Source organism: Rana temporaria, chromosome 4 (assembly GCF_905171775.1).
Source record: "Rana temporaria chromosome 4, aRanTem1.1, whole genome shotgun sequence".
NCBI lineage: Eukaryota > Metazoa > Chordata > Amphibia > Anura > Ranidae > Rana > Rana temporaria.
The window spans coordinates 226,394,753-226,531,845 of NC_053492.1; the positions used below are offsets into that span (position 1 = coordinate 226,394,753).

At 44.7% G+C, this 137,093-nt stretch overlaps 1 long non-coding RNA gene across 2 annotated transcripts; it reads right to left on the bottom strand.

Moving 5' to 3' along the window:
* Positions 1-56,679: 56,679 nt before the first annotated feature.
* On the bottom strand, positions 56,680-102,106 carry LOC120937023. 2 transcript variants are annotated; one of them, XR_005748663.1, is made up of 4 exons: positions 102,036-102,106; positions 74,864-74,915; positions 71,220-71,306; positions 56,680-56,867 (listed from the first exon to the last, which is right to left on the bottom strand). It is a non-coding gene; the product is annotated as an uncharacterized LOC120937023 (long non-coding RNA). The 2 variants fall into 2 exon arrangements; XR_005748664.1 differs by lacking the exon at positions 102,036-102,106 and adding an exon at positions 96,473-97,759.
* Positions 102,107-137,093: the final 34,987 nt, after the last annotated feature.

A 137,093-nucleotide genomic window follows, 5' to 3' on the forward strand; every position in this document is an offset into this window, starting at 1 on the left:
CAGAGGGTATTACTAGCGCAACCCTTTGGGAGACGCACAAAGCGTACATTAGAGGGATTTTAATCGCTGAGGACGCAAAAAAAAAAAACGAGAGAAAAAGAAAAACTATTACCCTGAGGAAAGAGATAGAGACCTTAGAATGCGAACATAAAGCGCAGGGACTTAAAGAGACCTACCATAAACTAATTTTAAAAAGAGATTTACTTAAAGAGATCATGGAACAAGAAGCAAGGTTTAAACTAAACTGTATATCCAAAGAGAGATATATATGGGGAAACAAACCAAGTAAACTTTTAGCTAAAATGGCCCAAAAAAAGAAAGCCAGGAATTATATCGAGAAAGTCAAGGGTAAAAATGGGGAATTAGTTTATGCAACTAGCGATATTGCGGATACTTTTAAAAAATATTATGAGGACTTATACACTATAAAACACCCAAGACGGCAGGAAGGGGAAAGGGAGACTGAGACACGTGCGTTCCTTGATAATGCAGGACTTCCTAGATTAGAGGAGATGGAAAGCATTACCATCGATCGCCCCATAACTGAGGAAGAAATAAAAAGGGCCATAAACTCCACTAAGGGTGGAAAGAGTCCGGGGCCAGACGGGTTTTCCACCTTCTACTACAAGAGATTTAGTAACATTCTGATACCGAGGCTGTGTAAATATTTTAACGGATTGGGGTCGGAATTTGAAACTAGCAGGGGAGCTATAGCGGCAGTGGTCGCAATAATATTAAAGGAAGGCAAGGATAGCTCTCTCTGTTCGGGATACAGACCTATTTCTCTGTTAAATACAGATATTAAACTTTTTGCAAAAATTCTGGCGGACCGCCTGAAAGGGGTTATGCACTTATTGGTGCACCCCGACCAGGTAGGCTTTGTCCCCAACAGAGAGGGCAAAGACAACAGCCTAAGGGCAATCCTTTTACTCCAGACCATAAGGCAGAATGAGCCCCCAGGCCTACTCCTGTCAGTCGATGCCGAAAAAGCATTCGACAGGGTAGACTGGGGGCTCATGATGGAAACCCTCTCTGTGATGGGAATAGGAAGTAGGATGTCCAGCTGGATAAAAACATTATATCACCACCCTACCGCACAAATAAAAATTAATGGCTCTCTATCAGAATCTTTTGTGATGAAAAACGGGACAAGGCAGGGATGTCCATTATCCCCCCTCCTCTTTATTCTATCTTTAGAGCCGTTGCTGGCCACCATTCGCAACGATTCGGACATCAACGGAGTGAGAGTGGAAGGGGAGGAACATAAACTATCGGCCTTTGCCGACGATATACTATTTTACGTAACCAACCCAGTTAAATCTATCCCCAACCTCACCAGAGTATTGCAACAATACGGCGCTATCTCCAACTTTAAAATTAACGTAACCAAATCAGAGATCTTGAATATTAATTTAAATAAAAGAGAGATAAATTCGGTTAAGGAAGTATGCGCGTACCCTTGGACCAAAGAACTCAAGTACCTAGGAATAAAACTTGCTAATACAATACAGAAAATGTACAAAATTAACTATATCCCCTTATTAAATGAGATCAAGAACGAATTAAAAAAAACGATAAATAAACCCATATCTTGGTTTGGACGCATAAATATGTTAAAAATGGTGGTAGTCCCCAAGATCCTCTATAAATTCTTATTACTCCCAATTGCTCTTCCTCAGCAGTTTTTGAGAATCCTCAACACCCTGTTACTAAATTATGTGTGGAAAAATAAAAAGCACAGACTATCCCTCTCCATAATAAAACAGGGTAAGTCAATTGGCGGCCTGGGAGTCCCGGACATTAAAAGTTACTACAAGGCGGCGGTCCTATCGCGGGCGGTAGAGTGGGCGAGGGATAGGATAGACAAAAGGTGGGTACAAATAGAGAAGGCGCTAACAAACAATAATCTGAAAAATCTTATTTGGATCCCTGCACAATACAGAGCACTAGATCACAAAACACACGATATAACACGAGACACTTTAAGAATGTGGGATAGGACGCAGGCACAATTAGAAGGGAAATTTAATTCCCCATTAATGAATCTAAAAGAAAACCCCTACTTCCCTCCCGGGGAAAAAAAAATAGGGGGGAATTGGATAAGGAGAAGCACAGTGCACTTGGGTGATATTATAAAAAACGGAGAGATAATGACCTATGGAGATTTGAAAGCCAAAACGGATTGTTGGAATCTGAATGGGTGGCACTATCTCCAGTTGACTCACTTTGTGCGGCACCTCCCCCGTCCATTACGGACGGAGGCGGAGCTGACTTCACTGGAAAAAATTTGTGAATCTACAAATTCGAGGGGCACCATTACTAAATTGTACGGGTTACTGGTTAAATTGGGATCTCGGGGTGAAGCACCTTTTATAGACAAATGGGAAGGAGAGTTGGGGGTTATGAGGGGGGCAAATACTGTTTCAAGGATTACTCAATTAACTCACACTTCCGCGATAGATATACGGACAGCTGAAGTAAATTATAAGTGCCTTTCAGGATGGTATATTACCCCTGATAAGGTAAATAAATTCAAAGTAGGTTATACCGCAGACTGCTGGAGGGGTTGCCCAGAAAGAGGAACGATGGCCCATATATGGTGGCATTGCCCTAAAATTCAAACGTATTGGGACATAATACTGAGCCAAATAAAGATTATTACGGGAGAGGAGATCAAGAAAGACCCATGGGCCGTCCTCTTCCATTGCAGCCAAGAAGGCGTAAAAAAATACAAGCAGTCCCTACTCCCTCACCTTTTAAACGCTGCCAAGAGACTTATCCCTAAAAAGTGGCAGGAGACGGAAAGCCCACATATTTGGAGCTGGATAGATGCAGTGGAGGAAACATATAGACTAGAGGAGCTAAGGGATGGATATCTGGAGAGGAGTACCGAACATAGGGAGAGATGGGGAAAATGGAAGGAATATAAAAAAACATGGAGCTATGCGGAGAGAGTAAGGGTGTGACTATGCGGGGATGTTGCCATTCTCTGCTCCCTCTTGCACTTCTGTTTAGTAAGACATAGCACTTCTCTCCCTCCCCGCATCTCTCCTAGCTGTGTTTGACCTACTCTTCTCCATATCTCTACCTTTCCTTTGGCCGAATAAATGAGGTCAACCTCTTTATTCAATACTTACTTTATGGTACTGTTTATTCATAGGACGGGCAGGAGACTCCTGGGAGCCATGAGGGGAGGGAGGGGGGGTGAAATTATCCAAATATATTTATATAAATATATTAAAAAAAAAAAAAAGACAGCGAACAGAGTATATACCACACATGATGCAAACCGTAAATAGAGACGTAAGAAGCTTCGGATCATGAGTCGGTCTCTAGTATATTGGAATTAAGCTGAGGTGGTCAAAAAAAAAAAAAAAAAAAAGATATATAATACTTTCTATATTCTGTATATTCCGTTTGTTCCAGTACCTGGTATAATACACGGTATTTCGAAGGTATATGCTTCATGGATGCCTGAACACTTATTAAGAAAGTAAATAACTACCCTGTCTTGCAGACCATAGGACACAAGATTGGGACAGGGATGTCTCTTTATCTCGTCAGCAGCCCTCACCATTTCTTCCACATTCTGGTGAACCTACAATGCCTTTCCCTGCTTGTTTTGGGGGAATTGGTTACCTGTGAGTTTGGTGTGCTAACCAATAAAATAATTAGAGATCAGCTAGCAGAAAATGAAACTCATTCCGCATTGGAGAAAGATTGCTCTTGGAAATTGATATTACTCCAGCAAAGGCTATTATGATTTCAAGCCAAAGTGAAACTGCTGTGGCTGAGGCAAAAGTCAGGGGACTTTTGGCACCATACAGACAGTGAATTCTGAATATACTTCCTATATGGCACCTACTCAGGCACAGTACAAAAGGTATAACAATAGATCAATCTTAGCTACACATACACAGAGCGAGTTCTTTCAGATGTGGATTAAGGATGAGGTTTGAGTTTAGATCAAAGAATAAATTCAGTCCAAACTTTGCCTGTTGGGTAAATGGGTGAACTAAATGGTACTATTACTACTGCCGCTAAATATAGCAGCAGTAGACCCACTCATGCTGTTTGTTAGGAAGATAGCAGCCATTGGCTTCCCAGCGTAGCCAGAGTTATCCAGAAATATCCTGAGTAGGTATGCACTAAGATAGAGGAATAAAAAAGGACAAGCACCACCATAGGCAATGAATGAGCAAAAATGTGCATTCTTATGTACAAATTCACACTTATACATACTTATTTTAAATAATTTAAGAGATTTTTTTGATTTTTTTTTGCCTATAGTATAAAAGTATATATACATTATTTAAAATATATACTAATCTTTCTTTAGAAAAATCTACTGCAATCCTTATATAGACTTCATCGCCTAGTGAAACACTATGTATGCCAGGTCAGACATTTTAGACTATACTGGCTGCATGCCTTTTTGTAAGTCAGTTATGGCAGCTCCCTTATTTCTATCTTCACAGGATTACTTTCTAAAAAATACGAAGTGGCCAGTTTCTTATAAAGAACGTAATCCAGACTAAAATAACATAAATGACATAGCCACCTAATTAAGTAGATGATATAGACAGGGCACATTTGCTATTCCTGCACTTTTGAAGTGTGGTAGCCATTGCTAGTTTCTTTCTAGTTTCAGTTTTTCTTATAAGGCCTCATGCACACTGGATGTTTTTGGACGTTTTTACAGCAGCTGTTTTTGGCTTCATACGTTTTTTTTTTTCTACAGTCAATAAACTACCCATCATGTTATCCTATATTGGTCTTGAAAGAAGACATAAAAATATTGTTTCAAAAGATATAATAGCTCTACAATATTATTAAAGAATCTGTGTAAATGGTGAGTAAAACACATACTGCTTCATAAAATATCTGGTTGTGCTATAATTGACAGTATTCTTTGTTTCCCAACAATTTTGACATTTATTAGTCAGATACAAATATGCTTTCCCTTTAGCTATCATTGCTGCTGCAGATACCATCTCTTCCCTTTCAATTCAAACCAGTAATCATTTGTTTTGTGACCTGCAGCTAATATAACCATAGTGTTACTTATCAGCTTCAGTGGAGAGGCTCCGACTAATATAGTAATCTGCAATTTGCCTCCTGTATGACGCAGCCTAGATGTGAGTTGTATTTATTTGAATACATTTGTCTGAATGCTCTTAGATTTTTTTTGCTTAAATTATAACAAATATTAACATTTGTGTCAATGCACATATAGAAATTTACAGGCTGAAAAAAGTGCGTTTGAGAAAGGAGCTTTTCAGAAGAAAAAACGCTTGATGTATTTAAAAACATCTAAACGTAACTCTGGGAATCTTATGACATACTGAATTCTGAACAATTTCATTATCTACAAATCCGCCACTTTTTAGAGTTCTTTACCAGGAACCCTGTAAATGGTAAACAATTTTTGGCACACTGCAAGCTGGATGTGTCTGTAAGTCCACAGAGTGAAGGCACAGTCTCTGAGGGTATAAATGCTGTTGCTGAAGTAGAGCTGGCTCTAAAAAGAGCTAGAAGGAAGTCTGCAGGAACATGAAACAGGACAAAAGAGAAGCGCCATCTAAATGCAGCAGTGAGTACATTTATTCCAATATAAGAAAGCAACCCACAGTGTAAAGAAATAAACTTGTGCAGTATTACTGATCATCCGCTCTTAAGGGAGGACGTGATGCAGTGTGTTGGTGGGTGGCCGCTGGTTGCGGCTGCGCTGGTGGTACACTCGGAGAGAATCGACTGTCATCACTTCTGGGTCCAAGCGTGAGCGGGAGGTGTGCACATTCGGAGCATGCTCACTCCTTCGTCAGGCTATCACATTAGCTGTTTCTCTCTTTAAACTTGTTTGGAATAAATGTACTGACTGTTGCACTTAGAGGGTGCTGCTTCTTTCTCTTTATCAGGAACCCTAACTGGTCCATAACTACAACTGCTTTTGAGTCTAAATACTGCACAAAATCTGAGGCCTCATCTCCTTGCTTTATTCCATCATTTAGAGCAATACTATCACTCAAGCCCCATTGTATTGAGCCAAATGAGAATGTGACTTTAATGCTGCTCAAGCCCCTGAGGACTGGAATGCTCTGTGGGCAGCCCTATGTAAATCATCTCATAATGTGGTGACTATAGAAAATTAATTTAAGGTTATTCCATGCTGGTACTTTACTCCAGCACATATAGTGAATAAGAGATCAACTAGCAGAAAATGAAACTCAGCCCGCATTGGAGAAAGATTGCTCTTGGAAATTGATATTACTCTAGCAAAGGCTATTGTGATTTCAAGCCAAAGTGAAACTGCTGTGGCTGAGGCAAAGAAAAAAAGATAATAATAGTAGTAGGGTGGGGGGCAGAGCCGGCATAGGCAAGTGAGCAGCAGAGAGTGAGAGCTCCATCTGAGACTCAATGATCATGTCGAGATCATTGTGTCCACTAGATTCTGACTCCCTGAACTATACTTTTTGTGCCGGAATGGGGAAAATTGCACAAGCTGCAGGGAAGCCCCTGGAAGAATGGCTGGCACGTTTTGTGTGGGGCTCTCATGATGGCAGCAGCGGCCATGTGGACTGGGGAGAGGACAGTTTGCCACAGCACTCTGAGAATGGTGGGAGAGGCAATCTTCCAGCTAAGGCGAGCCTGCTACCCAGAAGAGAACATTGGCTGCCCAATCGCTGAATCGCTTATCCTATCGGTCAGAGTGGGAGGGTCTAAAGGGGGACAGGGTCCCAGAGCCCTAACTTAAGCAGATCATGGCCACCATACATCTGTGTCAATCTACTTTAACCGCTCATATAGGAGGGCTGGAATCAGACAGGAGTTGGAATTTTCCTTTTTGAAGCAAAATATGCAAAATGTTAAAGAGCAGCACATCACTGACCTGGAGGATAGTGTCCGCCCCATGGAGTCTGAGGCCCAAGTTGCAAGGAAGGCTCTAGCTAAGCACTCTGCTAAGATGGCAGATATGGAAGATCAGTTGAGAAGGAACAACATCAGGTTGGCGGGCTTTCCAGAGGGAGCTGAAGACACCCGGAGGATTTTTTGGAGCATTGGCTTCATGGTCCAGAAGACTTCCTGACCTATACTTTGTGTGCCGGGATGGTGAAAATTGGACAAGCGGCAGGCAAGCCCCCTGGGAGAATGGCTGGCGCATTTTGCGTGGGGCTTTCATGATGACAGCAGCAGCCATGTGGTCTGGGGAGAGGACAGTTCGCTACAACGCTCGGAGGATGGTCGGAGAAGTGCTCTTTCAGCTAAGGTGAGACCGCTACCCAAAAGAGAACATTCCCTGCCCAGGGGCAAATTGTTGGATCGCTTATGCTATTGTTCATTTAGCACAGGGATAGGAAGTGGTGGACACCTACGCTGTATTTATAGGTTTTTACTGTAACGGCAACTGAGCTTGCAGTAAAACATTAACATGCATTTTATCCACTTGACACTCGCGCTATAGCCGAAAGACAGCTACAGCATGGGCTTAAATTGTCGGGAGGGCGCACATGTACGTCTTCCAGGAAACACGCTCCCCGCGCATCCCCTCGGGCACGAATCAGGGAAAAACTGTGATGGCTGTGTCCCTTGGACACAGCCATTCCCAGATCATGGTAAATGGCCAATCACAGTGGCCATTTACCACATGATTGCCATGTCCAATGAGAAGTTATCTCAAATGTAAACATATGGGACCATCTCTCATTGACGGCTCTCCTTTCTCACACAGAGGCCGCATGTGAGGAAGGAGAGAGATCTGTGTTAGTGAGTTATCTCAAACCTTTTTCAGATTGTTACCTTGACAATACAGTGCCTAAACAGTGCCTATCAGTGTCACACTGCCCATCAGTGTCACAGCGCCATCAGTGGCACAGTGCCATTAGTATTACAGTGTCATCGGTGTCACTGTGCCATCAGTGTCACCGTTCCTCAGTGTTATCAGTGTCACAGTGCCATAAGTGCCTTTAGTGGCATACAGTGCACCATATCAGTGCTGCCAGTGCCATCAGTGCCATCAGTGTCACACAGTGCCACATATCACTGCTGTCTCATCAGTGGAACCTCATTAGTGGAACCTCATCAGTGCCCAACAGTGTAGCTAATTAGTGATGCTTGTCAATACACATCAGTGCAGCCTCATCAGTGCATGCTTATCAGCACCCATCTGTGCAGGCTAATTAGTGTCCATCAGTGCAGACATACCAAATTTTTGCAGCCGACGAGAGCAACAAGAAGCTCTCTGTATCAGATTCTGCTTTGGATTCTGACTCTGATTTAAATTACAAGCCAGTGCTAAGTAGAGGAGGAAGCAAAGTCATTCTGGTTAAGAGGAGGCAGTGGCCTCCACCAGCACTGCAGTGCCATCCACTAGTAGCGCAGAACCTCGGCAAGAAAGGCCACATACTAGTGGGGTGTCACCCAAGCCTCAAAGGGTTAGGACCCATGCCAGCCTTCCCTATGCCCTTCAGAAGCCCTTGTGGCTTTCTCCTAACTCAGGAGCAGCTACCACCCCCCTTTCACTGGGCAGCCAGGAGTCCAGGTGAACTCAGAGAATTTTGCTCCAATAGATTTCTTTCATTTTTACAGAGGACCTGTTATCATCAATTGTGGCCTAGTGCAACCTGTATGCACAACAAATCATATCAAGAAACCCAATGTCCTATTATTCCCATCCCTATGAATAGAGAGACCTAACAGTGGAAGATTTTAGGATTTTTTTGGGCCTTACAATTAATATGGGACTCACCAAAAAAAAGAGTTACAGTCATATTGGTCCATCAACCAATCCACCACATGCCGACCTACTCAGCAGTAATAGCTAGAACAAGATATTTGATGATAATGCAGTTCCTCCATTATAAAGACAATACCCAGGGCCCTCCCAGCATATGACAAGTTTTATAAAATTTGGCCACTTCTACATTACTTTTCAGAAACATTCCCCCAGTTATTAACCCCAGACCAACATATATGCGTTGATGAGTCACTTGTCACGTTTACCGGCAGGCTGGGTTTCAAGCAATTAATTCCCAGCAAAAGGGCTTGAAGTATGCGACCGAGCCACATGGTACACCTATGCCTTCATGGTGTACAAAGGAAAGGACACCCAGCTGCATACCGACTGAATGCCCAGACTACATAGGATCAAGCAGGAAAGTCAATTGGGACCTTATATACCCACTCCTGGGAAAAGGTTATCACCTGTACGTAGATAACTTCTACACCAGTTTGCCCCTTTTCTGCAACCTTCACAGGAAGAAGACTCCAGCATGTGGCACCGTAAGAAAGAACAGGAAGGGCTTCCCTTAAAGGCTCATTAATATGAAGCTAAGAAGAGGGGAGTCGGCGAGTCTATGGAATGAGAAAGGAGCGCACCTAGTCATCTACGGCTCTGGCTCCGAAACTCTGTTGCCTAGTTACTGCCCGTGACGTCATCACGCCTCCACGCTGTGTCCCAAGCCTCATTCCTGCTGCTCACATCACCCAGACTTCCTGGTTCCACAGTATTCGGTGACTAGAGGACTGAGAGACAACATATACAGCTTCCATCAAGTGTGGATGATCGCCACAACATGGGCCAGTTAGGACATGTATGCCGAATGTAAAGAATGTCTAATGTAAGTGGATAATGCACCTACTGTCATATTAAAAATTGCACTGTTCCTTACCTGGTGGGGCCTTCTCTCTTCTTGTTTTTGTGTATTGGAGCCTGCTTTCATCTCCCCCCTGGAGGCTTGCCCTGGAATATGGACTTTGTATACAATTTTTATTTATAGGACTTGCATTGTTACCAATTTCCTTCCCCCCACTCCAAGTGTGAGTCACACACTATTTAATATCATAATAAGGATACTCATTGAACGGACTAATTATCTCTTATACCTGTGTAGCGCCTGGTTACTTCCTAGAACCGGTGCTAGGTTAAATTTAGAGGGGGTCAGAGAGTTAGGTAACTCTGACATGTTAATTTGTTCAAATTTAGGCCTCTGTCTCAGCTTTGGCTGTGCTGTGGGCCCATTCTGTCATTTCTGGGGTGCTGATCACACCCCAGGTCGGCAGGTGGCAGCAATGGAGTCAAGGATTGGGTGCTCTTACCCAGCAGCCTATCAGGGGGAGTTTGCCTCGCTGTACATGCTGGGGGAGGGTATTTATGGGACAGATGCCATTGGTCTGGGTCTTCTTCGAGTGTGGTGCCCACCTTCAGGGTAACCATACCATGGCACCCCGGTGAAATGGCCTTCTGGGCCGGGGTGTGCGTGCCACGCAGTGTTCCTGGCTCTGGGACCACGTTGGTCCGGAGTATCTGAGCTTTGGCTGGGCCCCAGTGATCGACTGGGTCTCCAAATCTAAAGAGGTCCCAAGCTTCAGTCCTGATAGAGGAAGCTGTTCGGTGGAAAGTCTGCCTGAGGAGTGCCAAGAGAGGCTGGCGATCCAAAATGGTTTCGACCATCCACCGGGGATCGAGGTAACCAGGTACTGAGAGGCTGGATATCGGTCGCCTATCAGTCGGTAACCTACCAAACTACCTGAAGGAGATCCAGGTGTCAAGTCTGCTAAGGAGGATTATTTCTGATGTTTCACCCATAGGGAGGGTCTGTGGCAGAGACTTTTTCCCCAAGTTCTGAGTGACATTCTGGCTGCCAGGCTGGTGAGAGAGGCCTTTACAGGTGCACTACACCCACTGAGGTTGGAGTAGTGAAAAAGAAAGCGTTGTTGGAAGCAGGACTGTTTCCCTGTTACTCGCACCTGAATCTGCCATTTCCATTTCTACTAAACCTCTACTCTTCACCAAGTTTTATTGTTTTTACCCGGCTGGGTAATAAACAGCACAGAAAAAGACATTCCTTTACTGCAACTTTCACCAAATGCCCCTAGATGGCGGAGGAACACGAGGTAACATGCCACCCAAAACAAACCAGCAGCTCCTTCGGGGGTAGTGCTACACCATTTACAGTGCCACTACTCATTTTGTTTTAAATGCTCAAACCCTACCTTGCCACAAGACGACCATACCATTTGTATAAGAAAGTCTAAATGTATCTTTTAACTTTGGCCATATACAATTTGTATATAATCTACCGCAACTCTACCGAAAGACCCGAATCCTTCGGTGGCTACCAGGAGGAAATAATCACTGCCCTTATATTCCTGAACGGCCCACTAAAAAACATTCGATCAGATGTGATAAGCAGACTCTCTGAATGCAATTTTTCTGACAAAATCCCTCCCAGACCAACGGGTCAAAAAATGTAGGATGTGCTCCAAAGGAGGAGTTAGAAGAGACACCTCTTATTATTGTCCCCAGTGTCCTTCCCAACCAAGCCTCTGAATAGGTGACTGTTTCTGCCATTATCATACTTCTCTACATTATTAGTGAAGTATGGTAAACGTAATCCTCTATTCCTGCCATTTACCTTCACACAGGGCCGGATTCCAGACAAGGCCAACAAGGCCAGGCCTCGGGGCGGCAGTGGATGCAGGGGCGGCACTGTGGCTGAGAGGAGAGGACACTTTCACCACTTTCATTTCGGGAGCTTCCCCCTGTCATGCCATGCCATGCACGGATGGTGAGAGGAGAGAAAACTGAGGGAAGAGGAGGTGAGCACCGCTTCTCAATGCAATTTTTAGCAGCAGCATCGCCCCGCCTCTCAATGTCATCACCCCCCCGCTTCTCAGTGTCTTGCAAAAAAAGTCCCCCGGCGGATAATGTCCCCCCTGTACTGAGGGGGCGGCATTGAAGGACCCGGCCTTGGGGTGGCAAAGGGAGTAAATCCGGGCCTGCCTTCACACCCCTTATGCCACTGCATGCTTCTGAACTGACCCTGGCCTGTTAAAAAAAAATGCTCTATTTGTATGGAAAAAGGAAAAAAAATCATATGGGTACAGTAATTGTCATATAAAGTGTGAGAGCATTGAAAGCTGAAAATTGGCCTGGGCAGGAAGGAGGGATAAGTGCCCAGTAGGCAAGTAAGTTAAATTATAAAATGTGCAAAAACAAATCTATATACACACAAACATATTTAAGAAAAAGTGCATTAAATGTAAAAAAAATCTTTAGTGAAAATCTTTAATGTATATGACACACACCATTAGAACCGCAGCAATCTCATGGGTCCAACTGCATGGGACTGCCCCATTTTGTTTTGTTTTTTGGACTGCGGCTGGTGTTGTTGCCCTGGTAAGGGTTGTGAGCATCTGGCGCTAGGGATAACACATTTGCCACTATTTTGTTGTCATTATCTGGTCATGTTATGTGATGTCTTATCATGTATATTTTGATTAAAAAAATATTTCTCTTATTCTTGTAGTATTATAAGTATTATATATTGTCTCTGTTTTTATGACATCTCAATATGCAAAAAAAACCTCACGAGGAAGCGGTGAACATCTGCAAAACATGTCGAGCATGAGCCTGCCACTCTAACTGATACAGGGTAAACTGGTACTGCTATTTCTTTAGTTGTACCCTCCCTTAATCGAATAGACAAAGAGATATATATACATTTTTTTTAAATGTATGTTTTAACATGTTGATGTTAATTTAATAAAAATTACGTGTTTTATAATTTGTGTATCTCAAACAGTTATGGTACCATTAGTCCGTTAGCCTCAACTACAAATCTTTCCATTTTAAAAGGACGTGGTTACACTTTTCAATTCATTACTAAATTTTGGCACGCCAATTGACTTTGTACCATTGTTGATCCTGTGAGATTTTCAGAAAATAAAAAATTTAAGTGTAACTAAAGGCAAAACTTTTTACTTTAGTTTTTGATACATTGTAGAGGGATTCGTTTTTATTGCTGTCTGTGTTCCCATGAGGGAGAGTCACCCTCTCTATTTGTCCTGTTTACTGTTAGCACCAAACATGTAAGTAAAAAAATCTGGAGGTTATAACCCTACCTTACTCTATCCAAAATTATAAAAAAAAAGTTTTGCTTTTAGTTACACTTTAAAAGAAAATCTTAAAAGCAAGGATAAAGTCTTTCTAAAAAATCAGCTTTTAATGACCATTTATTTTCTAAATAAAACCAGCAGTCTACCCAGCAGGCAATGGTAAAAAGTGTGTATGATGTAGCTTTTCTGTAATTTAAGATTCAGTTCCACTTTAAAATGTTGATTCAAATACTTTTAAAATTGCACTAAAAGGTTTCTTAGCGTCACTTGCCACTGGAGCATTCTAATGATGCTCGTTAAGTCGCCCTGCTCTACAGCATTTTCCCTTACTTGTTCCTATCTATTACAGTTTTGTAAGAAAGGATAACAGTTGCTGACAAGTACCTATTTACAGTATGAGTGCTGATGCCAATTTTCAGAGAATACAGTAGGGGAGATGTGCTGACATCAGCCTTCATAAAAACAGCTGCTAGTGTCAGTGCTTATATTTGTAAATTATTGTGCAACACATTCTTGTATTATACCAATCATCTGGACCCCTAGGGTTTACTCCACTATGGCGGCTCTGAGATATACTGTATATTATTTCTATTAGTTGGAATGCTTTTTTGTCCTAGAAGAAAAAATTACTGACTGCACAGTATACATCTCACCTTTACCTCAGTCAAGTGTTACTTTATTGTATCATTCTATGTTTGCTTTGTTAATAGGCAGGCTCTTAAAGGGTCAGTCTACCAAAAGGTGATATTTCAAGTAAAAGTGAAGCTTGTTGGGCCAAGTCAGCCCCTGGCTTCTTAAAGGGTCACTAAAGGAAAAAAAATGTTTTGCTGAAATGACTGTTTATTGGGTATAGAGACATAAAAGTTAACTGATTCCTTTTAAAAATGATTAAAAATTGAATTTAATCTATCATATAATGTGCCTCTAGTTTCATTTTCAGTTTTAAAGATACATACATGAAGTTCCGGGTGAGAGGTGAGTCGGGAAGACTCACAGAACAAAAACAAACAAATCCAGGGCAGTGTTTTGTTTTTAAAATGAATCTGATGGTTCTGAGGAGTTTTAGACACACAGTAATGACAGCTTAGACCACCGTGAAAATCTCCCAGTACCATGGTTATAAGGAAACAGGCAACCAGGAAGTGTGGAGATCACAGCAGAATTACAGCTACTTCAAAGCAAAAACGAACAATGAGGACATGAAACCAGTACTGCAGTAAGGTAAAGGAAGCTATTTAGCTAAAAAAAAAAATCCTTGAGTGACCCTTTAAGTATCTTGAACATCAATAGTGAGATCTTATTGCCATCATTTATGTATCTGATTATCTCCACCTTGGAGTTTCAGGGTTTTCTCTGCACCGTTGCATGTTTCAACACCTCCTGTTGTAAAATGGGTAAAATTCCAGCAGGGATGGCAGGATCCCTTCATAATGGCCACATGAGGTGTGCAGACCTAAGAACTCAAACCTTAGGTATGTCAACAATACAGTGTTGGAGAGAAATAAGAAAGGATTCGTTTTAGTTGGGCTGTCATGTTTTATTGGTAGAGGTACACGGGTCCAGTCACATAAGGGCTGCAAGTAGACTAGGACAGGGGCATTGTCAAACCCCTTTCATAGTAAACTAAACATCACTTATTCATAAATTCCTCTTTATTAGAGAAATCCTAAAATAATGTGAGGATCCAAGCCCCTAAACATAGGATTGGAAGTTTGCTTACCAAAGGCTTTAGATAGACATTTAATAATATCTTTGAATTAATAATACCATGAACAGAAAGTGTTTCAAATATGGAAGTTTAGTTGAGATGAGAGGTATCTTGATATAGCACGGTCATACCCCGAGGGTCCTGACACGCTTGACTAGGGCCAATTTAGACGGGAGCTAATTAACTTACCAGCATGTCTTTAGAGTGTGGGAGGAAACCGGACTAACCGAAGGAAACCCACACAGGCACAGGGAGAATATGCAAACTCCAGGCAGATGGTGTCGTGATTGGGATTTGAACCAGCAACCCTTTTGCTGCTAGTTGAAAGTGCTAACCACTATACCACTGTGCTGCCCATTCAGTTATCCTCTGAAGAAAAAAAAGGAGGTGAAAGGTATTGGGTGGGATGATAAGATGTTTACAATATTTCACTAATGTGTTAATATATCGCAATCGTATTATATATATATATATATATATATATATATATATATATATATATATATATATATATATATTTTGACAGGAAGTCAGGTAAATCTGTGGGTGTTTTCTCAGACGGGACATACATTTCTGCCTTGTTAGACAATACACTAATTGTTATTAGGCGTCGGCTGAAAAATGTAGCCAGGAAAGGCTTGAGGCCGTTGAAAAAATGTAGCTGTTCAGAATGAGGCAATTAAGGCCTCTATAAGTAGTCCAAAGGATTACCACTAATTGGCTGCATCATTCCTAAGGCTTTGTGAGTAGGAGAGCAGTGCCAGAAGGTCTTCTGTGGAGGTGAGGAGAGGATTGATTTTTCTGTGTGATAAAAATCAAAAGACTATTGTTTTGTGCTGTATGACCAGCAGTGTCTGCCCAGCAGTAGGCTGTGTTAGACTTCATAGATAGGTTCCTGTGTGGAAGGTAGACGCCCAAAGTGGCTAGGATTTATTTTATGTTTGATTTTGTTTATGCTGTTTGGATGCTTGCAATTGTTTTCCAGCAAGATGGAAAAATAAAGCAAAAACTTTGTTTTCAACCGTCTTCGACTGCCAGTCTGTATAAATTCAGTGTGTGGTGAACCCATCCAAGGGGTCACACACCCCGCTACCGAGCTAACCTCTCACAATATATATATATATATACATAACTACAGGAAAAACAGTAGACATTGGACCAGAGGTTAAAGCATAACTCCACTTTTGTTGAGAATTTTTTTTTCAAGGATTTTAAAAAACTTTGTTTCAGATTCCTACCTTTTGTTATTCTGAAGAAATTCCTGTGTGTTTGTCTCTATCCATGTGGGTAAGTGAGTCTAATGGGAGTGGTTTTATAATTATTAATCAGCTGTGCACCTGCAGGGCACTAATGAGGAAAGCTGCAGGGTTTGTATCCCTTTAGGGCTCTTTCACATGGGCGGCCTGTTCAGGTCCACCTGACAGTTTTTTAGGCGGACCTGAACGAGCGCTTCGTGCTCCTCCGACCCGCTCCGATCCGCCAAAGTGTGACGGAGGAAAAACCTACTTTTCCATCCGTCTGGCGGATCGGATGAACACAGACAGACGGTCCGTGTTCATCTGATCCCCCCCATAGGGGAGAGCGGAGAAAAGACAGGGCGGTCCCTGCACAGTGTGCGGGGACCGCCCTGTCATCCGCCGGCTCAGCAGGGATCAACGGAGCGATCCCCGCTGAGCAAGCGGAGGTTCACGGGGCGGATCATTACAGATCCGCCCCGTGTGAAAGGGGCCTTAGATGTTATTTCCTTTTTCGGAAGTAGCTCATCAAAAATTAAATTTTTGTTGCAGGGGATGCCTGAAATCTGACTTGTATCTTAGTGCAGATTTCTGGGAAAATCAGTGAGCCAATCACACAAGCAGGAAATTATGTTTCTGGGGGGTGTTCAGTACACTTTATCTATACAGAACACCTCTAGGTTGCCATATTGCATTTTACAGAAAATTACAGATGTGTCCCTTGTGTTTATGCTCAGCTTCTAGATTAAATCCTCCTCCGTCCATACCCCTCACACCCACCACTGTAATATTCCAGTACGGCAGGAGTTAACAAAACTTCTGTCGCAGGCACTCATTAGGACTATGCCCACCAAGCTACACCATTTACACCCTTTTGACACAGAGGCAGTTTTCAGGCGTTTTAGCAAAAGAAATAGCGCCTCTAAGGCCTAGTACACATGAGAGGACCGTATCCGCGGATAAATCCTCTCGAGGATTTCCACGGATTTGGATCCGATGGAGTGTACTCACCATCGGATCGAAATCCGCGCCGAAATCCCCGTGCGATGACGTGTCGCGCCGTCGCCGCGATGATGACGCGGCGACGTGCGCGACGCTGTCATAAAAGGAATTCCACGCATGCGTCGAATCATTACGACACATGCGGGGGATCCCTTCGGACGGATTGATCCGGTGAGTCTGTACAGACCACCGGATCGATCCGCTGGTTCCAATTCCAGCGGATAGATTTGTAGACATGTCTACAATTTTATATCTGATGGAATTCGGAAATATCCGCGGATAAATATCCGCTAGAATGTACACACCATAGAATCTATCCGCTGAAACCGATCCGCTGAGATTTTTCAGCGGATGGATTCTATCGTGTGTACGGGGCCTAAAGCAAAAAAACGTCCTCCCATTCATAACAATTGGTGCTTTCACACCCGGGCAGTGTGCTTGCGGGACGTTCGGAAAAGTCCTGCAAGCGGCATCTTTGGGGTGGTTTGGGAACGCTGTATACAGCGTTTCCAAAATGCCCCTGCCCATTGCAATGAATGGGCAGCGCTTCCCGAAGCGTCTGAAAACCGATTTGGATGCACTGCAACACTGGAGTTTTTAACCCCTTTTTTGGGTTAAAAGCATTGCAAAAGTGCCGCTTAAACAACAGTAAAGCGGCGCTAAAACGAGCGGTGCTATACCGCCAACAGCCAGCGCTTTCAGTGTGAAAGCAGACCCCTTTCTTGCTGAGGCATTTTTCATGCCTCAGTAAAGCGCCTGTAAAGTGCCTGAAAAATACCTCCCCTGCAGCCCCAGTGTGAAAACCGAGTGCTTTCACACTGGATCGGTGCGCTTGCAGGACATTAGAAAAAGTCCTGCAAGCAGCATCTTTGGACGGTCGCTTTTAACCCTTTTTTAATACCTTCTAGGGGGTTAAAAGCGACGCTATAACAATAGTAAAGTGCAGCTAAAACTAGTATCGCTTTACCACTACCGCTCCCTCTGCCCCGGTGTGAAAGAAGCCGCATTACACCTTTATAAGTAAAAATTGATCCATAAATTGATGTGGTGGACTTTTCAATCATCCCTCATTTTTAGATTCTGTTTCATTTATAGAAGCTGTAGTACTGACTGCTATGAATGGAGCTGCTGGGCTAAAAAAAGCAGGCATAATCTCTTGATGAGAGCTTGTGACAGCCCCTTAGGTTGATTGACCCCCACTACACTAGTAGATTACAGGAAGGGGGGGTGCATGAACTAGGGTTGCTACCTTTTCATCAAGCCAAACCCGAACACAGCACTTTTTTTTTTTGCAGTTTACACTATAGGATTGTAAAAAACTTGGGACACCTTTGGTTAGTATTGCAGCGCATGCAGCATTCATGTTGAACAGTGGGTGTGGCCAAATTGTGTTATTAATGGGAGAAGCTTAAAGAAGTTGTAAAGGAAAAAAAAATTCAACTTAATGCAATCTATGAATTAAGGAGAAAAAACCTCCTTCTGATGCCGACCCCTCCGAGCCCCCGTTTTACTTACCTGACCTCTTGAAAGTCCTGCTTGGTCCCGAGATCCTCTTCGCCTCTCAGCCTGGCCGCTGATTGGCTAGAGTGGATGGATTGAGAGCAGCGCAGCCATTGGCTGGCGCTGCTCTCAATCACATCCAGTGACACGGCGCGCCGAGGTGCGGGGCAGTGTGATACCGTAAGCGGCTATGGCCGATCGCTGTAGCACGGGAGCGCGCCCGCAAGGACTCGCATGAAGGTGATGAGTTCTTGCGGGGAGGACCAGAGACAGCCGCCGAGGGACCCCAGAAGACGTGGATCGGGCCACTGCAAAACAAACTGCAAAGTGGAGGCAAGTATAAAATGTTTGTTATTTTAAAGAATTTATTTGTTTCCTTTAGTAACCCCTTTAAGGAGTGTAGTTAAATCAAACAAGGTCAGTCTGTCCCCCAGTAAATTCCTCCCCCCCCCCGGTCAGTCTGTACCCCAGTACACCCCCCTAGGTCTGTCCTCCAGTATAATCCCTCCTTGGTCAGTCTGTCCCCCAGTACATCCCCCCAAGCCAGTCTGTCCCCCAGTATAATCCCCCCAAGCCAGTCTGTACCCAAGTTAAAGCGCCTCCCCCACCAATATAATTAAAAGCACTGGAAGCTGATAGGAGGACTGGTGCTGCAGGGCTGACACTGATGTGTCCGTGTTTCCGATGGACTGAAACCTGATCACAGGATCCAAAACCCGGACTGTCTGGGTGAATTCCGGACAGGTGGCAACCCTAGCATGAACAGAGGGCTTCACCTAAAAGAAGAGGCACAAGAGACACTTTCTGCATACTGTTAGTTATGTCCCTTGTGCTGATGTTTCTGTTTTTTACTGAATCAGTTAGAACCAGTTCTTGTGGTAGATTAGTCCACAATTTGACAGCTCCGTGGGAAAAGAACCATTTCCATATGTGGAGGTTAAACAACCTTGTTTTTCCCAATTGGAACGGCAACACAATAGCTTAAATGGGCCCTAAAGGAATGGCTCACATAAAAGGTAATTAGTAGCTCATAGGACAGGATGAAAGGAATTGAGGCTGCACAGCATTTCTAGTACATAATACATCTGTTAATCCAAACCCATTAAAGGAAACCTGCACTGAGGGAAATATGGAAGCTGCCATCACTGACCTTAAAAAAAGCTGAAGCCATTGGATCAGCATTGCAGCTATCTAACGACTATATTCAGAAAATAACAATGGTAGCCTCCTCATCACAGGTTCCTTTTGATCTAAATGTCTTTTTAGACCAAAAGCTGAACTAGGGTTGGCAGAGCTTTTTGGGTCAAATTCTCCAACAGCTTTAGAGCTGCTTTCTTGCATTCATTTACAGAAAGTTTACTCACTTCAGGTCCAGGCGTTACTTTGTGTGTCATAAAAATTATGGATGGCAGGTTTCATTCCACTTACTGGTTAACAGTTTTAATTAGTTTGTGTGCACAGCAGATGCTGCTGTTGTTGATCTGCTCAGCATGTTTAGAAAGCTGAGTGATAAATTTCTATTTTTTTTGTGCTGAGTATCTTCACATTGGAATGGTGCACATGTTCAGCATTAAATAAGCCTTACATTTTAAAACGGTGTAGAATGTGATACAAAGATAATGATGAGGAAACTGTAGTCACAGTCTGATGGACATTTTCTGAGAAAATTTGAAAATGGATCAATATGGAAGGTCCTTTTTCATGAAAAAACAGAGATCAGATAAAATTAACTTTAGCGTATACGTTCACCTTTTCACAAAAAAATAAAGGTGAACTAACACTGTACACCGTCCCCACCCAGGCCCTGCTACATTTGCCTCTTTGGATGATTAGATTTCACTGGCCATGTAGTCGGTGCCCGGGATTCAGTGGTTGGAAAAGGTTGGATGTTTTGCCCTTCTTTCCTTAGTGACGCAAGGATGTATATGATAGGTCAATGCGGTCGCATATCAGCACCAATTTCATTGAACCAAGAAGAAGACCTTTTTGATTCCCCCAGACCCCTGCAACGGCTGTGTGGGTAGTGAAACATAATCATACAGGAAGGTATGTGCAGCAGGACCCAGGGGGGTGGGAGTAAGGGTGTACAGTGTGTGTTCACCTTTTATTTTATGTGAAAGGTGACTTTAAAAATTTTAAACAAACTAAACGTTGAGGATCCTTACTTTGCTGGTTTTGGAAAAACATCCAAAGCATCCAATTTTTTTCAGTCAGTAATTGACCTGCAGCTGACCTGCTCTCCTGATGGGCTTCCAGCAGTAAAAAACACTACGGGCCAGATTCACAGTTGAAATACGCCGGCGTATCTACTGCCACGCCGGCGTATTTTCAAATTTACCACGTCGTAGCGTTGTTTTGAATCCTCAAAACAAGTTACGACGGCTTTAGGCTTCGATCCGACAGGTGTACGGCTTCGTACGCCTTCGGATCGTAGGTGTAATTCTCCGGCGCCCGCTGGGTGGAGTTTGCGTCGTTTTCCTGCGTCAGGTATGCAAATTAGATGTTTACGGCGATCCACGAAGGTACGCGCGTCGTTCCCGCGTCGAATTAAATTTTTTTTTTTTTTTGCGTAAGACGTTCGGGAATACGAAACGACGTAACGCACGTCGCCGTTCAAAAAATACGGAGCATGCCTAATTTAAATAATACACGCCCCATTTGAATTAGGCGGGCTTGCACCGGACGGATTTATGTTACGCCGCCGCAAGTTTACAGGCAAGTGCTTTGTGAATCAAGCACTTGCGCTGAAAACTTGCGGCGGTGTAACGTAAATGAGTTACGTTACGCCGGAGCGCAGCTATGTAAATCTGGCCCTAGGTCGCCATGACCCCAGCTCCATGTTTGGATTGGATAGACAGTGTGCTGGAATGATTGGCACCCAGCTTGGGTGCTTCTGCCAAACAGTGCCTTCTGCCCACCAAACCTTTTTCAGCAGACCGAGAGCTAATGCCAGCCCTTTGACCCCAAGCATCGTACACAGACAAGATGTTGAGGTAAAACCAAAGAAATTACTGTTTATTGAACAGAAGTACAGGTTTTTATATACTTCAAAAGTAGGTCAGTCACCACATGAGCAATTTACCAAAAACATCACACAAAGAAGAAAAAATGAGGTAGAGTTGACGCAGGACTATCATGTAAGAAGCTCCAAAAGTTAGCCAAATTAGCTAACAGCTAAAAACAATAGGTGACTCAATTAAATCATTTAACAATGGGTATGCACACCTAGGAGGCACACAATGGGAAAGACACACTTAATAAACACATAACACCCTAATAAACAGACTATAGCAGGAGATCCCCTGTAGCAGGTTGCTTGAGCTGATTATATTAACATCTGCTCCATGCCGCGTACACACGACTTGTCATGGATATGCAATAAAGTCTGGCAGCTTACCTGTCTCCATCGGTTCATTAGAGGCCTGACTCTGTTCTGGTTGCCTTTCAGCCCATGGGTTTTGCCCTAATGAAATGATAGAACGTGCTGGGCAATAGGAATGTCTTCTTTTTGTCTAATGCTTTTGAGATGCTCTGAGAATCGCACACGAAGCTGTCTTTTCGTTTTACCGACATATAGCTTCTTGCATGGACAAAAAATGTACAAGACTTTAGATGTAGCACAGTTATTGAAGGACCTAATCTCATATTCCTGTTTATAATATGAATCCCTGAATGTCTTATGCCACGTATACACGATCGTTTCATCCGATGAAAACGGTCTGATGGATTTTTTCATCAGATATCCGATGAAGCTGACTTTCATCAGTCTTGCCTACACACCATCAGTTAAAAATCCGATCGTGTCAGAACGTGGTGACCTAAAACACAACGACGTGCTGTAAAAAATTAAGTTCAATGCTTCGGAGCATGCGTCAACTTGATTCTGAGCATGCTTTGATTTTTTACCGATGGATTTCCCCACAGACGTTCATTTTTTTCTATCGGTTTTTTAACCATCAGATAATTTTAAAACAGGTTCTAAGTTTTTTCACCGATGGGAAAAAATCTGATGGGGCCCACACACGATTGGTTCGTCTGATGAAAACGATCCATCAGACCATTTTCATTAGACGAACCGATCGTGTGTACGTGGCATTAGAGAGGTCAACAAATTTATAAGTACTCTGCCGGGTACCCTTAACCGCAATGGAGAAAGCAGAACCTGACAGCTGATGGAAACATCAGCTGCGGTGCCGACATCGCTGGACTCCAGGACAGGTAAGTGTCCCATTTTTAAAAGCCAGCAGCTACAGTATGTGTAGCTGCAGGTTTTTAATTTTATTTTTTTTAGGCGGACCTCCACTTTAAGAGTGCTTTCACACTTGCGGCACCGGGGCGTTGGGGGTTTTTCGGCCGCTAGTGGGGCGCTAGTGGCCGAAAAAGGGTAAAAAGTCCCAAAGAAAACGCTGTGTGTGTTACAGTAACAGAATTTGCCGTGGCATGTCAATTTTACCATTGAGAATAATGTAACAATGCTTTCCACAGCTCACCAGGGAATCGCCACTCCCACTCAGCCTTCACTCCACTGCTCTAGCAGAATGGGGCTTCCAGGTGACAGTGCTCAGGTCTTGAGCAGCCAATGACAAATCATGTGACAGTGCTCAGGCCCTGAGCAGCCAATTACCAGGCCCAATACTGTCATTTGGGGTGCGGTAGTAAAAATCAACCACCCAGGTACGCAATGACAACATCCAACAGTGGAACTTTACCAGGATGGGCTCCTGCAGTGGGGACGCTGCAAGAAAGCGTAGATGTTGTTCTGCATGTTGCATTTGTCAAAATCTGTATTGCATAGAGTTCAAAAGTATTGCATAAAAAATGCACCTAAAAACAATGCACCAACAGTGTCTACATACACACTCACAACACACTTACAATGCAAAGGTGTAAACAGGGCCTTGGCTAAACTTAACCTTGTGTCTGAATACCAACTTTTCCTTCACCAGGAACCTGTCTAAAGCTGGCCATACACTTGAAGATTTCGCTTGTTCAACCCAGGGGGGATGAACAAAAGAAACCTACACTGCAAATGTAGGAATCTCCACTGCCAGCTATTGTATTCTGAAAGCCAGAACCCATGGGCTAGATTCAGGTACCGCTGCGCACTTCTTACGGAGGCGCAGCGTACAGTTTTTGCCCTGCGCCCCCGCAAATTATCTGCGCTACGCTTCATTCACGAAGCAGTAGCCACGTAATTTGCGTGGGAGCTCCTCAAAAATGCCCGGCGTAAGGACGCGTAATTTAAATGATCCCGTAGGGGGCGTGGATCATTTAAATTAGGCGCGTTCCCGCGCCGAACGTAGTGCGCATGCTCCGTCGGGAAACTTTCCCGGCATGCATTGCGGCAAATGACGTCGCAAGGAGTGAACGTAAATGGCGTCCAGCGCCATTCAGGATTCACTTACACAAATAACGTAAAATTTAAACTTCGCGACGCGGGAACGACGGGTATACGTAGCATTGGCTGCCACTGCTAATAGCAGGAACAGCCTTACGTGAAACCCGACGAACGGAAACAACGTAAACTGCGTACGCAGGGCTCGCGTAGAGTAGTGAATCGGCGTTAGTATGCAATTTGCATACTATACGCTGACCACTACGGGAACGTCCCCTAGCGGCCATCGTAAGAATGCGGCCTACGATATGACTGGCGTAAGAGCCTTATGCCAGTCATATCTTAGGCTGCAGTCGGCGTATCGAGGTTCCTGAATCAGGAGCATTCGAAACGCCGGCGCAAGTAAGCAATTGCGCTACGTAACTATGGTTACGCAGACGCAATTGCTACCTCAATCTACCCCCATGACTTTTAGAATACCCAAACAGTGGCTGCATCTGATCGGATGGAGGCACTCCTTAGCCTGGTACACACAATTGGATTTTCTGCGGACAAAGCGTAGGACTTTTGTCTGAATGGTGTTGACCAGGAATTTGTCTTGCATACAAACAGCAACACAATTGTTGGCCAACAAACACAAAACTACGTGTTTTTTCAGCTCTTTAGAGCCACCCTTTGGGCAACTTCTGCTAATGTTGTGTTATGGTTAACATTGCTTCTGAGCATGCGTGTTTGTACTTTGGAGTTTGGTCCGATGGACTTGTGTACACATTTGTTGGCAGACAATTTTAAAGCATGCTATCCAACATTTGTTGACAGAAAATCTGACAACAATTGGCCAATGGAGCGTACAAACGGTCAAATTATCCGACAACAGCCTGTCATCACACAATTCCTGTTGGATAATCCGATCGTGTGTATGGGGCTTAAAGTGAAGTTTCCACCTGAAAAAAAAGATTTCCACCAAAGATCTAAAATGAAAAAAAAAAAAAAATGTTTACTTACCCTAAATAGCTGTTGCTATGTGGAAGTGCCGAATCTGCCTCTTCATCCTCCGCGGTGGATTATCTTCCTCCTCCTACACTCGGTGTCTTCTTGTGAATGGGGCGCGCTGCATTCTGGGAACTGTGTGTGTCCCAGAAAGCAGCCGGCCCATTCACAAAGCGCCGCGCTGCTCGCGCATGAACAGTAGGAAATGGGCAGTGAAACCGTACGGCTTCGCTGCCTGTTTCCCTTACTGTGGATGGCGGCGCTTGGAGCTGCCAGGATCGAGGATCGGCCTTGGCGGGGGCCGACATCGCTGGCGGCTAGGACAGGTAAGTGTCCTTATTAGGGCTTTCACATTGAGGCGATGCGCTGGCGGGAGAGAAAAAAATCTCCTGTCAGCAGCATATTTGGAGCGGTGAGAGGAGCGGTGTGTATACCCCTCCTTCACCGCTCCTTCCCATTGAAAACAATGGGCAACCGCGGCAATACCGCCCGCAATGCGCCTCTATAGAAGGGCATTGCCGGCGGTATTAACCCTTTATCGGCCGCTAGCGGGGGTTAATACCGCACCACTAGAGGCCGATTCCCGCGGCAATCCCAGCGGTATAGCGCCGCTATTTTTAGCGGTGATATACCGCCACCGCGGCTCCCGCTCAAACGTGAAAGGGGCCTTAGGCCGACAATTTTCCACCTGGTTTCTTTGATTTTCAGATCAAATGATGGATGTCAGGTGGGAGATTGCAGAAAGGGTCCTCATTAGCCGGCTTTAGAAAGCAGCTGAAATTCGCTCCATGTATGGCCAGCTTTACTATCCTTTTTCCAAAATATAGCAGCACTAAACTCTAGGCCAGGGGTCTCAAACTGGTGGCCCTCCAGCTGTTGTGGAACTACATGTCCCATCATACCTCTGCCTGTGGGAGTCATGCTTGTAACTGTCAGCCTTGCAATGCCTCATGGGACTTGTAGTTCTGCAACAGCTGGAGGGCTGCCAGTTTGAGACCCTTGCTCTAGGCACTGAAGTCTCTTGCTTTGAACTTCCAAGGTGGTCTATAACCACAAAGATGTAAATATTGCTTTTATAATTCTATTGGTAAGAGACTTTTTAGCTAATACAGGAATCCCTAAAAAAAACACTAGCAGCAACAGAGGAATTACAGTTCTTTACAAGGCATGGTTTTGAAAAATACGGAGACCACTGACCTTCATTAAGGTGGTTATGATAGCATCAACAAATGCACTTAGCAGGCCAGCATTGTAAGTAACTTAGCAGAAAGGGATGTTCATTAACCCCGGTGAAGTAATGTGTAGTATCAGTGTCATCAATGCTATTAAACTCACATGCCTATTAAACACTGTAGCAACTGGCTATGCTCAGAACCAAGCTAGCAGCTATTACCTCATTCAGAAGCTGCTTAGTAGAGGGAGGAAGGAAAATCAATGGCATTAAAAGACCTCGAGAACAGACTGGACTGCAGGGGCAGCACAGAAAAACACAGGAGAATTGCAGAAGATCCCCAGGCTGCCAGTTATGTACTAATGATGTATAGCAATACAATTAAAAAAGCTCTTTTAATTTATAATTAGTCATTTAGAATGCCCGGTACCTGGGGTCCATCAGAATCAACATAGTTAAGAGGTTGCCAAGTCTGTCTTCAAAAGTTTGGTCAGCAGAAGTGCATTTATTTATTGTGGAGAAGGGAGGGAGACATTGCGACCACTCCGGTGTAGTAAGTTCTAAGAAATTTTAATTACAAAGAAAAGTTCAAAATAAATACTCAAGTATAAAAACCACACCTGTGTATATGGGGGTCCATGGGAGAGTGTAAGCCTATGGTGGGCCACAGTCCTAAAAGGGTACAGCTGGATTGCATGATGATGAGCTGCTACAGGAACAAGGGGCCAGATTCAGGTACAATTGCGGCCGTGTAACGTAACCCGTTTTCTTTTACACCGCCGCAAGTTTTCAGTGTTAGTGCCCGATCCACAAAGCACTTACCTGTAAACTTGCGGCGGTGTATCGTAAACACGTCCGTCGCAAGCCCGCCAATTCAAATGGGGCGTGTACCATTTAAATTAGGCGCGCTCCCGCGCCGGACGTTCTGCGCATGCTCCGTTCGCAATTTTCCTGACGTGCTTTGCGCGAAATTACGGCGGTGCGACGTGTTTGTACTTACGCCGAAAAAAAAAATTCTAAAGCGACGCGGGAACGACGGGCATACTTTAACATGGTGGAGTAATTTTACACCATGTTAATAGCACCCCTAACTTTGCGACGGGAAACTAAGACTTGCATCGACGTAACGACGGGGGAAAAGCCTTTGTGGATCGCCGTAACTGCTAATTTGCATACCCGACGCTGGAATACGACGCAAACTCCACCCAGCGGCGGCCAAGGTATTGCATCCTAAGATCCGACGGTGTAAGACAATTACACCTGTCGGATCTTAGGGCTATCTATGCGTAACTGATTCTATGAATCAGTCGCATAGATACTCTGAGAGATACGACGGCGTTTCAGAGAAACGCCGTCGTATCTCTTCTGTGAATCTGGCCCAAAGTCTGGATCTCTGTGCCACTGGCTGGTAATGGGGAAATAGCTCTGACAGACCAGTAATCATGTGTAATCAATATTATGCGTAGTTCTATAAGGAATAATGGTGATTACGGGTCGGAACCTACATATCCTGACCCAGTAGTACAGGACAAAAGGATACCCCAGGATACATCAGGAAAAAAGACGGAGATTTTAAAGGCAGGTCTCATAAATGTCCGCTCAGCTATAAAAAATGCAGCGGCCATTTATGATTTAATAGTTGAGCAAAAATTGGACCTACTTGCCATGACGGAGACGTGGTTTTCGGCTGCTTCTCCCCCACGGCTGGATGAATTAGTTCCAGGGGGATATAAAATAGTGAAGCGTGATCGCCAGTTTAAAAGGGGAGGAGGTATAGCCCTTATTTTTAGAGCGATATTTGATTTTGAGGTCGTGAACTGCACAGAAATTTATACTTCACTAGAAAGCCTAGTTTTAAGGTGGAAGAAAAGTCCGGAAGAGACCGTTGGCTTTATTATCATATATCATCCTCCGAGTACGAATGCAATTGCCTTAAAGGATATTACAGAATTGTTATCAGCCTCAGTGTTGCAGTTTCCCAAGTCTTTAATTGTGGGAGACTTCAATATGTGGGCAGATGATATTAGCAATACAGAAGTTCAGCAACTTCTTTGTTATGCTAATAGCCTGGGTTATACAGAGGAAGTGAGTAAACCCACCCATAGGGCTGGGCACACTTTGGATTGGATACTACATAATGGCTGTGTAACCGGGACGGACCCACCGCTAGAGGTGGCTTGGAGTGACCATTTCTTTATAGGCTTTAAAATAGTGGGTAATGTAAAGAAAAAACCCCCTCATATACCTAATAGAGTTGTTAAACCATCGCTTACACGCAATTACTCAAATGTGTCCGCAGATGCTTTCTCTAGAATATTTCTAGAGAATGCAGATATCGGGGTATTTAAAAAAATACATACCGTTGAGGATAAAATAGAAGCATTTAATTCAACAATAATAAAAACTTTAGATCTTTTGGCCCCAAAAAAACAGAGTCAAAATATAAGATCCCCAACAAATAATCCGCTCTGGTTTAATCAAAATACTCGCATGTTAAAATGGAGTTGCAGAGCGTTAGAAAAAACATGGAGGAAAGACCCTAATTCCTGTACTAGAGAGGCATATAGAGCGGCGTTGAAAATATATAAAGCTGAAATAAAAAAAGCAAAAAGAACTTATTTAACGGAGAAAATTAGGTTGGCGGAAAACAAGGCCGCAGAATTATTTAAAGTCACCAACACTCTTGCAAATCCAATTTGTTTAGATACCAAGGAAGAACTCTCTCCAGAATTAAGTGAGAAATTAGCAGAGTATTTTAAGCAAAAAATAATAGACATAAGAAATAATATACATGACTCTTGTTACACAGAAAGTTTTCCTGTATATAAAGGGGTACGTTTTACCTGTTTTTCGGCGGTAACTAGTGTAGAGATACTGACTATTCTCAAATCACTTAGAGCTTCGTCGTCAGCGCTTGACCCCTGCATTGCGCAGCTGGTGAAGGACTCGGCTGTTACCTTGGCACCATTTATAGCAGACATTATTAATATGTCCTTCGCTATTGGAACAGTGCCAAGTATTTTGAAGCAGGCGGTTATAATCCCCTTGTTGAAGAAGGCTAACGTGCCACGGTCCGATCTAAGTAATAACCGACCTATTTCGACCTTGCCTTTCCTAGCTAAAATAATGGAGAGAGCTGTTGTGTGGCAACTTCAACCGCACTTGGAGTCCAATGATATTTTTGATGAATATCAGTCTGGATTCCGCCCTGGTAGAGGCACAGAGACCACCCTGATTAAAGTTAAGGATGACTGCCTATGGGCCATGGACAGCGATGAGGCTTCAGCATTAATATTGCTGGATCTGTCGGCTGCATTTGATACTGTAGATCATGCCAGACTTTTGGAAAGGCTGGTGTCTGTGGCCGGGTTTGAGGACATGGCATTGACATGGATGGCCTCATTCCTGCAGAATAGAACTCAGAGGGTAAGACTAGGGACATATTATTCATCTAATAGCTCCTTGTCCTGCGGGGTTCCTCAGGGTTCTGCGCTATCGCCGATATTATTTAATATCTACATAAGGCCACTACTATATATTATTCGGCGCCATAATCTTAGCTTTCATGTTTATGCAGATGATACGCAAATCTATTTTAGGCTACCTAAAAATGAGGAAGTTCAGGTAGATTTGGCATCCTGCCTGGAGGAAATACAGTCCTGGATGGGAGCCAATTATTTAAAACTTAATGGCTCCAAAACAGAATGTATTATTATCAGTAATCAGAGCAAAATCAGTGTGACTGATTTTCCGTCTTGGCCGGTTTCGTTTATGCCATCCCCGACCCGGGCTACCCAAGTTCGGAACTTGGGAATCATTGTGGATTCCAAATTGTCATTGAAGGCGCAGGTAAATCAGGTGGTAAGCGCATGTTACTACCAACTGAAACTCCTGCGCTCTACATTGCATTTCATTGACGAGGTGGATAAAGTCCAAGTGATCAATGCTTTTATTGGTAGTCGGCTGGACTATTGTAACGCGTTATACATGGGGTGTCCAAAAACCCTTCTGCATAAGCTTCAACTGATTCAAAATGCCGCAGCAAGGTTATTAACGGGTGTGGGTCGTCGGGACCATATTACACCTTCTCTGAAAGCCCTGCATTGGCTACCGGTGGCTGAGCGGGTCTTGTTCAAAGTGGGTTGTATCGTCCATAAAGCCATCCATAAGATAGGCCCAGGGTATCTGCAAGAAAAATTTACCTGTTACGTTCCCAACAGATCACTGAGATCTGCTGATCAGGCAAATCTGACTGTCCCTAAATTTAGAAGAACTAAATGTGGAGGGAGGACGTTGGATGCGCAGGGCTCAATATTCTGGAATTCTCTACCTCTATATATAAGACGTGAGAAGGATTTACTAAAATTCAGGAAATTTTTAAAAACGTTCCTATTTGTTCAAGTGTATGGCCCTAATTAGGGTAAGATATTAGTATTGGTATGGTATTTTAGCTTTTTTAAATGTTATTATGTATTTTATATTGTTATCTTATAGTATGAGAGATGTGTTCTGTATTTTTTCATATGTTGGTTCTATGAGCGCATCGAGGCCTGCTGGTAATGACTGCGCTCTCAATAAGCATTTTAAATAAATAAATAAATAAATAGTGCAAATAGGCCACCCTCTCTGTTTAAAAAGTCAAACCCCCCCCCCCCCCCCCCCCAAATGTCGGTTTGTATTAATTGTCTTTGTTCATTTTAGGGATTCTTTTTTAACTGCATCACTTATATTCCCCATGAGTGGTTGAGCGCTGATAGCCTAGCGCCATTCTTGCCGTTGGAGAATAATAATCATTTTTTTAATTTAAAAAGGTTGTGACTACTTATTTCATACATGTTATATTAAAAAGAGGGGGATTGGGGAAATTGGGACTTTAAATGAAGCCATTACTGGGTAAAGTCATGTGCCTCCATCCCTGTCAATTGATGATAAAAGCACCATTTGCGCCAGGGGGGCAGCAGTGATGCAAACAGGGAAATGGGACATTAAATGAAGCTCAAGATGACAAATTGAATGGAATGGTGGAAAATATACAATTTAATGATACATACAAACATGTTTACATACATTAAGATCCATGTACAAAGAAATGCACCCATAACAAGGTGCCAATTTCTAACCTGGCAATCATTAGTGATAACATGTTTACAAACATTTAGGCCCAGATTCTCAAAGGAGATACGATGGCGTATCTCCAGATACACCGTCGTATCTCAGAGTCTGAGCGGTCGTATCTATGCGCCTGTTTCTTAGAATCAGTTACGCATAGATTTCTATTAGATCCGACCGGCGTAAGTCTCTTACGCCGTCGGATCTTAACTGCATATTTACGCTGGCCGCTAGGGGCGTGTACGCTGATTTAAGCCTAGAAATATGTAAATCAGCTAGATACGCGAATTCACGAACATACGCCCGGTCGACGCAGTACAGATACGCCGTTTACGTTAGGCTTTTCCTGGCGTAAAGTTACCCCTGCTATATGAGGCGTACATGCGGCGTACCAATGTTAAGTATGGACGTCGTTCCCACGTCGAATTTTGAATATTTTACGTTGTGAATGGGGCTGGACGTCAATGGGGCTGGACGTCATGGGGCTGAATGGGGCTGGACGTCATTTACGTTCACGTCGAAACCAATACGTCCTTGCGGCGTACTTTGGAGCAATGCACACTGGCATATTCCACTGACGGCGCATGCGCCGTTCATGAAAAACGTCAATCACGTCGGGTCACAAGTTATTTACATAAAACACGCCCCCCTGTTCCAAATTTGAATTAGGCGGGCTTACGCCGGCCTATTTACGCTACGCCGCCGCAACTTACGGAGCAAGTGCTTTGAGAATACAGCACTTGCCCATCTAAGTTGCGGAGGCGTAACGTAAATAGGATACGTTACGCCCGCACAAAAATACGCCGATCTACGAGAATCTGGCCCTTAATGTTCACAGTAAATTAAAGGGGGCCACTATATTCATAATTAGGGTAAAATATGTTAAAATAATAACATCTGCACGGTCAATAGTCTTGGGATCCCTATCAAATGCCCCCTGCCGCAAATGGTGCTTTTATCGTCATACGTTTTATATTAATAAAGACTAATCAAGAAACGACTAAAAAGACATACTCCTAAAAAAATCATTTTCCCTAGCATTTAAACGTTACATGTAATATTTAGAGATTTGCAGCTTTTACCACTTTGAACGATAAAAGTGACAGCTGGAAACGTAGATGTTATTGGAAGTCATGATTATGTTCTCAGTTCTCATAGTCCATCCACATCAGAAGTGCTGGCACATTTCCAACGCATGCCAACAATAGGACCGTTAAAAAAAAAAAGTGTGTTAATTGGAGCAATTCACACTGTGGCATTATACGGATATACACTGGTTTGAGGTGGAGAAAATATAGAGCAAGCCCTACTTTTTCCAGGACAATTCTACACAATGCATGGTAAAACAGATGAGTACAGAACACGCAAGAAAAATAGCAAAATGGCTCCTCTGCATGTGCCAGGAAATGGAGAAAATCACATGTGAAAATGCAATGCTGCATGCAACACACATTGCGGTATGAATCGATCCTTTGATTTAATATTTTCAAAGTTGGCTAATATTTTACACAAAGATTTGAGGTGCATAGTCTTCTGGAAGGTCTTTGTGGGTTTGTGTTGATAAAATACATCTTTCAGTGGGTAGGATGGAGAATAACTAGCTCACACAATAGCTGTGTGAGCTAGGGGGCTTTCACACTGGAGCGGTGCGCTAGCAGGACCGCTCCAAAAGTCCTGGTGTGTTTACCGCTCCTCCACTGCTCCTTCCTATTGAAACCAATGAGAAACCACGGATATACCGCCGGCAATGCGCCTCTGTAGAGGCGCATTGCGGGCAGTATTAACCCCTTTTCGGACGCTAGCGGGGGGTTAAAACAATTCCTACGATATAGCGCCGCTAAAAATTGCGGGGCTATACCACCACCGCACCTCCCGCCCCAGTTTTCAAGGGGCCTAAAGGTAGGGCTCCATTTAGCTCCATATTCTCATGTGTATGCTTTCTGAGTTATTTTATTTATACTAGCAGACATGTGCTTGAACAAATGCAGCGGGGGGGGGGGGGGTTGGGGGAAAGTAGCTAGTGTCTAAAATAGACAGGGAAGAGCGGCGTGCTGATGTCACCACAATTTGCGCTGTCTATCCGGAAGGACGAGCGGACAGTACAGCCGGCCGGCTAAACACACGACACGCACGATTTTTACTGCATAATTGTAAGTGCAATACTTTTTATTAATAAAAACCTTTTTTATGGTAAAACACTATGTCAGCCTTCTCTCTTTTGGGTTACACTATGGAGATTGAGTGGTCTGATCTGTGAAAGTGAAAAACGTACCCTGGAGATCCTGGAAACTGTCTCGGTGGTTTTACTTGGCTACATGCTTAATTATTTCAATCATCTGGTAAGCAGCTAGGTTATACTGGTGGAGGACACTATCATCTGTCTTACAGATTCACGGGATACTGCCAGGATACTTTTCACCCATTTGGAGAATTTTCTGCCTTCTTTTTGATTTTCTCTGCGATTTCTCCACTCATATGGACTTTGCACTATTCATTGGTTTTTCTCAGATTTCACTAGTGTTTTGTGCATGTAGCACCTATTTATATTTGAACGTCACGTTGATATTGTTTCACATTTTGCAGCGCAGCTCTTTTCACAACCATTTGTATTTATGTCCATCTAACATATGAGTTGCAGCAGCTTGTTTTTTTGTTTTTCACCAGTTATTTTTATTTTGTTATTTTTTCATGTTTTTTATTCATTCGTGGCTGGTCTCATACCATTTATGTTTGAATTGACCAGCGCAGTATTTATTCCTATACACTCTAAAATAGGATTGCCACCTTTTGGTAGTTGGGAAACCCGAACGGGAAAAGGGAGATGTTGCAGTGTCTAAAGAAGGTTGTAGTGAAAAGTTTGTGAGCCTTTTTTTAAAGTGGGTATGGCTTAAAAGGCAGGGTCAAACCATGGTGCTTTAGTCATAATGTAAGAATGGGAAAAGAGAGCTAGGTTTTCATTAGCATTATGAGAAACATGAGGTATAATAAAACTCAGACAAGTGAATATTTTATTTTGTTATTTGTTTCTCATAACAGTAAAAGGCAGTTTCTGGTCATGATTAAATTATGTATACATTAAATAAAAGGCATTTTTATTTTGTATAGTTTTAATTCAACTTTAACAAAACAATGTATAAATAAGTGTAGCACTACCCTTGTAGGGGCTGCAAGTGACAGGGTTCCCCACTGCTGCCCAGGCAGTCACATAGCATTTCCATCTTGCATCCAGACACAGAAAACAGCCCTTGTTTTTGTTGTTTTACTAGGGGGATAATAACTTGGATGGAGATAGGAATTATGGGATGCCCAACTTGACAGTAACAAAAAGAACCAGGAACAACTTCCTCCCTATTTACAGCTTCACTTGATCCTTTGTACAGCTCCGCTTGATTTACTCCTCTCTTTTCATGGCTGAAGCCCCGTACACCCGATCGAAATTTCCGATGGAAAAAGTCCAACTGACTTTTTCCATCGGAAATTCCGACCGTGTGTATGACCCATCGTATTTTTTCCATTGGAAATTCCAAGGAATTACGTTGGGGTTTAGATAGAGACATGTTCTCTTTTACTCTGATGGAATTCCGTCGGAATTCAGATGCGACTTTGGCGGGGTCAAAAGTCTGACAGTGTGTACAGGGCTTTACAGTCTCTGGTTAGCTTAGCAACAGCCCTTTATAGACAAGGAACTCTCAGTTCATTGAGAAAAGTATCACATGTGTTGTGAACTGCATCCTGAAGCACCTCCACTCTCTTGTAGACACTAATCCCAGCTCTACAACTGCAGGAAATGCTAGCCCATCTGGCTGCTTCTTCCCAGTCCACCCGACTGACACTCTGAACAGGGCAAGGCTGAAGACTTCTTCAAGAGATTCCTGCTACGTGTGGCTGTCTCTCCCCTTGACTGTCCCAGCACCGCGCTGATGTACTCATTCTGTCCTTCTGTGCTTCTACTGTCTCTCAGGAAAGCCTCCTTCCAACTTCTTCTGTGGTAGGATCCTTCCAGGCCAGCCACCCGAGCCCTAAGCTGAGGTAAAACCCCTCCCCGGAAGAGATCCCTCAAGGGCCACTGACAGTCTCCCTCAGCACTGCATCTCCCTCTTCCACCTGACCCCCTTGCTGGTATGACTAAATCATATTTAGGGGCTCACTTCCTGGGGATTGGCTAAGGGTCCCTTAATATGCAGGACAACCCTCTTAGCCTCTCCCCTCTAGTTTCTAGAACATTCTCAATCATTCTAGTACCAGGCTGCCTGGATGAGTCATCCAGCCCTGAACTTTAATGAACCCTGATCCAGCTTCCAGGGCTCAGTTTACATCTGAATGCTAAAAAGGTTTCCATAATCAGAAAAAATAAATAAAACGGTATAAGGAAGGAAGGAAGGATTTGAAACACTGCTAAACCCAATTGCTAAAATATATAAACATTAATATCTTGATTTCATTTTAAAAGTAAATTTTTTATATTTTTTTATTTTGCAACTTTTATTAAAATAATACCTGGTGATCCTTCCTTGAAGGTTCCTGTTCGGGCACTTTCAGTTTTATAATGACAACACTCTGCCCATGTTTCCCAGCTTACGTCTACTTAGTCACCCTGTACCAAAAGTTTCCAATGAAGGTTACAAGTGGTCATTTCAATTCTATACAGACCCATTGCCCATTGTTGCCATTCAGCCATTGTTGGAAGGAACAAATATAGACAGGAAGTTGGTGAAAAGTTGCTGCAGGAGATCAGCAGTATAGAACTGCAACAAAGTATTACAAAAATTGAAAATGTGTTATATATTATTAAAATAACCATCAGTTCTTTAGCAAATTAACCACTTCCCGACCGCTTCATGTAGATATACGTCGGCAGAATGGCACGGACAGGCACATCAACGTACCTGTATGTGCCTGCCTAGACGTGGGTCGGGGGTCCGATCGGGACCCCCCCACTACATGCGGCGGTCGGATCCCCTCGGGGAGCGATCTGGGACGACGGCGCGGCTATTCGTTTATAGCCGCTCCGTTGCGATCGCTCCCCGGAGCTGAAGAACGGGGAGAGCCGTATGTAAACACGCCTTCCACGTGCTTCACTGTGGCGGCGTATCGATCGAGTGATCCCTTATATAAGGGAGACTCGATCGATGACGTCAGTCCTACAGCTACACCCCCCTACAGTTGTAAACACACACAAAGTGAACACTAACTCCTACAGCGCCCCCTGTGGTTAACTCCCAAACTGCAACTGTCATTTTCACAATAAACAATGCAATTTAAATGCATTTTTTGCTGTGAAAATGACAATGGTCCCAAAAATGTGTCAAAATTGTCCGAAGTGTCCGCCATAATGTCGCAGTCACGAAAAAAAAATCGCTGATCGCCGCCATTAGTAGTAAAAAAAAAAAACTATCCCCTATTTTGTAAACGCTATAAATTTTGCGCAAACCAATCGATAAACGCTTATTGCGATTTTTTTTACCAAAAATAGGTAAACGAATACGTATCGGCCTAAACTGAGAAAAAAATATTTTTTAGATATGTTTTTGGGGGATATTTATTATAGCAAAAAGTAAAAAATATTGCATTTTTTTTCAAAATTGTCGCTCTATTTTTGTTTATAGCGCAAAAAATAAAAACCGCAGAGGTGATCAAATACCACCAAAAGAAAGCTCTATTTGTGGGGAAAAAAGGACGCCAATTTTGTTTGGGAGCCACGTCGCACGACCGCGCAATTGTCTGTTAAAGTGACGCAGTGCCGAATTGTAAAAACCCCTTGGGTCATTTAGCTGCATATTGGTCCGGTCCTTAAGTGTTTAAACAGTGTTTGTAAAATTGATGAAAATCATAGGTAAAGAAGGACACTTTATTTTATTGGACCTTTACTATGTTGACACTTCAAATTTTAAAATGTTATTATAAAGTAATGTTGTGATAAGTATGCCATCTGCTGTCTGAAAAGAGAAACAAACATTGTTTCAGTTTCATGTGCTGATCACCTTGGAATACATGTAACTCAGTTATGGATATTGTTGCTAAATCTTTATTGAAGAAGTACATTATCCAACACACCAAATAACCAGCAGTAGCAAATATCATATACTGTACAGTTGTGCTCAAAACTTGGAGAATTGGTAAAATACAGTGTGTACCATTTCTAAAGAAATCATGAGTAAGCTAGAAAAACACATTTCTTTTATTGCTTCTGGGGTTCATATTCAACTGTAGGTCATAACAGAATGGCACAATGCCAAAACAAAACTTGTCAACATATGAAATGACCCCTGTTCAAAAGTCTGCCTTTAGTTCTTAATACTGTGTATTGCCCCCTTTAGCATTAATAACAGCATGCAATCTTTTGTAATAGTTGTCTATGAGGCCCGAATTCTTGAAAGGTGGTATAGCTGCCCATTCATCTTGGCAAAATGCCTCCAGGTCATGCAAAGACTTTTTCTTCTTGCATGAAATGCACGTTTGAGATCCCCCCACAGTGACTTGATGATATCACGGTCAGGGGACTATAATGGCCACACCAGAGCCTTCACCTTTTTCTGCTCTAACCTCTGGAGGGTCAACTTGTCCTTGTGCTTAGTGTCATGGAAGTGTTGGAAAATCCAAGAGCATCCTGTGTGCAACTTTCATGCAGAATAATGCAAATTGTATGTCAGTATATTCTGAGAACATGCTGCATTCATCTTTCCATCAATTTTCAGAAGATTCCCTGTGCCTTTAGAGCTCACACACCCCAAAATATCAGTAGAACCACCACGTTGCTTCACAGTAGTGATGGTATTCTTGTAGCTATAGGCCTTGTTGACCCCTTTCCAAACATAGCGCTTATGGTTGTGACCATAAAGTTCTAATTTAGTCTCGTCGCTCCAGATTACAGTATGCCAGAAGCTGTGAGGCGTGTCAAGATGTTGTTGGGCATATTGTAACTGGACTTCTTCCTAGCAACTCAACCACGCAGCTTATTTTTGTCGTTTTGTACTCCTTGAAACAACCACACCTTCTTTTTCCAAAGCATCCTGTATTTCTCCTGAGGTTACCTGTGGGTTTTTTCTTTGCATCCTGAACAATTCTTCTGGCAGTTGTGGCAGCAATCTTTCTTCGTCTACCTGATCTTGATATCAAGAGATCCCCAAATTTTACTGAACAGTACTGACTGACATATTCAAGGCTTTGAATATCGTTTTATATCCTTTTCCATCTTTATAACGTTCCATTACCTTGTTACACAGGTCTTTTGACAGCTCTTTTCTGTTCCTCATGGCTTGGTATCTAGCCTGCTCCATGCATCCACATGAAAGCTAACAAACTCATTGACTATTTATACACAGACACTAACAGCAAGTTAAAAATCCACAGATGTGGAAAATTAACCTTTAATTGCCATCTTAACCTGTGTGTGTTTGTACCAAGGCCAAACATTCCAAGGTATGTACGTTTTTGATCAGGGTCATTTGGGTGATTTTTTTTATCATTATGATTTAAAAAGGAGCCAAACAATTATGTGATAATAAATGGCTTCATGGGATCACTATCCTTAAAGGGGTTTTCCACCCATTTTTTAAGTTTATTAAAAGTCAGCAGCTACAAAAAGTGTAGCTGCTGGCTTTTAATAAACTGACACTTACCTGCTCCACGGCTCCAGCGACGCGCCGGCCGGGGCTCCGCTCCGCTCCTCGCCCCCCCCCCCTCGCCGGCCGGCGTCTTTATTTCTAGTGTGGGCACCCGGCAGTGACAGCTTTCGGCTTCACGGCCGGGCACCCACTGCGCATGCGCGAGCAGCGCGGCGTCGTCCGATTGGACAGGCGCTCGCCTACAGGGAGGGGCTGCGAAAAGGCGATTAAGCTAATCGCCTTTCCAGCCCCTCGGCAGAAGGAGGAAGTGGGACAGGAAGTCCCCTTCTCCTGAAGCCCCCACTTCCCCCCCCCCCCCCAAAAAAAATTACATGCCAAATGTGGCATGTAAGGGGGCGAGGAGTGGGTTAAGAGGAAGTTCCATTTTTAGGTGGAACTCCTCTTTAACTACCTCCCGCCCGCTGTATTGTAAAATGACAACAGACATTCTCTCATTCTGGGGCGCCGTCATATGATGTCACCCCAGTGTCACCACTCTCGCACGCCGCACTGGAGCATGCAGCGCGGCGAACCTGATCTCGATAAAGAGCCGATGATGCGACTCTTTACCCATATGATTGTCCAATCACATGTAAATACGGAAGTGCTGTTTATCGGCTCAGACTGACAGAGTGTGAGACGGGGAGAGCTGATTAGCAGCATCTCCTCACAGGGGAGACTGTACAGATAATCAGTGCTGCTCCAGCAGTGCCCATCATTGACACCAATCAGTGCTGCCTTTCAGTGCATATTAGTACCTGCTTATCAGTGCCGCCTATTTATGCTGCCTATTATTGCCCATAAATCCATGCCGCCTATCAGTGCCCATCAGTGTGGCATATTAGTGCCTTCTACTCAGTGCTGCCTATTAGTGCCACCTCATCAGTGCCGCCTCATCATTGAAGTCTATTAGTGCCACCTCATCAGCGCACCTCAGTGAAGGAGAAAAATTACTTATTTACAAAATTTAGTGCCAGAAACTAAAAAAAAATTATTATGTGACAGCACTGAAAGCTGAAAATTGGCATGGGCAGGAAGGGGGTAAAGGTGCCCAGTATTGAAGCAGTTAAATAAAAAAAAATTGACACAATGAGTCACATTTTCAATATCAATGCCAGAATTTGAGCACAACTATAGGCTGATACACAAAGGTTATCTGCAGCAACATAACCAGACAAGTATGAATATGAACAAATCGTACTGTAGTAAGCTGCCTAAAAACAAAACACAAAAACAACCACCATAAACCTTAACTGAGGAAATAGTAATCTTTCTCTGATCTGTTTTGTTTACAAGATATACTATTGGTCCCGATGTCTAAAGCCAACTTTTAATATAAGGACACTTACCTGTCCAGGGATCCCACAATGTCAGCACCCCAAGCCAATTAGTCTATCGGCTTCGGGTGCAGGCCCGTGGCATTGCAAGTAAGGGGAATCCGGCAGTGAAGCCTTCTACTGCACATGCGCAAGTCATGCTGCGCTTTCTGAACGGTCCTGCCGTCTTCTGGGACACACACAGGTCCTAGAAGGCAGCGGTGGAAGGAGAAGGGGTCGGACATGAGTTACCAAAAACAAGTGGCAGAATACATTTTGGTCTAAATTTATGACGAAATTTGATTTTTCACATTTTTTCATTTGATAGGTTTTATAGCAAAAAGTTAAAAATATTGTTTCAAAAATGTCAGTCTTTTTTCTATTTATTTATATAATATAAAAGAAAAAAAAAACAATTGTGATTTAAAGGGTCACTAAAGGAAATTTTTTTTTGCTGAAATGACTGTTTACAGGGTATAGAGACATAATAGTTAACGGATTCCTTTTAAAAATGATTAAAAATAGATTAAATTCTATCATATAATGTGCCTCTAGTTTCACTTTCGGTTTTAAACTGGTTTCATGTTTATGTGAAGTAAAGAGACCCACAGAACAAAAACAAACAAATCCAGGGCAGTGTTTTGTTTTTAAAATGAATCTGATTGGTTCTGAGGAGTTTTAGACACACAGCTTAGACCACAGTGAGAAGCTCCCATGAGATTTTTCATAAGGAGCCAGACAAGCAGGAAGTGTGGAGATCACAGCAGAATTACAGCTACTTCAAAGCAAAAACAAACAATAAGGACATGAAACCAGTACTGCAGTAATGTAAAGGAAGCTATTTAGCTAAAAAAAAAAAATCATTTAGTGACCCTTTAAGTACCACCAAAAGAAAGCTTTGTTAGTGTGAAAAAAATGTCAATTTAATTTGGGTACAGCATTGCATGACCACACAATTACCAGTTAAAGTAGCACAGTGCTAAATAGTAAGAAATGGCCTGGTCATGAAGGAGGTAAAAACCATTCCGGAGCTGAAGTGGTTAATTCTGTGTCCATTTACAAAAGCCTACCGCCGCCCTGGTTCACACCGATGCTACTTTGAAATCGCGCTATTTCACTTGAAGTACCGCGATTTCAAAGTAGCAAGGTCATGGCGATTTCAGGTGCTACTCGATAGACATCGGTGTGGCTTCATACACAGATGTCTATTGAAGTCGCACCTGAAATCTGCAAAAGTAGTACAGAAACTACTTTTGCAAATCAGTGCGGCTCCGCAAAGTCGGTGTTGCACCGATTGGAACAGTGCCATTGCCTCCAATAGGCTGCGACTTGATCTCTCAAATCGCATGACAAATTGCTCCAATGTGAACCTAGGCTACAATCGGTTTAGTGGGCTGTCATCCACCCGGTGATCTTGAACCCACAGTTCAAGATCACCAATTAAGATCAGCAAGATCACTGCACTGTTGTGGACTCTATATTTGTTAACCAAACAAAGGGTGTATTTTCCTTTCATTATATAACCTGATATTACTGCTTTCTTTTAAAATGTGTTCCTTTCATTACAGCACCATCTAGTGCGCAAATAGAAAACAGTCACTTTTTTTCCCCCCCATCTACACTGTCATTTGCCTCTTGGTCACGATCCATGATTTTCTTACCAGAACAGTATAGACCATGCTCTGTATTGTTGTGTCTTTAATTCACATCCTATTGCACTTAGCATCTTAGCTGCCATTTAGACAAACGGCGGCTTAATAAAAACTTACCTCTTATTGATAGAAAATATCTGTAGGGCAGTAAAACTTGAGGTAAAAAAAAAACACTTTAACCGCTTGCTGCCAGAAAAATGTTTGCATTTTTTTGCACACGTTTAAAAAAATATTTTAGATCTGAAGATTTCATTAAGCCCCCAAAGCAAAATACAATAGCGGTAGTTCCTTTTTTTTATATGTCACACACTATTAGCACATCAATTTATGAAAACATAAAAGTTCAGTAAACAAAAAAATACACTAAAAGTACATTTTAGAGCACAAACACAAGGATGAGATTGTGCGTTATAAATACAAGCCTTAAAATGGCGTGTGCCTGTGAAACGTTTTTTTTTTTTATTTTTTTTTCAATTTTCATCTAGTTTTTTTAATTGTTGGATGAGCGAGTTTGGATTGGAGGAACTTGACTGGCCTGCACAGACTCCTGACTTCAACTTGAAATAACACCTTTGGGATGAGTTAGAGCGGAGACTGCGAGCCAGGCCTTCTCATCCAACATCAGTGCCTGACCTCAAATGCGCTTCTGCAAACATTCCCACAGACACACTCCTAAACCTTGTGGACAGCCTTCCTAGAAGAGTTAAAGCTGTTATAGCTGCAAAGGGTAAGACAACTCAATAGTGAACCCTACGGACTAAGACTGGGATGACATTAAAGTTCATGTGTGTTTAAAGGCAGGCGTCCCAATACTTTTGACAATAGAGATTAGATAAAGAAGGTCAGAAGACCTTATCCGTGTGAGTGCTCTGGATGAATGATCCAAGTATTGCATGCCAGCCAGAAAACATTTTATTTTATTTTTTTATCAAGAGATCAACCATGACTGCATACATCTACATTTACTGTAAGCACCTCCTTAACCACTTCAGCCCTGGACCATATTGCTGGTCAATGACCGGGCCATTTTTTGCGATTCAAAACTGCGTCGCTTTACCTGACAATTGCGCGGTCGTGCGACGTGGCTCCCAAAAAAAATTTGCGTCTTTTTTTTCCCACAATAAGAGCTTTCTTTTGGTGGTATTTGATCACCTCTGCAGTTTTTATTTTTTGCGCTATAAACAAAAATAAATAGAGCGACAATTAAAAAAAATAAAATAATATTTTTTACTTTTTGCTGTAATAAATATCCCCAAAAATATATATAAAAAAAAAAAATTTCCTCAGTTTAGACTGATACGTATTCTTCTACATATTTTTCATTAAAAAAATAAAAAAATAAAAAATCGCAATAAGCGTTTATTGATTGGTTTGCGCAAAAGTTATAGCGTCTACAAAATAGGGCATCGTTTTATGGCATTTTTATTAATATTTTTTTTTTACTAGTAATGGCGGCGATCATCGATTTTTATCGGTATTGCGACATTATGGCGGACACGTTTGACACATTTTTGGGACCATTGGCATTTTTTATAGCGATCAGTGCTATAAAAATGCGTTGATTGCTGTAAAAATGCCACTGGCAGGGAAGGGGTTAACACTAGGGGGCGAGGAAGGGGTTAAGTATGTTCCCTGGGTGTGTTCTAACTGAAGGGGGGGTGGGACTGACTTGGGGAAATGACTGATCGCTGTTCATACATTGTATGAACAGAAGATCAGCATTTCTCTCCCTAACAGGACCGGGAGCTGTGTGTTTACACACACAGCTCCCGGTTCTCGCTCACGCCCCTAGTGGCTGAATCGCGAGATGACGTACAGTATAGCTACGTGATCTCGTGCAGCCGAGCCGACCTGCCGCCGTATAACTGCGGCGGCTGGTCGGCAAGCAGTTAAAGCAGACCTTCAGTAATTTTTTTTTACTTTTCATCTATTAAATCTTCTGCCCTTGTTGTTTTAACTTTGGATAATATTTTTTTTCCCCCCTACCAGTAAATACCTTATACAACCCACTTCCAGTTTCTTGTCTGGTCATTAACCTAGGCTTATGACATCATACACAGCTCTCTCTCACTCTCTTGAGAGTTTGTCAGGAAGGTAGGCGGGGTAAATCATAAGAGGGCCAATGAGAACTACAGAGCTGGGGGTGTGCCTCTGTGTAAATCTAGGAAGTGAACAGGCTGCAGCTTCAGCTCTCCAGTTAAAATGGTTACAGCTGGACTTAGTGGAAGAAGATTTCTGCAGCAAGTACAGAATCACAGTATATATAAAATAATATGCAAAGTGATTGGAGGGAAGCTTCAGAATGGCAAAGATGTTTTTATTACATATTATGGTAAGTAGGGTTGCCACCTCATCCCTTTAAACCCAAACACATATGAATTACACAGGTTCTGTGGCTAATTAAACTCACTTGGTGCCTTATCTGAATTGGCCTAAGAACCTGTGTAATTTATAAGTATTCAGGTTTAAAGGGATGAGGTGGCAACCCTAGTTGTAAGTTGCAATAAAGAGATTTTTAATACAGCTTACCTGTAAAATCTTTTTCTTGGAGTACATCACGGGACACAGAGCGGCATTCATTACTATATGGGTTATATGGAGTACCTTCAGGTGTAGACACTGGCAATCTTCAAACAGGAAATGCCCCTCCCTATATAACCCCCTCCCATAGGAGGAGTACCTCAGTTTTGTAGCAAGCAGTATGCCTCCCAAAATGGTCCTCAAAAAGAGGGGTGGGAGCTCTGTGTCCCGTGATGTACTCCAAGAAAAAGATTTTACAGGTAAGCTGTATTAAAAATCTCTTTTTCTTTATCGTTACATCACGGGACACAGAGCGGCATTCATTACTATATGGGATGTCCCAAAGCAATGCTTACAATGAGGGGAGGGAGAACATCTCCAAGACAAAAGGATTTAATTTAGAGATATACTCAAATCATAATAAATCCAACTTATTTGAGAAAAATAATCTTAAATTTTAAATTTAACTCAAAAAAAGAGGAGCCCCCGGGATCCGAGGGTCTCAAACTGCAGCTTGCAGCACTGCCTGCCCGAAGGCAGTATCAGTATTCCTTTTTACGTCCAACTTGTAGAATTTTGTAAATGTGTGGACAGAAGACCAGGTTGCCGCCTTGCAAACTTGAGCCATAGAGATCTGGTGGTGTGCTGCCCAGGAGGCGCCCATGGCTCTAGTAGAATGAGCCTTTAATGATACTGGGGGAGGCAACCCTTTCAAGCCGTAGGCCTGAGTGATTAATTGCTTGATCCACCTAGAAATGGTGGACTTTGCAGCTGCCTGCCCCTTCTTGGGCCCATCCGGTAGAATAAACAGCACATCTGTTTTTCGGATTTTCTCTGTAGCTTTAAGATAGGCCTTCATGGCCCTGACAATATCCAAGGTATGCAGCAACCCTTCCTTTCTGGAAGTAGGTTTAGGGAAGAAGGATGGTAATACCAAATCCTGGTTCAAATGAAAACTGGATATGACCTTCGGTAGGAAGGAAGGATGAGGGCGGAGAACGACCTTGTCCTTATGAAATATAAGATATGGTTCTTTACAGGATAAGGCTGCCAGTTCCGAAACTCTTCTTGCGGAAACTATGGCAACCAAAAATACCAACTTCCTTGTCAGTAGAACCAAAGGAACTTCAGCCAACGGCTCAAACGGTTGTTTCTGTAAACTTGACAGAACAAGATTTAAATCCCACGGACAAAGCGGGGATTTAACTGGAGGTTTAATACGTAAGACCCCTTGAAGGAAGGTCTTAACCAGCGAGTGGGTGGCCATCGGCCGCTGAAACCACACTGACAGGGCAGAAATCTGTCCTTTGATTGTGCTTAATGCCAATCCTTTATCCACTCCTAGCTGGAGAAAACTTAAAACTCTATCTATGGTGAACCTGCGAGGAAGCCATAGCTTGGACTCGCACCAGCCTATATAGGCCTTCCAGACCCTGTGATAAATCACCCTAGAGACCGGTTTCCTGGCTCTGATTAGGGTAGAGATTACCTTCTGAGACAGACCTCTACCCCTGAGAATCAAGGATTCAGCTTCCAGGCCGTCAAATTTAGATGCCGTAAGGCAGGGTGGAGGATCGGACCTTGCGATAGCAGGTCTGGCCTTAGAGGCAGAGTCCAAGGGTTTCCCACTACCATCCTTAGGATTAGTGAGTACCATGCCCTTCTGGGCCATGCTGGAGCTACCAGGATGACTGGTATGCGCTCCACCCTGATCCTGCGCAGCAGGCGGGGTAGTAACTGGAGCGGGGGAAACGCATAAAGAAGTTTGAACTGATGCCAAGGGCAAACCAGAGCATCGGTTCCGCAGGCCATCGGATCCCTTGAGCGGGATATGAACCTGTCTAGCTTCTTGTTGAGTCTCGATGCCATGATATCCACGTCCGGCACTCCCCATCTTTGACAGAGTGCTTGAAAGACTTGTGGATGCAGAGACCATTCCCCCGGCCATAGAGTCTGGCGGCTTAAGAAGTCCGCCTGAAAGTTGTCCACTCCGGGAATGAATATTGCCGATATGCAGGGCACATGAGCCTCTGCCCATAGGAGAATCAAGCTCACTTCTCTCTGAGCGGCCTGACTCCTGGTTCCCCCTTGGTGATTTATGTATGCCACTGCCGTGGCATTGTCTGATTGAATTCTCACCGGGAACCCCTGCAATTTCGACGTCCAAGCCCTGAGGGCTAGTCGAACAGCTCTGAGCTCCAAGATGTTGATGGGTAACAGTTTCTCTGGCTTTGCCCAAATACCTTGGCGAGTGGAACCATCCACAATTGCTCCCCAGCCCGTCAGGCTGGCGTCTGTGGTCACTATCTTCCAAGCTACTGGGCTGAAAGACTTTCCCTTCAGTAGATTCTGAGGGTCTAACCACCAACACAGACTTTGCCGGACTCCTGATGAGAGTGGCAACGGGATATCCAAGGCCTGTGGCCTTCTGCACCATGCTGACAGGATGGCTGCCTGCAGGATGCGAGTGTGGGCGTATGGTACCGCCTCGAATGTAGCCACCATCTTGCCTAGTAGTCTCATACATAGGCGAATAGTCGGTTCTTTCTTGCTTAGAACCAGTAGGATTAATTCCTTGATGGCTTTGACCTTCCTCAGAGGTAGGAACACCCTTTGTTGTTCTGTGTCTAATCTCATGCCGAGATATTCCAACTGCCTTGTGGGCTGGAATGCTGACTTTTCTCGATTTAGGACCCAGCCGAACCTCTCGAGGTATTGGACCGTGAGGGCCACTGCTCGCTCCAAGCCGGGAGACGAGTGGTCTATGACTAGGAGGTCGTCCAGGTATGCTAGGATCGTGACCCCTTGGATCCTTAGCTTGGCTAGGATTGGAGCTAGAACCTTCGTGAACACCCGGGGGGCCGTAGCCAACCCGAAGGGAAGCGCCACGAATTGGAAATGACGTGAAGCCACCATAAAGCGTAGATATCTTTGATGTGGCTGATAAATTGGAACATGAAGGTAGGCATCCTTTATGTCTATGGACGCCATGAAGTCGTCCTTTTGGAGTGTGGCAGCTGCTGACCGCACGGATTCCATCCGAAATGAGCGGACCCTTAAGTATGCATTTACCATCTTTAGGTCCAAAATTGGCCTGACATCTCCATTGGGCTTTGGGATGATGAATAGGTTGGAGTAGAAACCCAGTCCCTGTTCCAGGACTGGTACCTCTACTATTACTTCCTGGGAAAGTAGATGATCTAGAGCCGATCTTAATGCGGCTCCTTTCTCCAGATCGTTTGGAATCCTCGACTCCTGGAAATGAGGAGGAGGAAACCTTAGGAACTCTAGCTTGTAGCCTGTGGCCACGGAAGACCGTACCCACTCGTCGGGAATGCTGGCTTCCCAAATCTCCGAAAAGAGTCGCAGCCTTCCCCCCACCTTCGTGGGTGGGGGCGCCCCTTCATAAGGTAGACTTGGGGGCTGGTTTTGCTGGTTTGCGAAACCACTGCCTCTTGCCTCTAACAGCCTGTCCTTGTGATCTGCTGTTGAAGCCGAAGTTTGTTCTTGCAGGAGGCCGTCGATACTGCTTGGCATTAGAGGGCCCCTGCCCAGGGGAGGACTGTCGTTTAAACGCAGGCCCCTGAACCTTCTTCTTAGTTGGCAAGAGAGTACTCTTGCCGCTTGAAATGGTCTGAATGTATTTATCTAGGTCCTCTCCGAAGAGCCGTCCTCCATGGAAGGGGAACCCTACCAGGAGCTTCTTGCATGGGGGCTCAGCCTCCCAGCTTTTTAACCATAAGAGCCTTCTCATATGGATAAGGGATAACGATAAACGTGACGCTTGCTGGATAGAATCCTTGATTGCGTCTACCGTAAAACATATGGCCTTAGGGACATCCGAAAATTCTTCTGCCTGCTCGGCAGGAATAAGTTCAAGCATTTGCTTAAATTGATCCGATAAAGCTTGAGCGACTCCAATCGCAGCCACGGCTGGCTGTACTACTGCCCCTGCAGAAGTGAAGGAGTTCTTAAGTAGTGCTTCCAAGCGCTTATCAACTGGATCTTTGAAAACCTGTATGTTTTCTACAGGGCATGTTAACGACTTGTTAACACATGAGATGGCTGCGTCTACTGCAGGAGAAGCTCATCTCTTGTAAAACTTTTCTTCCATAGGATATAAGACAGAAAATTTCTTAGGTGGTAAGAAAACCTTGTCTGGTTTGTTCCAATCTTGGAACAAGACTCCCTCCAATAGAGGATGGATCGGAAACACAGCACTGCTTTGAGGCGCCCTCAGTGAGCCCAAAGCTGAAACCGTTGATACCTGGAGATCTGGTACAGGCAGGTTGAATGCCTTATGGACCAAGTCCGTCAAGCCTTGAATCCACCAGCTCTCCCTCAGGGAGACTGCCCCAGATTCCTCAGTATCCGGATCCTCGATCCCTGAACCTACTTGGTCCTTGTCCAAGAGGTCGTCCAATTCCCCAGAGGAAAGGACCTCCTCTTCCGAGGGTCCGCGCACGGGTGACGGAGATCTATTCCGCTTACTACCCCGCATAGCTGCGGCTATTATTTCTCCCATGCTTCTCCGCATTTCATTTAAAGAGGTGAGTAACACCTCCTCCGTGACCATCTTAGGGTTGGGTTGACTCGCGTCAGCTCCAGTCCCAGATCCCGATGGCCCAAAGGCTCCCAGTGGGGAAAGCAGCGGCATAGCTCTGTCCGAGACCTCAGAATCTGTGGGGGAATCCCCACCTTTTGTACCCTCTGACTTGTTCCTTGATGCCATGGTACAATACCGAGGTACACCTGCTACTTATTGGTACCTGGGACTTATAAATAGTTAAATGCCCAGACACCTGTTTGGGGAATAAAAAATGTTTCCTCTACCCCAGATGACACTTTTTTTTTTTTTTTTTCAAAGAAAAACTTTTCCTTTTTTTTTTTTTTTTTTTTTTTTCAATCTAGGCAAGAAAAAACAAACATTCTATCCCCCTGAGTAGTATTGCCAAAGAAAAGACTATGAGATGGAAAAGAAAAAACAGCCTATTCCTAGGCTAAACCACAATCTTCTGAAGACTGTAGTATTCTTTCTGGCCACTGTGTGTCCTCAGCGCCCCGTGCTTCACTCCAGTCCTTCCTCCCTCAAGCCAAAGTATTGAATGAGCTGTGGCATCTAAGGAAGGGCCGCCCCTTCCTTAAACCACTGACCCGCCCTTCCCCCCCAGCTAAAACGGCGCCAAATGCGTCTATAACACGTGCACGCGCACCGCGCGCGCGCCCGCCGACGGGGGGGGGGTTGGGAGGAAGGGCCTCTCTGTTCCTGCAGCCGCAGGCCTGGAACACACGAGGAGGTCAGCGTTTTGCCTGCCTTGCAGGCATGAGGAAGAGGACTGGATAGAGCATCGCCTGGAGGCTTGCAGGTAAGCATAGCTCTCTGACACACACATACATTTGTACACAAAAGGCCCCACTCACAGCTTTTCCAACACTACCAGGGAGGTCACTTTTTATGGGGAATAATAACATATAGAGCCATCCTATCTTCATGATATGTGACTGGTTTGCCAGATGCAATGCATAACTTTTAGGCATGTCCCCTGTGACCTCCCAGAAAAAACTTGCTAAGAGCCAAGTTCCGCAAGTTTTCCCCTTACTTACCTGCTCCATGCCGCAGGACTTTGCAAAGCAAGAGGCCCAATCTTCCCCCATCTCCGTGGGGATGTCTAGACCTTCAGGCCCTGGGAACCTTCTTCTTCCATGAAGGATCCACTGTCCTGGGCCCATACAGCACCCTGGCAAACAGAAAACATTAGGCGCCCAAAGGTTTTCTAAGTTCTGGGCCCAGGGTCCAGCTCTCTTAAAAAGAAAGCATTATGGGCTATACCCCAAGGGTTTGGGGTCCGGTTACTGACCACTTTAGCGCTCAGGCTTTTTTGGACAGAACCGGTAGCTCACCTAATCCCAAGGATGCGGAGGCAAGCTAAACCATGACTAACACCTAAGACACTGGCGAAAAAACTGGGGTACTCCTCCTATGGGAGGGGGTTATATAGGGAGGGGCATTTCCTGTTTGAAGATTGCCAGTGTCTACACCTGAAGGTACTCCATATAACCCATATAGTAATGAATGCCGCTCTGTGTCCCGTGATGTAACGATAAAGAAATATTACATTTTTGGTTTAATACCACTTTAAGAGAGAGAGCACATCCTAGTGAGCAATACATGAAGACTACCACTGTTATGCTGGTTTAAAGGGTTCCGTCTTCTAATCAGTCACACAAAGTGCTGTGCCCATTTCCTTTTCAGCCTTCTCCCACCAGTGGGCAGGCCTGGATAACGTAGAAAGCAGTGCTGGCATAATGACAGCAGCAGGGTTTTCAGCATCAGTAGACTGAGTGCAGGGCTTTATACTCAAGGGGCCGGTCATGATGCTGTGTAATCAGTCTACTGGGTTTAGTGACACTGGATGTCATTCAACCAAAAAGAATAGGCAATGCTTTAAACACTTCAGACGCGGGAGGTTTTAGGCTCCATGTACACAGGACGTTTTTACAACTGCTCCTAAATGATTAAACTTGACAGATAGTAACCCACGTTTAAAACGTCCGTTTTGCCGCGTTTGCGTTTAGAAGCGTTTCTAAAAAAAAAAAAATGTATGTTTTTTTTTAAATGGCCAAAAATGAAAAATGCCTATAAACGAAAAACGCAGCTAAACACCAGTACCGCGTTTAGTCGTCTGAAACGTGGAAATCTCCGGCATCTGAACTCATCTTTTTGCTTTCAAAGAAACGCTGTTAAAAAGCAACTGCCTAAAAACAACTGTAAACGAGACAGTGTACATGGTCACATAGGATAACATTAAATGTGTTCAGGGGCAGTTGAAAAAAGCGTCCAACTGCCTCTGAACGTCCATTTAACAGCAGCAGTGTACATGGGTGCCAATTGCCCGGTCGTGCGACGCTGTACCCAAACAAAACTGATGTATTCTTTGCCACAAATAGAGCTTTCTTTTGGTGCTATTTGGTCACCTCTGTGGTTTTTATTTTTTGCGCTATAAACAAAAAAAAGCGTCAGTTTTGGAAAAAAACAAAATTTTTTTCTTTTTGCTATAATAAATATCCCACATTTTTTTTTTTTATCGGTTTAGGCCAATATGTATTCTTCTACATATTTTTGGTAAAAAATAAAATAAAAAAATAACCACAGCAAGTGTATATTGATTATAGCGTCTACAAAATAGGGGATAGATTTATGGCATTTTTATTATATATTTTTTTTTTTACTAGTAATGGCAGTGATAAGTGATTTTTAGCGGGCTTGCGAAATTGCAGTGGACAGATCAGACACTTTTTTGGGACCATTGACATTTACACAGTGGTCATTACTATAAATAGCCACTGATTACTGTATAAATGTCACTGGCAGGTGGTTAACTGTGTTCCCTATGAGTGTTTCTAACTGTGGGGGTGGGCTTACTGGGACAAGAGTGATCACTGTTCCCAACCACTGGGAACAGTGGATCCCTGTCATGTCACCTGTCAGAATGAGGCAATGCCTTGTTTACATAGGCATCTCCCTGTTCTGCCTCCCGAACCCGCAGGCACGCTCCCGCATCGTGTAGAGGGAGTGGGCATGTGCGCGCGCACCCACAACTGAGCCTGCGCGAGCTGCCGTACGGCGATGACGGCGGCGGCATGCGGTCCTAAAGTGGTGAAAAGCCTTTTATAGGTTACCAGTTTAGATTTACATAGGGGGTCTGGTGCTAGAATTATTGGCCCAGATTCTCGTATATGGGCGTAAAACTCGGCGGGCATAACGTATCTGATTTACGTTACGCCGCCCCAAGTTTTACAGGCAAGTGCTTTATTCAAAGAACTTGCCTGTAAAGTTGCGGCGGCGTAGCGTAAATCACCCGGCGAAAGCCCGCCTAATTCAAATTAGCCGGGTAGGGGGCGTGGAGCATTTAAATTAGGCGCGTTCCCGCGCCGAACGTACTGCGCATGCGCCGTCCGGAAAATATCCCAGGGTGCATTGCTCCAAATGACGTCGCAAAGACGTCATTGGTTTCGACGTGAACGTAAATGGCGTCCAGCCCCATTCACGGACGACTTACGCAAACGACGTAAATTTTAAAATTTTGACGCGGGAACGACGGCCATACTTAACATTGGTTGCCCCTCATATAGCAGGGGCAACTTTACGCGGCGCAAATCTAACGTAAACGTCGTAACTTCACTGCGTCGACCGCGCATACGTTCGGGAATTCGCGTATTTTGCTAATTTGCATACTCGACGGGGAAAACGACAGAGGCGACACCTATCGGCGGAAAAAAAATGCATTTAAGATCCGACAGCGTAAGAGCCTTACGCCTGTCGGATCTAATGGATATCTATGCGTAACTGATTCTAAGAATCAGTCGCATAGATATGACGGCCCAGATTAGGACTTACGACGGCGTACATTGCGTTGCGCCATCGTAAGCCCTTTGAGAATCTGGGCCATTGTGCTCACATTCACGGTGATACCTCACATGTGTGGTGCTATCTCTGTTTACATAAGTGGGCGGCGCCTACATGCACGTTTGCATTTGTGTGAGCACAGTGCACTCGAAAAAGAAATCGTAAAACATAGTCTGACTTCTGTGATGCTGCTTTAATATTTTTAATAATATTATTATTATTAATAATAATGAAAGGGAAACAAATTATTCCAAAGTGCTGTTAACTTCCTATTTTTTTTTATGCACAGCACCATCTATTGTGGTCACTATTTGCACTGATCTGTCTGGCTACTGTGGTCAAACAAATGAGTGCACTAAACACAAACCTTAGGGGAAATATATAATTTTATGTAAAATACACACATTCCTTTCTTTTTCATTTACTACATACTTGTTGCAAATCAGCAACTCGGAAGTGTACAACTAGTATTTTTATGCTGTCAAAAGCCTACATAAAATTTCCATTATGACAAGTGCACTTTAAACTAGGGAGGGATGTTTTGTGACATTTTTACAATTTCTATATTTTTTTTAGTAACAGAAAAGCCTAAGTAGGTTATTTTCTTGCATAGCATTACCAGGCTGCTCTATGGTAATCGTCACTACTGGCTTGCTAAGGTTTCCTTCATCCAGCACTCTACATTCAAGCTGACATTTAGAGTAGACAGAGGAATGAAACTGGATTCACACATGCAATACGATAACCCTGGAACACAGCAAATCAAGGAGGGCAAACTGAAAGAATTAGTATTCATTTACGTGAGAAAATGTTTACTTAGCCATTTAAAATGTTGACTTATCCCATTTAAAATCTAGAGTTTTCTGAACAGCTACTAGTTTTGTTTTAGCAAACACAAGTACAGGGAAAGCACAAAAGTTAGTAAAGTGACCAGTTGTGCACTGTGCAAAAGAAATCTATAGAAAACACCAGTCCATGTAGACAATGTGCAACCCTGGTCTCTTCACAATGTTCTCATCCATCAGTAAATGGTGGTACACTTCTAAACAGTGGGGATATCCTGAAAGCATGACTGAGCCATGTCCCACTCTAGCCAAGGAGTACAAATAAATAAAATAAAACATATTTAGATCTTGGATATTCAGCTTTATCAAAACGTTTATTTTCTTCATTTCATGGAAGTTAGGGCTCTTTCACACGGGGCGGATCAGTGATGATCTGCCCCGTGAACCTCCGCTTGCTCAGCGGGGATCGCTCCGTTGATCCTTGCTGAGCCGGCGGATGACAGGACGGTCCCCGCACACTGTACAGAGACCACCCTGTCTTTTCTCCGCTCTCCTCTATGGGGGGGATCGGATTAACACGGACCGTCTGTCCATGTTCACCCAATCCGATGACGGATGGAAAAATAGGGTTTTCCTCCGTCTGCAGAATTGGAGGATTGCGGCACCGGGCGAGATCGGGTGTTGGCGGATGTTCATCCACTAACACCCGCGATCTCATAGGGACCAATGTTTGTCCCTTTTTCATCCGTACACGGAGGTATGAAAAAGCGGACATACGGTCCACCCATGTGAAAGAGCCCTTACGATTGCCGACTCTTCCCGGTGAAATTTCTAGGTGCAGGTTGTGACCCAATGTATTATCCCCAGACACTAAATGCAACGGTCATCAAATCCCTGTCACATGACCGTGTAATACACATACCTAGCTGTGAATGGGCCCATATAATGTCTTTAAAAAGTCTTAATGTATGGAAGGATGTGAAATAGCCATTAAGGAATAAAATGGTAGTTATACTTAAAATAAACATTGCAAATAGTAAAAATGTGTGCAATTTACGACAGGAAACTAGACGAGCGTGAATACACCCTTAAAGCTCATGATTATGTAAGACCTGTGATGCCTGCTTCTACCCAATATTAGGCACTAAAAGTAGACAACAGAATGTATTGGCTTTAGGACCGGTTCACACTGGTCTGACACGCGCTCTGACTTCGAGAGCACAAGTTGCATGACATGTCAAAATCAATGGTTCCCTATGTGAGCCGTTTTAACTGGTCCAACTTGTGTCCGAGGTTATTGCACTGCTTTGTTGCCAACTTGGGCATGATTTTAGCCTATTGATTTGAATGAAAGTCATATCACCATCTTAGCTGATACGATTTGTGGCATGCCACTTGTATTCTGAGGATCTTGAAGGGGAACTCCCCCGTCCCAAAGCTCCCCCCCCTCATGTTGAGGGCACGTGGCCTGGTATAATACAGGAGGGGGGAGTGAGTGCGCCCCCTTTCCTGACCTACCAGGCTGCATGCTCGGATAAGAGTCTGGTATGGTCTTTGGGGGGGATCCAAATGTTATTTTTTTGGTAATTTTGGCATGGGGTTCCCCTTCAAGACCAATACTAGACTCAAAGGGCCTGGTATGTATCTGGGGGGAACCCCATTTTTTTTATATATATATATATATATATATATATATATATATATATACACACACACACACACACACATTTGGTGTGAGGTTTCCTCCATACCAGAAGCAAAGGATGTGTTTTGATTGGTCAATGGACAAGTCACAATCATCTCAAAATTGGATCCCGTTCATTGAAGACGCATGGAAATTGCATCAGAAGTTGTGCAACTAAGAGCAACATGAGTTTGCCCACCCTTTGCAGCTATCACTGCTTCAACTCTTCAAGGAAGGCTGTCCACAAGGTTTAGGAGTGTGTCTATGGTAGTGTTTCTCAACCTTTTTTCAGTCAAGGCACCCTTTAGAAATCTTGAGGCATCCCATTCCAAAATGTAAAATCAATTAATTGTGCTTAACACGGCAGCATTCACACATGTAGGACACCCAACATTAGACGCAATTAAATCTTCCAAAGCAAATACACTTTTGCAAACTGGTACTGTATTTAATTTTTCTCCATCACTCAAGAAGGTTATAATGGTGCCCAATGAAAACCTGTGGCTCTGTATAACTAAAGGGCAGCTTCATCCACACACCAGCATGTATACAATTTTGGGGAATTTTTTAGGCATTTTACTAAGGTACCCACTCACTCATCCATGCCTTTATGGACCTTGCTTTGTGCACTGGTCCAAATCATTTGGTGAAGGGGGGATTATGGCGTGGGGTTGTTTTTCAGGGGTTGGGCTTGGCCCCTTAGTTCCAGTGATGGTAACCCTTAAAGACATCAGCATACCAAGACATTTTTAACAATTTAATGCTCCCAACTTTGTGGGAACAGTTTAGGGATGGCCGCTTCCTGTTCCAACATGACTGTGCACCAGTGCACAAACAATAGAAGAAAGAGAGGGGTTATATACACCATCCTCCACTCAGGAGCTAAAGGGTAGAATTACTAGAATTATTACCCAATAAAGAAAGAAACAGGAGAAAGGAAATAACTGATGGATTGGTCACAGAAGTGCATCGATCTTCTAGTAATTGGGTCCCAAAAGTCCTCCAGACTTACACTATTCCACATAGATACTCATGTACAAGTACAAGTACAAAAAGAAAATGTGTAAGGAGTTTTAGGGGGCAGAAAAAAATCCCTCTGTATCAGGGTTTCAGTTCTTGTGTTAATCAGTTTAGGGAAGCCAATTGCTGATCAGGAAGTGTTGCTAGCCAGCAGTATCTGCGTGAGCAATCAAGTTTGATTGCTTATGCAGATACTGCTGGCATGTAACTTTCCTGATACAGAAATGTGTTTCTCTACACAGATTAACACAGGAAAACTCTATTTTGAGCCCAAGCAAGGTTCCCATTTTAACTGAAGCTCTGATGAAGGGGGAAGTTTTTTTCTGAGCCCTAAATGTATTGCTGATTAGTATAAGTTAGTAATGCTCATTATTAGAAGTTTGTAATAAATTAATTTGGGTTCTTATCCTTTGGTCTAGAGCTCCTTCCATTTTTTGGGGGGGGGGGGGGGGCAGGGTTGGTGACCTGCTAGGGTACCCACTGGAGCCTTATCAGTTGTGAGTAAAGCAGGCCATTGATTATGCAATTTTCTTTCCTGCAGCCACATTGGCATAGCTTTCCAGAACACAGCGATTACTGCTAGTGGTTATAGCATGCGGAAAATCAGACATGATGACCATCGATCGATTTTTCCTGCCCATAGAGAGATTGAATCTAAGCTGGTCCCTTCTGTATTGACAGCCCCCAGCATATCCGTCATTTATTACTTACCCAAGATTCATAAAAACCTCGAAAAAACCCCTGTGGTGTCCAATAATTAGTGTATTAAACTCCATCACATCTAGGGTAGGTAAATACGTAGATGTTTTCTCCAGCAATTAAATCAGAGGATCATCATCTTCTAGTCACTGCTTACGTTTCTTCTTTATACATCATTCCACAGGACAAAAGGGTTGCAACCCATTGAACACTTTTTACATGATTCTGTCTTCCTACCCAACCAGAAAATGTTTATTTTGGAGCGACTGTCAATTTCTGGTGTGACACACAATTATTTCTGGTATGACAACAAATGACAAAAGATGGGGGTCACCATGGGAGGCAAGCCCCCAGTCTAGCAGACCTTTTTATGGCCTGGTGGGAAGAGAGAGTATTATTTGGAAAACGATGATGTCCTGTTTATATGAAACAATCATTACATCAGTTCATGGAACATGTGAACAGTAACAACTGGGGAATTAAGCTCAGTTATGAGTGGAGTGAAATCAACTTTCTTGATCTCACCATTTAGAAACATGTGAGAAAGTATGTCAACAGGACATCCTTAAAAAATAAATAAAATAGAAAAAACACAGGAATGGTTTCATCATACAATGGGGGGGGGGGTCACAAAAGGGCAGTTTTTACGCAGACCTGACCATTCCACGAAGGCCAATTATTAGGAACATGCTAAGGTCCTTAAAGAACGTTTCATCCTAAAAAGGATATGAGAATTCTTTGGATTACATTACTACAAATCTAGATAGGGAGTCCTTAATACAACCCAAAATAGTTTTGGTTAAAACCAATAGTATGGAGTGGGCTTTACTTACCACTTATTTCGAACAATATTTGGTAAAAAAATAAAAAATAAAAGTGATTAGAAACATTGGGCCATATTAAAAACGATTTCATTAGGTCCCCAGTTACCCACTCAGGTCATTAAAAAAAAAAAAGGAACTTGATTTCTCCTAATTTAGTGTAGAAGGTGCAGTTTGTAGGTGTGGAGATTATAGTATCCAGCAGACTAAGGTATTCTCTTTGACAGTTACTAAGCATATGTATACTTGTGAATTTATTACATTTTACACAAAGAATGTGGTGTATCTGCTTCAGTACCCGTGTGGTCTGCAGTACATAGGGAGGACCACATGGCACTGAACATTAGAATAGGCAAGCATATCGGTAAAAAAAAAAAAAAAAAAGGTGTTTGGAATCATAGAGGTTCAAAGCATTACACCATATGTCATCAGAAAAAAACCTGTCAGAGATAAAACTGATAGGAACTAATAGATTTATACCACACTAGAGGCTAATACATGTAAAAAGAGGAATTTCCCAGTTAAAGAATAACAAAACATTTAGTTTCCATTTTATTAAAATCATATAGCGCATTTGGTTTGAATACTGACTGGATCTAAATTGCTTTATTAGCAATGCATAACACTCTTGCCCTTATATTTACAAGCTAGGCTTTTGGATTATTTATTTTACCACTAATGACTTAACAAGATACTGATTTTTTTTATTTATTTTTTTCATTCTAATTACATTTTTTCATATACTTTTATGGAATAAATATATGAAAGTATTTTTTATTGCAGGTCATGAATCAGCAAGTAGGAGACATCTATCATACATAATAGATATATCTCTAACACACACTTAGATTTAGGTGCAGATTAATTAAATGTTATTAATTTTGGGGGGGCAATTTATGGAGGTGGTGCATTATTCAATTTGCACAGCAGGGACTCTTGTCTATGTTCCATGCCCATAATAAATATTTTAGCTTTTTGGTACTCTAAATAAAAGTGAAAAAAAAGGATTATGTATCCCAGTTAGGGATGAGCTCCGGCGCGTTTGCACAGTCCATGTGCAGAGGCCGCCAGGAAGTCTGCACAGCGCTGCGCTAACCACAGGCAAGGAGACATTTCGCCGATCTCTGCAGCCAAGCATCGGGACAATGTCTCCCTGCCTGTGATTAGTGCAGCGTCATGCAGACTTCCTGGCGGGCTCTGCGCGTTAAAGCGGTTCTCCACTCTAAAGTGGAGTCCCGCTGATCGGAACCCTCCCCCCCTCCGGTGTCACATTTGACACCTTTCAGGGGGGAGGGGGGTGCAGATACCTGTCTACAGACAGGTATCTGCACCCACTTCCGGCCCTACGATACGGGCAAACGACGGGTTTTTTCCTTCCTTCCCGTCCGTCCCCCGTTGTATGCTGGGAACACTCGGCTCCCAGCACACAGCGGGAGCCAATCGGCGGGCGCAGCGCGACTCGCGCATGCGCCGTAGGGAACCGGGCAGTGAAGCCGGAGCGCTTCACTTCCTGGTTCCCTCACCGAGGATGGAGGGGGGAGCAGCAGGGTGACGAGCGATCGGCTCGTCATCTGCTGCGATCGGCGCTGGACTCCAGGACAGGTAAGTGTCCTTATATTAAAAGTCAGCAGCTGCAGTATTTGTAGCTGCTGGCTTTTAATATATTTTTCCCGTGGCACATCCGCTTTAACTGTGCGAGCACGCCAGAGCCAATCCCTAATCCCAGTGCAGTGCTCATATTTGTTCCAAAAACACCAGGACCTATGGGTTTGAACTTGTACTGGAGAGGTCTCCTTTAAGAAATTTGATCCATTGTGACAGTTTGACAAGCTAAAAGTTACCACAGACAAAGGAATTAGAGTTTCTTGTGTGTGCGTTTGTGTATAAAAAGGCCCTTTGCCTGGAACAGCAGGTAGAGGTTCAAACTGCAGCGTAGAAAGTACTTCATCTACCAGGTAAGGGACAAAGCCTTAGAAATTCAAGTCATGAAATCTGCTTATGTACAGTCTCTTCAGAAGTAGACTGAGGATTCAAAATATGAATCAGACAATAAGGCCTCTTTCACGTAGGTCGATGAGGCTGGCGATCAGATAGGGTCTCGACAATCCACCGGGAATCAAGGTAACCGGTTACTGAAAGGCTGGACGTTGGTCACCCATCATTCGGGAACCTGTAAACTATTTGAAGGAGATCCAGGCTAAAGTCTATTAAGGAGGATCACCTCTGCTATCTCAATTCTAAGGAGGGTCTGTGGCAGAGACTTTTCCTCTAAGTTCCGAGTGATACTCTGGCTGCCAGGTCAGTGAGAGAGGCCTGTCCAGGTACACCAAGTCCACTCAGGCAGTAGTGGCGCAAGAAGTGTTACACGTGGGAGCAGGATTGTTTCCCTATTACTACGCCTGAATCTGCTGTTCTACTTTCAACTCTACCTTTCACCACAAGTTTTATTGTTTTTACCCAGCTGGATAATAAAGAGCACAGAAAAAGCGCAGTGATGAAGGTATGTGGTCCAGGCAGTAAGCAAAAGAAAGGATTGGGGGCAGGAACAAATACATCCATCTGTTTATTTTTCTAATCAGCAATCGATAGAAATAAAATTAAGATTTCTTAATATGTACAACTGACACAAGCAAAGGATTGTAGGAGAGTCCTACTACCTACCTGCCAGGTATAGGTGACCATATTAGTGTCCCTTGCGTCTGCGCCATCCCTAAAATAACGGCAGCTATGAGGCCGCTAGGCCGATTTGTCTTGTGGCCCAGTCCACCTCATTAGAATGGGGCTACACTAAAAGTGTACAGCAAGCCAGCGGGGACTCTTTTCATGCTGTCCCCCTGCAAAGTGTTGGCCGAGGCCAAGATACAGCGTTGGCACCAACCGTTTGCACTTTACAATGTTAAGGCAGATAGTACAGTTACAATACAGGAGGAATCAGAGGGCCTCGCTTGTTAGAGCTTTCAATGTGAGAGGGAGGGTTAAGTGATACAAAAAGGTAATAACAGTATGGGGATGGCTGATGAAGAAAATAGAAGTAGAGTTGGGTGGAGGCATGATAGGCTTTCTCTGAAGAGAAAATGTCTCTGGGATCACCTAAAAGTGGATAGAGTTGGAGACCTGTATATAGATTGGGGTAGGGAATTCCAAAGGATGAAAGAGGCTCAGGAGAAGTCCTGGAGGCAAGTATGAGTCGAGGTGACAAGTGAGCTAAAGAGCAGAAGGTCTGGGGAGGAATGTATAGGACAATTTGGTAGGTATTTTGAGACTAGGTTAGTGATGTAGCTGGGGGGGCTGGCTTTGGAGTCGTGAATGGCTTTGCAAGTTACTGTTCGTATTTTGAATTAAATTAGTTGGGTGAGTGGCAGCCAATAGAGGGATTGTCAAAGAGGGGTAGCAGACACTGAGCGGTTTGTAAGGTGGATGAGCCTGGCAGCAGCATTCATGATGGACTGAAAGAGGGGGGCTAACCAATTAAAAAGGTAAGCCAATGAGGAGTCGCAATAGTTGAGGTGAGAGATAACCAGGGAGTAAATTAGGAGCTTTTGGATTTCATTGGTAAGGAAGGGATGTATTTTGCAGATGTTACAGAGGTTAAGGCGGCAAGCTTTGGAAAGTGATTGGATGTGGGGTCAAAAGGAGAGTTCAGATTCCAGAATAACACCTTGGCATGCAGGGATGGGTGGATGGTTGTGCCATTGCTCTTGACAAAGAAGTCAAGGGAAGAAAATATTATGAGCCGTTTTGTTCAGTTTAAAGGGGTTGTGAAAGGTACAATTTCCTAGATAGCTTCCTTTACCTTAGTACAGTCCTCCTTCATTTACCTCATCCTTCGATTTTGCTTTTAAATGTCCTTATTTCTTCTGAGAAATCCTCAATTCCTGTTCTTCTGTCTAACTCCACACAGTAATGCAAGGCTTTCTCCCTGGTGTGGAGTGTCGTGCTCGCCCCCTCCCTTGGACTACTGGAGAGTCAGGACACTCTCTACGTTGAAGATAAAAGGAGCTGTGTGTTAGTGGGCGTCCTGAATCTCCCATAGTCCAAGGGAGGGGCGATCGCGACACTCCACACCAGGGAGAAAGCCTTGCATTACTGTGTGGCGTTACAGACAGACTAGGATTGGACGACAACCTGGCACGGGTGGCCAAGGAAAACTTTTCAATGAACAACAAGAACAAGAGATCTGTAACATGGTGATTGCAAATAATGGCATCACATTGAGACAGATCCGCACTGCAATCCTACAAGACAATGCCATATTCCAAAATGTCAACTCTATAAGCATCTCCACAATAGACCGCATATTGAAGAAGCATCAGATGACAATGAAGCAAATTTACAGGGTACCATTTGAGAGGAACTCTGGCAGAGTGAAAGAGCTGTGGTACAAGTATGTACATGTAAGTCAGTCACTGGTTGTCCATCAAGATAACCTTTTTACAATTACCGTAAGCAGTGGTTCCCAAAATGTATTGGTTTCAGTACCCACTTTACCCGATTTCTGAATCCAGGTATGAAGGATTTGATTTACGTATTCGATTTATAAACATTTTGCCTAAAAACTGCAGCTTACTGTATGATGCAATTATCATTATAATCCTTATTTTGAAGAATTTAACATACAATACAGTAAGAAAAAGGGTCAAAGAGCTGCAATTACAGTAGTGCCTCCCATGTAAATCTAATACTGTGGGTTTTACTGTAACATTTCAATAAGTCTAGTCATCGATTATTTTTTCCCTCCCCTTTCTGTCAAATACCACCTGTAGTACCTCTGCATAGGGTACATGTACCCCAGGTTTGGAACCACTGAAATACTGGCCAGTAGTATATTGAACTTTTGTAGCTGTGTAACTGTAGTGTATGACTCTTCTCTATGACTGATTTGATGTTTTCTTCTTTTACTCTATTGTAGAGAATAATGGCATTGGAAAGAAACGAGACCTCTCACATACTTGTGTATGTGGATGAGGCTGGCTTCAACCTGGCCAAGGGCCGAAGACATGGCCATCATTTTATTGGCCACGGTGGATGTCCCAGGCCAGCGAGGGGGCAATATAACTATGTGTGCTGCCATTTCTGAGAATGGTGTGGCCACTCACATCCCCAGTCTTGGCCCATACAATACACAGAAGCTCCTCATCTTCTTGGACCGCCTTCATTTGGAATTGATTCCTGAAAATGAGAGTGGTCTCATAGGGCCTCACCTACCACAATATATAATTGTATGGGACAATGTGAATTTCCACCGTGGCCTGCTTATCAGGGCCTGGTTCACTGCTCATCCAAGGATGGATATGGTGTTCCTACCACCTTACTCTCCTTTCCTCAAACCTATTAAGGAGTTTTTCTCCGCTTGGAGGTGGAGAGTGTATGAGCATCGGGCTCAAGATCAGAGGTCCCTGCTCCATGCAATGGATACTGCCTGTGAGGATATTACATGAGATCAGTGTAGGGGATGGTTTAGACATGCACGCTGTTTCTTCCCTCGTTGCGTCGCAAGGGAGGATATACGCTGCGATGTTGACGAGAATCTGTGGCCAGACAGACTGCAGCATGTGGATGGGCAGGAGGGTGCGGACGGTGGCCAGGAGAGGGAGGATGAGGACAACGACCAGTGAAGAGATGTTACAGTAATTGTGAAACTCCAGCTTTATTTACAGCATTGTAGGCTAAATGTAATTTCTTATTTTTTGTTTGTGTTTATATTTCCTTATATTATGCTGTATACATTTTCTTTTTACTCTGATGTGTGGAAGTTACTTTGTGTGTGAATGATAATGGTTACAATACTGTGATTTATTTTTCCTTGGCAGTATGAGTGCAATGTGTGATGGCAAACCTTGGAGGCTACTCTTATCCTAAAATCTTTTATTTTTTTCAGTTTTATACACAATTGTATTCAGTTAGCTAGACAAAAACTGTACGGTAACTATTGTCAATGAAGGACTGGGCTAAGACTGAAAGGTGAACATGAGGGGATTTTTCAATGGTCCTCTGCCATAGAGACAAAACATCTAAACATTTTGACTCGCAGTGCTTCCACAATGCCAAAGGGATGAAGCATTTTGGGGACACCGACTATTTGAATGAGAAAGAAATTTCGTTTTGACACGAGTGAACTGTTTTGCAAAGCTATGAGCTTTTGAAGGTGAACCATGGTGTTGCGCAAACCATCCAGGTTATTTTGGCAAATACACCAAGAGAGTTGAGAGCGTCTGGTCCGTTTCAAGAAATGAACCAAGGCAATTGAGAAGAATCTTTGCCATTTTGGGGGCACTGACTCTTTATATGGGAAAGGAATATGGTTTTGAAGCATGGGTGAACAGTTTTGGGAGAGATATGAGCTTTTGGACCTGAGTTATAGTGTTGTGCTAAACTGTAAGACTGTTTTGCCAAATGATCTTAGAGTTTTGAGAATGTAATTTTTGTTTCAAGAAATGAGCCAAAACAATGGAGAAAAAAACTGTAAAAGCAACCCACCATGTGCTTCCCAATAAAAGCTACTCTGGTTTTATACTGTGGTGTGCTAGAATTGCAAACCACAAACAAACTGCAAAGAGGACAGCATTGTAAAGATAAGGCAGCCCATAATTTAATCAAGAGATTTAAAAACAAAAAGACATCAAAATGATGTGAACATGGCTAAAGATGGATGTGAAACCAGCAGTAACTTAAATGCAAAGTTTACCAAAGAGAGTGGCATTACAGCCCAAAACACATTCTGCTACTTTGGCATATAGGGGTTATCACATGCAAGACTTTTTGGCAGCCTAACCACATATCCCCCTTCAGGTGGTCAAGGGGTGTTAATTACACATGGGCGTCTTGCCTACCCATGACATTTTCAGTGGCCCCAAAATGGCAGGACAGTATGAACACCTTGCTAAAATTACCCTTTTTTAAAAAAAAGTATGGTACACCACATTTTCTGATAAGCAGACTTTGGTGACAAGGTTTTGAAAAGAGGGGGAAAAAAAAAAAAAAAACCCTTTGATTATTTTGTTTTGCTTAATTTTCCAAAAACTTGTGGCAAAAATAAAAATACCTTCCATGGATATAACATGCCTCTCAAATACCTCAGTGTCTCCTTTCCTATAAGGGGCCATTTAGGGGAGGTTTGTATGGTCCTGACATTTTAGGGACTCCAAACCCCATTAAGGGTATGGCCAGCATTAGGAGTCTGCCAACTCAGTGTATGTTGGGTATACATGTAGTGTTCTTTTTTTCATTCAGCCCACAAAAGAACCAAAACAAATGCCTTCATTAACAGCAACTGATGTGGATGAAGAAATATCTGCCAGAAAGCGTATGCCCAACATTAGAAGCTTCCGCAACTCTTCCAGAACCAGGCTGCTAGACTAATCTCCGGCCTAAATAGGCGGGAGCATATTACCTCTACCCTGCGATCACTGCACTGGCTCACTGTGGTAGATCGCGTTGAGTTTAAGGCTCTTTGTCTCACCTATCACGCTTAATATGGGAGGAGCCCGCAATATCTGAATTCCTTGATAACGCGATATGCCCCTGCACGAGCACTCAGATCACCAACAGCTGATCTTGTCACTTGCCCATCTGCTTACCTTTGGGGGCAGACGCTTTTCTGTGAGAGCAATGGCTCTATGGAATAGTCTCCCTGTTTCCATTCGGTCTCTCCCCTCTATTATGGCCTTTCGTAAAAAGGCTAAAAACTTGTTTTTTTGAGAAAAAGCAGGCCGAGTCATGTTAGTTCTCCCTGTTGTTCCCTGGTGATCTGTTTCTTAGTTTTTTTTTTTGCTCTCCCTTCTATTTCTTTCCCTCCCTGACTTGATTTATCTATTTCCAGTTATGTTTTCTGCGCTTAGACACTGCCCTGACGGGTCAGTATTTGGCGCATTATAAATCTATTAAATCAATCTGCCCACTCTTAGGAAACTGTACATGCCCAACATTTTATACTGTTGATGCCGGAATCTTCCCCCTGAAGCAATGCAGGCATGTATTTTAAGAGCAGCAACCTGCTGCTCTCAGAATACACAGATGAGTGCTGCAGCCAATTGGCATGCCAGCAAACAGGTAACACACCATAAGATATACGGTTACATATAACATCAACTCGAGAAAAAAAAAAAAAAAACACTAAATTTGTAACCCAACTTTTCAGAATAACCATTCAAGCCTTTGATTTTAGGGTCTCAAAATGTCATCGTTTTCCAACTACCCACCCCTCTGCAGAATTGTGTGGACCTCTAGTGTGCCGTGCTGTACCCTGACTACAGTTTTTCGTTCCATAAGACATACACGTTTAAGGGGGGGAACCCAAAAACACACACACACACACACTTAACCAAATGGTGCACTAAAAATTATACTACAGGGGAGTGGTGGACACCCAGCAATACATCCCCCCCCCCCTATCAAAATGAGCTTGGATACACTATATCTGGGTGGTGTTGGACACAGCAACCACCCTCCTCCTCAGTGGATAGCATGCCAGCCCACACCTTCCACAGCAGAGGACACTGCCATTGCAATCCACAACCCCCTCACCCGAGCGCTGGTATTCTGACACGGGGGCCAGGGAGTCTTATGGAGCAAAAAACATAAGAACTGTGGTAGCAACAGAAGCAGAGGCCTCAACGAATGCCCCTTTTTTTTGGGTGACTTGTGTAGGTTGGAGGCGATCTGGAAAAATGCCTCATGCAGCAGAAGCACTTTCTGGATACAAAAGAGGTTAGAGAAATCGCTTCCTGAAATTTTGGGGAGTATCCAAATCTTTCGGTAGCTTTGTAAATAAAATCATTGTATGGAGCCAATTGAACCATTTACACACTTTTGTACCAGTGTCTAGCTCTGCGAGAGGCCAAATAAAGCTTTTAATTTGGCCGTTAAAGTCTACAGATGCCATATTTAGATTATAGTCATGGACGCAGAGAGGCTTTTCAACGACACCAGATGGGATGTGAACTTCAGTTGTTGTGTCTGGGTGAAAGGAAGACAGAATAAATACATCGCATTTGTCCTACCATTTTACTGCAAGTGGTTCTTCTACCCCTTTCCAAGTGAGGTGTCAACGAACCGTGGAGGAAAGCCCCTATAATTAGGTTCATGGTGCCACAGATTTTTTTTTTTTTTTTTTAACATTTTAAAGAGTGATACTCTTGCATAAATAAAAAAAAAAAAAAAAAAAGCTGTCCACATACAAAGGGTACCACATATTAAACTAGGGTGACAAGTCCCCCCCCCCCACACTATCTTACCACTGCTCCCCATGACGTCTGGTCACCCAGGAGGGCTCACCTTGACCTTCTCACATATTTTACAGAAGTATATACAGCCTATGGCCCTCTGATTTTACATGTTGACCCCATATCTGGCACAATTGCCGAGGAGACAATGCTTAATTAGAAGCCTGCCAGTAAAATGTACAAGGTAATCTACACAGATGTAGTGTTGGGACACATACACTTCTGAAAATTCCTGGGACAGGTAATTTATGTGGAGCTACACAAAGTCAGGGTCACACTGGAGAAACAGTGGTTATGGTCAAGGCAATGCATAAAAGGAGAGGACAGAAATGAGAAGACCATGTGCTCTATTGGGCTTGCTGGCTTGTTTTGCATTAAAATTTTTGCAGGTATTTTCTTTATGAAAAAAGTATTGGCCTTAAAATAAAAAGCATGCCTCTGACACATCTGAGGACCAATAAACTGCAAGTTAATACATTTTATTTTTAGGTAGGCTTTAAAAAAAATGGGGTGCTGAGCTTGCTAGCAGCTTAAAAGGAGGCAGACTAATGTCCCATACACAATCCAAAAAAAAAAAAAAAAAAAAAAATCGTATGACAGATCGACTTTTTCGTTTGCTAGAAGGAAGTAGAACTTAAAATAGGTTACCAACATTACAAAATTCTTCACTGCTTCAAATGCCTGAGTGGCAGAGACCTTCATCCATATGTTCTGGACTTGTCCACCGACATAGGAATTCTAGAAAGGAGTGGTAGAAGAGATTAATGATACTGGAGGCCTACATGTGTCTGTCAATCCTAGGGCTCTCCTATTGGGCAACTGATACCACTATGCCTGACACACAAGCGGCTGTTTATCTTCTACGCAGCCTTTTACGCCAGGACAACCATTTAAGTGGAAATCAGCGGATTCACCAACTGTCTCACACAGTGGAGGTTGACGCAGTCTTGCCCCTATATAAAATTTACATGAGCCACAAATGTCCCAAGAAAAATATATATTTTTTTTACAATATTTGGGGGGCCTGGGTGAAAGTGAGACCAAGCACCAACTAGGGCTCTCGAGGAGGGAACTGGGGGGGGCAGAGCTCAGATGCAAAGTCTTCCTCTGACTAGGATGTTTATCACTCTGTCTTCCCCCTAACCAGCTCCTAGTGACATTCTAACCATGTCTTCTGGATATTCAGGCTAAATGTCAAGGTATGATTCCTCGTCAAAGCCTTATATTTGCAAATATTGTTGTTACTCTATATCAGTGATGGCGAACCCATGACATGCGTGCCACAGCTTGCAAGCCCTCTGTCGGCACACCAGGGGAATTCCCCAGCCAGTCATTTGCACCGACGGTGCAGGCAGGGAGGAGCCAGCTCCCTTCCTTGCATCAGTGGCAGTGATGTTGGTAGGGGGGGGGGGGGGTGGACAGCCAGTCATCTTGTTTCATGGGCACCGTTTAGGAGTGTAAAATTCTTCCTCCACCGGATGACTGTTTGGCAGGTTATTGCCTGCCCCAGAGCTCTACACCTCTGGTAAGGCATTCAGGGATTCCTTTGTGCAGGTAACCTATTCCAGGATGACTTTTCACAGGCTGCACTAGGACAGACTGAACCAAAGGGGGGGGAGGGGCAGTGTTCGGAGCAGATCTTCCATGGGGAGAGGGGCAATGGCTGCTAGCTGACATCCAGGCAGCAGGGATATAGAGCAGCAGCTTGATGGCAGGAATTCCTTCAATACTGCCCGGGGAGAGCTGGCCATGGAAAAGTAAGGAGGACAATGGATCCTCCAATCTACATTGTACTGTGTGGGCGGGGGATGTTCGTAGTGCAGGGTGCATGTGTCAGGTAGGTGAGTGCATGTTGCACAGTGCATTCTTTTTGGTCCCTTGGGGCTCATTCAGAGGGATGATCAGTCCCATCCTCTGAACAGAGACGCTGGCAGTTTTAATTCTGTGTTGGCACTTTGAAAGAAAGAAGTTGGTTTTGCGTCTTGGTTTGGGCGCTCAGGCTCAAAAAGGTTCGCCATAACTGCTCTATATGAATGTACTGTGTACCTCGCTATTCTTGCGATTGTGTCAGATTTTTTTATTTAATAGAAAAGTCTAGTACAGAACAATTCAGAAGGGATACAATGTGTTACAGTTGTCTTATGAAGATACACTGCACCGAACGAACCAAAAACCCACGCGAGGAAAACGTTCATGATTGGCCATTGAAAGCTGTGTACCAAACAATCTGATTATCTTACCATTGCTTTGAAATCTGTATTTTTCGTACAATTTAGATCACGTGTACAGGGTAGAAGGGTGCATTGCAACAAAGGTAGAGGTTTTATGCATTAAAAGCAAAGTGGCAACTCAAAGTCCTCCACTGACCCAGAGCAGGAGGCCCAAGCTGGGGTTCCAAAGAGTCAGGTCTCCTGGCAACACTTCTACAATGGGGCAGAGTGGCCTGGGCAACACGTTTCAAAGGATCCATCTTCCATCAAGCCTGAGATTGAAACATCAGTGCAGGAACTGTTATTCCACCATGCTTTTATGCAGTGTTAAAGTTTTTTTTTATTGCAAGAAACCTGTGCACACTTGTTGAATCTTTCCTCCCATACCATTGCGACAAACTAGGTTCTGCCTTCTAAGTCCACAGGCTTAGAAATACTGTACATTTGCCAGCACCCATGTGAACAAGGTCCTAATATCAGCTGGGAAAACCTCAATAGAGACATATTTTTTTCCAGATTTGACATCCATTTAGAAAGCATTAGTATGCCAACTAAGACAGGACTAGCAGTGCATGAGATGAAAAAAGACACACGTACACATTAGTTTTAGTTTATCTGTTTATTTATATTTGAAGTGTTAACAATTCTGCTTAGTTTGTATAATGGTAGACATTTTCTGCAATACAGACCTTTGAGTCAGTGTCTTGAGCTTTCAGTTCACTTACTTTACTTCCTGTCAGCTGCTGTCCAAGGCAGAGAGCGTAAACAGCCTTCTCCCAGCTTCATGCATTACACAGCTGAGAGTGTAGGATGTTTACATTATCTGTCACTCAGAAGAAAAAAAAGCACATCAGCTGGCTGACCTGGAGGAGCTGCAGACTGCAAATATTAATACAGTCAGTCATTCACAATTTCCATTAAAGAAAAAAATAAAACACCACACACTAGAGACTAGCATGATTTCAGTTTGGTTTTAGAACAGCACGCAAAATGTTTACCTTAAAAATGGTTGTCACAAGGTTTTTACCTTCATACATTCTATGCATGAAGGTAAAAACCTGTGTGCAACAACCCCTCAATACTTGCCTGAACCCCCTCTTGATCCAGCGATATCACAAGAGCCTTACCTCTCTGGGGACTCGCACTCTTGATTGGTTTTTGGCAGGGGTCACTAGTTCCCACTGCTGTCAATCACAGCCAGTGAGAATCAGGAGATCTAGGGGCAGAGCCACCGCTCCATGTGTGAATGGACAGCTAGGGGTTGGGAGCACACCTGCTTAGGTGCCCACAGAGCAAGCTGCTTGATGTGGAGGCACCAAGTAGGAGGAAGGAGCGTAGGACCCAAGAAGAGGAGAAGGATCCAGGCTGCTCTGTGCAAAAGTATAACAAACCACACAAGACTAATGCAAAGTTTAATAAAAAAACCTGCCTTTAAAGCCAATTTAAAAATGTTATAAGGTCTATTTGGGTTCATGCAAATAGAACTTTTACAGGCATTTTATATGCCTAGCATAAATTTCCCTGGCACACTTTACAGTCAATGGCTGTACTCAAATACTGCCCCTTTGCACACTTGTGCATGTAGCCAACCTGCCACTGTACAACTGCAGCCGCTGATCGGCAAGTGGTTAAAGTGTTACTAAACCCAGGTCCCTATATTTGGTCTCCCACAGTACATAAAATGTGGAAATACCATTTTATTATAAACTGCTAAATACCCTTTCTCATCAGCAGTATATAGCAGTCTTGTGACTTCTGTGTCTGGCCAAGCACTGTTTGAGTTTTCAATTTCCGATTGTCCTATGAGGCTGCAGGACCCCTGACCTTTTGTCACCCCACAAACACACCACACCCCTCTAAAAATATGCACCAAACGAGTACAGAGCCTTGGGGCACTATGCACATGCTTACAGGAGATTGATTGGGACACTGGAGGATCAGGAGGAGACAAGACTTAACAGCCTTCTTACACAAAATGCACAGGATTAACCCTTAGCAAGCATGCTTTATTACAGTTTGCCAAGAAACCAAGTTGAAAAGTGTCAAACTGGAGGCCCTCAAGCTGTTGCAGAACTCTGCCTGTGGGAGTCATGCTTGTAACTGGCAGCTTTGCAATGCCTCATGGGACTTTTAGTTCCACAACAGCTGAAGGGCCACCAGTTTGACACCTGTGCTGTAAGGCAAAATTCCCCTCTGTTGGGCTGCTGTTGCAGACTTCAAATTAGTAAAAAAAAAAATATATATCACAGGAACCAACCAGAAAGTGGTCATCTCGCTGCAGTTTTTTGCAGCATTGATTTTCAATAGACAGCAGGGAGGCAAGGCCAAGATACTTACTTTCCAGTCCTTTTCAAGAGGAATCTTTGAGTTAAAGGGCAATTTCACTTTAAAGACAGAAAAGTAATCCATGCAGCAGTTTCCTAGGAAAAAAATAAAAATAAAAATGGGGGGTGAATTGTGAGGGGGAAAAAAAAACATCAAAATCACAATATTTCTACAGGCTATCGATACACCACAATTTCTAGAAAATCTTCTAGCAAACTGGAAAGCTACTCTGGAGCCTCTCATCCACACAAAAAAGACTCAAAGGAGGTTCAGATAGATTGGACATGTTACATCATGAGGGAGGAATCTCAGAAGCACAACATATGCCACAGCAGTAGCTCAACATAGGGCTTGAATGTAACACTATACAGCATGAAATGAGTACCATCCACCTCACCACATCTCTCAGACTATACAGCTTCGTCTATGGTTCAGGAATTCTCAGCTTTATCAACATATAGCCAATAGGCTAAAAGGGCTATGGGTAGATTTCAAAGTAAACACCAAGTGATTAGCAACCATTGTGGAGCAGTGACATCTGTTGACACAGATGCCACACTTTTTTTCAGGAAAGCATATAGAGAATAGCAAACTGTACTGACTTATTATAGAAGCTTCCAAAGATCAGTGATGGATTGAACATATACCATTATAAAATACATAATGCTGCACTTAGAAATACACTCCATGTACAAAAAGAAAGATGCCATCTTTTACAGAATTGGGCATTAAGTAACTAGCATTAAAAAGCATATTGCGTACTCACGCAACTTCTTACCAACAATTTTCCAGAATAAAAATTGTACAACCCTTTTGCAGTGTTGAGAAAAACCCATACACAGGTCTTTGGCCAGCTCTGATGAGTTCATTCTTCCTTTCAACCTTCTTCCACTGGCTGTAAGTGAATCCTAAATCCTGCAACAGTGTGGGGAAACATTGACAAAGCAGACACAAGTAGGATGAATGACCCTACTTGAAGAGTAAATGAAAATTGATCTTACAGGAGGACACCCACACATGACATGTTTTTACCTCCAGCACAATTCCTGAAGTCTGTGGCAGTTGGCAGCTGCAAACATCCGACTGAAAGCCCATCAGCTTCTTTACAGCTTCCAGTCGAGGATGTTTACAACCGCTTACTGTCAAACAGTAAAAAAAAGCCCCGATTTCCTAAAGAGCAAAACGTGGAAATGCAATGCTGAACTCCAGGCACATTTAATCCAAAAGAAAAATGCATTCATGCATTAAAATGTAATGTATTTTAACAAAAATAATTCGGAACACGTTAACATTTAGACTCAATTTCACCCTCTTCTGTTCAGTAGCACTCACTGAAGAATCAACTATGCTGCATTCAAATGTATTGAGAGGGCAGAGGAATGACCCAACCTGTTACTGCTCTTTAACCACTTCGCGCCCAGGCCAATTCTGACACTTCGCTCCTACATATAAAAATCTTGCTAAAAAATTATATAGAACCCCCAAATACTATGTTTTTTTAGCAGTCATTGCAACTTTTATCTCGCACTGTATTTGTGCAGCAATTTTTCACACTTTTTTTTCTCCAAACACACACATAAAGTTAGCCCAATTTTTTTGCATAATGTGAATGAAGTTACGCCGAGTAAATCGGTATCCAACATGTCACACTTTAAAATTGCACACGCTCGTGGAATGGTGCCAAACTTTGGTACTTAAAAATCCCCATAGGCGCCGCTTTATGTTTTACTGGTTACAGGATTTGAGTTACAGAGGAGGTCTAGGGTTAGAATCATTGCTCTCGCTCAATGTTTGCGGCGACAACTCACATGTGTGGGTTGAACACAGTTTTCATATGTGGGCGGGACCTTGTGTATACATTCAAGCACACGGGGACAGGGGCACTTAAAAACCCCACCACATCCCAGCTGAGGCGGTGCTGGTTTTTGAATGCAGAGGCCAAGCGTAATGTCATAACATCACGTCCGGCCTCCGAGCAATCATAGAGACTCTGGCGACCATCTGGTCCGCCGGAAATCTATGGTAGGAACCCAGGGCCAGCGGATCTGTTCTCCACCTCACTGATCACAGTGGTGAGTTGGTAGAAGCACCGGAGGGCGGCAGGATGACGACATCCCCTCTTGCCGCCTATAAGAACTTTCAAGCGGCGCAACAGCTGCTTTGATCGTTCTTACTTGGAGAATCGCTGGCTCTAAAAACGATATCCAAATGATGCCTGTAGCTGCAGGCATTCAGCTATACCACCACAAAGCCCAGGATGTCGAATGACAGCCTCTGGGCGCAAAGTGGTTAACAGAAGCCACAGGAAGGGGAGATTACCAAAAGTCACCAGGCTGGCTTTGCTGTGTGGCCGAGTTGTTCTCAGTACAGGATAAATACAAATCCTTGGGTGGGAGAGCAATCCATGCATGTCAACCGTTGGTTGTTTGTTAGGATTTAAGGCTCATATTAGACTGCAAAAATAAAAATAAAAATAGCAAGCCTAACAAACTGCTGCCCTTTTCTAAATGAGCAAAAAGTATATATGGGTAAATATAAGCTAAAAAAAAAAAAAAAAAAAAAAAAGAAAGTTATCAAAAGCAAGGCAACATTCCAGACATTCCTTGCACTTGGCATCAATCGAAAAACTTCATGTAGAGACTAACAGATCAAATACTAAACATTTATGTAGTCTGCTATTTAATCTAAAAGTCAGATAGAATCATGGAGCAGTTGTGTGAGATGTACCTATCCAGAAACATGGACTTGTAGCTGCGTTCCATCTTCAGCACACCTGCTGTAATGGTTGCACAAGCATTCTTTAATAAAATTGGTATCAAATTCACAATGTATGCCATCTAATCTGGTTTTGGAAGTCCTGACAATATACTTTAACCCCTTGATGACCAATGTCAAAACCAACCAACACCCAGACCCAATTTTATATGCTGTATTCAGTAACCTGCGGGCAGGAGAATACACACTATTACAGGTGCCATGTAACCAAAAAACCCACACCAGACTTAAGCTTCAAGGGTGTACATATTTTGGATTCAACATAGTGGCCAATGTGCCACTCAGAAATTGTGCTCAATGTGACTAGTTCTATTCAGATGGCAACAATATGAGAATCTTCTTTGCCTTTAGAATAAAATGAAGGCTATGATCAGCAAGAGTATTAACACAACATGCTGAACTTGGTAAAAAGCTAGGTCCACCTTTAGCAACATTACATCTGTATTTAGGGCATAACAATTAACACGATGCCAGGGAGGCCTGAACACAACTCACCCTGTAAGCACCCTGGGTGCAATACCTGTGCAGGCACCAGTTCTCTACCAGCATAAAGAACGACAGAATTATATCTCAAGACATGGCATCTAATCATGGGTCTCTACCCTCAAGTAGAATTCCAGTAACCCACTCAAGGAATACATTCTTGACATGCAATTTTCCAGAAAGCCCTCACCTTTTACCATTAAAAAGTCATGAGATCTGGCAAGACGACTTCTCCCTCCCCCCCCCCCCCCCCCGGCAAAAATTGCCTGGCAAGGTTATCCAAGCAATTGAGGGGGGGGGGGGTGGAGGGTAATGGTTTAAAGAAAAAAAAAAAAAAAAAAGTTACAAGCTGTAAACTACTAAAATACTCCATAAGTAGAATGCAAAATTTCACCTGATTTTTCCAGAGGTCAAAGTGTCTTTCAAGTCATGCAGAGTCCCGAATCCTGGGGGTACAGAAAAACTAGAGTCAAGAAATCTGAACAGAATACAAACAAAATATGCTTTATTAAAAAGTGTCAATATAGTACATTAAGGATTATTTCCATAAGAATCAGCCTCGGGTACATTTGTCTAAACAAAAAAAAAAAAATTGAAGTGCCAACTATGTGAACCACGGCTCAAGGAATTTGAAAAATGTTCTCATCTGGGTAAAACATTAACTTTGCACAGCAATGCAGTTAGCCTAGCACTAAGTAAACAACGCATTCATTAGCGCTACAAGCGGCATACAATTAAAATGATACAGGTTTATTAATCTCTATGGAGTGATGCAGGACATTTCATGCACTGACATGTTAACATGACCACAGGAGGAAGGTACAGCAGAAAATTATTTGTGTAGTTCGTTGTGTAAAAGGACAACTTTTTAAAGTTGAAGCTTTTGTATAGACACGACCAAATCAAAATTTTGAAGGTGCAAAACCCAGATTTCATTTTTATTCCTCGTGCACTACATTGCACAACACTGTCCCAGAACACATACAAACTGCAATTCCAAGAAAAAAAAAAAAAAAAAAAAAAAACACAAAAAACACACACAAACACAAAAACACACACAAAACACACACACACAAACACACAAACACACACACGGTTATCATTATAGGCCTTCTGAAAATGCTAGCTGCTACCGTTATGCCTAACTTCTGGTTTCACTATATTCAAGTCACTGAACAGATTCAATGTACACAAGACAGATGTCAGAAGTTCTATCCATTTGTGCTGCGTAAGACCCCATACACACTATTAGATTTTCTGCAGATTTTTGTCTTCAGATTTACCAAAACCATGTAGAGCAAGGGCCTGTTTGATTGCATACAAATTGAAGCTCTGAAGGTTTGACCTCATATTATTTGGTTTTGGTAAATCTGAAGCTCGCAGGGAACAAGCAAAGGGGCGGCCGTAAAAAGACGGTCTGTTAGAGATTGGGAGCCGCGCTGCGGCCGTACAAAGTCGTACGGCCGTCAGCTAGTGGTTAAGGGACTCCTATTGAAGTCGGAGGGGGTTGGTATATCAACTGGCATTTACAGAAGGCGAGACCACAACTATGGCAGCCTCAGTGGGCCACTTAAGATAGGATGGCACTGGTATCAGTGGCAATAACAAGCATTTGCACGAGTAGCGGTAGTCATGCAAATGCTCCGATGCTTGACCAGATACCTTTATCAGACCATGCATTCTCAGTTTAGTAGGGGGGCTGGGGCAGCCTCACAGGTCATCGGTGCAGCGGGGAGTTACAAGCACCGATCTCCCACCCCCCCCCCCCCTCTACTTTAAGAGTTCTATAAAAGCAGCTGACAGAAGATTCTCACCTTCTTGCAGCTGTCTTATTGGAAGGCAATTGGGGGAGGGTTGCCTATAAAACTCCCCCCACCACTGCAGTGATCCCCCCCCCCCCCCCCCCCCAACTGTCCCTGTGTCCCTAAGGAATGAGCCAATCAAGCCATCTATCGGCTCCTTACTTTTCTAAATGCACAGTGATCACTGACCATGTCTATTCATAAGAGTGAACTGGAGCCACCGCCTTCTGTCCAATCATCTTCAGTGCAGCTGAGGCTGCAGAGAAATGGACTGGGAAATCTTTGTCCAGTCCCTTTCTCTGTCTCAAAGGGGAGATGTCAAGGATCAGTTTGGACCCCTGATCTCACCAAACCTCCCCCAACAGGGCTGATAAATGAAATTCCTTTGTCAAGGGGTGTGTGCATGCATGCCTCCCACCCCCAATCAACTGTGTCCCAGTGTAACCCAACACTACACTGCTGAATAAGGAAGTGGAAGTGAAAATTCTATCACGATGTGCACTTTCTAAACCATATATAAAGCTGAAGACAGCAGATATACATGGCAAGGCCTGGGTCACACCTATGTATTTTCAGTTTTGCAGAAACCCACTACAGTCTATTTAACATGGTTTCCGATGGGTCACATCTGCATTTTGTGGAAAATTCCAGGAACTTTTCTGGTTTTTGGTTCCATAGACTTCAATAAAAGTAGGGAGATTTGTTTTATCCATGTGCATCATCTGAGGCCGTTTACTTCACTGGGTATATGTGAGTGTTTACATCCACTTAAGTTCTGATTACAGGGTTTTGGCAAGATTCACACATGCAGGCCCATCTACAAGGTCCCTGAAGCAAAGATGCCAGGAGAAAACTCTGCAATGGTCAAGAATGGGTGATGGGGAATTAAACCCTTCTGATGAGAGCAGTTCTAGGGAATCATGCAACGAGACCTATATTATTATTATTATTATTATTATTATACAGGATTTATATAGCGCAGTTTACACAGCGCTTTACAACATCAGGGAAGACATTATAGTTACAATACAAATTAATACAGGAATGATCAGAGGGCCCTGCTCGTTAGAGCTTACAATCTACATAATCATGCAATACAAGTTTATCTCAAAACAAATGCTGGCTACTAGGAAATTCAAATCCCTGTATGTAGTTAAAACAAATCCAGGATGTTTAAGGGAAACTACGGTTTGTCGTCAACTTGTACATAGAGCAGACACAGGTTCTAACTGAATGCCCTCCATTTGTCCTGCTTTTATGGCTTATCCCAGCACCCAAACAGGAGTAGGAGGTTATGAGAAATCAAGCATCGGATTGTTTGTCAGAGGTTCATTGCCTAGCGATGCTGGTTGGTAGGCAGGTCTCAAGTTCCAGAAAGTGATAAAACTGGTTTGTGTGTAATTAAGGTAACAAATGCACTTGGCAGTGCACAGTGTTATTAAAAAACAAAAGCATACAACTCCCTTTAGTTGGGGGGGGGGGATAAAATATAAAATGGCCTTTTCTTTACATTTAATAAATTGGCTAATAAGAGGTTAATGAAAGTGGATCAGCACATTCGGTTGCCACGTTACAGCTTGCCAACTTGTAAAGGAAAAAAAAAAAAAACACACCACCACAGATAGGAGGAAAAAAATTCCAGTGCAGCTACCCAACTCCAGTATCTATCTGGTACTTCCCTACTCTTAGTCACACCCTTGCTAACAATTAATGGCAGGAAAGAATCCAGATTTAACATTTTGCAACTAGATAGCTTCAGGCAGGAGTAAAAGTTTCTCAATAAGCTGTTAAGCATCTCATTTAATATTCAGAGCACAGAATAGTTTGTTACTTTCTAGGTGGCTAGCATGGTTAGGAACCACTTTCCTCCAGATTTTTATTTTTTTTGTAGCCCCAAGTACAAAGCACATTGCAGACTGCGATTACATACAGTAAAGTTATACTATAGGCAAAGCAGACAAAATTTCAGCTCCAATTTATACCCCCTCCGTTTTTTGCAAAGCAAGTACCTACATTTGGACTGGAGGGTCGTTTGTGAAGGCATCACTGTGCTCCATCTCCTGGGATTGTCCAGTCATCATAACCTGTAGGTGGGCCCAGGACAACCTGGACTCAAAGTGGGTTTAATGCTGGGCATAAAACTGAAGAAATCTTTGAAGAAATTTCTGGAATGATGTTTAATATTGCCACAAATGCCTCATGTTATTAGTTTTGACTTTTGCTTTAATTGGCAACAGTTCACAGCAATTAGGTCCCTTTCAGATAAACCCGCTCAGATCTGCCTGTCCGTTTCAGGTGGATTTGAGCGGGCCACCCACTGACTCCTATGGGCAGGCAGATGTCGGCCGAGATGTGTCCACTGACACCCACCAGCCCGCCAATCTGCTAAAAACAGACATATGGCGATATGTTCAGCCATCCGTCTGGCAGATCAGATGAGATCTGATGAAAAACGGGCAAGCTGTCAGTTTTTGGCCAATCTCCCCTAGAAGTCAGTGAGGCGCCGACAGGTCCCTCCCTTCTCAGTTAGAGACTGACCCGTCATCTGCCGGCTCAGCGGGGAACAAAGCCATCTCCTGCTGATCAATTTAGCCCCATGTGAACAGGGCCTTAAACATGCAAGAAAAAAAAAAAAAAAGTTGCGGCAGGTACAGATTGTGTGAATAAGATGTATTCTACATCCCCCACATATCACGACCTGCCAACAAAAAATGTACATCATATGACCTCTGGCTGCCAGGGAGATTGTGGGCATTTCATGTCTGGCAGACTGACTTTCTGAAAACAGGGCCCACTCATAAGTAATCAAGTCTACTCATTATGCTCATTTAAAAAGTTTAATAGAACCATAAGCAAAGATTACCTACCCCCCCCCCCACCGTGGTTATACCACCAGTCATGGGGGGGGGGGGGGAGGAGAGAGAAACCCATTTCCTTTCTGCCCCCCCAAGGTAAAACATGAAGTGAGGAAATCATAGAATGAAGGGAATCTTGGGGCCAGGACAGATTTGATTTAAAATTTGTAAAGGAGCAACTGTCCTGTAGCAGCTTCCTCTGACCTGCTGTTGACTCACCGGCGGTCCCATCCACTAGACCAATTCTGACATCTCCCCTACATGTAAAAAATCTTTTTTTGTGCTCGAAAATTTGCAGAACCCCCAAACATTTTTTTTTTTTTAGCAGAGACCCTAGAAAATACAATGGCGCCCATTGCAACTTATCTCACACAATATTTGCGCAGCAATTTTTTCAAACCCTTTTTGGGAAAAATAAAAAAAAAAATATTCCCACAAAACAAACCCCACAGTAAAGTTAGCCCAATTTTTTTTGCATAATGTGAAAGATGAAGTTGCACCGAGAAAATAGATACTCAACATGTCACGCTTCAAAATTGTACACGCTCGTGGAATGGCGCCAAACGTCAGTACTTAAATTTTTTTTACCATAGGCGATGCTTTTAATTTTTTTTACCGATTACATGTTTTGAGTTACAGAGGAGGTCTTGGGATAGAATTGCTCTTATGTTCGTGGCGACACCTCACATGTGTGGTTTTAACAGTTTTCATATATGGGCGGGACTAATGTGAGCACTTTAAAAGAATTGTTAATTTTACACCAAAAAAAAAAAAAAAAAAACGACACTTTAAAATATTTTTTTGATCACTTTTATTCCTATAAGAATATGGCATGAAAGGACTCTTACAGTGAGATATGGGGTCAATAAGACCCCACATCTCACCTCTAGACTGGCAAGCCTAAAATAAAAAACGCTTCCCAGCCGAGGCGGTGACGTTTTTTTAATGCAGAGGCTGGGTGTGAAGTCATAACATGCCCGGCCTCTGACGATCATAGATTCCAGCGACCGTCCGGTCCACCGGAAATCTATGGTTGACATCCAGGGCACGCGGATCACCGATCGCAGTGGTGAGCCGGTATAAACCCTGGAAGGGCAGAAGGGGGGGGGGGGCGATGTTTGTTATACAAAAAAATTGTTCAGATGCAATTTGACTAAGCAGGCTCTTTCACCCAGTTTAACAATTTATAATTAAGTAATCCTTTTATTCTTTGTAATCCACAGATTAAGATGTTAGATTAAGCACAGTGTGAAGAAGAGGTAGTTACATTTCTCAGATTATTTCTAGACAGTGAGATCTACAAAATGCCAAAACACTGCACTTTGATCACAATGGGAGCTGGAATGAAACCCAAGCCATTCACCTGACAAGCAGCAAAAGCATGTGTGACATATGGCAGTGCCGGTTCATGCTGAAATCTGGATGTACTACAGACGTAACCAGGGTGGTTAAGAAATTTCCACTCTACTACCAAGCATGTGTGTTATTCAAGGACAAGCAGAGGTCAACACAAATGTTGCCATAACAAGCAGAGCAACACATCCATCACTATCACCGAGCAACATAACCTTGTTCAAATGTATAGTGTGCAAACCAAGTAACTTCCACTTCAACTAAGTATGCCAGTTTATGATAGATCTAGTGGCCACCAATATCCGAGTGTCCCTTTAAGCAACTACAGAACCACTGAATAGCAAATGCAATGCATCCTAATCTTACATGGGCATAAGGCTTGGGGGAAGTCTGCCTGGGAGAGACTTCAATGGAGAAGCTATGTAGTGCATGTCTATGGCAATTTGCATTTTTAAATACACACGTGTCATTTGGGCTCTATTTTGCTACAAGTACCACCTAACAGCGCAAGTCACACACACACACACACACACACGTGCTCCCTTGTTCGGGTTCCTGTATCAATGTGCAGACAAAAAAAAAATACTGTATGCAATTTGATTTTCGCCATACTAGTTCACTTTACCAAGGTTACAATTAAGTCTTCCATACTATATATGCTGCAGAAGTGCATGTACTGAAGTTTAAAAATTATATTAACCCTTTGCTGCCATGTCCATACATCAGGGCTCAACAAATCCCGTCGCCATGGCGACTAGAAATAGCCTCCTGGCGACTTGGCTTGGAAGGTGGGCAAAATAAAAACTTTTTCGTGAAGTCCCCAGCTCTTCCTTGTGTGAGCTGGCGCCATCTGGTGTTGGCCGTTGGTATTACAAGTTAAACAGCAATTCTAATGTCATTTTTCACTATTTTCACTGCCATCTTCTTCCCTCTAATTAGAACCCCCAAACATATATATTTTTTATCCTAACACCCTAGAGAATAAAATGGCGATCGTTGCAATACTTTGTCACGCCGTATTTGCGCAGCGGTCTTACAAGCGCACTTTTTTGGGGGAAAAAAAAATTACACTTTTTTTAATTTAAAAAAAATAAACAGTAAAGTTATCCCCATTTTTTTTTTTTAATATTATGAAAGATAATGTTACGCCGAGTAAATTCATACCCAACATGTCACGCTTCAAAATTGCGTCCGCTCGTGGAATGCCGACAAACTTTTACCCTTTAAAAATCTTCATAGGCGACATTTAAAAAAAAAAAAAAAAAAAAAAAAAAATCTACAGGTTGCATGTTTTGTGGTAGTTTGTGAACGCATCACTGTGCTCCATCTCCTGGGATTGTCCAGTCATCATAACCTGTAGGTGGGCCCAGGACAACCTGGACTCAAAGTGGGTTGAATGCTGGGCATAAAAAAAAAAAAAAAAACTGAAGAAATCTTTGAAATCTTGGAATGAGGTTTAATATTGCCACAAATGCCTCGTTATTCTTGACTTTTGCTTTAATTGGCAACAGGTCACAGCAAGTGCATGTTTAGAATGTAATGCAGAGTTGCATGAGATTCAGGGAGCACAGGGGGTGGGGGGGCATCCAGGGTCTTTTAGAGTGGGGGGGCAGGCTCAGATGCATTTCCCCCCCATGCCAAGAGAAGAAATACTTCCAGGTACAGCGAAGCCATAATGTAGGTAGAGAGGCCGTCCCTAGTTCTGTTGGCTCCAACTAAGATTACCTGAAGTTTATACAAGGTTCAAGACACAATTTTCCAGTATTACTGTGGCACAATAGCATGCATGATGGCAAAGCACGTTTTACTGCAATAAGCTTTTTTTATATCTGCCTAAATGTCTTTATGCTTTGACTGATATTAGGATGGAAAAGGAACTAGCTTTAGAAAAACATCCTGTCATCATTCATACATCTGGATTGTCTTTAGAGACAAAGTCAAAGAAAGCTTCAACTTGGAGTGGGGGGGCGTAATATTTTGTCAAAAAACCCAAGATTTTTTTTCACTGTTTAACCACTTAAATACTGAGCACTTTCACCCCCTTCCTGCCCAGACCAATTTTCAATGACAACTGCATGGTCATGCAACACTGTGGGTAATTTTTTTTTCATATGGGTACAAATAGAGCTTTAGTGGCATTTAAACACCACTGGTATTTCTCCCAATTTCTTTTTTTTTGGAAAAAAAATTTTAGTTTCGGTTATAAAAGTTAAACAAGTAAATTTTCTTTTTCACTGACAGGGACTGATGAAAGGCACCGATTGGCATCCTTGACGGGTCTGCACCGATATCGATGCGCAGATCGCGTCTTCTCTACCCACGCAAAATAGAGGAAAAGCTGATAAACTGCACTTTCTGGTTGTGATGTGAGCAGATGTGATTGGACACAGCTGGTCATATGGTAAAGATACGTAAATGGTATCCGTATATGGTAAAGAGCCCACATCATAGGCTCTTATCCAAGATCAGAGATGGTGTCTGAGGCACTGTACCACCGATTGCAGCATGCCCTTGGGGGCAAGTGGCTTATCCTGCTGGACATCACGACGCCCAGTCAGATTAACGATCCCCCACTCGGCATCATTCTGCTATATGCTGGGCAAACTACCCTTCCCCCTGACAGACAATGTTGCTGACCAAGATGTCTCCATTGCTCCTCCAGAGGAGAGACACCCCAAGACAAGAATAGTAACTGACCAAAAAGAATGCAGCCATAGTCAAAATTAGTAAGCTGTGCAATATATACTTTAATGCGATATAACCCCACCATCTTAAAGTGATGTTAAAAAATAAACATATTACATACACGCAATACTTATGCACACAGAGCAGCACCAATCTTCTCCTTGGGTCCCCATGCCAGCACTCCTGGCTCCCCTCCAACCAATGATCCCCAACAGCAAGGTGCTTGCTATGGGGACACTGGTGTGTGCCTACTCCCAGGCCCTGCTCTATGCATCCATAAGACAGGGCCATGGCTGAGCCCTACTCACTCATTGGCTCACTGGCTGTGACTGACAACAGTGGGAGTCAATGGCTCCCATTGCTGTCAGACGATGTGAAGAGGGGGTCCTGCAACAGCTGAGGCTCATGTGATCTGCTGGATCAAGAGGCAACTCGTGTGTATTAAGGGGGCTGTAGGAGAGAGCAGCACACTGTTATTTTTGTTTCTCTTTAAACCTCAAATGCATGAATGTAAAAACCCTCACCCTTTACAACCATTTAAAGTTCCTCATAATGGCTGACACGTGGATGAACTTTGGAACCGTTAAAGCTCTTCATGCCAAAGAAGTTAAAGTAGTCAGGTAGTGATCCAACTTGCCAGCATCTACCCAAAACTGAAGTCAGGTAGTCCCAATTCCAGGGTAAGGCTACGCAAAATTGATAGCTTACTTTCAGGCAAGTCGGGACATCCCCATACATCTTGGCTTTGCCAAGAACTCCCCCTACCCTTCATCCACCATTGCCTTCATATTTTCCAAAAAGCAGTAGTAAACTGCAGGGAAAAAACCTGCAAGACAATAGCATGACGTGCAGTATGCATCGCATACTAGCACATTATGAAATACTTGCAGGGCTTCGTCCTAAGGCAGCAGCACCCGGTCACCACTGAGGAAGCCGACTGGTTGGAGCCGTTATGACATGACATCACTCCAGCACATACATGCGGGAGGCTTTTGCGGGTTTACAACCGCTTTAAGTGATTGTAAAGGCTCAGTTTTTTACAAACATGTTATACTTGCCTCCTCTGCAGTTGGTTTTGTACAGAGCAGCCCAGAGCCTCTTCTTGGAGCGCTGTGCTGGCAGAACGGTAAAAAAAATAAAATAAAAAAAAGTCCTGCCAGCTGCATCTTTGCAGTGCTGTATACACCACTCCGAAAGCGCCCCTGCCCACTGAAATCAATGGGCAGTGCCGCTGAGCCTCCGGCAAAGCATGTTAACCTCTTTTTCGGCCATTAGCGGGGGTTTAACCACATCAATACTGGGCAGTTTGGTCCCCTTCCTTCCCAGACCAGCTTTCAGCGCTCTCGCGTTTTCAATGACAATTGGGCGGTCATGCAACACTGTACCCAAAATGAAATTTTTATCATTTTGTTCACACAAATAGAGCTTTCTTTTGGTGGCGTTTACTCAGGACCCTGTTTATTTTTTGCGAAAAGAGTGGAAATGACGTCACGGCGCTAAGGAGGAAGCGTGGTGACGTCACTGCGCTGAGGAAGGGCTCCGCTTGTTGTCGGCCGGCATCTGTTTTTTATACGGCATGGTTTTACCTGCTTTTGTAAGTACCTTTTTAATCTCTCAAAATAAAAACAAGTTTTCTGGATGAGCCTGTGATCGCACCGAAAGTTCTTTCCTGGAACCTGTATCCCTGTGAGTCCACTAAAAGTAAAGGCCGCGGCTGGGCTATAGCAGACTGCAAATCAAGCTTACCCTCTGGTAAGTGGCTTTTAAACTCGGTGGTGGGTCTTCACTTCAGTGTGGAAACCGTTAAGAGATCACGGTGGTGTCTTCAGGATCGTTCATTTGCATACACACCAAATGTTTATTGGGACTCTAATATACATATATATCTGACCCTGAGTGGACTTGGTTTATCATCACTATCTGTTTTGTTTTTTATTTTTGGTTGGCGCAGCTTTATTTTGCTTTCTATTTCTGGTTCCGAGTATCGCACGCAAGCTGCTGCCTTTTTATTTTGTTTAATTTCATCTGTAATTAGCAAGTTTTTTTGCTTTTTCCTTTGCATTCTACTACACGTTTTTGGTAAAAAAAAAATCCATTAAGTGTATAATTGGTTCATGTGATCACAGACATATGTATGCAGGAGATCACGGACATGTGTGCAAATGATCATTGGTACTTGCGATTTTACCGTTGCATATGTGGGGACATGCGTTTTTACTTTGCGGGACACTAGGCTGATCAGTGAGTAAAAAGCTAAAAAAAACAGCTCATACTCACTGATCAGCCAGCTGCAGCGATCCACCCTCCTCACCGACGACTTCTGTGTGAGGAGAGCCGATCACCTAGCAACCGGCTGTTTTGTTTACATCACATGACGGCTGTGATTGGACACGGCTGTCATGTGATCAGGAGGGCCAATCACAGAGCCCTCCTGCCGATCTATGATGCACTGTATCCGGGTGACACGAGTGCATCGGGATTGCGCCGATGCGTGGGAACGTGCGCGATCCCCCTCCTTCCGAGGGACGTTCCTGAACGTCCACGCAGGAGAGCGAGCTCACCCGGCCGTATATGTGCAGTGGGCGGGTGGGAAGTAGTTAAAGCACCCCCCCTAATGACCGGTAAAAAAAAACTACGATAAACTGACGCTAAAAATAGCGACGCTTTACCGCCGACACTACTCAGTCGGTAAGCAGCCTTAGGGCCAGCTTTTCAAAAGTGAAGCCAACTAAGGAGATATTTATTAGAGGAGAGACACAGTTGAATATGCAGCACAATAAAAATATCCACTTACATCTAGGTAAGGACTGATATGCTCGTGGGAGATTGAAAGCTCCTTAGATTGTTAGAAACTAACAATACGCCAAAATGTTCCATAACCTACTTTGCCAGGTGTAGGGCAGCCCATTGAGATCAATAAGGGAAAATATAAGTAATAATGCGCTAGACAGTCCAGCTTCAGGCAGCAGCTAGCACAAACAGACAATAGCTTTTTTTACCTTATAGCAGTCCTTCACTTACCTCATCCTTCCATTTTGCTTTTAAATGTCCTTATTTCTTCTAAAAAATCCTTACTTCCTGTTCTGTCTAACATCACACAGTAATGCAAGGCTTTCTCCCTGGTGTGGAGAAAGCCTCTTGAGGGGGGAGGGGCGAGCAGGCAAATCAGGACTCTACTTTGCAGATAGAGAAAGGAGCTGTGTGTTAGTGAGCGTCCTGACACTCCTGCTCGCCCCCTCAAGAGGCTTTCTCCACACCAAGTGAGGATTTCGCAGAAGAAATAAGGTCAAAATGGAAGGATAAGGTAAGTGGAGGACTGCACCAAGGTTAAAAACAAAAAAATAAAACTATTTAGGGATTTTTTTTTAACCTTTACAACCCCTTTAACTGCACAAAGTGATCAATGTCAAACTATAATCAAAATAAATGTAAATACACAGTACTTACAAAGTGATGGCTATAAAGTCCATATGTGAAATAAAACAAAATAAACTAAAATGGCAAGTCCACACATCCCTTATTGGGGGCTTAAGGAAGGTACATAACTTCACTTGGACGTCCAATTTATGTGAAATACTTACTAGTGACGTGAAAGTTAATAAGCCGCCACCGATAAGGTAAAGGCTTACCAGATAGTTTGAACTCGAAGACATACGTCCTATGAGTCAAACGTGCATGTATTGGCAAACGCCAGAAAATGGGAACAACTCTGGAGGCCTTTTCATAAATGAGGTCCACCAACGGTATAGAAGGCATTTCATATGAAGAAAAAAAAAAAAGAAGGACAGGTTCAGGGAAGTTGCGTTTCAAGTTCTAATGTGAAAGGGCAGATGTGCTCATAGTAACACCGTAGCGTAGAAACTAAGCCGGTTAGGTTGATAGGGACAAATTGATGAGGGTAGAACTCTTAAAACCTGTCATTCATTTCTTTTTATGTTGGTCACTCAGGCTTTCAGAACCAACTTCAGCTAATGACAACAGGGGGGTCAGAAAAATGGTAATACCAGAGCAGACCTGTCCCTTAATGGGAGCCTGTGCAAGAACTACTTTCAAAATCATTGACAGTTGGAATCGCACAGATTTGACCCTTCCATTGCAGACAATAGAGTTGAACTTGCCATGCAATATAAAACTGTCAAATTGCTACTACATTTGGTTAGTTTATTCCCTTTACAGACCAGTTGCCCCTGTGCAACTCATCATGCAATCAGTCTACCTGAGCACACAATGTTCCAATATGCTTCAGCATGTTCCATGTGTAGCTTACTAAATAGGGAAGCAATTGTTCCATCTATATTCGATCAATAGCTACTCCTGGCCATTTATGGTCATTTTAGCAGCACAATTAAGCCACTAAAAAGAAATCTCATGTGTAGCTCTGGTCTTCAGCTGCAGAGTCAGGATGAACACAAATTTTCCACCCAGAGCAGATCAAGGTCTTACCCATCAGTAATGATCGGATGTGATGTCTTGCACAAGGCCATGAAGCCCAGATATCAAAGCAGGACTCTACAAATACACAAAACAGACCAGTCACAAGATAAAATGTTCTAGATTTATCCACAAACTGATTTCTCAAGAGTCTACATGCATTAGCCTTTCTGCCACTGAAGTCTCAATATGCTGACCTGTGAATTTTACCAGTGCTGAATAGACTGCTACAGAGTCCCCAGCATCTTACAGTAATCTCTAGGGACATCCTGTCATGTAACCAGTGGACTGAAGTGCACCATCATACATCATTTATATCATTGTGTTCTATTTATTCAGTGCAAGTTAAGGTAAAAAAAGATGCCATTTAAATAAACCTGATGAAACACAGGCCTATCTGAAAATGCCATTTCAATACACCAACCTGGAACAAGCATGCAAATCTGGAAAGAGTTACACCCAAACTGGATGTCATTTAGTTTGACAAAGCCCATTATAAACAAGTGCCATTAATGCTTAGGAAGTCTTATGACTTTTTGGGCATCTAGCCGCATAAGACCATTTTTCATGTCATGGGAAAAAAAAAAAATGTTTTCCTCGACGTGATTCTCATCAAGCCTGCCTTGCATACACACGATCGTGAAAAAAAAATGCTCGAGCAAAGCGCAGTGACGTACAACAAGTACGGCAGCACTATGAAGGGGTAGTTCAATTCGATTGGTGACACCCTTTGGGTTGATTATGCAAATTTCCCTTTTCATGACCTGCTTCTGAGCATGGGTGTTCTCCCGTGGGAGTCTATACCGGGAAGTGGTGCAAATACCCGTTTCATACAGGAATCTGCACCCTCTCCCCCTGAAAGGTGTCAAAGTGACACTGGAGGGTTCCGAAAAGCAGATGTTCACTTTTGGGTGAATGCAAAGATGCGCAAATCTCTAACACACATGAGTACACTCACATTTTAGAAAATATTTTATTTAAATCTTCTCATGTGACAACACTGAGGAAGTGACACTTGGCTACAATGTAAAGTAGTGAGTGTACAGCTTGTATAACAGTGTACATTTGCTGTCCCCTCAAAATAAACAAAACACAGCCAATAATGTCCAAATCGCTGGCAACAAAAGCGAGTATGACCCCCCCCCCCCCTCCCCCGTAAAAAATTCCAAATTGGGCCCCAATTAGCCATTTTCCCTCCCTGGTGTCATGTGACTCAGTGTTACAAGGTCCCAGGTGTGTTAAATTTGATGTCATCGCCCTTTCTCCCATACAGGTCACAGGAGGTTCAACATGGCAAAGAGCTCTGAAAAAAAATATTGGTTGCTCTACATAAAGATGGCCTAGGCTATAAGAAGATTGCAAAGACCCGGAAACTGAGCTGCAGCACAGTGGCCAAGACCATACAGTGTTTTAACAGGACAGGCCTCACCACGGTCGACTAAACCAGAGGTTGTCTTTGGGAAATAGACGTATGAGTGCTGCCAGTATTGCTGCAGAGATTGAGGGGGGGGGGGGTCAGCCTGTCAGTGCTCAGACCATACGCCACACACTGCATAAAAATGTGTCTGCATAGCTGTTGCTCCCAGAAGGAAGCCTCTTCTAAAGATGATGCACAAGAAAGCTAGCAAACAGTTTTCTGAAGACAAGCAGACTAAGGACATTGATTACTGGAACCATGTCCTGTGGTCTGATGAGACCAAGATAAACGTATTTGGTTCAGATGGTGTCAAGCGTGTGTCGCAGCAACCAGGTGAGGAGTACAAAGACAAGTGTGTCTTGCCTACAGTCAAGCATGGTGATGGGAGTGTCATGGTCTGGGGCCACATGAGTGCTGCTGGCACTGGGGAGCTACATTTCATTGAGGGAACCATGAATGCCAACATGTACTGGGACATACTGGAGCAGAGCATGATCCCCTTCCTTCGGAAACTGGGCCACAGGGCAGTATTCCAACATAACCCCAAACACCTCAAAGACAACCATTGCCTTGCTAAAGAAGCCGAGTGTAATGGTTATGGACTGGCCAAGCATGTCTCCAGACCTAAACCCTATTGAGCATCCTCAAAACGAAAGGTGGAGTAGTGTAAAGTCTCAAACATCCAACAGCTCTGTGATGTCGTCATGGGAGGAGTGGAAGAGGACTCCAGTGGCAACCTGTAAAGCTCTGGTGAACTTCATGTCCAAGAGGGTTAAGGCAGTGCTGGAAAATAATGGCGGCCACACAAAATGTAGACACTTTGGGCCTAATTTGGACATTTTCACTTAAGGGTGTACTCACTTTTGTTGCCAGCAGTTTAGACATTAATGGCTGTGTGTTATTTTGAGGGGACAGGTAAATTTACACTGTTCTACAAGATGTACACTCACTACTTTACATTGTAGCAAAGAGTCATTTATTCAGTGCCGTCACATTGAGAAAAAAAAAAAAAAAAGGGAGGGGTGTACTCACTTTTGTGAGATATACATCTACACACAAAATATGGTTGTGGGATTTGCAAATCTTGTATATCCCTCTCAAAATTCACTTTTTTTCCCCTAAAAAGTAAGATTTTTTAAATGAATGGCAGCAACACATCAAAAAAAAGTTGACAGGGCCATGTATACCATCCCTTCGTTTTAATAGTCTGTAAAAGTTTGGGAACTGAGGAGGCCAGTTACTGCAGTTTTGGGAGAGGAAGGTTGTACCATTCTTGGCCGCAGCATATGTTGCACTATAAAACCTGGATTTATCTTTTAGCATTGATGGTGCCTTTCCAGATGTATAAGCTGCCCATGCCATATGCATTAATGCATCCCTATACCTTCAGAAATGCAGGCTCTTTAACCAAGCACTGATAACCTGTAAGGTCCCCATCTTTAGTCCAGAGGACATAACACCCATGGTTGTCAAAAGAAATCTAAAAAGGTCCATTGGTCTGACCACAGAACAGTTTCCCCACTTAGCAACAAGACCATTTAAAATGAGCTTTGGCCCAGGGAAGATGGCAGTGTTTCTGGATCATGTTCAGATATGACTTCTTCGCATAACAGAGCTTTACCTTGCATTGGATGGTACAGTGAGAACAGTGCTCACAGACAGCGATTTGTGGAAAAATGACCAGTTACACTTACCGGTAGCTGGATTTCTACGATGTCTTACAGGACGGCACGCTGAGAGTAGACTGGCCACCTGACAGGAAACACAATCAAAAAAGAGGTTAAAAGGCCCCACCCTTCCCATGTGCCTCAGTTTGTAGATAAGTAACCGCTATTAGAACACGGTCCTAGGACCTAATAAAAAAATAACTCCGAATAGCAGTAAATAACAGGGAGGGAAGTAGGCCTGCCGTCCTGTAAGACATCGTAGAAATCCAGCTACCGGTAAGTGTAACTGGTCATTTCTCCCTCGTCTTCCAGGACGGCACGCTGAGAGAAAAGCAAGCAATCTTTGGGCCTACCTTAGGGCGGGACCACCGTCTGTAGGACCTTCCTACCAAACATCAGATCTTGCGGTGACAGCAGTTCGACTCTGTAATGTCTGACGAACGTATTCTGGCTTGACCAGGTCGCCGCTTTACATATTTGTTCTATGGAAGCTCCTGCTCTTTCTGCCCAGGAGGCTGCCAGTGATCGGGTGGAATGGGCCTTGATAACAGGAACTGGTCTACCCGCTAAGGTGTAGGATAAAGAAATAGCCTGCCTGATCCATCTGGATATAGAAGCTTTTGTTGCCTGCTGACCCTTTTTCTGACCAGAAAAATTAACCAAAAGATGAGGGGAATTCCTAAACTCACTTACCCTCTCTAAATAAATCAAAAGACAACGTCTTACGTCCAAGCAATGAAAAGTAGCCTCCTTCTCATTCTTGGGATCTGCGCAAAACGAAGGGAGGACTACCTCCTGGGATCTGTGGAACTTAGTTGCCACTTTGGGCAGGTACAGAGGATCCTGACTCAGTACCACCCTGTCTTCAAAAACCCGAAGAAAGGGTTCCTTAATGGAAAAAGCATGCATGTCTCCAATTCTTTTGGCAGACGTGATAGCCAACAAAAAAGTAAATTTAAAGGAAAGTAATTTAATTGGAATACTATCTATAGGTTCGAATGGTGCCTTAGATAGCTGATTCAAGACTAGGGAGAGGTCCCAAGGGGGAACTCTAGAGACTTTTATAGGGGAAAGTCTGTCCCTGGCTGTCAGAAACCTCCTAATAAGAGGATCCCCAGAAAGGCTCCTGTCCAAAAAAATAGGACAAGGCCGTAACTTGGACTCTCAAGGTCTTAGTGGCTAAGCCTAGTTCCACCCCATCCTGGAGGAAATCCAGGATGACGGGGATGTCAGGGTAGGAGATCTGTTTCGCGGAGCACCAGCGCGAAAAGACCCCCCAGATTCTTGCATAGATGAGTCTGGTGACTTTCTTGCGACTAGCCAACAGGGTTCCTATCACCTTTTCCGAACAGCCTCTCTGCTGCAGGTTCCACCTCTCAAGAGCCATGCCGTCAGGCTGAAGAATTCTGGGTTCGGATGAGAGACCGGCCCCTGCCGCAGAAGACCCGCCCGGGGAGGGAGAGGAAGCGGGGGAGCTAGAGCCCAATGTTTCAGGGTGGGGAACCAGGACCTCTTGGGCCACCAAGGAGCGATTAAAATCAGGTTGGTGTCTGAGGCGTTCAATTTTTGCAGAACCCTTGGGATGAGATTCAAGGGAGGAAAGGCGTAGGCCAACCGGAATCTCCAGGGTTGAGCCAACGCATCCACCCCCAGTGAACCCTGCTCTCGGGAGAGGGAAAAGAACCTGCTCACCTTTTTGTTCCCCTTGCACGCAAAGAGGTCTACTTCTGGGCGACCGAGCTGTTGGCAAATCCAGCTGAAGGTCTCCGGGCATAATTCCCATTCCCCCTGAAGGATGGGCTGGCGGCTCAGAAAATCGGCCTCCAGATTGAGGGTCCCTCTTATATGGACCGCTAGAAGAGAGGGCACCCTCTGTTCTACCCAACTTAGGATCCTCAGGGAGAGGGCTAGGAGAGAGTGTGACCTGGTGCCCCCCTGCCGGTTGAGAAAGGCGATCGTAGTCGCGTTGTCGGAGAGGACTAGGACCTCTCGGCCCTGAATTCTCTCCTCGAAGGCTTCCAGAGCCTCCCCAACCGCCAATAACTCCCGGTAGTTGGAAGAAGCCCGCCTTTGCTGGGGATTCCAAGAACCCTGGGCTCGAAGTTCCTCCGTATGGGCTCCCCACCCCCAGCTGCTGGCATCTGTAGTGACTTTGATCGGGTTGACCTGACTCCACAGACGACCCTTTAAAAGGTTCTGGGGCAATAGCCACCATTGTAAGGTGTCTTTTACTGGAACCGGGATACTGACCCTGGTATCCAACGTCTCTTCCGTTCCCCCCCAAGATGAGAGAAGGAAGGCCTGCAGGGGCCTTGAGTGGAGTTGTGCCCAAGGAACTGCCGGGATGCACGAAGTCATCCGTCCCAACAACCTCATGATTTCTCTGAAAGAGGAATCTACAGCCGCCACTAGGGACCTGACCGCTGTCATAAGACCCTGTGCTTTGTCTTGGGATAAGACAAGCTTCCTTTCTAGGGAGTCTATAAGAAAACCTAGGTACATCTTCCTTTGTTCTGGAAGGAGAGAAGACTTCTCCCTGTTCACGATCCAACCAAGGGATTCCAGGGTGGTTATGACAGTGGCCAGGTCCAGAAGGAGCTGATCCCGACTCAGGTTGAAGAGCAAAAGGTCGTCCAAGTAAGGGACGAGGGAGATCCCCTTTAAATGTAGAAAAGCCATCACCTCTGCCAGGACCTTCGTAAACACCCTCGGACTGGAAGCCAGTCCGAAGGGGAGGGCCGAGAACTGCCAGTGCTGAACTCCTTGGGCAGAGGTGAGGGCGAATCTGAGGAATCTCTGGTGATCCAGACAAATAGGAACGTGAAGGTAAGCATCCCTCAAGTCTACTGTCACCATGAACACGCCTTCTAACAAGAGGCCCCTGAGACTGTACACATTCTCCATACGAAATTTTTTGTATTGAAGATGAACATTTAGGGGTCTGAGATTGATGATCAATCTGAATTTCCCGAGTGGTTTGGGAACGACAAAAATATGGGAGTATACTCCCTGGCCCTCTTGATTTGGAGGGACTGGGACTATGACTCCCTGTTCGGCCAGGCTGGCAACGTTCTGGGAAAGTCCAGCGGCTTTGCGAGGATCGCTTGGTAGGTGTGTGAGGAGAAAAATGGGGGGAGGAAACTGGCGGAATTCTAGCCTGTAACCTTCCCTGATGATCTGAAGGACGTGAGGACTCCTGGTTATCTCCTCCCAAGCGGGAAGGAACCTGGAGAGCCTGCCCCCTACCCTCTCGTCACTTGGGATCCTTTTCACCAGGCTTGGGGCTGGAAAAAAGGATCCCACTCTTTGGCTTATCCTTTCCAAACCCCCAGCGCCTGCCGGGTGCCGATTTCTTCCCTGGGGGGGGGTTTTTCCTCTGGTTGGGACGAAAAAACTTCCCCCTATTTGCTCTAGGTTTGGAGGGAAATTTATTTCCTTTTTCAGAGGATCTCGCTAGGGCCTGATCTAATGCGGTGCCGAACAGGAGGGAACCCTCAAACGGAATCGCACACAAGCGGTTTTTTTGACGCAAGGTCGCCCCTCCAAGTTTTCAGCCAGACAGCTCTCCTAGAAGCATTAATAAGTGCTCCAGTCTTGGCTGAAGCGCGAACCGTCTCAATAGCTGCGTCTGCCAAATAGGCTACCGCACTGCCGATCACCTGGAGGGACTCTTGAGTTTCCCTAGACTTGGAAGAACTTGCTAGATGATCTAACAGCCTGGAAGTCCAAGCGGCAGTGTTCCTTGCGACGCATGCTGAAGCTAACGCAGGACCCAAAGCGGCTGCATTGGCTTCCCAGGCTCTACGGAGGGAGGTATCAGCACGCCTATCCATGGCATCCCTTAAACTCCCTGCATCCTCAAAAGAGAGATCGGATTGTCTAGAGACCTGAGCTAAAGATGCGTCAAGACGAGGAACTTTAAAAAAGGTATCCTCCACCTCATCTTTAAAGGGGCAGCGGCGTTTCCAGGTCTTAAACTTGGGAAGTTTCTTTTCTGGCTCAGCCCATTCCCTCCGGATAATATCCTTGAGGGATTGATGCACTGGGATAGTCTTAGACTGAGGCTTAATTAAACCCAAATACATCCTGTCCTGGGCTGAAACCTGCTCCGCTGGATGTTGGATCTGCTCAGAGGCGTAAATGGCTGCGAGAAGACCCTCCATATCATCTGCGGAAAATATATATTTCCCAGACCTGGCATCCTCGTCCTCTTCCTCCGCCTGGCTTTCCACCAGGCCCTCTTCTTGAAGAGTGACCTCAGAATCCTCGGAGTCAGAGGAAGGAGCCTTCCTAGTTCGCTGGCGGGAACCCAGCCGCGCAGAAGTGGATCCCTCCTGAGACGAAGGACCAGGTACAGGGGGATCAGACTCCCTACTTTTCAAGGAAGATTTAAAATCCTTGAGAGTGGCGAGCATTTCTGACTGCACAGAGAGAAAATCCTTCATGATTTGCGAGGTCTCTTTCCCAGCTAGTTTAAGGATACACTTGGAGCAAAAGGGTTTGCTATAGTCTGTCGGGAGCTTATCATTACAATTCCCACATTTCTTAATCTTTTTAAGGGGTTTAGTAGATCTACTGGCTTCCCCCTGGGCAGAAGGGTCCTCTCCTAAAACATAATGTAAAATAGAAAGGCCCATTAGCAACATACTCTCACAGCTGAGGTTCTACAACGAGGGGGGGGGGGGGAAGCCCCCCACCCCCGAACACAAGGAGGACTCACCCCGGGTGGACTCCTCAGCAGCCAGGTCTGTCAGACGGTCCTCCATGATGAGGGCGTCCGGCCCTTCTCTCTCCCCGGCTGCGTGTTGCTCTGCCTCTGCTGTGCTCTGCAGCGAAATGTGGCATCCGTCGGTGGAGGCCGCCATCTTGCAGGGGCGGAGTGACGTCACGCCGTCGGACAGCGTGCGCGTCATCAATACGCGCCCAGCAAGTGACGGCGCCGCTCGGAGCGGCGCCCAGCCCAGCCGACACCACGCTGCAGAGGGGAAGTCTCCCTGTAAGGTAGGAGGGAAGACGGGGGGGGGGGAAGAGAGGTACGGCCGCCTCAGAGCACTAGGGAAGCCCTGCTAGCTAGGAGGCTCTGGCGTCCAGGGAGGCACTCTTCTTAGTTAGCACTTTCAGCCTCCCTAGACCATAAAGAAGGGATACCCCCCCGGGAAAGTGCAAGCACCTTGACCGGACCCAAAAGCACCCAGTACCTGTGGTCTAGACTCCGGGGGGGGGGGACCACCAGCCCCAGGCCTTAGGTCAGCTTGAAAATAAAAAACTGTTTCGCTGTAGGGGAAACACAATCAGAAACTGAGGCACATGGGAAGGGTGGGGCCTTTTAACCTCTTTTTTGATTGTGTTTCCTGTCAGGTGGCCAGTCTACTCTCAGCGTGCCGTCCTGGAAGACGAGGGAGAAATACAGGGATGTCCATCACAGAATCATGACAGTTTATTGCAGTGCCATCTGAGGGCCTGAAGATTACGGGCATCTAGAATTGCGTTTCAGCCTTGTCCCTTGTGCACAGATTTCTTGATATTCTGTATTGTTGATATAGTTAAAGTTTAAATTTTACATTGATTTATTTACCATTAATCAACGTAAAAGTTTCAATTTTTATAGACAGCTTCTCAGATTGGCAAGCCTCTGCCCACCACTTCTGAGGCAATCTGACCCTTTAAAATTCTCTTATATAGACAGACATGTTACTGACCTGTTGCCAAAAAAAGTAGAAGTCCATAAAACGCTACATCTATAGACAACAACGATCGAACACTAATATGTAAAGAAGAAATCAGGAAACATACCTTTTCTGAAGCCAATCCAACATTGAGCTGTCGGCAGTGGCTTCTCTGGAGGCAGCCACCACTGAAGCCCCATAGTAAGTCTATGGGTGATGTCATGTCCCATTCATTTCACAGCCGTTGTCCTCTGTGGCCTCTGTAGAGCTTCTGCCGCTGGAGAGCAGAGCAGCTTAAAAAATAAATAGAAACAAAAGTATGTATACCGATTTCTTCTTTACAGGGCTAGATAGGTTGGTGTTAGATCATGGATGCCTATAGATTTAAGACTTTAGTGTTAGGCTGGACTTATCCTTTAAGCCAAAGTACAAAAATGTTTAGCTCCTCCTTGTTAGTAGCACTTTGCCAGCTTTTTTTGCCCTGTCCCAGCTATAAGATGTGCCGCCGTCTTCAATATCAATTACCATAAATTTTCATAGTTTAAACATTTGATATGTTTCCCATTTTCTCTTTTATGCAGGTTTATGAGATTTACATATTTTGTAAAGTTGCCAGTCATGCCAGTCACGGGGGGCTGTGGATGATGCAAAGTGTCCAGACCCATAAAGATTCAGAACATCTGTGCATGCATGGGATCAAGGAAGCATCATCAAGGAGCTGGCTGTGCAAACAAACTGGTTCCCAATAACAGGAGATTCAAGATGGTGGCACTGCAGAAGAACAGAGGGTAGAGAGGACAACGTGGCACTAGCTAGGCTTGTCAGAAAGTTTCGCCTGTGTAGCCTATCCTAGGAGCAGCAAAAAGGTAAGTGAACAAGAAAAAGTAAATATTCATGGATGCAGGTAAACAAAAGCCACCAGCATTCGGAGGAGTCCACTATGGCAGTTGTGTTTAACACAAAATGTTTACTTTAACCTTTTGCCGACCCCCTTTACAGTAGATCTACTGCGAGCAGGCAGCAGTCAGGCACCACGATGTACCCATACATTGCAGTGTACCTCCTGGTTTGGGGGCACCCCCTGCTGCCATTGGACACAGCAAAAATTTGTCAGATTTTAGCCAGCAATTCTGGCTGAAACCTGCTGATCAACTGGCCAATCACAGCACAGAATTCTGTGTTGACAAAGCAATCCGTTTCTTCTCCCTGAAATCAACTCTGATTTTAGAGAGAAAAACTACACCAATGTTAGTAAAGCTGCACTTGTTAGGCACACAGTTAACCCCTTGATGTTAACCCGTTCCCAGCATGGGTCATTAGTACAGTGCAAAGTAAAAAAAGCTGCAATAGGCAGAAGACATGGGCATTTACATGCTAGGCCAACGATGTAGCTGGCCAGCTAGAACCTGTCCTAGGTAGCTAATATAACCTACATGTATATACAGCTAAACCTGCCAAGAACCTAAATGTAGTGCACATGTTTATATGAGACACAAAAGCAAAGTTATTCACTGTGATTTTATGATTGAATGTCATATAATAGTTGCATGTTGTGTTCACAGAGGCAAAAGAAAAAAATATGCCTTTAAGAGTCGTTTATTTATACGACAGTGAAGGTAAGCTCAAATTACAAAGTATAATTCGTACCGGAAAGCATAGAGTTAAGCTTTTGTGACTCATCAGTAGCCTTGCCCAATCTCAGCTAATCTCACATGGAGCAGAGTCTTGACCCATCACAGCTACATTTGCATCCATTCTGTCTGGGAGGTTCCTAATACTGTACATGTGCTGCAAATTCATTCCACATGAAGACAGAGCAGAGCAGACATACAGAGTTCAGTTTTATGGAAGCAAGGGCCTAAATAGGTATGTTACACAAGTTATACATGTTCTTATTGAAAATAGTGTAATCAGAACTGTATACTGATCTAGTTGTGTGTTCACTTATAGTTCCACCGAACTAAGTTACCAAACAAAGTCATCTAACCCCCCTAACTGCACTCGAACGAACGGGGGAGAGAGAGCGGGAGAGATCCACCATTTTATGTTGAATGACAAGATTGAATATTTAAACCGCCATTTTCTGTTATACTTATTCAACACGTGTTTGTACAGGGACAGGTACAGCAGTGTTATCTATGAAGAAAAGTGAAGTTAATAAAGAAGTTATTTTAAGCATTTGGTGTGCTCTTTAAACCCTACCGCTTCCATAGAATGGCAATCAGAGTAATGGACAGTCTTGTTGGACTGAAAAGTCAGATATATCACAATTCTTCTAATGCCACAGCGCATGAGGCACTTTATAGTGTTGCGCCTGCCACAAACGATGCTTTACATCCAAGTTGGCATGCGCTGTAACTATTTATGGGCAGCAAGCTCACTGAATAATAGACATCAAGTCAAATCCTGAATCCTTGATCCAGCACTGCATGAGGGCAGCAGCTCCCCCCATACTCACTGGGCAAAATAGCAGCAGGAGCCATTGGCTCCTGCTGCTGTCAATGAAATCCTATGGTAAAGGAGCTGGTCCAAGCCCCTATAGACACATAGTAGGGCTTTCTGTGGTGGGCACTCTGAAGAGGCAAAAGCCCTAGCAGGGAACCCAAGAAGAGGATTGGGGCTGCTCTGTGCCCGATCATTACATGGAGCGGTCAAGTATAACATGATCGTTATGAAAGGTTTCTTTTTCACACTAGAACCCTTATGGTGGTATTTGATCACCACTGGGTTTTATGAAACCTTCAATAAAAACAAAATTTTCATAAAGTTAAAGTTAGGTCAAAGTGTATTCTGCAACACACACACACACACACACACACACACACACACTTTATTGCTTATACAATGATGTACAAGCAATAGTTTTAGCTGCCATGAGTAGGTTAACCATTCATGAGCAGCTTGCCATCTGTGATTGGCCAAACACATGGTACAGGTGGCTAGGTACCATGCGATTGGTTTGGGCCAATCACAGATCACAACAGTAAGCAAGCTGTTCACGAATGGAAAGCATAGTGATCAAACATGGTCCCTGATAACAGTACTCCAATGGACATAGTGGTCACCGGGCGCTCATATCTTAAAAGAGGCCAGATAATGTGCAACTGAGCCTGCCCATGCCACCCCGCTGCAGTACATCTAAAAAGGAGTAGGTAAGCAAATGGTTGGGGTTAAAGTATTTTTAAACTGCCCACTCCCTTACCTACAAGCCAAAGACATAATGTGCCAGTATGCAATGCATCAAACTAGCACATAATGTAAAATTTGCTTCAAAACAAAGTATTCCAGGCAAAGCCATGTCATTAATGGAGATGGCATCCATCTATACCAGGTCTTTCTCCAGGGTTCGTGGCTCTGACTGGCCGAAGCTGTCATGAGGTCACTCCCACGCATGCGTACAGGGGCCGCCGGTTGCTGCTCTGAATAACCGGCACGGGTGGCTTTTCCTTCCGAAGCGCATGTGCCAGTGATGTCACTTTTACATTAAATATCTCCTGAACCATGCACGTTTAGGAGATATTTAAACCATCTATAGCAAAGGTGTCAAACTCAATTTCATTGTGGGCCGCATCAGCATTAAGATTGACCTCAAAAGGGCCGGTTGTATCTGTAAGATTAGATGTTCAGCGCATCCCCTCCCCTTTACATTAGATGTCAAGACCTACCCCACCATCAGGAGTCGCCCCCCCCCCCCCCCCTTACATCACAGTGCACCCCCTTATGCTGCTGCGGGGAAGAAGTTGGATGCATTACTTGAAAGCAGAAAGCAGAGGTCTGGAGGAGGACCAGAGGAAAGCTGAAGCTCTCCTGCAGCTGCAGTAGAGGTGCAAGGGCCACATGAAATGGCCTGGATTCAGCCTACGGGCCTTGTGTTTGATACCTGTGATCTATAGGCAAGCCTTAAAGGAACACTAAAGGTTCGTTTTTATTAGATCAATTGATTGCTGTAAGCTAGAGCATTTAAATATCACTTACCTGGTTTTTCCTTTTGACCTCCAAAATACAGTAATCCAGGTTAGAAAATGCCATTTCCTGTCTCTCCTCTTCTTGCTTTCCACCAGAATCTGAGCGGTTTTGCATGGTGGAAAGCAGAATGTGCTCACCCCCTCCCTATGACTACAGCCCTGCGTGAAGATGCTCTCTTATCCCTCACAGGCATGGAGGCTAAGCCTAATGGGAACTGTAGTTCCCATTAGGCCGTGATGTAGCAAGAATGAATGCGCACCGCAAACCAGGAAGTCAGTGAGAACAACGATTCAGGAGTGCTGGAGGTGAACAGCTCGATTTCAACAGGTATCAAACTAGTTATAATGCAAAACATTACTTTTTACTTTATCAGCTACTGTCAGACTTTAACTTAAGAGGAAAACATTTCTGTCTTTACAACCCCTTTAAAGGTAAAACTTAAAGATGGAAGTTAACTTCCTCTTTAATAACTCCCCACCATTTTCTCTCCTCTTGCTCCATCCCTAAACACTTCATGCACACAAAACATTCTAAAAAACGCCAGCTCTATAAAATCGCTGTTTTCTTCATGTTAGAGTTTACATTAAAAACACTCACTATAATGTAAAAATGCAAAATGTGGTCTACAGCTTGTCACAGCGTTTGAACTGCCCCTGGAAGCACAGGCTGTCCCCCCCCAAATGCTTATGCCGAGTGTGTGTGTGCGTGCATGGACACATAGGCTAACATGAAGGTGCGTTTAGACGCAGAAAATAGGGGGGGAAAAAAACACGCCACACATTTAGACACCCCCAACAGCAGCTGTGTGCATGAGCCCTTACCTGCCTCCTATCACCGATCCAACGCTGTCCCGGGCTGCAGCACTGCCCTCTCCTCTTCCTGATCTCACAAGACACACTGGAAAAGGGAAGTAGAGTGTACACCGCTCCAAGGCTGTCTGCAAATTAAAGATCTCTCGATACAAAAAACACACTGACAGCAGTGGGAACCATAAGCTTCTACCAGTCATCTGGAGGAGGGATTGGAGATCATGGTTTACCAGCGCTGCTAGGGTCTATAGAAGCACACAGCCCAGATCAGGAGTGGACCTGCACTGGTATACCCTCACTTACTGGGGCACACAGGAGGGAGTGGGCAGTGCCAGCAGGGGGCCACTAAAAGGGGAGGATCAGGGATGTACAATACCAGAGCAGGCAAGTATAAACTTTTTTTTGCCCCCCCAACAAAATAAAAAGGCATTTAATAAGATGACACTTTAGAGGTTAGCAGCTGCTAACATGCAAGGTGTAGGAGGCGCCATACAAAATACTCAATATATGACAGAACACTGAGATCTGATTAGAGGGGGGGGGTGTGGGAGGTACAGGAGAGATGTAGACTAGGCACACACACAAGTTGGGGAGGTTTGTTGTCACACACACAGGCGGTCACTTTGTTGTGTCCTTGAGCAGCCCGGGCACAGCTGACACACACAGCCCACTTCCGCTCGGGAAGTTCCCGGTCACAGGGGCCCCCAGGAAGGTTGGAGAAGGAGGACCCCCCCGCCATATTCTTTGTGGAGTCTATCGGCTCCCTCCTCTTTAACCCTTCTCACACAGTACCGTCCTCCCGGGATTAGCGGTGTCTCGTCATGTCCTTGTAGGATTACACTCCCCTCCCGTGTGTGTGTGTATATCCCCCCCGCTCCGGTCCCCACCTCCGTCCGGTCCCCGGGGCGCACTCACCTCCTTCCCGCGGACGCCGGGCTCCTCTCTCAGCCCCCATGTGATGTGACCTCCGCGCCGCTGTCAATGAACTCCGGAATAACACACCCCCCCTGCCGAGGGGCGGTCTTAAGGAGACCGGGGGGGCCAATGAGCTGGCAGGGCGGGGCGGGAGGAAGCGGAGAGGGGAGGAGAGTTCCCAAGCTTTGTCCTTCAGAAAGTTGTAGGAGGTGCGGCCAGCTGTCACACAGGGCAACTTATTAGTGAGGAGCAGAGCGATCGATGTGCCCATACATTTATATACAACGTCCGTCACCGATCAGCACCCACAAATCACACAGCCCTTGCTTTGTGTACACACAATAAGACCCGGGATCACGATTGCTAGCCAGGTGATCAGGACACATTGCTGCATTCTTCATGAACTCCTTACACAGCACACTTATATGAAGAGATACGTAAACCATTACATACTCTGGGGTAGATTCAGAGAACAATTACGCCGGCGTATCTATAGATACGCCGCGTAATTGCTAAGCTGCGCCGGCGTATCTACTTTCTGTATTCAGAAAGCTAGATACACCGACTTTAGCCTAAGATACGACTGGCATAAGTCTCTTACGCCGTTGTATCTTAGGGTGCATTCTGCCGCTGGCCGCTAGGGGCGCTTCCGTTGTTGTCGGCGTAGAATATGCTAATTTCATAGATACGCCGATTCACAAACGTACGTGCGCCCGGAGTTCGTTTTTAACGTTGTTTGCGTTAAGGCTTTTTCGGTGTCACGTTGTTCCTGCTATTAGGAGGCGCAGCCAATGTTAAGTATGGACGTCGTTCCCGCTTTCGAAATTTGAATTTTTTACGTCGTTTGCGTAAGTCGTTCGCGAATAGGGCTGGACGTAATTTACGTTCACGTCGAAACCAATACGTCGTTGCACCGTACTTGGAAGCAATGCGCACTGGGATATGTACACGGACGGCGCACGCCCCCCCTTCCACATTTGAATTACACGCGCTTACGCCGGCCCCTTTTACGCTACGCCGCCGCGACTTACGGAGCAAGTGCTTTGTGAATACAGCACTTGCTCCTGTAAGTTACGGCGGCGTAGCGTAAATACGATACGCTGCGCCGCCGTATCATTGCGCGCCCGTACGTGAATCTACCCCATTCAGTGAAGTGACTGCCCAGATTAAACAAATCCTACACAAGTAAAGTTGCACCTATTTAGCTGCAGCACTGTTTCCCCTGCATTCATTCAAAGTGCAGAATTTGCACAGGATCTCTCAGCTCTGAAAAGCAGGGGGCGAGCTGAAGTTACATCAGTGAGGAGAGATCTGACAGCTGATTGGACAGAAGAGACACCCCGTTTCGGGGACCACTGAAAGCGGCTGTGTTGACGTGTTAATTGGGTGATGGGTGCTATAATAGATGAGAAGCCAGCGATAAATCTCCAGTAGAAATTTGCGAAACCTATAAATCGTTGCACCCCTTTTGTGTCCAGTGAGGCCGGCCACTCCTGGATTGCCTTGACCTTCTGAAGATCCATTGCGACCCTGTTGGTGGAGATGATGAATCCCAGAAACGGTACCATCGTCTTTTCAAATTCTCACTTCTCCGCCTTGAGATACAATTACTGGCGCATATTTATGCCGCCGTAGCGTATCTCCTTTACGCTACGCCGACGCAGCGCAGAGAGGCAAGCACTGAATTCACAAAGCCAGTGCTTCCAAATCTGCGCTTGGTTTCCAAGGCGTAAGTCGGCGTAAGTGGAAGTGGGCGTGAGCCATGCTAATGAGGCGTGACCCCATGCAAATGATGGGACGAGCGCCAGACAGATACGTATCGCCAACTGCGCATGCGCTGTCCCGTGAGCGCATCTCAGTGCGCATGCTCACAATCATGTCGGAACAACTGCCTAAGATAGATCGGATCACTGCCTACAGCGTGAACGTAACCTACGCCTAGTCATATTCACGTCCTACGTAAATTACGTTGGCTTGTGTTCCCTGGTGCAGACCTTTCCATGGATGCTGCTGAGTTACATCTCCTTTATGGGGCATAACTTTACACCGGACATATGACTTTACGCGCACTGCGTCAGACGGACGTACGTTCGTGAATCGGCGTATCTCCCTCATTTGCATATGTGAATAGAAAATCAATGGGAGCGCCAAATACGTCCAGCGTAAATATGCGTCCACTCTACGCCGGCGTAGGCAAGTTACGTTGGTCGGATAAAGCCTATTTTCTGGCGTATCTCGAGATACGTCTGCGCAAGTGCTTTGTGAATCCGGGCCTATGTTTCCTGAGGACTGCAAGGACCTGTTTGACATGTACTTGGTGTAGTTCAATAGTGGCATAAAAAATGAGGATGTCGTCAAGGTAAACGACTAGGAAGTTATCAAGATATTCCCAGAAAATGTCGTTTACCAGGTGCTGGAAAGTGGCCGGGGCGTTACAGAGCCCAAACGGCATCACCAGGTACTCATAATGTCCAAACCTGGACCTGAAGGCGGTTTTCCATTCATCGCCAGCCGAATTCGAATAAGGTTGTAGGCGCCACGAAGATCTAGTTTGCAGAAGATCCGGGCAGATCGAAATTGTTGAAATAACTCCGGGATAAGGAGAAGAGGGTACCGGTTCTTCATAGTGATTTTGTTTAGTTCTCTGTAATCAATGCATGGCCTCAGGGAACTGTCTTTTTTTCCACAAAAAAGATACCGGTGATGAGGAAGGGAGGATAAAACCTTTTTCTAGGTTTTCATCAATGTAAGACTTGAGAGCCTTCAATTCAGTTTCAGAAAGCGGGAAGATGCGAACAAAAGGCACCTCAGAGCCGGGAAAAAGATCAATAGGGCAGTCGTAAGACGGGTGAGGTGGTAGACGGCAGGGGTCAAGTCCTGGGGAAAAAAGTGTGGGAACTCCCACCCAAGATCCTCTCCCCCACCAAAAAAAAATGATACACTCATATGCATAATTACTAAACCGCATGTTTTTTTTAAGCAAGTTCTTTCTAAATCCTGTGATAACTCGCGGCCGACCTCTGCAATGTCTCCTGGGATCTATGACACAAGCTCCCAGGAGACATTGCGGCATCGAGGAAGTGACGGAATATCCGCACACTACCCGATGAATTCATATACAGGAAGCGGCCAGTAACATAAAGGATTACTAAGGTTCGCCTGCCCCTGACAGTGACTCGATCTGGGCATCGCCGCTTAGTGAAGGATTGGCTTGGGCGCCTCGGGCTGCTCTAGTCCTGCAAAGGGAACTGCATTCCTGCTGTGAAAAAAGTGCAGGAACTCCGTTCCCACGCGTTCCCGCAGGACTTGAGCCCTGGTAGACGGTCAGCCTTTTGTTTGTCAAAAACATCCTTCAACTCGAGATAAACTGGAGGTACATGTTGGAGGTTGTCAGGTACAGGAGTCACAACTAGGCAAGAGGCTGGGGTTGGAAGGAGGCAGTGCTGGGAGCAGTATTGGGAGGAAAAGGAGACTTCCTTTTTGTTCCAATTTATTTGGTGACCGGAGTCCATGGTGGTAAGGATGGGTCTGGTTTCTTGAGTGATAAGTGCAGAGCGGGGAAGAGATCCATTAGCCAGGTGTACCTGGAGGCCTTGTTTTTTAGTCAGAAGAGGGATATGCAGTCTTTTGGCCAGTGCATCCAAAAAGCAACTGCATGCTCCGGAATCAACTATGGCTGGCAGGCGGGTTTCCTTTTCCGTTAACTGTTGGGAGACAAAGAGGGTGACATAAGTTTGTGAAGTACTTGCGACTTGATAGTTCGTGACAAATTTGTTGGTAGGACTTACTAGGTCTCACAGGGAAATTGCGAAGAAAATGTCCTTTACCCCCACAATAAAGGCACAGGTTGGCTTGATGCCTACATAGTCTTTCCTCCGGGGAGAGAGGAGCATGGACCAATACCAGTTGCATGGGTTCGACCTCAGAAGTGGAGAAGACTGGAGGAGCCGGGAAAGGATGGGAGTCGGCTTGTGAAGCATCCAGCTGGGACAAGGAACCTGGAAGCACTCTGAGCGCAGCTCCCGCATACACCTGTCCAACTTGGTGGTTGCTTGGATCAAATCCTCCAGTAGCAGGAGTCTCAACCCTGGCAAGCTCATCTTTAAGGGCTTCAGATAACCCCTGGTGGAATGGATACTTAAGAGCAGGCCGACCACTTCCGGAACTCAGCAGTATAGTCCTCAACTGGCCTTCGCCCTTGAGACAAGTTATGTAAAGTAGCTTCAGCTGTGGCCACGCGTTGTGGATCGTCGTACAGTTGTGCCATGCTCTCAAAAAAGGTTTCAACTGTAATTAACACAGGGATCCTCTGTTCCATCAGGCTGTGGGCCCACGCTTGCGGTTCATCGGCCAGGAGGGACATAATAAAACCCACTTTTACCACCTCAGAGGAGAAAGTCCTGGGCTGGAGGGTGATTTTTTGCGATCACCAGAGAATCGCTCCGGTGTGGGGACCCTGGGTTCAGGGGAAGCCATGATCACAGTGGGGCCCGGTGAGGCTTGAGAAGAGGAGGCCCCACTGGTGGGTGCAGAAGCTGCGGCTGTTGAAGCAGACGACCCGGAAAGTTGTTGGAGGCGACTGTCTATTTGAGTATATCCTTCTTGCAACTTCTGAACTGCATCAGTGAGTGCCGAGACCTGCTGGCACAGGATCTCAAGAGGGGAACGCGTTCTGTTGGCCTCTGACATGGCTGGTTTGTACTGTAAGATAAGTACTTACAGAGGCCGAGATGCCGAGAGCGGTTTACCCTTGCGACTGAGCGCACTCCGCCCCCTAGTGGTGAGGCAGGGAATGAATGGCACAAAGAGGCACAGGCTACCCACCAGGCAGAGTGGTCTTGCGTGATGGTCCTTGTAGGGTTGAGCAGCTGTGCAGAAACTGGCAGATGGGAAACAGGAAGTCCAGAACCAGGCTAAGGGTCAAACACAGAGAACTGAAGAATATTATCACTGACTGAGGTACGGTGTCTAAGAGACACAAGGCAAGTCCAGGTCACAAGCAAAGGGTCAAGGCAAGGAGACAGGAGGCAGGTCCGGGTCACAGGCAGAGGGTCAAACACTGGAGACAAGGCGGGGTCCGTTTAAGCAACCCGAGGGTCAGGTTCAGGTGAAGAGCAGAGAAGTCAGGGGCAATCTGGATCACAACAAGCAATCAGGTACAGGTAACAGGATCAAATACAAAAGGGAAGCTGAAGACAAAACAGCAACTTAAGCGTGCGCCAGTGCGCATGCACGTGCGCCGTTCCGTTGGACCGCGCATGCGCCGGAGCGCCGTTCCGTTGGACCGCGCATGCGCTGGAGCGCCATTCTGCCGCGCATGCGCGCAGGGACACGGTTGATGCGGCTGGAAGGATTATTCCTCTGACACCACCCAAAAGAACAGATCACCTAATCTGAGGTTCTTTTAATCCCAAAGTGGCCCGCCAAAGGATGATTATGATACATTTTAAAGTAGACCCTTTTGTCAAAATGTTTTTTATTTCCCCATTTTGGATAGAGGTTATAACACCTGTTAGATTATTATTATAATTTTTTTGCAGTTTGGGGAGATTTGCCTGCACATTTTAAGCAGGAAGTTAGAGGAAATCCCTGAAAATTAAGGGAATACCATGGGGACCCCAAGGTCTTTAGAACTAGTGTCCCCATTGGAAGATTTCCCCTGTATTACTCTTCTGGGGACAACCCAAAATTTGGGATTTTCTTTTACATAAACGTCCAATGAAATGGTAAACAGGATAAATAGAGATAGTGAATTTTCATAACAGGGACACCGACAGCAATAAAAACTGACAGGTGTTCTAATCCTTTAGTTATGCTTTAAGGACAGCAACCCGGAGATGCTCAAGAACAAAGATTTATCCTTTATGCAGGTAAAGACTTTTCCTATTATGTAGGTGCAAGTCCTGAGGAGGCAGAGATGGTCTACAGCAGTTTTCCCACTCACAATACTAGAAAGGCTTACATAACTAGAAAGTTCTTAGCTGGTAAAATTGTGTCAGGTTCAGGGGATGATGAAATGTGTGTTAAAGTGCATATAGTTTGCTGTTCTTTGCAATATGTTATAGGAAATCTAAATCTGCCCAAAAGCTTGTAGATTCTGGATCCATATCTACAATTTTATCTATTCCCTCATGGGCACTAATTTGACTAAGTCCCCACAACTGGCACTCCGCGGACACCCTTTTGGGGCAGCTCCAAGACCCATCCAACACCTAATTTCTTCAATTTTTACAGCAGCCTGAAAAACGATTTTAAGATCTTGGAAATTCTTGGTGCTATCTTTTGACCTTTTAGAGAACAAATTGTCCTTGATAATGTTAAACGAACGCCTCTCTGCCATCCTGCAGTACAAGCTTCCTCGATTTGAAAAAACCTGGTACCATTGGATCACCTACCTAATGGGGACAGCCTCGTCAGATCTACAGCCAACCTCTTAGGCCCCATACACACGGTCGGACAAAACCGATGAGAATGGACCGAGGTTCAGTTTCATCGGTCCAAGCCGACCATGTGTATAGCCCATCGGTCTGTTGTCCTTCGGTCCAAAATTTTAAAACATGCTTCAAAACCGAACCGATGGACCGCTGCCTGATCGGTCCAAACCGATGGTTAGTACAGAAAGCATCGGTTCAAAACCCGCGCATGCTCAGAATAAAGTTGACGCATGCTTGGAAGCATTGAACTTCGTTTTATTCAGCACGTCGTGTGTTTGACGTCACCGCGTTCTGACCCCATCAGGCCACTTCAGCGGTGAACCGATGAAAACGGTCTGTCGGACCATTCTCATCGGTTTGGTCCGACCGTGTGTACAAGGCCTGAGTGTCCCAGGAGAGGTTCGCTGTTTCTTTTCCCTTTCTCCATCCCTTTCTTTTTTTCCCTTTTCTTACTTTTGTTAGTTTGGGGAGCGATGTAGGACTGCTGGTCGGCCGTCTTTGGTCTCACTTCCTGTTTTCGTGCTGAGTATTTAAACACAAAGACCAGCTACCTCGATTCATGGTTGAGATGGCCCCTCATCTTAGATGAGAGCGCTCCCCAGTCATGCAATTCCTCTTCAGGGGATGTATCTTCTGCCTTAAAGAATTATAGTCATAGCCTAAAATTGCGTTATACCAGTTCCTTAGCGACCAATGATGTATGTCCAGTGCCGATCCTGACCTCCCTGGGGCCCTAAGCAAAATTACATTTCACATTAAAGTTAGGAAGCGGGGGGGGCTGCCGAAAATGACATGTCACATTAAAGTTGAAAAGCGGGGTTTTATATCTGTATGGTTTACAACCTTAATAAAAATGATTGGAAAGAAAAACCTAAATCGGGAAAAGAAAAGCGCCATCTTGCCTAATGAGGCCTCAAACGTTTGCAGTCTAAAGTGATTGTAAAGCTACATCTTTTATTTTTTTTAAATAACAAACATGTCATACTTACCTACTCTGTGCAGTTTGTTTTGCACAGAGTGGCCCCGATCCTCGACTTCTGGGGTCTCTTGGCGGCTCTTGCGGCTCCTCCCACTTCATATAACCACCTAGGAGAAGCGCTCTCCCGGGGGGGTTACCTTGCGGGCTCGCTCCCGAGTCCAGCTTTCAGCGTCCATAGACGCCGAATGTAGGACTCGGCCCCACCACCGGCGCCCACGTCATTGGAATAAATATATGGAAGAAAGGTCAGTATAGATCATCCACATTGATATTCTTGGTCTGACTAAAATTGTCTTGAAGTCTTTAAACTGCTTGAGACATAGATATTGATTGGCAGAAAATTTCCAGCTGAGGGGCCTCTCTTTCAAACTCCATAATTTACTAATTGGTATGTCATGTACCAGATTGTGAGACAAAAGGTGCAAAGGGACAAGAGGAACATTTAGATCACAGAAACCCAGACTCTAGATACCAATCAGGACAATCCTGTAGGACATGCGGGCAGGAATATCAGGTTTGAAGTCAGCAGGCGAACCAACAGAGGTTAAAGAGGAGCTCCGAATCATCAGAGGGTTCAGGATAGCAGAATTCGCCAAACACACTACCAAATATGTAACAGGTCTATACAGTCACATAATTGGGGCCTTAACCACTTCCGCCCGCCATATAGCAATATGATGTGCGCATAGTAGTTTAATTATCCTGACTGGACGTCATATAACATCCAGAATAGGCTGCTAGTGCACTCCCGCGGGGGTGCGCAGGGTGGCCATCGGTGGTGTGGTGTGGTGTGGTGTGTCAGTCTGACACACCGCATCTCTGATCTAGGTAAAGAGCCTCTGACATACACATTACCACATGATCAGCTGTGTCCAATCACAGCTGATCACAGTGTCCTCCACTCACAGGCACGGGTAGAGGAGAGTCGATCGGCTGCTCTCGTGACATGGGGGGGTCTGCATTGATTGATTATAACTGCAGCCCCTCGAGGATGACCACCAGGGATGCAAAGAAACTAAGAAAAACACTTTTTGTTTAAATTTTTCTGTCTCTTTTTATTTGTAGGGCAAAAAATAAAAATACCAGTGGTGATCCAATACCACCAAAAAAAAGCTCTATTTGTGGGGGAAAATGTATAAAAATGTGGTTTGGGTACAGCCTCGCATGACCACGCAATTGTCATTCAAAGTGTGTTAGCACTGAAAGATGAAAATTGGTCTGGGCAGAAGGTGTATAAATGTCCCGTATTGAAGTCATAAGGGGTTAACCTGGTGGGACCCCTTAACTGTATAATCTAGTTTATTTAATGCTATTATTAGCATTTAAGCTAAAAATGGCAGTGCTCAGCAGACCTAAAACCTGCATTTCATATGATCAGTTTTTCCATACACAGTAATGAGTTTATCCACCCAAAAAGAACATTTACTCGAAAAAGACACATAACTGTGCCAGATATTGGAATGATGCTTCCAGGTCCAGGAAATGTGCATTCATAATGTGAACAATCATCTGATTATTGTACAATGGAAAAATAGGTAAATGTCATTAATCTGCTACATTTACCAAAGATCTTTTTTTATTAACCACTTGAGATCCGCGCTATAGACGAAATACGTCCGCAGCGCGGCTCTCAAGTGCCAAGTGGCCGTTTAAACACGGCCTCTTATGTGCATTACCCGCGCGCGCCACTGGGTGGCGCGCGGCGGGTAAAAACTGTCCCGACGCATCGCCGAAGACCCGATGCGTGTACCGGGCGGCCGCGATGTCCGCCGGGTACACGCGATCGTCGGTGACACGGTAGGTGACAGCAGGGACGTGGAGCTCTGTGTGTAAACACAGAGCTCCACGTCCTGTCAGGGGAGAGGAGACCGATCTGTGTCTCTTGTACATAGAGACACAGCATCGGTCCCCTCCCCCAGTCACCCCCCTCCCCCCACACAGTTATAACACACCCAGGCTACACAGTTAACCCCTTCCTCACCCCCTAGTGTTAACCCCTTCACTGCCAGTCACATTTATACAGTAATTCGTGCATTTTTATAGCACTGATCGCTGTATAAATGTGAATGGCGCCAAATTTGTGTCAAAAGTGTCCGATACGTCCGCCGCAATATCCCAGTCCCAATAAAAATCGCAGATCGCCGCCATTACTAGTAAAAAAAAAAATAATAAAAAAAATCATAATTCTGTTCCCCATTTTGTAGGCGCTATAACTTTTGCGCAAACCAGTCGCTTATTGCGATTTTGTTTTTTTTTTTTACAAAAATACGTCGAAAAATACGTATCGGCCTTAACTGAGAAAAAAAATAGTTTTTTTAAAAAAAAATTGGGATATTTATTATAGCAACAAGTAAAAAAAATGTTATATTTTTTTTAAATTGTTGCTCTTTTTTTGTTTATAGCGCAAAAAATAAAAACCGCAGAGGTGATCAAATACCACCAAAAGAAAGCTCTATTTGTGGGGAAAAAAGGACGCCAATTTTGTTTGGGAGCCACGTCGCACGACCGCGCAATTGTCAGTTAAAGCGACGCAGTGCCGGACGCTGAGATTTCGCCTGGGAACGAAGGGGGTTTATGTGCCCAGTAAGCAAGTGGTTAATGATTTCACAATTTTGCTACATAAACAAATGCTCAGCTTTTTTTTAGAGCCCCTCTAATGCTAAAGAGTAGCCATCAGGTCACATCACTATGGGGGTATTTTACTGAAGGCAAATCCACTTTGCACTACAAGTGCAAAGTGCACTTGAAATTGCCCTGAAAGTGCACTTGGAAGTGCAGTCGCTGTAGATCTGAGGGGGACATGCAAGGAAAATAAAAAACAGCATTTTAGCTTGCACATGATTGGATAATAAAATCAGCAGAGCTTCCTCTCATTTCAGATCTACCCCTCAGATTTACAGCGACTGCACTTCCAAGTTCACTTTCAGTGCCATTTCAAGTGCACTTTGCACTTGTAGTTTGCACTTATACATGTCTTGAAAAATGGCCCCTGTGAGGTCCCTAAACATGAGCCTGTGATGCCTTACTTTATGTGAATAAAGAACAAGATTATCACTATACCAAGGTGTTCTGGTTAAGTTCAGCTAAATCCGGCAATACATGGATCGATATTTGGCTGGTTAGGCATTGACCGGACAAATTTTGATCCATGTATGGGCAGGGTGGTTGTACAGGAGTTGATCTACCGATCGATTTCTGTACAACCACCCTGTTAGAAAATTACAGCCGGCAGTGATGATCACTGATCAGTGTATTTTGATGCCAGAGAAGGATCCTGCTGTCAGAATAAAAATGTATGTATTTATTTATTTGTTTTGGTTCAACCTGCTAGTTGAATGAAAAACGATGTATAACCCTTTCATGACATTTGTTTCTTACAAGTTAAAATCCATATTCAGGAATTAACAAAAAACAAACAAAACAGTAAAATTAGCACAATTTTTTTATATAATGTGAAAGATGATATTACGACGAGTAAATAGACACATAAGATGTTATGCTTTGAAATTTCGCAAACTACGTTACTTAAAAAGTTTATGAATACTGTCATTTTTTTAAATTGGCGCCATTGGCAGCTGAGTAAACCGGACGTGACGTTGTGATGTCGCTTCTGTGATTTTACATCGGAGATCCGATCTGAGCTAAATCCGGCTTTGTACCGGTCTCAGCCTAGGCGTCGGACGCGCCGTATGGTGACTCGGGCCTCCCGCTCCTTTAGGATAAGAGCCGAGTGACTTTTAGCCGCATTGGTTGTTATCACTAAAAAGCCAACCGCTGGCTCTAAAAAACGGCACCAGGGTGATGCCAGCTGCAGGCATCACCCCAGTATAACCCCTTCAAGCAAGTCCCGTGGGAACAGAGTTCCTGCACTTTTTTCACAGCAGGAACTCAGTTCCCTTTGCAGGACTAGAGCAGCCAAGAGCAGCCGAGCCGCCCGAGCCAATTCTTCACTTAGCGGCGAATATTAGTAATCCTTTATGTTACTGGCTGCTGCAAGTTATCGCGGGATTTAGAAAGAACTTGCTTCTCTCTAAATCCCGCGATAACTTGCGGCAGACCTCCGCAATGTCTCCTAGGAACAATGACAAAAGCTCCCAGGAGACATTGCGGCATCGAGGAAGTGAAGGAATATCCGCACACTACCCGATGAATCCATATACAGGAAGCGGCCAGTAACATAAAGGATTACTAAGGTACAGTGGATCGAAAAATAAAAACATTCGGTTTAGTAATTATGCAGATGAGCGTATCATTTTTTTTTTTTTTGGTGGGGGAGATGATCTTGGATGGGAGTTCCCACACTTTTTTCGCCAGGACTTGACCCCTGCCTTCAAGTCATGAACGCAAATTTGCATACGGTCGGCATGAAGGGGATAATACTATAAGCAGATAACTCTCCAGTAACATCTGCTTGCTCTCAAATCCCATATGACTTCTTATAATCGTTTGTGCAATGCAGTCAAAATCAGCAAGCTAAGCCCCGTTTCACACTTGTACGACTTCAAAGTCGCAAGATTTTACCGCAATTTCGCGGCCGCGATTTTACCGCGATTTTGCCGCGATTCACGGCCGCGATTTCAATGAATGCCTGTGTAAGTGGCATCAAAATCGGACCAAAGTAGTGCAAGGACTACTTTGAAGTAGGCACAACTTAAAGTCTTGCCAGTATGAATGGTAGTCATTGAAAATAATGGAGAATGACTTGTCATACGATTTTGCAGTCCAAGTCGTATAAGTGTGAAAGGGGACTAACTCTTGGAAAAAGAAGGATTGCCACGTGATCCTTCCCCCACAGTTAATACTTGCATAAAGCTGAAATGAAGGCATCGTGTGGCCACCATTAGGTCCAATATACCAATTTTTATATTACAAAGGTTAACTTCAACCTTGCAGAGCAGCTGGTGTGAACCTAACCTCAAGAAGAAAAGGTCTACCTCCAGCGCAGCCTGCACTGTTTGTGCCCACTCTGAGCATTGGCATATTTTGTCTTTGGGAAGAGACAACTCGGAAAGTAAATCACAGATGTCCTGACATGGCTTTTACATGTATGGGCAAATGTATGCAACAAAAACATTGGTTTCTAAGGCCGGGTACACACGAGAGGATTTATCCGCGGAAACGGTCCGGGGGACCGTTTCCGCGGATAAATCCTCTGGCGGATTTTGATCTCATGGTTGTACTAACCATGAGATCAAAATCCCCGCGGAATTCCGTCCGCGGTGACGTGTCGCGCCGTAGCCACGATGATGACGCGGCGACGTGCGCGACGCTGTGATATAAGGACTTCCACGTATGCGTCGAATCATTACGACGCATGCGGGGGATGGATTCGGACGGATTGATCGGTGAGTCTGTACAGACCAGCGGATCAATCCGTTGGACTGGATTCCAGCGGATCGATTTCTTAGCATGTCAAGAAATTTTGATCCGCTGGAAATCCATCCCCGGGGACAAAAATCTGCGGAAACAGATCCGCTGGATCGTACACAACAGGGGATCTATCCGCTGGAACCGGTCCGCGGATCAATTCCAGCGGATCGATCCTCTCGTGTGTACGGGGCCAAAGGCTGACCATATATTATACAATTTTCCTTTAGATTTACCGAAACCATATAAAATAAGGTCAAACCTAAACACTTTAAATTTGTATGCAATGAGGCAGCCCCTTGCACTAAAAAGTTGAAGGTAAATCTAATAGAAATGTAATAAAATTGTTTAATTTTGGCCAGCTTAACCTGAGTAGTTGCAACAGTTTGGTTAGGGTTTTATTGCTGGTTAGATTGAACGTATGTGTGGTTTCTTCTGTATGATTATTTATGGCCTGCCAACCCAATGCAATGGACCAAAAAACAAACATGACCCTTTATAGAAATGCAAGGCGTGGTGCCTTGCATTTCTATAAAGGGTCATGTTTGTTTTTTGGTCCATTGCAGTGGGTTTGCAGGCCATAAATAATGCACATCATGCGCACATTGCTGCAATGCATTTATTTGAATGGACCCAAAGGTTTTCAGACTTCTAGCTAAACAGGAAAGCACTAAAAGAATCATATGTGAATAGACCTTAAAATAAGGAAAAAACGTATATCTAAACAGAAACGATCTAAAAGAAAATATATTTTACAGATTCCTAGCAATGTGATATCTACAGTTGTGCTCATACGTTTACAGAATCCAGAAACGTCAGTGTAACGCTGGATGAAAGATCCAAGGGTCTGTCAGGAGTCCAGAAACTCATTGACCTTTTATATACACACACTAATTACAAGCAAACACATAACAGGTGAGAATGGTTACCTTTAATAGCCATTCAAACTTCTGTGTGTCAACTTGTGTGCATGTTATTAGGCCAAAATCACCAGGGTATCTAAACTTTTGATCAGGGTCATTTGGGTAATGTTTGTTGTCATTATGATTTAAAAAGAGTAAACACAGTTGGTTGATAGTAAATGGCTTCAGACAAACACTAACCATGAGTGAAAGAAATGTTTTTGTGTTATCATTCATATTCTCTGAAAAATGGCCAAGAAATCATAAATTCTGAGTCATGGTTGAAAGTAAAAGAATTGTCAAAGGATCTGCGGAAAAAGGTAGTTGAACTGTATAAAACAGGAAAGGGATATAAAAAGATATCCAAGGAATTGAGAATGCCAATTAGCAGTGTTCAAACTCTAATCAAGAAGTGGAAAATGAGGGGTTTGGTTGAAACCAAACCACGGTCAGGTAGACCAACTAAAATTTCAGCCACAACTGCCAGGAAAATTGCTCGGGATGCAAAGAAAAACCCACAAATAACTTCAGGTGAAATACAGTACTCTCTGCAAACATGTGGTGTGGCTGTTTCAAGATGCACAATAAGGAGGTACTTGAAGAAAGATGGGCTGCATGGTCAAGTCAGCAGAAGAAAGCCATTACTACGCAAATGCCACAAAGTATCCCGCTTACAATACGCCAAACAGCACAGAGACAAGCCTCAAACCTTCTGGTACAAAGTCATTTGGAGTGATGAGACCAAAAGTGAGCTTTTTGGCCTCAACCATAAACGCTACATTTGGAGAGGAGTCAACAAAGCCTATGATGAAAGGTACACCATTCCTACTGTGAAACATGGAGGTGGATCGCTGATGTTTTGGGTATGTATGAGTTACAAAGGCACAGGATTGGTCAAAATTGATGGCAAGATAAATGCAGTATGTTATCAAAAAATACTGGAGGAACATTTGCATTCATCAGCCAGGAAGCTGCGCATTGGACGTATTTGGACATTCCAACATGACAATGATCCAAAACACAAGGCCAAATAGACCTGTCATTGTCTAGAGCAGAATAAAGTGAAGGTTCTGGAGTGGCCATCTCAGTCTCCTGACCTCAATATCATTGAGCCGCTCTGGGGAGATCTCAAACGTGCAGTTCATGCCATCCATCTGAGAAGATAAAGAGCCTCATCCACAAATACCACAAAAGACTTCAAGCTGTCATTGATGTTAAAGAGGGCAATACACATATTAAGAACTGGGGTATGTAAACTTTTTATCAGGGTCATTTGGGTAGTTTCTGTTGTGATTATGATTTTAAAAAGAGTAAACACAGTTGATTGATAATAAATGGCTTCAGCCAAACACTAACCAGGAGTGAAAGAAAAGTTTTTGTGTTATCATTCATATTCTCTGAAAAATGGCCAAAAAAAAATCATAAATATTGCCAGGGTATGTATACTTATGAGCACAACTGAAGAAAGGACAACTATTAACATGAATTATATCTACAATCTTTATATATGTCAGTATAGTTTCAGTTATTAGTACTCAACACATGGTGCACAGGACTACTTTGTTCTCTGATCTTTGTATGTAATCAATGTTTGTTCCTCTTTTTTTAGTGCTGACTGGCTGACTGCATTATTCAGTGCACTGGTTTCATAAGTTGGAGCCAACAACTCCTTCAGTTAATACTTAATTAAATCAAAACACAAGATTAGCCAGCCATGACTGCTGTGCTTGGAGATTTGTGATTAACTGAATGAACTTTCAAAGGTCAACTCAATGTCAACACTGTGCTTTATTATAAAGTTACTCCATGACATTACCCAGTGGACTTGAAAAAATACAACTATTAATTAGGATGCACTAAAAATAAAACAAATGGTCCCGTGCATTGTAATTTTTTAAGCACACATTGCACTTCTCATTGTTAGAATATTCAGAACCATATGTATAATCAACTTGTCTTCATTTCACTAGTCTCATCTGAATAAACATTCAATGTTGAAGATTAACCTGGAAATAGTTTCCATTACAGTGCATAGAATTACCAAGCAAAGATATTACTTTAACAATGTTTAACCCATTCTCCCACCATTTTATATTGTTTTGTGTTTCATTTTTAAAAGATTTCTGTCAAGGATCCCCAAATAATCCCTACATAAATAAATAAATACATCTCTGAATATCCCTCAAATTCCAAACAATACAAAATACATAGGCCCAGATTATCGTAGAATGGAGTAAATTTGGGCGGGCGTAACGGGCGTAACGTGAACCTCTGCTTGCTCAGCGGGGATCGCTCCGTTGATCCCCGTTGAGCCGGCGGATGACAGGGCGGTCCCCGCACACTGTCTTTTTCTCCGCTCTCCTCTATGGGGGGATCGGATGAACACGGACCGTCTGTGCGTGTTCACCCGATCCGATCCGCAGACGTATGGAAAAATAGGGTTTTCTTCCGTCTGCAGAACTGGATTATTGCGGCACTGGGCGAGATCGGGTGTCGGCGGATGTTTATCCGCTGACACCTGCGATCTCATAGGGACCAATGTATGTCCCTTTTTCATCAATACACGGATGGATGAAAAAGTGGACATACGGTCCGCCCATGTGAAAGAGCCCTAATATGCCGATTATACATCAGACAGGAGGCTCATATCTTATGCATGATCTTTCTTTATTCATGCTCACAGCAGAAAACCAACTTTAGTGAAATGTTATAGAAAAAAATGTTTCTTTAAACTGACAACCAGAAAGCTACACCCCCGGCAGCCCTCTAGGTGGGTCTGCCAATCACGAGGTAGTCCAGTCAGTATATAAAGGCCTGTCTCTTTAGGAACCTCCTCTTTCTTTCTGCTCACAGATCAGAACTCAGATAAGTACTTTACTAGAATCCTATAATTTATATATTTTATCATTATATTTGATTCAGTATTGTTATTTACAGTGTTATATATATATATATACACTCCTTTTCCTGGATTCCTGTCATCCTCTACCCCCCCCCCCCTCCCTCGGGGCGCTGGGTATTTCTCCATCCTTTTCTTTACTATTTTTCCTCTTCCTGACAGAATCCGTTTGCATTTTTCCCTTACTTCATCTACCTTGATGACTCTTTATTGATTTTTCCTGATGGCGCTCCGGTCAGCGCGCACCCTTCCGACGCTCTGACCAGCCCGAGCCCTCTCACTTTCAGCCGCTTGATCTCGTCAAACACCGTGAGATCTCGGTGCCATTTTTTCCTTCCTTCTCAGCTCGTTCGCGCTCTTTCCTCCCTACAGCGCGCTCTTACAGAGGGAGGGCGTGTCGCGACTCCTCGTCCTATCAGGTCAGGACTGGAGTTCTCGCGAGACTACGCCCTCCTCCCCCGTGCTCCGCTCCTCCGTCACGCTCAGCAGTGTGTGAGCGATCGGAGAGGTGGACGGAGCACGGACCCTGCGGTACTATTAATCCTGGGAATTTATTCCCTCACAATACATCCATTCCTAGTATCCCCAATAGATACATTACTAATCGATCTAGCGCTGCAGCTTCTCCCTCCTTAGTGCTACTGCACTCTCATTACAGATTGTTATACATCTGATTTTTCTCAGCATCCCTAGCCCTCCTTTAGTCTAGCGCTGCAGTTTACCCCTAACAGCCTCTATAGTGGTTTTTTCTCTGCATTTCTTGCCTATACACTATTGCCAACAGTTTTTACTATGGCAGAAGGCAGAGATCCCGCCATTATGGACATGCCCATAGAACTATTAGATCCTTCACAGGACACATCTGTAGTCATGACTGCAGCACAGATCCAAGAGCTGATAAAACAATCAGTGCAGGCTGCCATGGCCTCGGTGGTATCTACCCCACCTATACCCCATATGTCCGGATCTGCTGACACCGGCATACCTGTTATAAAGAAGGGTAAAGCGTCTCAGAAACGCCGCCACATTGACGTGGCCCACGACTCCCCGGCAGGGGAAGTACTAAACATGCTCCAGACAGTACCATCCCAGGACTGTCGACCCACTGTTCTCCCAGACTCGGTACGACCCCCGGGCCTCGGGGAGATAAATTTACAGAGGCAACGATCCGCCAGGCGGACAAAACCGGACTCCTTTGTGGACTCCTCTCCTGAGTCGTCCGCGGAGTTCGAGGCGTCTGACGCCTATGAGTCTGGAGAAGATGATGAGGATTATGAGGACAGTGGGCACCTGTCGGCTAAGAACGGCACCAACCCTGTACCCCAGGGTGAGGTTTTATTGGACTCCCACGGGGAGCCATTTTTTGACCCCGAAGCCATTAGTCACCCCAGATCCGGTGATTGGACACCCCTACCCGAGGTGGCTCAATACATTGAATACTGGGCTCGGAGGTCGGTCGACAAGACCAACAGAAATAAACTTTGCGCGGAATGTCCCCGCCCGTGTATTACCAAAAAAGTAGTGAGCACTCCTGAGGTGGACCCCATTCTCTTGAGATACCTCACTAAGAGTGGGAAATATTCAAAAAAGGGGATAGAGAGGTCCTTCAAAATGATCCAAGACAGGGTCTTAGACCTGTTTGGCCCCATCACAAAGATCCTAAATCTCAGTGAACAGGCTTCCGCCTCTGGACAACCCGTCGATTTATCCCAACTTAGGGGATGGGCCCAGAGAGCGGTGTGTCTCCTGGGTTCAGCAAATACTGCATGCTCCATGGAGCGTCGACGCTCAATACTCATGAGACTTGATCCCCAACTCTCCCATCTGGCCGACTCTGAACCAGGACCGTCTGCCGACGGCATGCTGTTCGGAGATTCCTTAATAAAGGACATAAACAAAATGGTAGGGCTCTATTCCAGCCTGGACAAGGCCCAGACGTCTCTGAAGAAGACTAACAATAGAGTTTTTCACAAGGCCGGCAGATATAGAGGCCGCTCTGCCGGCCGTTTCTCCTCCTCCAGGCCATTCCAAAGGGCTCCCGTGCAGTACCAGACTCCACCGCCCTACTCCGTACCGGTTGCACAACCAGCACCCTTTTTCCCCCCCCGGGGACGTCCATGGAGAGGCCGAGGAGCTAGAGGCTACCCCCGTTCCAGACCATCTTCTGGTGAGTACGATACCTCTGCATTTGTCCCACTTGCCTGTAGGGGGAAGGTTGAGACATTTTATCCACGCCTGGTCTGCGATTACGGCAGATTCGTGGATACTCAATACTGTGGCGGGCTACCAAATAGAATTATATGCCCTTCCAGTGATGGACCATACTCCTCACCCCATCCGGTTTTCTATCCCAAACGCCAATCTGATGGACAACGAATTACAGGATCTCCAGGCCAAACTAGCTGTAACAGAAGTGGACTCAAACTCTCCCGGTTTCCTCAGCAACCTTTTTCTAGTCAGAAAAAAGGGCGGAGGTTTCCGACCAGTCATAAACTTGAGGAACCTCAACCAACATGTCGTCTACCGACATTTCAAGATGGAGGGCATTCACTGCCTAAGAGACCTCTTACGCCCCGAGGATTGGTTAGTCAAGGTGGATTTGAAGGACGCCTACCTTACAGTTCCCATCCATCCATCCTCTCAACACTTACTCCGCTTCCTGTGGAGGGACAGAGTGTGGCAGTTCACTTGTCTTCCCTTCGGTCTCTCCTCAGCTCCTTGGTGTTTTACCAAGTTACTAAAACCTGTGATAGCATCCCTACGGAGCAGAGGTGTGAGGTTGATCGTCTATCTAGACGACATACTCATAATGGCTCGCTCACCCCACCAAGCAAACGTCCATGCATCCTGGACAGTTACCCTACTTCAAGACCTGGGTTTTCTAGTAAACCACGAGAAGTCGGTCCTTACCCCATCTCAGGAGATGGAGTTTTTAGGATTTCTGGTAGACACCAACTGTCACGTACCTGGTAGGAGTCTGATGTGACGAGGTCGGCCTCCCTTGTATCTCCAGCCCAGAACCCCTCTGAGGATGGGACAGATGGCGGTTCAGGTTAGGAGGAACACGAGTGCCTGTGAGTGTTGCTTGGAGTGCTGTCAGGTGGAGGTGAAGACAGAAGACACTGGTAGAGCAGCAGGCACCGGGCAAGGTGGTGTGAAGAGAACAGCTGGAGTTAAGAGGAACTCCAACCCACTTGCAGAGTCAAGTTGAACAAGTAGCAGGAACTTCCGGAATGCAGTGGTCAGAGGATAGCCGGGTTTGATAACAGATGGGCAGCGAAGTACACAAGGATCAGCAGGAGCAAGGTCAAATGGATAGCCGGGATCAGAAGCCAGGTATTCAGGAGGAATCAGGGTCCAGAGGGAGAGTCAAGGAAGCCGGGTCGGTAACAGGAATCTGGTAGATAATACAGGCGTCAGGAAATCAGGGAACTGCTGAAGACCAGTCAGCACCGCCTGATGATCAGAGCTCTCTTTAAATAGGCAGCAGGAAGGATCTTCCTGTCACATGATGAGCCTATGGCTCCCATTTCTTCTACTGGCAAGATTGCCAGTACTTCCTCTATGGCCATTTCTTCTACTGGCAAGATTGCCAGTACTTCTTCCATGGCCATTTCTTCTACTGGCAAGATTGCCAGTACTTCTTCTACGGACATTTCCTTGACACTCCGTCCTTTCCTTACATTGCCCCCCCCCTTACGGGCAGCCTCTGGATGCCCCTCAGGGCTCTCTTCTCTGGGTGGCGTTGAAAAAAGGCTTGCACCAATCTTGGTGCATGTATGTTAGAAGCCGGTTCCCAAGAATTTTCTTCCGGGCCGTAGCCCTTCCATTTGACAAGGAACTGAGTAAGATTATTTCTACGTCTACAGTCCAATACAGACTCTACTTCAAATTCCTCATTCCCTTCAATTAGCACAGGAGAGGGAACTTCCGAGACCCGGTTAGGGAAGGGGTTTGGCATGGTTGGTTTCAATAAGGAAACGTGGAATACCGGGTGCATCTTCAGATTCTTGGGTAACACCAATTCAAAAGCCACTGCATTGATCTTCCGTTTCACAGGGAAGGGGCCCAAAAATTTGGGACCAAGTTTCCTCGAGGGACAACTTAATTTAAGATTGGTCGTGGATAGCCAGACTTTATCCCCAGGCTCCAGGTTCAGATTGCCTCTTCTCTTCTTGTCAAAGAACTTTTTGTTACTTGCTTGAGACTTAGAGATTGCATCCTGTAGCACCTGATTGTTGGTAGAAAAGAAGTTTAACCGGTCTTGTACAGCAGGTACGGGAGATTCAACAGGTAGTTCTGGTAGAAAGGATGGATGATAGCCAAGATTAGCGAAGAAAGGGGATTGATTGGTTGCTGAGTGCATGGTGTTGTTATATGAGAACTCTGCAAGCGGAAGGAGGGATAGCCAATCGTCTTGTGCGAAGGAGGAGAAACACCGTAGGTACTGCTCAAGGGTTTGGTTTGTCCTCTCAGTCTGACCGTTGGTTTGTGGATGATATGCAGAGGATAGACGAAGTTCAATATTTAGTGCTTCACATAAGGCCCTCCAAAATCTAGAGGTGAATTGTACCCCTCGGTCGGAAATAATACTGTCGGGAATACCATGCAATCTGACAATCTCCTTGATGAAAGCCGTAGCCGTTTCTGTAGCAGAAGGAGTGCCTTGCAAGGGTACAAAGTGAGCCATCTTAGTGAGGCGATCCACCACGACAAAGATGGTATTAAAGTCCTCAGATGGGGGAAGTTCCACGATAAAATCCATGGAGATCATGCTCCATGGTTTCTTAGGTACAGGGAGAGGTTCCAGAAGACCCCAAGTCTTGGTTCTGTCCGTCTTATTTCGAAGACATGTAATACAAGATTTAACATATCTCTTACAGTCCTGCAATAATTCTGGCCACCAGAAGGAGCGTGCGACCAAATCGGCAGTCTTACGGATTCCGTAGTGACCGGCTAAGGGGTGGTCATGGCAACGTCCCAAAATGGATACTCTGAATTGTTCAGGGATAAAGACTTGTTCCCCATGGAGATAAAGGCCATTCTTTAGTTGAAGCGCTAAGTCCTGTGGAGGTGGTTGGTTGATCACACTTGCCTTTATCTGAGACATCAGATCTGCTTGAAGGATCAAAAATTTTTTAGCCGGGAGGATGGTATCAGGCTCTGCGGAATTCACAGGATCTTTAAACATTCGAGACAAGGCGTCTGGCTTACCGTTCTTAGAGCCGGGGCGAAAGGTGATGTGAAACACAAAACGAGAGAAAAACAATGCCCATCTTGCTTGTCGAGGTCTTAACCGTTTAGCCGTCCTTAGATATTCTAAATTTTTGTGATCCGTGAAGATGAGAATCGGATGAGAGGCTCCTTCCAGGAGGTAGCGCCATTCTTCAAGTGCAGCTTTAATAGCAAGCAATTCCCGGTCCCCAACGTCATAGTTCCTCTCGGACGGGTTTAGCTTCTTGGAGAAGAAGGCCACAGGATGAAGCAGGGACTTAGGACCCTGACGTTGGGACAATATAGCCCCGACTGCATTTTCGGAGGCATCAACCTCCAATACAAAGGCCAAGGCAGGGTCGGGGTGCTTCAGGATGGGAGCTGAGGTAAACAAGATCTTTAGTTGCTCAAAGGCCTCTTGAGCTTTGGGTGTCCACTGGAAAGGAATATGCTGCTTGGTTAATTGCGTGATGGGGGAAATAATGCCAGAAAAGTTCTTAATGAATTTCCTGTAGAAATTGGCAAATCCCACGAACCGCTGAACGGCTTTCCTGTCAGTAGGAGCAGGCCATTCCAGAACAGATGTAACTTTCTGCGGGTCCATTGAGATCCCATCAGCGGAAATAACAAGTCCAAGGAAATGTGTAATTTGTTTTTCGAAATCGCATTTTTCAGCTTTTGCGTAGAGAGAGTGTTTCCTGAGTCGGTCCAAGACTTTCTTGACATGGATCTGATGAGATTCGAGGGATTCAGAGAAGATCAGGATGTCATCTAAATAAACTATGACAAATAAGTCAAGATAGTCCCGAAAAACATCATTCACTAGATGTTGGAAAGTGGCTGGGGCATTGCAGAGTCCAAATGGCATGACTAGATACTCAAAGTGACCGAAGCGTGTTCGAAAGGCCGTCTTCCATTCATCCCCTTCCCTGATTCTAACCAAGTTGTATGCCCCTCTCAAGTCTAGTTTTGAGAATATCCGTGCCCCCCGCAGCCTCTGGAACAGTTCGGGAATCAGGGAAAGAGGGTACCTGTTTTTAACAGTGATCTTGTTAAGGTCCCGGTAATCAATGCAGGGTCTTAAGGAGTGATCTTTCTTCTCCACAAAGAATATACCGGCACCTGCAGGTGACGTGGAGGGTCGGATGAACTTTTTTTCCAAACTTTCATCTATGTAGGCACGTAGGGCTTCCAGTTCGGGTTCCGAGAGTGGGTAGATCCGGCCAAAAGGAATCTCGGCTCCTGGTAATAGCTCAATAGGGCAATCATATGTCCTGTGGGGCGGAAGAGTGTCTGCACCCTTCTTGTTGAACACGTCCAGGTATTCATGGTAAGCCGGAGGTACCAGTTTAATGGTTTCAGGGTCAGGTTGAAGACTCAGAAGGGGAGCGGTGTTAACAGGCTTTTCCGCAAAACAGTGCTCCAGACAGTAGTTGGAAGAGAAGGTGACAACCCCGGTAGGCCAGTCAATGTGCGGGTTATGGGCTCTTAGCCATGGAACACCAAGGATGATGGGAAACATGGGTGAGGCTATGACATCCAACCGGAGGAATTCGTGGTGACCTGAAGGGGTGTGACAAAAAATAGGTGCAGTCTCTTGTGTGACCGGGCCAGATTTGATGCCAGAGCCATCAGCCAAGTGGACATGGAATTCTTGTTTCTTAGTACAAACGGGAAGCTGATGCAGAGAGACAAATGTGGAATCCACAAAACAGCTGCAGGCCCCAGAGTCTATAATTGCTGACACAGGGAGAGTCTTTCCGGCAAACTGGAGGATGACTGGAAGGGAAAGTTGGGACCGACCCTCTCCGAGAAGATGTTCCAAGTGGGGTCGTTGGAAACAGGCTCTGGTGGTCCTTGCTGGACAAGTCTGTAAAAAGTGACCTGCCTCCCCACAATATAGACACAAGTTAGCACGTCGTCGTCTGAGACGTTCTGCCGGGGTAAGGGGTGCTCTTGGAAAGCTCCTGTTGTAGGTCTTATGTAGAGCCTTCTGGCTGGGAGGTGTGGTAGATGGATCAGGCCTTGAAGCCACAGAAAGGATCCCTTCAGTTTTCTCCACCTGTCTTTCACGTAACCGGCGGTCGATCTGAGTGGTCAGACTAATCAGATCTTCCAAGGATGCTGGGATCTCAACTCTGGCTAGTTCATCCTTTAAGGAATCGGAAAGACCATGACGAAACCAGTGGCGAAGGGCAGGACTATTCCATTGGGTGTCAGTACTTAGAACACGGAAGTCTGTGATATAGTCCTCAACGGGTCTTGACCCTTGTTGTAGCTTATTAAGCCTGGATTCTGCCGACTGTTGACAGAAGGGATCGGCATATAACTGAGCCATGGCTGAGAAGAAAGAATCGATGGTTGCCAGGGCAGGGTCAAGCTGCTCACGGAGGTGATGAGCCCAGGAAAGGGGTTCATTCAACAAGAGTGTGATTACAAACCCTACCTTAATGTCCTCAGAAACAAAGGTCCGGGGTAACAGGGAAAAGTAAAGTTCACAGGAATTGCGGAAAGTTCTAAACATTTCACGATTTCCAGAAAATCGCTCGGGGATAGGCACCCTGGGTTCCGGAGGAGGAGGAATAAATCCATAGGGAGAGCTTGACTCAACTTGAGTAGAGGCATCTGCGACTGAAGGAGAATCAGGGGCTGGTGCAACACTTTCTTTGTGCGAGAATCGCTCGTCCATGCGACTGAGGTCCTTCTGTAAATTCTGCACAATATGAGCAAGTGCAGAAATTGTCCCAAGAATGTCCCTTGATGGAGAGGCCTCCCTTTCAGACTCCATTCCTGGCTGACTGGTACTGTCACGTACCTGGTAGGAGTCTGATGTGACGAGGTCGGCCTCCCTTGTATCTCCAGCCCAGAACCCCTCTGAGGATGGGACAGATGGCGGTTCAGGTTAGGAGGAACACGAGTGCCTGTGAGTGTTGCTTGGAGTGCTGTCAGGTGGAGGTGAAGACAGAAGACACTGGTAGAGCAGCAGGCACCGGGCAAGGTGGTGTGAAGAGAACAGCTGGAGTTAAGAGGAACTCCAACCCACTTGCAGAGTCAAGTTGAACAAGTAGCAGGAACTTCCGGAATGCAGTGGTCAGAGGATAGCCGGGTTTGATAACAGATGGGCAGCGAAGTACACAAGGATCAGCAGGAGCAAGGTCAAATGGATAGCCGGGATCAGAAGCCAGGTATTCAGGAGGAATCAGGGTCCAGAGGGAGAGTCAAGGAAGCCGGGTCGGTAACAGGAATCTGGTAGATAATACAGGCGTCAGGAAATCAGGGAACTGCTGAAGACCAGTCAGCACCGCCTGATGATCAGAGCTCTCTTTAAATAGGCAGCAGGAAGGATCTTCCTGTCACATGATGAGCCTATGGCTCCCATTTCTTCTACTGGCAAGATTGCCAGTACTTCCTCTATGGCCATTTCTTCTACTGGCAAGATTGCCAGTACTTCTTCCATGGCCATTTCTTCTACTGGCAAGATTGCCAGTACTTCTTCTACGGACATTTCCTTGACACTCCGTCCTTTCCTTACACCAACCTAGCGGTCCTTCGTCTACCCAAGGCCAAGCTTTTGACCATACGCAAGGAGATCAGCCTCGTGCTCAACAAGCAGAGGGTGTCCTTACGCGGACTGGCACGTCTCGTCGGTCTATTGGCAGCGTCGATCCAAGCCATCTTCCCTGCCCCCCTCCATTACCGAGCCCTTCAGAGGCTCAAAGCCCTTCATCTCCGCCAGGGGCTCCGCTACGCGGACGAAGTCCATCTGGACGCGGAAGCCATGGGGGAGCTTCGATGGTGGCTGCGCCATGCCGTAGAATGGAACGGCAAGACCATATTCAGCTCCAACCCGGACTTCATTCTGGAGTCGGATGCCAGCCGCCATGGCTGGGGCGCTCGGTGCGGTTCATCCTCCACAGGAGGAACGTGGTCCAGGGAGGAATCACTACTTCACATCAATGCGTTAGAGCTCTTAGCAGCCTTCTTCGCCGTCAAGAGTCTACTACCTCACGCTTTCAACTGTTGTATATTGCTTCGCATGGACAACGTCTCCGCTGTCCAATACGTCAATCGGCTGGGGGGCTCCAAATCCAAGATCCTAGCGGATCTCGCAAGGGAGTTCTGGCATTTCTGCCTGGAACGCAACATCATTCCAATCGCGGAATATATTCCGGGCATCTCCAATATAGTAGCGGACTGGAACTCCCGTCACCTGTCCGATTCCAGCGATTGGCGACTGGATCAGTCAGTATTCCTAGCCCTCACTCTCCTGTGGGGTCCATTTACCCTAGACCTCTTCGCGTCCCGCCTCAACCGCCAACTCCCACAGTTTTACAGCTGGAGACCGGATCCGGAGGCTCAGGCGGTAGACGCCCTTCGCCAAACCTGGCCCCGAGGGACGCACTATGCGTTTCCCCCCTTCTCCCTGATCCTCAGGGTTCTTCTTCACATTACACACCTGAGAGCGTCGGCCGTTCTAATCACACCATGGTGGCCGACGCAACCGTGGTTCCCTCTCCTCCTGGGGATGACGGTGGATCTCCCCAGACTCCTCCCTCACTCCCCTCACCTTCTCACCGGTCCCAACGGGGACCTACATCCATTACTCGTGGACCACTCCCTTCCTCTCCTCGCGTGGTTGGTCTCGGGGTGCCCGGTGCAGGCTGCGTCCTTTCAGGAGCAGCTAGGAATCTCCTCACCATGGCCTGGGCCCCCGGAACTAGGTCGGCATACCAATCAGCCTGGAGACTCTGGGTTCGTTGGTGTGATCAACGACAGGTTGATCCCATTCAAGCACCTGTGACCCTAGTGGTCAATTACTTAGCGGAATCCTATGGATCCGGGAAGTCTTACAATTCCCTCAATGTATATCGATCAGCGATCTCAGCCTACCACTCTCCCGTTGACTCGCTACCGGTAGGTAGGCACCCTTTAGTGTGCCGCCTACTACGGGGCGTTAGGTTCCAACGACCCCTACGGCCCAAGTACCAACAGACTTGGGACGTGACCAAAGTTCTCTCCATGTTCTCAGATTGGAGCGACAATGATTCTCTGTCCTTGAAGTTACTATCCTTTAAATTGACTGTCCTCTTATGTCTGATCTCCATTAAACGGGTGTCAGACGTCAGAGCTCTGGACATTTCCAGACGCCAGTTCTCACCTCACGGGGTGAGGTTTTCGGTCGTACGTCGTACTAAGACCGGACTTCAGTCGGTCTTTTACCCTTTCTTCCCATCACATCCACACCTTTGTGTGGTTCGCTGCCTACAAACTTATGAGTCTAGGACGTCCCCATTACGGTCCCTACGTTCTTCGCAACTTCTTATTTCTTACGTTAGACCTCACCTTCCAGTTTCTTCGGCCACATTGGCCAGGTGGGTACGCTCTGTCATGGACATGGCAGGGATCGACACTTCCCTATTTGGCGCTCACTCTTCCAGAGGGGCGATGGCTACTAAGGTCATCACTTCGGGAGGCTCCCTATCGGATCTATTACTAGCAGCAGACTGGTCTTCAGCGACCACATTCCGTCAATTTTATTTCAGACCGGAGGAACACGTATCTATGACTGTGTTATAATTATGTCTCATGTTTTTTACTGTATGCTTTGTTATAGCTTTAAACTTGCATAAGATATGAGCCTCCTGTCTGATGTATAATTCTAGATTTTCCTAGCTTGTGACGGAAAATATTGATTATATGAAGACAGGAGGCGAGTATCTTCCCTCCCGACCCGTCCCTTTCACTGTATTATGTCTCATTTATTCTAGGTTATTGAACCACGCATATTCCAGTTCTATGGCTGACTGTTCCAGCGCGTCCTGTTTGATCTCCTGTTGGGATCGTTTCGTCATGTTTTCTTCGACACTTGGACCGTTTGTCCTCACAGATCGGAGGTGGGGGCTCCCTCTCCATCCAGATGCCCGGCTGTCGATTGTCTACGGCTTCAGAGGTCCAGTTCCAAGGATTAGATGTCGGCCTGTTATCGGTATCCGGGTTTGTTTACAGTTCGCCTCAAGAAAGAGGAGGTTCCTAAAGAGACAGGCCTTTATATACTGACTGGACTACCTCGTGATTGGCAGACCCACCTAGAGGGCTGCCGGGGGTGTAGCTTTCTGGTTGTCAGTTTAAAGAAACATTTTTTTCTATAACATTTCACTAAAGTTGGTTTTCTGCTGTGAGCATGAATAAAGAAAGATCATGCATAAGATACTCGCCTCCTGTCTTCATATAATCAATATTTTCCGTCACAAGCTAGGAAAATCTAGAATTATCAACAGAAATTTGTTAAAGGGGTGTTCCAGCCTTTTTTTAAGTTTATTAAAAGTCAGCAGCTACAAAAAGTGTAGCTGCTGGCTTTTAATAAACAGACACTTACCTGCTCCACGGTTCCAGCGACGCGCCGGCCGGGGCTCCGCTCCTCGCCCCCCCCTCGCCGGCCGGCGTCTTCATTCCTACTGTGGGCACCCGGCAGTGACAGCTTTCGGCTTCACGGCCGGGCACCGCATGCGCGAGCGGCACTGCGTTTGCGCGAGCGGCGCAGCGCCGTCCGATTGGACAGGCGCTCGCCTAAAGGGAGGGGCTGCAATAAGGCGATTAAGCTAATCGCCTTACCAGCCCCTCGGCGGAAGGAGGAAAAAAAAATTACATGCCAAATGTGGCGTGTAAGGGGGCAAGGAGTGGATTAAGCGGAAGTTCCAATTTTGGGTGGAACTCTGCTTTAAGTATGAACAACTGTAAGAAGGTCCGTAATGTCACTCTACCAACCTATAATCTTTTTTTTTTAACAGATAAAACCAACCTGTAGTCTTTAACTACTTCGTATCCATGCCAATTCTGACTCTTTGCTAGAAAATCACTTAGAACCCCCAAACATTATATATATTAATTTTTTAGCATAGACCCTAAAGATTAAAATGATGGGTGTTGCAATTTTTTATGTCACACAGTATTTCAAACCCAGTTTTTTTGGAATACATACACTTTAATGAATTTAAAAAAATCAAAACACAAATTTACCCAAATGTTTATGTTTTTTGTGAAAGACAATGTTATGCCGAGCAAATAGATACCTAACATGTCACACTTTAAAATTGCATCTGCCTGTGGAATGGTTCTTCTTAAAATTCTCCATAGGTGTCGCTTTAAAGACCTTTACAGGTTACCAGTTTAGAGATAGGCTGGCTTCACATATGAGCCGCATGCGGCTCACAGCAGGGGTCTGGTGTGTCCTGGTTCACCGTTTCAGGTCCGATTTCAGCCCAAATTTTGGGCTGAATTCGTACCTGAAACGGACCAAAAAAACATCGCAGCATTTTTGTGCATATCGCACCAGACCCGCTGCGGAGATATGTGAACCGGCACAATAGAGAGCTGGTCAAAATCTCCTGCTATTGTGAATTGAATGCTGGGGAACCCGCATCCAATTCACAATGGTGGGAACCCAGCCTCACACAGAAGGCCTGGTGCTAGAATTATTGCTCTCACTCTGACATTCACGACAATACCTCACATGTGTTGGGCAATAACCATTTACATATTCTTCCTCATTTGCGCGTAAGCACGGGCGGGACAGGGTGCTTTACATTTTTATTATTATTATTTTTTTTTTTACAAAACTTTATTTTTTACACTTTTTTGGAATTAACTTTATTGCTATTACAAGGGATGAACAACAACCCTTGTGATAGCATGGGCCGTGACAGGACTTCTTTATGGAGAGATCTGGGCTCTATTAGACCACAAATCTCTCCTCTGGCTTCCAATGCCGACACAGATTGTTCTGATCGGTAAACAAAAAGGCGGAACCAGAAGTGATGGCATAGAACACGGCAGTAAGACTGGTAATGGGGGGAAAAAACCCTGGGAATCCATCACCCCTTCACTGAGGACCCTTCATTGGCTAACCGTAAAAGATCGGATCACATTCCAGACCCTCTGTCACACCCACAAGTGCACACAAGGAAATGCTCCTCAATACTTATGCGAGAAAATAAAACACTACACCCCCAATCGCGCTTTCCGATCAACCAACCAAAACCTCCTCCACATCCCCAAGTCCCACAACAAATCAAAGGGAGAATGTAGATTTGCAGTCCAAGGACCACGGCTATGGAACGCTCTACCCACGGACATCCGCATGGAGGAAAACCATCGGGGCTTCAGAAAAAAAACTTTAGACCCACCTTTTCTGAAGGATTAGGATGTCACTGGATGCAAAGCACCTTGAGGCGATTCAGTTCGCATTTGTATCGATATACAAGTTATTCATTCACACTCACTCACTCAGTTTTCAGAGTCACAGAGACAGAGGAAAAAAGTCAGTTCCTCTCTCTCAGTTCTGTGCACTGATGGCACTGGTCGCATTGCTCCCGGGCTTCACGATGGGACGCTAGAGCCCGGGAAAGGCGGCGGCCGGGGGTTAGGACCCTATTTAGCTACTGGAATCACTTCTGCTACAAAGGGAATCACCGGATGAAAATTTTCATACTGAGATGATGCCTGTAAGTGCAGGCATCATCCCAGGTATAACTACTGCAACCCACGTACGTCCATGGTCGTCCTACGGGCAGCAAGTAGTTAAAGTCTGATTGTAGCTTTATTTTTTAATTGTAATATTAAGTTAGGCTGCATAAAAAGTAAAGTATTTGTAAGGGGGAGATCAGAACCGCTGTGTGAAAGCAGCAGTCTATGTCCATCGGTTCCACGGGTTCATACTCAATTGGAGCACAGTACTTGTGACGGTGCATGGGACCACTGGAGAAACACTGACGTTCTTGCTCAGGAAGGTTAGGAAACTGCTAGAACTCTAAAGAAAAAAAAAACAAAAGAAATTAAAATACTTTACAATTTATACAGCCTGACTTTATAAAACAATAAAAAAAAAAACAACTGCAATCGAGCTTAAATGTACCAATATATGTTCTATTTACTTCATCTGCAAAGCCTTTCTATCTTCAGTCTGTAAAAACTTACCATAATAACAAAAATAAATCTGTCTGATGCCAACACAATGCATTCAGGCAACAATCTGCTACAATCAGTTTTAAGACCTCTTTGACACTGGGTCGGGTGTAAGCGGTAAAGCACCGCTAGTTTTAGCGGCGCTTTACCCTTGTCATTTTTGGCTGATAGCAGGGAAAGGGTTAACAGCGCCCGTTTTGCGACGCTGCTAAAACGCTTTACAGGTGCTTCGGCAGCGCTGCCCTTTCATTTCAATGGGCAGGGGCAGTGGAGGAGCGGTATATACACCGCTCCCGCACCGCCCCAAAGATGCTGCTTGCATGACTTTTCTTCCTGTCCTGCAAGCGCACTGCCCCAGTGTGAAAGCACTCAGGCATTCAAACTGGGGTGGCTTGAGGGGCACTTTGAGATGCTATTTTTAGCGCTAAACGCCTGAAAGGTGCCCCAGTGTGAAAGGGGTCTAAGAGAAATCCTTGTCTTCAAGTCTAGCCATAAAACCTATTAGGGAGTAGGAAATTACTTGAATCTCAGTTGGTCTTAGGGCTAGTTTACACTTGTTTCAAAATATGGCTTCGAACACGCTTTGTTAAAGCTCTCTGAACGCCAGTCAAAGCTCCTGTCACTAAATAAAATAGTTAGCTTACAGTCCAATTTACACCTTACTTTTGCTTGGTGCTTCGAAGAGGCTTTGATGAGGCTTTGGTGGAGCTTCGATGGGGCTTCAAGCAAGCTTTGCTATAGACTTCTATGGAGGCTTTGAAGATGCTTTGAAGCACCACTAAATCTACATGGGGTATAATGTTTGAAGCAAAGCCAAAGCAGGTGTACACAGGACTGTAAGATAACCATTTTATTTAGTAACAGGGGCTTTGACTAGTATTCAGTTTTAACAAAGCCTGTCCGAAGCCTTGTTTTGCGTGCCGATTTTATAACAAAAAAATTTCAACTTCACAGTCTCAATCACGAAAATTCTTTTTCATAAAGTAAATACTGTAAACTACTTGAGTAGTAGTGAAAAATTAACATCCTGCACTCATGTCTCAGATCAGCCCCAATTCATGCACCTTCAGACCTCAGATCACTGTCCCCTCTGCAAATCTGTTTCACCACTGTTCACCCCTGCTCATCTGCCCCACCACTGTAACCCCCTGCACATCTGCCCCACCACTGTAACCCCCTGAAAATATACCCCACCACTGTACGGCCCTGCACTTCTGCCCCACCACTGTACCACCCAGCACATCTACCCCACCACTGTACCACCCAGCACATCTACCCCACTACTGTAACCCCCTGCTCTTCTGTCCCACCACTGTAACCCCCTGATCTTCTGTCAAACCACGGTAACCCCGTTCTTCTGTCCCACAACAATAACCCCCTGCTCTTCTGTCCCACCACTGTAGCCCCCTGCTTATCTGCCCCACCACTGTACCTCCTGCTCTTCTGCCCAACCATTGCAACCCCCTGCTCATCTGTCCCACCAATGCACCTCCTTTCACATCTGCCCCACCGCTGTAACCCCCTTCTCTTCTGTCCCACCGCTGCACCCCCTTCTCATCTGTCCCAACACTTAACCCCCCTGCTTATCTGCCCCTTCACTGTACGCCCCTGCTTTTCTGTCCCACCGCTGAACCCCCTTCCCATCCCTCCCACTACTGTACCTCCTGCTCATCTGCCCCATCAATGTACCCCTTTTCTCATTTGCCACACCACTGTACTTCCCTGCACATCTGCTCCACCGACGTATCCCCATGCTCTTCTGTATCACTACCGAATCCACTTCTCATCTGTCCTAACACTAAACCAATCTGCTCATCTGCCCCACCACTGTAACACGCTTTCTCATCTGCCCCACCAATGTACCACCTGCACATCTGTCTCACCTCTGTACCCCCTGCTCATCTGTCCCACCAATACACCTCCTTTCACACTGCTCTATTCTCCCTGCTTTTCTTTCCCCACTACTCAACCCCCTTCTCATCTGCCTCAACACTGAACCCCCCTGCTCATCTGTCCCACCACTGTAACCCCCTTTTTATCTGGCCCAACACTTAACCCCCCTTCTCATCTGCCCCACCGCTGTACCCTCCTGCTCTTCTGTCCCACCTCTGAACCCATTCTGCTAATTTTCCCCACCTCTGTACCATCCTGCTCATCTGCTCCACCGATGTACCCTCTTCTCAGCTATGATATGCGTGATATGAAGAGTGGTGAAAGGAAGCAGAGATTAGACACATCTACCTGTCCTGGTACACTCATCCTGCTGATCCACCTCTTGCATTCAGCCTACGTGTTTGCATGTGATGTCACATATACGGTAAGCATCTGGAATGGATGCGCAATGATGAGCTCAGGTCAGGGGTATTTTCTGAAAGCAGTGGGCCTGTGTGCAGTATCATAAGTTTGGCCCCCGCAGCTGAGAAAAAGTTGGGTGTGATTTTCATTGCGCTGAATACTGGCTGTGGCTTAAAGGGACACAGAGTGCAGGGGTTCAGTAGTAAGTGATGCAAAGTTTCAGGAATAATTTCAACAAAGTTACCAGACGCTCAACAGTTCCACAAACTCACCTGATTGTGGTTTTCTCAATCACAGTGAAATCCCTTCTTTCTGAGATTGGTAGTGGCAACCAAGTGAGTCATCTTCCTCCAGATGGTGGACGGCTTTAGCATTGGCCAATGACAGTCCTCCTCCTCCTGGAAACGGGCAACCCCCCCAGCAGAACTGCACCCAATCTCTTGCCCATCACAAAAGCTGACGATTGCAGCTACAGCAAAGTTAGAGAACCAAACAATGTTTCCCATCTTTTACAATGTGTGGGAGCACAGTGCCTCCCCCTCAGTGCAGTTGCGACATGGGCAATTATGAAATTGGAATGCATTAGTGTCTCACTGACACTTCCCTGTGCTGCTCTGCTGATGGGGAGGGAGTAGATTGCTGGCAGTTTCCAGGAACTTGGCAGACAGAGGTCCAGGACAGATGGGTAGTCTCTGCTGTATCCCTAGGGTACAAACTGGAGTTTCGAGAGATCCCACCCCATCGGTTCCAAAGTTCTGGGGTCTCCAAAGATCCAATAAAGAGAGATTATTTTTTACAAGGTTTGGATCATTTTCTGTCTCAGGATGTAATCAAAGAGGTTCCCCTGAAGGAGCAAGGTGCAGGGTTTTATTTGGCCAAAACCAAATGGAGACGTCAGACCCATTCTGGAAAAGATCTAAACCAGTATCTGGACATTCGCCATTTCTGAATGGAAACCATTCGGTCAGTGGTCGCCACCCTACAAGGCGGAGAATATTTAGCGTCTATAGACATTAAGAACACCTATTTGCATGTGCCTATTTATCCCACTCACCAAAAATTCCTAAGGTTCACAGTGGAGCATCGCCATTTTCAATTTGTGGCTCTACCTTTCGGTTTGGCAACTGCACCCCGGGTATTTACAAAAATCCCGTCCCCTGTGTTGGCGAACCTGAGGGCACAAGGTATAACGGTGTCAGCCTATCTAGACGATCTCCTTGTAATAGATCAGTTGAAGGCGGGGCTAGAACACGCCATACTCAATACGGTGAGATACCTGGAATGGTTTGGATGGGTGATAAACCAACAGAAATCCTCTCTACAAGCTCAAAGAAGAGCAGAGTATCTAGGCATGATCATAGATACAGCCCTAGGGAGGGTATTCCTGCCTGAACCAAAGGTCAAGTCCCTAAGGGATTTAATCCACAGGGTCAGGACAAAGAGGAGACCATCTATTCGCCTGTGCATTACGCTATTAGGGAAGTCCCTTACGCCCAGTTTCATTCAAGGGCTCTACAGAGCGGCATTCTAGCTGCTTGGGACAGGTAGAGCCAAACTTTGGATTTCCCCATGCACCTGTCTCCACAGGTGCGCCAAAGCCTCAGTTGGTGGTTGAAAAGCGAAAATTTGCGAAAAGGATGGTCCTTCCTTCCAGTGACTTGGAAAGTGGTAACCACGGATGCCAGCCTGTTAGGCTGGGGAGCTGTGTTAAAAGAGGCCTCAGCCCAGGCTACCTGGGCCAAAACAGAAGAGAACGGGGCCATTAACATATTGGAGATTTGGGCAGTATATTTAGCTCTCAAAACCTGGACACAGGTTTTGTGCCCTTGGGATTTGAACCTAGTATTGTCAGCTCTGCAAGAGCACCCTTTTGAACCTATTCATCAGATTCCTTTAGTTCTCTTGTGCAAGAAGGTGGCCTTTTTGATTGCTATCTCTTGCGCCAGAAGGGTATCGGAATCAGCAGCTCTTACATCTAAAGAACCTTATTTAATTTGTCACAAAGAC